We start from the raw sequence: 137,458 nt of genomic DNA, 5'->3' as shown, positions 1-137,458 counted from the left end.
CCTGCCACTTGTCTGTCTCTGCTCAAATAAATCATCTCGCAGGAGCCAGCGCTTGTAATGGAAAGTCGATTGATTACAGTTTCCAGCCCTGAATTGCACGGTATAAGGCGGTGGTTACCACAGAGCTGCTCGCTAGTTTTGAACTCTTAGGAGTAGTTACCTTATAAAAACCACAACGAGCCCTGCGTGAATCAAAAGGCATTCGCAGCGGTTATGACTCAGAGGTTTGCCGCTTGCTTTGGGAGAAAACAGGCAGTCCCACGAAGGGAAGTTTTAAAGGAAACGTCTGAAGATAAAAACCTGTGTCATCAGAGTGAAGTGGAGTTTCACAATTTTGACTGGTTGGAGCCCACATCACAACACTTAGAAATTAGTTTCTTCTTTGTCACTTGAGCGTAGGACTTTTTCACTTACACAAAGGAATTTGGACTACCCTACTATGATCCTCTCTGGTTCAAGATCTGAAAGATCGGATCTGAAACAAGCGGTGGTTTTAATGACAAAAGAAAACACTGAAACTGTTTTCTGTGCGAATCCCTGTTTAGCCGAGCATTCTAGACTTTGAACGGCTGATTCCCTAGAAGGAAGAGAAATAAAGAGGAAAACAAACGATGCAGCTGTTGTCCAAGGGTGAATTTGGCATCCTGTTTGAAGCTGGACTAAAGAGCTATTTCACTGCATTTGACAACTTTGCCCCCTTCTAGTTCAAAATCTAAAGTACTTAGAAGTGGTCAGGCTTGACCTGGGTTCTGTTTTTTTACTGATCATCACATATTCTGTACAAAATATTATATGTTTTGTGAAATTTTAATTCAGTTTGTGAAAACACACAAAAAAATTCTCTTTTAAACCTATTTGTGGCTAGAGAGCACCTTACATTGTGTTCAGCATGAAAGCTAGAGGATCAATGTGCCTCAAAACAGATAAGATAGAATTCAGTTTTGTGATTTTTGGAACCTTTATTCAACGAATAAACACTTTAAAAGGTCATTTTATGAGTGTTAACCAGGTAAGAGTGCATCTATATTACAAATTACACTACCTAGACATGTAAACCTGTAATGAATTATTCTACATTCATGATAGATTTTATAAAACACAGGGGGTCTGTCCCAAAAACTACAGTGATGGACAAGGTGGCAAACTCAACAACAAAAAGCCCAAAAATCGCCCTTCTTCCATTTTCACATCTTAAATAAAGGCAGCACAAATCAGAGTTTGTATATTAAACTTTCTGTAAGAATTATAAACCAATTTAAAGTATTTTAGATTTTGCTGAAGAGCTGGATAAAGGTAGTCCAGAGTCTTTAAAAGTAGTGAAATAGCCTTTTAGATAAGTGGTGAATAAGATACTCAGATCAGGGTCCTTTTAAATATTTTCTGTTTTCCATTGCATAGGCTACCATTTATTTCTGAACCTAGGGTAAAAGTTACACCTGCGTATTGGATACTGTTACATGGCGAAAGTATAAACAAAGCAGCTAATAAGGTTGGAGTGTTGATGCTCGGTGCTGCCTCCCAGAGGCCGATCTATGAAACGGTCTTAAACAATTTTGACCATAATTTCCTTGTAATTTACCGGCGGTCTAGAAGGCAGCCACATTTAAAAAAAAAAACTGCTTGCATTTGGAAGGAGTATTGCCAGGTTATCTCAGGGTCAGGTCCTGAGGCAGACAACGGATGTGGTTAAGTGTCTCTAAAGATGCTGGTTCGCTTACCTGCCAGGACTTTGGAGGGCAGCGGCTCTCTCTCGGACTGGATGGGCAGCGCAGGAGTCTTGAGGCGCGAGGCTGTCCCGGAGTGAAGCCACCACGCGCAGCTCAGCGCGCACAGCAAGGAGCGGAGCGCGCGGGGAGCCAGCATCCCAAACCTCCACAAAGCAGGCTTTTCTCCTCTCCCTCCCAAAAGAAAAAAAAAAAGGGAGGAAAAAAAACACCCAGCAACTTCTTCTTTCTGACCCTGTTAGCGCAAATTCTCACTCAGACTGGGGGAGAAAAAAAAAAGATGCAGCGCCTTCGTCGCCTCCAACTGTCCGCTTTTATTAGGTCAAAGTTTTAAGTCATCAATCTCAGCCAAACAGAGGGCTTTTCCCCCCACGGACAGGACGTAAAGTAACTGTACTACGCGTATTTCTCCCAAAAAAACGAGCAGCCTCTTCAGAGCCGCCCCTCTGTTTTATAGCCTCCTTCTGACAGCTAGCAGCCACCGGTCGGAAGGAGGAGGAGGGAGAAGGGGGGCTGAGGAGATGAAGGATGGGTTAGGGGGGTGGGTGATGGAAAGGGAAATGGACGCCTTGACAATTCACTAACGCCTAAGATATGGAAATGAGTCAGCGTCTGATTTATTGAGTCTAGGTTTTTTACAGCTGCAAAGATCAGGTAAAAAAAAAAAAAAAAAAGTTACTCTTAAATAAGGGGGCAAAAATAAATTCAAATGGATTTGTAAATGGCCCCTGAAATAATTTCGTGTTTTTATTGTGATCACGAGGAGAGAGAAAAACGCATTGATGGATGTAACTTTTGAACTAGATCCAAAAATATATATTTTTTTCTTTTCTCGGCACCATATACAAATAAATGTTGGAGGGTGTGCAATATCAGGCATTAGAATGCTTTATAGTCAATTAAGCACGCTTGTAAAATGTAATGTTCCACAACAATATTACATAAACAATGATCAAAAGGGACAGAGGAACTATTTTCTGGGCCATTAGCATCACAGTTCTAATAAAAATTGTTACATGTAGAGTGTATGTTATTTAGGTTAGAGACTAAGGTTGGAAAAGGTACGCTATGATTCATTCCATGTGAAACCTCTACTGAGCAAAGAACCGAGGAGACTGCCTGGTGGAAAAACAGCATTTGCTTAAAATAATAAAAGATTTGTTTATTTCTGGACTGCTTTACATTAGGTTTAATTAGAGCACATTAGTTATGTAAAGTTCAAAATGGTTTTATTCTAGCAACATTATAACCAATATAACCAAAACAACTTTTGACTGGAATTCAACTGAAGGTGTTGATTCAGTCAGTTTTTTATGGTTTAAGGTTTTTATGTTGGAGCAAGAATTAAAGTTGGCATCCAGCTCTCACTAGTTTAGTCAGAGTGCTGCTGCAAAACTCAAACTGGCAAGCTGAGCTCCTTCATGGTGAGGGAAGGACAAATTTCATTTTATGCCACCTCGTATCTAAATTTGAGTTTATTTTACCTGTTAAACTTAAATATTTTTTACCCTGACATGATTAAAATCCACTCAAATAGAACATAGTTGCGCCAGTTCTATTGGCTGAAAATCTAACATTTTGTTTTTATCAGTGCAGACTGGGATTTTCCAAATATAAAAATTATTCCAAACAAATTTAACATTTTTTTAATTTATTTTTGATGACTTAGGATCTCTGAAAGTTCACTTCTGTAATGATTATTAAAAATAAACACTTTACACTCGCTCTGATCATGATAATGTTAAAAGGACACGTTTTTCCCTCCAAAGTGCTTAATGTGAAGAAGAATGTAATCCCCTCACATTCTGATTAAAATCCAGCCAAATAAACCCTATGCACATTTCTGCAGCAGCTTGCTTTATCGGTGTTTGGTTTGGATGGGTCGACTTTCTGCGCTCAGCTCGTTTGTGTTGTTTTCATTTAGTGGGGACAGGACCAAATGCTCCATTATTTGGGTTGAGTGCTTGTCATTTGCTCATAGATTTACGACTATCCTGTGCCCATTTTCACGCTCTGCAGCAATAAAGTCTCCTCGGTATGATGAGAAGCACACCGAGGTCATCTGACGCCCACACAAAGCGCAGCTACAGGAGCGCTCCGGCGGAGTCAATCTCCAGATCATGTACAGTAAGGAATGTGTGAGTGGTCTCCTTTTACTTTTCCAAATGTGCTTGGAGCTACAGGGACCTATACGTGACCTGACTGAATGACATGAAAATAGCTGGGATGCCTCATGCCAGTTTGGGCCCGGTTCTCTGCTCCTGCTGGGTCGTCTAAAAGATGGAGCAAAAAAAAATAAAAAAAAAAAAAAAAAAAAATTTATTTGGTCATTTAGCAGCCTTGCCTGGACGCAGGTGCCCGCAGGCTGTTTAACCCCGACCATTTTACAGTTCACTGAGCTCAATATGGGGTTCCACAATGGCGGAAATTTATTGGGACCTATTTATGTCCCCATCCATAACAAAGGCTGCATGTGAGGTAACGGACCAGTTCCTCCCAGTGGTCCCTTTTGGGAGAGGAGGAGCCGAACAAGCGAGTCGGGTTTACACCACTATAGCTGGCCACGGGTGATTTATGGTGGAGGGTTCAGGAATTGTCGGGCCAGCTGTATCCCGGAGCTGTTTGGGATGAATAATTAATCAAGGAACGCTAGAGAAGGATATTGACTATGGGGTTGTGTTTGTCCTGTCGCAATTTCTGCAAACAGGCCACACTGGTCGCTCCGTTTGTAGGGTCGCCTAGAAAGGTGCCAAATCGAATTGGCGCTGCGCACGTTAAAGTGCGAACGCGAGGTATTATTTTTATTCATGTTTCACATTATGGGGAGGGAGGGGGGGGGGGGGGCTCCACTTCCACCCGGGTGTGAGGATTCCCGCAGACTTTGCAACCCCCCCCCAATTGGAATCGATGATGGGCTGTTTGCTGTTCATCATCGGGTGATAAGTGACGGCTTTTGTTGAGCGCTGCGCGGTGATTCATTAAGCAGACTGGATGCCCCAACTGTCCATTAGAGCCGAGAAAACCCAGTACACAACGGGAGCGTTTGGTGTGTATTCAAGGTGGCCAGCGCCATTTCAGAAAGCCTGTTTATCAAAAATGACAAATGTGATGAAAGAAAGGTTCTGATTCCAAATGCGTCAGAGGCCCGCTTCCTGCCTGCAGTAACCCCGCGCAGAGCTCCGCCGGTGTTTAATATTAATCAGCATTATATTGTCTGCGTTTTAATCAAGTTGTGTGGTTGTCCCACTTTGTACAATTATTTGTAACAAACGGAGCAAACCCAAAACTTAGATGTTTACTGTACTATATGTTGTCATTGGCATTTTCATGGAAAATGCAGTTTTGAAAAAGAAAACTGTAAAAAGTTTCTCAATGAAGTTGTCAATAAGGTTAGACATGGGTATTAGGGACCACCAAATCCAGAGTGTAGGCCCCAAGGTGTTCTCCTGAATTTGTGCTCAAAATAACATATTTAAATCTAATTGCGTTTTCCCCCTCCAGCATTTAGCTACAAACGCCATTAGTATTTGAGTGGAATCCACAGAAATGTCACAATTGTTTGAAAAACATAATTATTATCGTAATGATTATTTAAATAAAGTTTTTAATTGCTGAAACACCCCTCTGAAAAGTAATGTGAGCATATCTGTGTTTGAGTGGTAAAGTTAAGACATTTACATTGCTTTGATAAAATAGCCTTTATTAGGGCAACAAACATGAGAATATGTTCCATGTTCTCTGAATGCATTTTGAACTCATGCATGTGCACAGGAAACAACCAAGCCCAATTAAACACCTGACAGACATTTTTAAGCCAGCACGGCTTAAACCTGCTAAAGAAAAGAGAGAGAAAATGGTTAAATCTAAAGCCATTACCTCCAGTTCGGTAATGTTCTTCTTTTTTAAAAATCTTTTCAGCTTCCTGTGGCAGTAAGCAGTGGTGAGATTTTTTGGTCTTCCCTAATTTGTCTAATGTGTAGTTGTTGTTCACATTGTGTCCACATTAGCTACTTTACTTTATGCTCACACATTTTGACTAGAATTTAACTGAAGATGTTCCGCCATTATTTCAATTTGTTGTGACCAGAACAGTAAAGCTAATATGTTTATCTGGGCTCCAACATGGAGGAATAGCTACGTTAAATTAGTGAAAGTTAAAAACTGTCATAAATGTTGTGGTTGAGAAACTTTCTGTGTCCGAGCAAGAATTTAAGTTTGTATCCAGCTGTGGCTAGTTGAGCTACATGCTTTGAAATTAAAGCAAACATTTTTTTTTATTCTTTAATGGTAAAATTATGACATCAGCTACGTTATTTTGGCAACAGCATAAATAAAATGCACAGCAGAGAACAGCAAAGCTGACATATCTATGTTGGTTGTATAGTGAATTAATTTATCAACATAAAAGTTATGAACTGTTTGTGTTGGAGCAAAAATGTAAGTTTGTATCCGGCTTTCCCTAGTTTAGCCACAGCACTAATGCTAATGTCACACTTGCTACCCAGCTGAGGGTCTTGACCCTGTGGCAGCCAAAGACAGTAAGGGGGTCCACATTAGCTGTGGTTGTCAGAGAAAAGTTTATACCTTGTTAGAATAGATCCGAAAAAGTAGTGATGCAACGATGAGGCCAATCCTGGCTCTCTTTAACGTACGACCCTATAACCATCCGAACCTTAAACATATAAACATTTCTGATTTAGATTTTTTTTTTCTTGTCTGCCTCTAAGGACTGAACATAAAAGGGAAAGAAAATTGCTGCACATTTCGGGGCAGAGGTTGTAGTTTCGTATTCCAACAGAAAATGAAGGAACTGCAAGCTATTCCACATTTAGGCATCAAAGCGTGTCAAGTATCGGTGGTGGTCTTGTTTTGTGTTTACAGCCTAAAAGCTTTGATGCGATTAATGATCTGGAGCCGTGGAGGGGATTTTGGGTTTTTCAGTACCTGATTTGCCAATCACTGAGCAGAGCAGATTAAAGGAAAATTGTCTGATTCCAATCTCTGGCACCTGGATTGGTGCATCTCTATTAAAGGCTATTCTGGCATTTCACTAAGGTACTGAGCCCTATAGTCACACACCAGTACTTATTTGTGTTTCTTTGACATTATGAACAAACAAGGAAAGCAAAAATAATCATAATAATTGCTTATCTAGTTAGTTACCTTTTAACTATTTGATTAATTGTCTTTTAGCCGTTACAGTTACATAATGTCTGCCCAGAAACACTGTTTAACATCAACCCACATCAAAGATAATAAAACACACAAACCCCCAAAAATAATAATTAGTTACACCTCTAACAGTTTGTTTTATCAGTGTAGATAATGCTGTTCCAAACATAAAGTGACTACAGATCTGAGAACATTTTTCATTTTTTTATTTTTTTTGGGGGGGGCCTTACAATTCCTGGAAACTCAGTGTTTGTGCACATTCTGCTATGATTATAAAAAATAAACTCTTTATTAGCACTTTGGGCATGTTTATACTGAAAGGGCTTATTTTTGCAAGGCACTTGTGAAGAGGGATAAAATCGTCCTCTAATTTATGAGTGTGTGTTGGCCTCAGAACCCTGGCCCTCGCTCAACTGCCGAATTTCTATTTATTGGGTGATTACATGGTCATTTAGTTTCAATTAGAAAATAATCACCTTGGACCTTCAGAATCAGCTGGGAAAGGGCCAGAAGTCACCTCTGATAGACCAAACATTCAAGCCCAGAGAAATGGATTCAAAATGATCTGCGTGCCTGCAGCTTTATGAGCCTTTTAGCATTCCGATCAGGATTTAATCAGAAACAGGATATTTTTTTTTTACAGCTATTCCCGCTGCGCTCTCCGGGGAGATCTCCTTGGAGAGCAGGGCAACCTGATATGAATCCCCGGCTGAAGTGGAGGAAACAATGCACGGAGCGGATTTTTGCAGATGTGACACCATTAAAATGATATTAGCCGCGCCGTGTGCGTGGGAGGCTGTAAATCACGCGCAAAGCTGCTGGGTGGATGCCTGCATGATCGTAGATGCTTTATTCTCCCCTCGGCGCGCTGAGCTCTTTTGTGTGTGTGTTTGCAGCAGACAGTTCACAGGTGATAAATGCCTCTCCCTGCTGCAGGGCGCAGAGAAGCGGGGGACCGCATCCTGTTTGCCGGTTGGGCTGAGAGCTGTGAGTCGTGGATGGCCTGGCAGATGTGCCACACACACGCACAGGCGCCCACACACGCACACACACACACACACACACACACACACCACCTTTTCCTCATCACATGTGGACCTGCAGCTCTGTTGTGCACGCTTTTACTCATTTGTCTTCCTTCTGGGAACAAAATAAGCATGTGATCAGTTGGGCTCGTCCCTCCAACACTTCTTAGGCACCATGTACCCAAGCGGTGCCATTCCGTACCCATACTTAAACCACATATGGTTGTCTTATATGTCAGAATTTTCTAATTTGTAAAAAAGTTGTTTCACCAATACTCAAATCTTATGCGAATTTAAATAGATTTCTGAAGCCATTATATTACTCAAAAGTTCAACGGACGCCTTGGATTTCCCTCGTTTGCCAGCTCGTACATCCTAAATTGTAGACTGGGTGGGGAGGGAGGTGGGCGCCACGTATTTCCTAATATGCATCGGTTCATACCACCAAGGGGTCGTTTCCTACCCGATTAGACTGTTGTATTGTTGCTTTCTATGTCTAGTCTACAGTGAGGAAATATTATATGGCTCTAAAAATTGGTTATAATTATCCATCAGCTGGAATGCACTTGTTTGGTTCGTATTTATAAACGGCAGCTGGTTTAACAGGGATCTGGGTCAATATAGATCAACCTAGTGCATTCGTTTCAGAGAATTGAATTAAATTATGCAAGACACTAAGGCATTTGCATGAAAATGCATAAATGCATCTCCATTACTCAACAAATACTTATACATGGATAGATGGGTTTGTTGAAGTAGAAAGAGGGAAATGGCAAAGCTATAGCTCAGAATGGGAGTAACGATATGATCCACGACTCTACTAAATGTCTCATGAAAGAACTCTTTTCCGTACCGCAAAAAAAAAAAAAAAAAAAAAAAAAAAAAAAAAAAAAAAAAAACTAAGGCAAGAATTTGTAGGATTTTATATGATGACATTTTCTACAGGAGGCAAAGAGCTCCAGCCTCACTTATATTGCGGCAGAATAGATTTTTATTTTTGTATTTTAATTTTATTTTTCATGACACGTCTTGGCGTTTTGAATTTTCGACTTTGGTGCGCATTACTCTGCATTCAAGCTTATCGTAAAGGCGGAGACGTAGAAGATAGATTTCTTGTTATTCCACCTGAGCTGCAAGCCCTCTCATTGGATGGACCAGGATGTAACTCAGGCTGCAGAGTAAAGAAAGAGAGCTAAAAGGAAATGGGTCTATGGCGAACCGACGCAGCGACGGAGCGCACTGCGCTGTTTCCACCCACTGTCATGCTGATGCGCATCAGGACGGTGGCAAGAGGCAAGCCGTCCAGTTGTTAGGCTAATGTACTGCTGCCCGCCTGGCAGCTGGGGGAGAAGGGCGGGCTGCAGTTGACTGATGACCCCCTCTGTCCTCACACAATATCCAAACGGGGGAAGTCTTGCGGTGCTGATGTTTATTCAAACAAATGGAATCAATTGGCAGACATGGTCGAAAGTCTGAAAAGAAAAGCGCACCTCCCTTTTTCACACCGTCTCTAATTTCCGAAGTCAGAGAGGCGATGGGGCGGTGTTACAATAATTACTGGGAGCAATTAGCGGCTGAGGGCCACAACCAGACATGCCAAGAGCTGGGAGTGGAGGAGCTTAGTTTATTTTGACCCCTCTGAGAGAAGAGCTGTGCGGGGAAACTGTTCCCAACGTTCCCAGCATCGGACTTCACACAGAAAGACGATTTGTTTATTCTGTTACATTATTACAACTACACACTTCACTATATTCGGAAGGATTTTATGTGACGCACCGACACAAAGCGGTGTACAACTGTCAAACGAAAGTCAAAACATTTAATTTTCGTTTCCTTTAAAGTAAAAGGGGTTTCCAGACATCTGTCTCCCGCTTATTAAATACCCGTCTTATGTAGTTAAAGTTAAAAGTCTTTTCAGTCATGTCCTTGTGATCGTTGCATATAGAGATTGAATATTTAACCATTATTATTATTATATATATATATATATTTGAAAAATAGGATTAACTCAATATTATTGAATATTATCTGTGAACAACAATAATAGCAAAGATTCTGAATTGGATTTAGGTCTGGATTGTGACTACAGCAGGTCATTTGAAGATATGAATCACCTTTGATCTAAACCATTTTACTGTAGCTTTGGATAGATGAGTCCATGTCCTGCTGGAAGGGGGACGTGGTCTTAAGCCTTTCACATTCATATTGTCCTGTATTTAGCACAATCATCTTCCTATCCACTTTTCAGCATCCTTTTCCTCGTTGAAGAAAATCATAGATGAATCATGCTGTTGCCCCACAAATCAGCACTTTTTACAGCTTTGTATATCTCTCCTGTTGCAACCTTTAATTAAAGCAGCACTGTGTAACTATTAGCCACTATAGGAGTGCTAGACCTGTAACTGCCAGGTTTATTGCACCTGAAGGCCACTGGCAACGCTGCACTGTCTCCCTATGCATTTTGGAATCTGATAGCAGACCACTTTGGACCAGCAGACTGAGAACTCATGGGGGTGCATGTAAAGACAAGGCAACATTCACTCTCTAGATTAAATCCTACACTGGAGAACCAAAAATAGTCTTATCATGTAAGTGTCATATCTGTTTTGTTTTGTGACGGCAGTAAGAGCTCATTCTGTTTTAACAAATCCGGCCCTCTGAAGTTACATAGTTACGTTTTTGAGAAGGGCAGCCCACACAGAGCATCGATAAGCGTAGAGTGCTGTATCCATCCATCCATTTTCTAACACGTCTATCCCTTGTGGGGTCGCCAGGGATGCTGGTGCCTATCGTCAGCTGTATCCACAGGGCAACACAGAGACAAACAGGACAAACAACCATTCTTACACACTCACACCTACATGGAATTTAGAGAGACCAATAATCCTAAGAGTCGTGTTTTTGGACTGTGGGAGGAAGCCGGAGTACCCAGAAAGAACCCACGCATGCACAGGGAGAACATGCAAACTCCATGCAGCAACACCCAGGGCAAGGGTAGGACTTCAACTCAGGACCTTCTTGCTGCATGGTAACAGTGCTACCCACTGTGACACTGTGCAGCCCGTTAAGTGCAGTATATTGACCTGAAAAATAATTTAATATATCTCAAATTAAGCTAATATTTGGGTCAAAACTCACATAGTGCTGCTTTAAAAGGCCAGATTTGTGGAGAGCATCATAACTACAATGTCATTCTTTCAACAAATTATCAAACTAGATACTAGATACCAGATTTATGTAGCTCTTCCTCTGGAATCTGCTTCTCAGATTAATAGGTTTATGTAGGTTTAAGAAGTTTATGCTATATTCTTTCCACTTTCAGATGATGAATTGATGGAAAATTGCTTTATGACGTAACACTGCCTCAAACATTTTCACAACTTTCTCCCTGACCTGTCTGCTGTTTCTTGGTTCTCGAAAGTTCTTTAACAAACCTTTGAGGCCTTCACAGAGCAGATGCTTTTATACTGAGATTAAATTACACACAGGTGGACTGAATATTTTTGTATATTAGAATACAAATGCACTTTTTAAAATTTTATTTGCAAACATTTTGAATGCCATGTGCTACACCGTGTTTGCAAAACCCAATTATCTCCCTTTACACACTTTAAATTATGTTGCTTTGATATGACAGTACGCAAGCAATTGCAGGCATTTCTGTAAAAATACACAGAATACAGTGCTTGTCTTTGACATACATCATACCTTATACTTTTAGATCAGTGGATGAGGTAAGCTGTAATTGGTTTTACTGTGAGGGAGTCAAATGGATTGCACTTAAAACGCCCCAAACTGAAACAAGACAGTAGAGCCATTATTTTGGTATTATTTTGGTCTATTTTTTAACAAGGATTTGAAGCAGATTGCATCAAGTCCTTGACTAGCCGTATTCACTGCTCCTGAAAGAGTGTGCAGCGAAAGTTGCCTGTATTCTGTTGTTGACTTTGCAGCAATCCCCCCTAACAAGCATGCACGTAGCTACAGTAGAGAGGACAACTTTAACAGGAAGAACAAATCAGTTTCACTAAAAAATGTGTAATAGACACGTTGGTCCACAGGGGGAAACACCCTGTGGTAATCCACAAGTAACCCTGGAGTTTGAAGAAGATGTATTATTTACACAAACAAACTGTAATCTGCAGGACAAATAATATTTAAACCAGCCTAATGGTTTTCCCTTAATCCCTACACTATGTTCAAATCTTTCAATGAGAATATTGTGATCAACTGTATCAAATGCAGCACTGAGATCTAACAGGACAAATACTGACACAAGTCCATAATCTGAGAAAATTGGAATATGATTAGTGACTTATCAGAGTTGTTTCAGCATCATGATGAGCTCTGAAGCCTGACTGAAACTCTTCAAACAGGTCATTACTGTGCAGATGCTCAGATACTTGATTAGCAACTATATTCTCATGAATTATAAACAAGAAAGTAAGAATTTATAAAGGTTAGAAATTCATGAAGCCATCTTGGTCAAGTCAAGGTTTCTTAAGTAAATGTGTAGTTAACACTAAAACTACATGGTACTTATCTCTTTATTAAGGATTATTCATATATAAAATGTGGGCAGTAGTCAAAGGGAACACTTCCTTAAATATTTTCACAAGTCACATACTATGACTATAAACACACAGAAAAAGCATATATTCATCTTAAAATAAAACAATATACACCAAGCGTTCGTCTTGATTGTGTTCACTTAGTCCTTTTTGAGCCTTAAAAGAATTTACACACCAGGCGCGATCAGCAGACATAAACATTGTTGCACCATCTGCCAGCAGTACAGCAGAACTATCAGAAAGCAAGATGGCGAGAATTGATGCAGCTACTGTAAGAGCCAGTAGACCGTCCTGCAATATCTCACAGTAAAGTGACTGCTCGGCATGGTTGAAAACCAACCCAATCTACAAGGTCAGGGTTACTTTTGCACCTCCACTGGGGGTTGCTGATTACTTGGCTCCATTGCTTCTCCTTGTTTATGCATTGCATGCAGTATCGCAATATATAAAGAATTTCATAAAGTCATTACGGCTGAGAGCTGAGAGAACAAGAAACAAAGGTTTGGACGTCATCACAAAGAAAAGAGATTTCATTTAGCTTCAGCTGGTTCAGTTCCTGGGTGTGGGATTACTGATACTTCATTTCTGGCAACCACCCTGCCAAAGGTAAGAACAGGTCAATTATTTAACCTTACCTATTGGCCAGCTGTGTTTTCGTGCATTGTGATAGAAATGGAAACTCTTTAACACAACTCTTCTTGCAAAACAAATATGGCAGCACAATTTAGGTTTGTCACATTTGCATCCAAATGAACCATAAGAAAATGTGTCCCTTATACAGAGGAGACCAAAGTAGAGATGGTCGGCAATAGTGCCTAGCGCTGTGTTTCTCAGAACCAAACAGAAACACAGCACAAACAACTCACTTGTAAAAAGATTCAGACCTCTGTGAGAGCTGCAGGCCTGTAAAAACTCTGTAAAAGCTCAATGTAAGACAATGTATGGCATGAATTGGTCAGAGTTTTGGTCCTGCCCCACCGCCCTCTGTCCCTCGAGTTCTAGGGGGCGTTACCTTATCTGTTGGTTGTCCCATATGCCAGTCAGTGCAACGCCAGAGTGCATGCGTCGTCCTTGCTAAATTCCACAGGCTGGCTGCACATGCATAACCTGACTTCCACCAGCTGTATGTCGCTCCGCCTAGCTTCACTCACATACATCTGGGACCCCTCCCATAGAAAGTGATTTCTCCAACCAATTTTATGGTCTGGCCAATCAGGACGCAGGGCTGGAATTTCATAGATGTGACGTAGTGGAGATGCGACCATGACGTGAGACTGTTTTGATAGCAATGGCGGCTCGTCGAGGAAGCAAGCGTTAACATTGATGCTGCTATTTCTTCCGTGTTGTCCAATCTACCTAATATTGTTTCATTAAAAGAACATCAGAGAACGCCTCTGAAGGCTTTTGTTGGTGGAAACCATGTTTTCGCCCTTCTCCCGACCGGATTTGGCAAGTTTTGTTTTCTGGGGCACGCCCGCAGCGGATGCGGACGCGCCCCTTAGCGGTTAGCGCAAACCATGTTAGGAGGCCTTTAGTCCTCAACGTGCTTCGGTGTGAATGGTTGAAATAGCACGTCGATAAAGATGACAGACAAGTGGCTTATCCAATCATATGCAAGGATTTTTGATAAGGCCCAGCCTTCAATAAAGGCAATTCCTATGGAGAGGTCCCAGATGTATGTGAGTGAAGCTAGGCGGAGCGACATACAGCTGGCGGAAGTCAGGTTAGCACATGCACACTTCTAGTGGTTATGTATCCAGTTAGCTTTGGTGTTAGCCGTTCATTGTTGTGCAGCTTCTCTCACTGTATACCTTGAAAATGGCTCCGAGTCACAAGAAGCAAACTGTCTTGCACGTTTATGAGAAGAAGAGAAAGGCCTCAGAAGAAATAAATAAGACCAGAGTGCATTTGTTCATGTGAAACCGCTCAGGTGCGGAGGAGCAGGTAAGATGGTCTTGTGCATGCGCAGTTATTAAAAAGGGACTTTGGAGTTTCTTACTTACATTTCTCTGAAAATCACCTTTAAGTTTCACAATCATATTTTAATCCAGTCTAATCGGTTAACTTCTCTCCTTTCATTACTAGAAAAACATTTTTGTCCTTGTACTAGCAACCTTTCACAGCTATTAAAAGACAGCGTCACACATTTACGGGGTTAACCAAACCTCCTCATACAGATACAACTTTTTGTCATCTTCTTACTCTTAGCGGCTCTCAGCAACTATCTGAATCTCCCTTAAACTAAAACTTCTAGATAGGATTTTTTTTTTGGCCTAGATATGAGCTCTCTGAGAGGACTCTGAGAATCTTTATGAATATGGGCAGAGATCATCTTTAATATGTCCTAATCACTGTAGATCCAGTTCTCAAGCCCAATGTAGATTCTCTTATGGCTCACATTCAGAAAGCCCCAATCTACTGAAGCAGAAGCAGCCAAATTCAGGCACACACGCTACAATGCTTCACCCATCCTTCCTGGCAGACAACCCCCCTCCAACCCCCCAGATCAGCTCTTTGAAATCTGCATCACTCTGGTCTCGTTTCTGTTTACAAGACTCTAATTGCTTCCACACACTTTATTTGTAAAAGCTGATAAATCTGCAGAGAGAGAGAGAGAGATGCGGGAAATACCTCAACCGTTAAACATCAACATACAGTCATCGTCGGTGAGTGGCCTGAGAGGCGACAGGCTAACAAGCTTCTCTTTGACTCAACCCTTATGTACACACTCTGACCCTCTACCTCACCGACTTCCTGCAGCCACAAAATGACTGTCGCTCAGCAGAAAGTTAGCCCAAATGCCACGGATATTAGCAATCAAACATTGCCCCGAAGAACTCCCTCTGAGAATGTTGACTTTACATGTCAGAGCTTGCTGTGGCAGTTATCATATTTCCTTTTTTTAACATTTAAACACATTTTTGATGTTATGGCTAAACACGTCGGAGTTCCAAAAAAGGTAAAAACAGGCACAGAAAAACAGGAAGCAACAGTATTAGCCTTGAGAGAATTGTTCACTTGGCTTGACCCGATCAGAGGTCAAGCAGTCACAGACAGAATGAGTGAGAACATCAGCCATGTTACGTGTAAATAGTTGTTGGCACCAGATTGGGCTTTGAGCCCTGAAGATGGAGGAGGAAACAAGGAAAGTATTTTAGATGGTGACTTCACATGTCAAAGAATCAGCTACCAATACCAGATGAACATGGAGAAAAACCAATGAGAAAAGGACACAAGGCAATATCAGTGATTTCCTTCATTTAGTAAATTACATGATTTTTCCATAGAAATATGTAATTTCACAATATTTTACAAAAGCTTAGAAACCAAACAAGTGGATCTCAGGGTGGCAGCCTTTTTTTATTTAGTTTAACATTTATTTAACCAGAAAGACTATGAGAGTCTGTCAGAAGAGAAAACCATTACAGTTCAAAGGTACGAAGTAGATATCAACATCAAAATACATATAACAAAAATAATGAAATACAAATACAAAAAGTTGTTTTCAGGGGATGATTTAATCCATTAAGGTAAAAACGCAATCCAAACCAAGCCTTACAGTGAAAACAAAAACTAGTAGCATCTGAAGAAAAAAATACACATCACAGGAGGGTCAATTCCTGAGTTATTTTTATTAGCTTATGGGCAATAGCTACAAGTTTAACTACTCCCAGCCAGTAGTGGGTGGCACTCAGCGGCTCTCATTCCAACCTTCAGTTTTACTGTTTGTCAGCTGGTTGCCAGGTCCTTTTGTTAGCATTAGCAAACATTTAACTTCTAGCTTCTAAGCACCTTTGCTTGGTCAAGTTGGCACCAATGATTAAAAGCTTGACCCTTGTTTTGTGGTTTTTTTTTTTGGTCTGCTTGGATCTGAGAGATGTAACGTTGAGACGAAGCCATTTCTCAGTGCTATCACAGAGCTACTACCATCTGGCAGAGCCTGAGCTCTGTCTCAGGTGACTTCTACTATTCCAGCTGGTGCAGAATCCTTTCATGTTGACGTTGGCATGGTAACCGGGAGTAAACATCCATATATTTTGGACCCTTCTAAATGTATAAAACAATTATTTATATTAGATTTAAAATTTTCCAGTAAAATTAATATTTTTATTCTGCACCACTCCAAATATTCTGTGGATATATTAATTTTGAAAAATTAATTGTTTTGATGAAAAGCTATGACCTTTAACATCTATAGGAAATGCTCTCTTTGGCTTCAGTTGCGAATCCTCACAATATTGACAACAAAACGTTTCAAATTTCTGTACCGCAGTCCACTGTTCCCCCGAAGCAGTGCGCATGTGCAATCATGCACTGCCTCTGGATTCACTGCGCATAGCAAATCTATGCACCGCAAAAAAAAAAGATCCAAGCTGAACTGTAATAAATAAATAAATAAATAAACCAGGTTATTTTGTACTATTTTTCAATTCTGGTGAGATGGTGTTCCACGGTCCCACTCCGTGTGAAGCAGGTGCTGATGGAAGCACTGATTGAAGGGTTGGGACGCCTTTATAGTTGTGAAGGTTGTTTATCTTTGTTTAAGGTATGTAGCCACGTAATATGCTTAAAAAAAGACCCAGAAAACATTTGATCATGATGAAATAAGGTTATATACACCAAGCCTCCATCCTGATAATGTTTTGATGGTCCTTTTTGTGGATAAATATAGCCCCAGCAGTGGGCATGATTAGCAGATATAAACAGACGTGGCAACATTTAGTGACTGCATTGCAGAACTATCTTAATGTCGGTTTGCTTAATTTATAAATCAAAATTAAATAATGACCAAGCCTGACCCTCTGCAATGCCTTGCAGTATAGTGGCAGCTCAGCGTGATCGAAGACCAACCGTTTACAGCAACTTTAAGAGCCTTACATCAGAACATCAGTCAACTCTGTGGTCACATCTGAGCAATCAGCAGCTTCAGCATCCGCTTCAGTGAACACCAACGTTCATACTGTATTCCCAGCGACATTCTTGGAATCATATGTGGGTTTTTTTCACTGGATCATGGACTTTTCTTCACTGATTCGCCTGGAGATGCTAATAGCCGTTAGCCTCTTCCTTGTTTCAACCCCTGCTGTGATGGCGCAGTGCTTACATCTGTTAAAATCGTAAATAAACACAAATGGCATTATTTACTAACAAACTGAGCAAAAACAAAGCATAAAACACCAACATATCAACTGATACGTCAGCAGGATGTGATAATATTTGATAAAAACCATGTATGCAACCTGAGTGGGCTACTGACATATACATTTTTTAAAAAGTCAAATAACATGGCGCACCTTTTATCCCGCAGCATGTCAGCTGTTGTGTGGCTGTCATGTACCGGATTCGGACCCAAGATTCAACCACGACAGGTCAGTGACGTTTTCAATGTTTATTAAAAGCAGGGTTGATCAGCGCTGGCTCTAGCGCGTGCCGCTCTCGCTAGCGGGTTGGAGCTTCCTGATAACGAGAGGAGCCTGGGCGCAGAGAATCAGCCAGAGACAGGGGGGAGAGTTCGGGGACAGGAGCCGTAGAGCGACCCTCCGGCAGTAAGGGACTTTTCAGAGGCGTTGTCCAGGGGCAGTCCGGGTCCGGTAACGGGGAGTCCAATAATCCAGCAGAGGTACAGAGGGGAAATCCGAAGAGCAGGTCCAGGTCCGGTCCAGGTCCAAAAACAGGCAAGCTCAGAATAATCGCAGGGGCAAGGCAGAAATCCGGTAATCTCAGGCAGGGGTCAGAACAGGGAACAGGCAGGCTCGGAAACGGAGGGCAGAATCGGGTCAGACACAGACAGGCAGAATAAGGAACGCTGGAATGCTCTTACGGGTGGCTTGAGACAATCTGGCACTGGAGGCTAACTTGGACGGAGCTTATATGCAGGTGAAGACAGGTGAAGCCAGTAGAAGTTGATTGCAGAGGGGTGGAGAGTGGACAGGGGTGTGAATTGTGAGCAGAATCAGCTCCAGTGCCAGAATCATTACAGAGCCCCCCCTTCAAGGGCGGATTCCAGACGCCCTAGGCTGGTCCGGATGGGCTCTGTGAAAATCCCTAATGAGGGACTTATCCAGAATGTGACGAGAGGGAACCCACTGGCGTTCCTCTGGGCCATAACCCTCCCAGTCGATGAGATATTGGGTGCCCCTGCCCCACTTCCGGGACCTCAGTATTCTTTTAACCGTGTAGGCAGGGGAGCCATCAACAAGCCGGGTGGGTGGTGGGGATGCGGAGGCGGGAGCAAGAGCCGAGGTCTTGACAGGCTTGACTCGGGAAACATGGAAAGTGGGATGGACCTTCATCGCTGGGGGCAGGCGGAGACGGACCGCCACCGGGTTCACCACTTTGGAGATGGAGAACGGCCCAATAAACCGAGGTGCCAGCTTTTTGTTCTCAACCTTCAGGGGAAGGTCCCTTGTGGAGAGCCAAACTCTATCTCCCACCTGGTAATGCGGGGCTGGGACCCGCCGGCGATTAGCAGCCCGGGCCTGGATCTGGGAGGAGGCGAGAATGGCTCTCCTTGCCCTTCTCCAGGCACGCTGGCACCTCAGGGCAGATAGGCGGGCGGACGGAACCCTTGACTCCACCTCCTCAGTGGAGAACACCGGTGGCTGGAAACCATACACCACATAAAACGGGGACAGACCAGTGGAGCTGGAGGGTGTGGCGTTGATGGCGTGCTCCACCCAAGGCAGGTTCTGGGCCCATTTAGTCGGGTCAGAACGGCAAAAGAGGCGGAGCTTGGTCTCGACCTCCTGATTAATCCTCTCCGTTTGGCCATCTGTTTGGGGATGGAAACCGGAGGACAGGCTAACAGAAATGCCCAACATGGCACAAAACTCCCGCCAGTAACGGGCCACGAACTGGGGGCCCCTGTCTGACACTATGTCGGACGGCAGGCCATGTAGCCTGAAGACCTCTCGTGCCAGGATTAACCCCATCTCCTTGGCAGAGGGAAGCTTGGGCAACGGGACCAGGTGGACCATTTTCGAGAAACGGTCTACAATTGTGAGGATTACAGTGTTGCCCTCAGAGGATGGGAGACCAGTGACAAAGTCCATCGAGAGGCAGGACCAGGGCCGGGAAGGAACGGGCAGTGGGCGAAGCAAACCAGATGGAGGTCGACGGGAGACCTTGGCCTGGGTGCAGAGAGGACAGGCAGACACAAAGTCTTTGACGTCTCTGACCAAGGTGGACCACCAAAACTGGGAACGGACCAAACGGAGGGTTTTAGTGATGCCAGGGTGGCCATACAGGCGAGAGCTATGGCAGAAGTCCAGAACCCTCTGTCTGAGGGAGTTTGGGACGAAAAGCCTGTTCCTAGGGCAGGCGTCGGGGATGTGTACATTCCCCAGGGAGTCCCTGACCTCCCTCTCCAGATCGAGTCTGGTGACTGCACATCTGACAGAGTCAGGGAGGATGAACTCCGAGGCTTGGTCGTTACTTTCCTCGGACTCGAACATTCTGGAGAGGGCATCAGGCTTAACGTTCTTTGATCCAGGCCTGTAGGAGAGGGAGAAATTAAAACGATCAAAGAACAGAGCCCACCTGGCCTGCCTGGGGTTGAGCCTCTTGGCGGTCTTTAGGTATTCCAGGTTTTTATGGTCCGTCCACACCAAGAAGGGGAGTTTGGCGCCCTCCAGCATGTGTCTCCACTCCTCTAACGCCAATTTCACCGCTAGAAGCTCCCGGTTGCCCACATCATAGTTCTGCTCTGCTGAGGACAACTTTCTGGAGAAGAAGGCACATGGGTGAATGCGGCCATCTATGGCTTTTTGACTGAGAATAGCCCCAACCCCAGAACTAGAAGCATCCACCTCCACGATAAACTGCCTTTCTGGGTCGGGAGAAACAAGGACCGGAGCAGACGTGAAAAGGTCCTTCAGACGCTTAAAAGCCTTGTCTGCCTGTTCGTTCCATGCAAACTTAACTTTGCTAGAAGTGAGGGCATGGAGCAGGGCAGCTACCTGGCTGTAACTACGGATAAACCGCCTATAGAAGTTGGCAAACCCCAAGAACCTCTGGAGCTGCTTCCTGTCGCTTGGAGCCGGCCACTCAGTGACCGCACGGACCTTGGCCGGGTCCATGGAGATCTGACCGGGGGATAAAACAAAACCGAGGAAAGAGGTGGAGGTAGTGTGAAACTCGCACTTTTCAGCCTTGACATAGAGTTGGTTCTGTAGCAGGCGGAGCAGGACGGAACGGACATGTTGTTTATGGAGTGTGAGGTTCTCAGAGTAGATGAGGATGTCATCCAGATAGACGAAAACGAAACGTCCAATCATGTCTCTGAGGACCTCGTTGACCAAGTTTTGGAAGACGGCTGGAGCGTTGGTGAGACCAAAAGGCATGACCAGGTATTCGTAGTGACCGGTCGGGGTGTTAAAGGCGGTCTTCCACTCATCGCCCTCCCTTATGCGGACCAGATGGTAGGCATTTCTTAAGTCCAGTTTGGTGAAAACCTTTGCCCGCTGGACCTGATCGAAAGCCGAGTTCATGAGAGGGATTGGGTAACGGTTCTTGACGGAAATGTTGTTGAGACCCCTATAATCTATGCAAGGACGAAGAGAACCATCTTTCTTCCCCACAAAGAAAAAACCAGCACCTGCGGGAGAGGACGAGGGGCGAATTATGCCTGCCCTTAGGGCGTCATTAATGTACTCCTGCATGGCTTGGGACTCAGGAGCAGATAAGGAGTAGAGACGACCTCTGGGTGGAGTGGTTCCGGATAACAGGTCGATAGCACAGTCATATGGACGGTGAGGAGGGAGGCTCGTAGCCTTGGCCTTATTAAACACCTCCCTTAAATCATGGTATTCGGGCGGAACTTTGGATAGGTGTGGGTAGACCTCCTCCACCTTACCTTCAGAGGAGTGGGGTGACTGGGCAGATAAAAGGCAGGATTCTGAGCAAGATGAGGCCCAGCCCGTAACTTCCCCTCTTCGCCAGTCAATTTGGGGGTTGTGCTTTCTAAGCCATGTAGCCCCCAGGATGATAGGAACCTGCGGCGAGTTAATGACCATAAAAGTCAGCTTCTCAACATGGTTACCTCCCATCTGGAGTTCCAATGGCTCGGTGACGAGGCAGGAGTGATGAAGCTTGTGACCGTCCAAAGCGAGGACACTGCGTGGAGATGGACCGGGACACAATTTAATGTTCAGACTCTGGGCAAAAGTCTGGTCCATGAACTCCGTATCCGCACCTGAATCCACAAAAACAGAGACTTTGTGGGGTTTGGAAGAGGCGGCCAAAATGGCGGGCAGTAACAGATTCGGGGTGACGGAGAGTCTTGTACGACTCAGCAGGAATCTCCCCTCCCCTACTGAGCCTGAGCCCTTAACTGGACAGGTTTGGACGACATGACCCTCTCCACCGCAGTAGAGGCAGAGTCCTTGTTGCCGTCTGCGTTGTCGCTCCTCCTTCGTCAGGGCTGACCTCCCCAATTGCATGGGCTCGGGGTCAGTTAAAACCCTAGGGGGTGAGAGCGCGGCTGGGACGGCCTCAGAAAGATGGGGAGGAGCGGGCCGTGCTGCACGGCGGTCCCTTCGCCGCTCCATGAGGCGGAGGTCAATTCGAGAGGCTAAATTCTCTAATTGCTTAAGAGAAACGGGAAAATCTCGAGTGGCGAGTTCATCTTTAATCCGGTCGTTTAACCCCGTTAAAAACACATCCATAAGAGCGTGTTCGTTCCAAAGACTTTCTGCAGCCAACAAATGAAAGTCTATGATGTACTCGGAGACTGTTCTATCCCCCTGCCTAAGGGATAAGAGCCCCCTGGTGGACTCACGACAGGGTAAAATGGGGCTAAACACTCTTATAAGCTCTCGGGAGAATCCATGATAGGAGTGGCAGATGTGGGAGCCGCTCTGCCACTCGGAAGTGCCCCAGAGCTTGGCTTTACCGGCCAGTAAGGAGATAACATAGGCTATTCTGGCTCTGTCAGTAGGGAATGAGGACGGTTGTAATTCAAAATGTATCTCACATTGAGTGAGAAAAGCCCTACATTGGTCTGGATCTCCTCGAAAGGGCTCGGGTGGAGCGAGACGCGGCTCAGGGATTGTCTGCGTCCCCGGGCGTGACGTGGCAGCCGGCGATGACGTTTGCGGAAGTGCGGAAGCAGCCTGGCCGCGGAGATGATTTAAACTCTCGGCGACTCCGGCTTCTAACAAAGTAATGGATTTATCAACCCCTGCTCGCCACTGACCATCAGGTGAAGGATCCATTTATTGGCCAGATTGTACTGTCATGTACCGGATTCGGACCCAAGATTCAACCACGACAGGTCAGTGACGTTTTCAATGTTTATTAAAAGCAGGGTTGATCAGCGCTGGCTCTAGCGCGTGCCGCTCTCGCTAGCGGGTTGGAGCTTCCTGATAACGAGAGGAGCCTGGGCGCAGAGAATCAGCCAGAGACAGGGGGGAGAGTTCGGGGACAGGAGCCGTAGAGCGACCCTCCGGCAGTAAGGGACTTTTCAGAGGCGTTGTCCAGGGGCAGTCCGGGTCCGGATACGGGGAGTCCAATAATCCAGCAGAGGTACAGAGGGGAAATCCGAAGAGCAGGTCCAGGTCCGGTCCAGGTCCAAAAACAGGCAAGCTCAGAATAATCGCAGGGGCAAGGCAGAAATCCGGTAATCTCAGGCAGGGGTCAGAACAGGGAACAGGCAGGCTCGGAAACGGAGGGCAGAATCGGGTCAGACACAGACAGGCAGAATAAGGAACGCTGGAATGCTCTTACGGGTGGCTTGAGACAATCTGGCACTGGAGGCTAACTTGGACGGAGCTTATATGCAGGTGAAGACAGGTGAAGCCAGTAGAAGTTGATTGCAGAGGGGTGGAGAGTGGACAGGGGTGTGAATTGTGAGCAGAATCAGCTCCAGTGCCAGAATCATTACAGTGGCTGTATTTTTGGGATCTGGTTATCTGAGATTGTAAGTGCCATTTTTAAACCAATTAGGAGCGCTACAACTGCTGTTTGTTCCTGGAGGGCTGTTGCTCCGCTGGCGTTGTCAGCTTCAGTTGGAGTCCTTTGCAGTGCACGACTTCTGCTGGTTTTTGACCAACCTTCACGTTCTACCTCCATTTTTGATTGTTTTTTTGCTCTGTTTATACTTTTCTTTCTTTTATGAGCACATGTCTGGGGACTATAACAATATATATAAATGGTTTGTTCTTGCATAGCGCTTTATCAAATTCGACAGCCCCAAAGCGCTTTGCACTATAATCAGCCAATCACCCATTTACACACACATTCACACCCTGACGGTGGTGAGCTACATAGTAGCCACAGGTGCCCTGGAGTAGACTGACAGAAGCGAGGCTGCACAGTACCACATACTTGTGCTAAACCCCATTGCACTAAATTTAAATAATTGAATTGAAATAAAATGTGAACTCTGAAAGATGGACATGTTTCTCCGTTCTTCCTTAGCAGGACCCCTACTCTGACATAAAACATACTATACAGCTCATAAAAAAATCCACGATTTTTGTCCTTTTCATGTAATCGGGCTAAATCAGTTGTATCCAAAATAAGTAATCCAAAAGACATTATTTCTGTAATTTGATTCTTTTAGTAAGCCATGCAACTTGCTATTGCTCACAGAGGTCCAATGAATGCAGACACATGAAAATTTAGGGGGAACATTGCCACAGTTGCAGATGACACACACACACACACACACACACACACACACACACACTAACACACACAATCACACATACACATGAACAATTCTCGAACCAGAATCCTTTACCACAAAGTGCAAACGAAAAAAACTCAAACAGAAAAGATCAATAATCAATTCCCACTAATCTTTTACATAAGCTGAAGACAATAAGAATTTGGATCATGGTTACACATCTTTTCCATTGTGACCTTTTGTGTTGCTTATGTTTAATTACGAAATGAGCAGACATTAGCATTCAGAGGAAATGAAAAATGTAAACACGGAACAATTGTCTTTGCTATGCCTTCGAAGATGCTACATCGAAGTAAGTTTCTGCTGCCATAGCTTCAGAGAGGAGTACATCTTTTCTACCTATTTGGCACAAAGTTAGTTTGGAATGCCCCTCTTAGCTCATTCCTTCATTTCAATTCATCACCCACTGACATGCATGCTGTTACTTTTTCTCTCTCTCTATTCACTGGCTTTCCCTTTGCTCTTTTGAAGTCGTTGGGTGTCCTGCGGTTTTCAAAAGGGTCAGAAAGGGCAGCTCTACTGTTCTCTCAAAGACAGGCGGAGGGATAAATGTATGTTACCACCTGTTATTGCTGCTCCGTGTCAACACCGCCGGTGTCACTGTACTCACGCCTCATCACCTCACCCCCTGCTGCTCGTACATTGTTTCCTCCTGCTCAAACACACACACACACCGAAATATACGAGTGACCGAGCAAACCTTTAAAGCGGCGCTATACAGAACGTGTGTTTCCATAGTGTGGGACACCTACTGTCCAACAGCCGGCACACAGAGACAAATCAAGGAGTCCTGCTGGTAAAACCCCACCTCTTTCCTTTCACTTCATGCATCCCAGGACTCTTGCTGGCCCAAGCCCAAACCAGTGGGGGTTGTTCAGCTGAGAGAAGGAGCTGCATCCTGGGGAGAGAGTCAATTGCAGGTCCGGGTTCAAGGAGAGAATGAAAAAGGGCAGCCATAGTCAGCCAAAATGGAAAATTAGCCTTTCAATTGGCAGTTAAACATAAAACCGGTCAGGGGAGCTGTGGGTGTTCCCACTGAACAGAAGGTTTTAGAAGCTCTTCTTATTCTGCATGCATTTCCCTCTGCTTGCCCAAACCACAGGATCCACAGAGTCCCGAGTAAAGGTAGAACAGAATGATCCAAGACTGGGGTTTCAAACTGATAATGCCAGTTTCTCAAACTTCTGGATCACTCTTCTCACCGGTTGGAATGGAACCTCTCTGTGCCGCCAAACGCCATTCGGACGAGAAGGGCCCCTGTAAGTGGAGTCCTTACCCAGAAACACATACGAGGGTACTGGGAGGCCACAGCGTAGGCTCAGCCTGCCCTGCCTCAGGCCCAGAGCCGGGAGCACTCCAGAAGGGTTGAAGCGGGTCGGAAGTGTCACCAGGTGCTCCTGGGTCAGGGGGTTGTGGAAGCTAAGGATCCCTCCTTCAAAACTGAGGAATATGCCCAGGGTTTTGATCCCTGGTGGGACAGCGCCAATAGGCTCGCAGCTCCCGTCATACACTGCACGAAAAGCCGAGGCATTTCTCTCCAGCCACCAGCTGCTGCAGCCGTCCGATGAGATCACACCTAGAAAGACGGACACACAATGATCCTGCTGAATGTAACTTGCTCTGTAGCACTGCAGATAAACCTATGGCTGCCCTTACCACTGAAGTCTTGGGATTTTGAAAGGCGATTTGTCACTAAAGCAGCTAACAAAGGGTGACATATTTTGTAAGTTAGGATGAATAAGACATTCAAATAAAATATATTTTGCTAAAATGATCTTGATACTACAATAAGAAAATGTGCCCACACAGTGATTTTGTGAGTCATAAAAGCAGCCAACTACTTTATCCAGGTGTTTTGTTCTGAGCTATTTAAAAAGAAACAGAAATTAGATGTGCAACAGGTCTGTTTGTCAGACAATATTTGACTCAAGAGGTTATGGTTGACCTAATGGCTGTAAAGGGCCCACGTTCTGTCTAAGTCCAAATCATATTCCCTCCTCCACCCTGCTTAACACTTAGTTTGAGGTGTTTGTGCTGACATGCTGTGTTTTTTTGTTTTTTTTGCCAAACAAGAGACTGCAGATTCTGGTCAAACATGGGTTTCTTTGTTCACCTCTGTCCAAAAGTCTTGGGGTTTATTTAACAGCAGCTTTGCAAACACAAACCATGGCTCCATATCCTTGTGCCGTAGTTTTCTTCTGTTAATATTTCGTAACAAGCCATTCTTCATCAGTCTTTTTCTAGACACTGCCTCATTACAAGTTACCAATAAACAGGCATGTCGAGAATGAGTTGGAACGCTTGGATTTTTTTTTTTACAGTTTTCTTTGGACTTGTACCAACCATTTAGCTAGATAATGCACTCCTGGGAAAATGAGTAACTGTTTTAAAATCGTTCATTTATTAAGAAGTGCTTGCCCTGTAGGGTGACAGACTCCAAACAGTTTGGAAATACCCTTGGCAAAGTATGTTTCTTGGCTCCTGCTCTTGAAGAGGCGAACGCACTTGCTGATGATCAGTAATAAGGTTCATTTGCTTGGAAAAACCTGGCTGCTACTTTCCACTAATAAAAGCGAAGGAAGCAGCAAGGATTTAGTTTATTTCCACGCGCAGACACACACACACACACACACACACACAGACACACACACACACACACACACGCGCGCGTTCTTATTCAAAATACAAGGAGAGGACCGTGCCTTGACTTCCATTCATTCAGAATTAAGCCTTCTTAGGTTATCAACATTCTTGTCCGCACGTCGTGTTTAGATTCGTGTTTATTACGTAATACTAACAGAGAGGCATCTGATTCGTCCAAAATTCCCTCTGTTGCATGACAGTAAACCCAAACATGCAAGCAAGTAGAACAACAAAAGGTTGAGCAACAGATGGTACGGAGCCCTGATGTCAACATCCTGGAGTCAGTCTGGGTTTAAATGATGAGCCTGAAGATGCTGAGAGAGCATCTTTAGTCTTCTTGCTTTCCTGGATTACTGTTACAATACCCTGCACAAAAAAAAGGTTCACTTGAAATCGATGCTTAAATAAGGATCAGTAACTGATAGGTAAACGAGTGTCGGTAGGGGCACCGTATAGTGGGGAACAATTCCAAGGGTCCCTGACTGACAGGGCTCCCAAAAAGAAAAGTTTATACATATATTTGATTTGGCATGATTTTGATTTCTTTTGTCGTGGGGCCCAAAATTTGTGACGGCACCCCTATATGTTGGGATTGGGGAAATATGCTTCGGGATAGGTAAATGTGTGTTGGAATAGGTAAATGTGTGTGTCTTCAATGTCTGTGCTCACATTAGAGTGGGTGTGGGTAAAAAACAAGCACAGTCTTGCTGACTAACGGTGAGGGTTGCTGGAAGGAATGAATCCTTTGGCATCAACCCAGTACAACCACATCCAAAAGAGTTCTTACCAACCCTGCAGACGGAGCTGTTGCAGACATCCACCTCCCAGTAGTACTGTCCTCGAGCAATAATGACATCAGCGCATACATGAGGCAAGAGCGCCATGGAGTCAGGGGTCACCGCAGGCTTTCTGACTTTAATCGGAGGATGTGGGCGTGAAGGAGTACTGTCACTGTAAGTCACCGTGAGGCAGGAGTTGGATAGACGGAGGGACGGCGGAACAGCTGAAGGGTCCAGAGCAAAACACAGCCCTAAAACACATAAGATCAAGAACAGACATAATGGAAACAGATATTATTGGTATTTTCTGGAGGAGAATCCAGGAGGATTTCTGACCATAGACACTCTGCTCCAGTTCCTCCTCTCGCAGGTCTACAGCTCCATCCACTGGCAATACAAGGGAACTATCAGCGTTGGAGCCTGAGTCAGACAGGAAAGTCATGTGAGGTCACTCAGTCACATAAAGCTCAATAATACATGTTTAGGTTCTCTGCTCAACACTTCTGTCACATAAAAAATATTTGGTGGGCAGATGATACGATCCCCAAAGGACAATCGGTCAACAGAAAGCTGGAATCAGCTTTTTTCTTAAAACAACTTGTGCACGTAGCACTTGGACGCTCAAATCAAAAACTTTTCCGCTGTGGGAACTTGAAGACAGGTCAGACCATGATGGCCGAGCTCAGCTGCGCAGCTGCGTCGGAAAATCTAACCACCATGGCCGCAGTGGCCGTCAGTTTATCTTAGAGCCTCTCAGCTTCAGCAATGTAAAAACGTTGTCTAAAAACTTTAAAAGAGCGTTGCGTGCCAGAGAGCACAGTCATATCACAGATCAAAAATCCCCGACCAACAACCGTGTGTTAGCTTGCTTTGAAAAAAAGTGTTTACAGGCCATGAGACATTTTCTCTTTGTTCTCCTTTCTTTGTTAAAGCTAAATGGGTGGGCCTTACGTTATCTTTTAAAGCAGAATCTCACAACGGCATTACTTCTTCACAAAACCATAAATTATTCCTTTAAAAGAAGCATTCATACTTACACTTCCTACTACTTTGTGTTGATTCCCCATCGATGTCCTATAGAGGGAATAAATGAAAATGCTTTTTTAAAGTGATGCCAATGAGCGTGAAAAGAAATGAATCGTTGGCAAAAGGCCGAATAAGGTGAATAATTTGCATCGGCAGGATCAAATAACTCTGTATGCAAATGTAAGGTTTTTGATTTTGCCCCCAGATGTCATGATGATAAATTCCTGAGAGAATTAAAGACACACAAGGAAAGAAAACAAAGACAAAAACAAAACAATAAACCAAACATAGTTACCTAAATATGCTCTGCAAGGACATATACAGTAGTTGTTCTTTTCTGAAGATACTATGTGTCACATAATATATAGTTTGAAAAGAGTTACTGTGCCTTTAAGAGATTTGGTTCACATTACTACTGTGTACACTTTACAGTAGACTGTCGTGAGGATATGCGCAGCGTGCTCTCAACCACTGGCTGGTCTGTAAAACTTGTTCAAATGATAATAACACATTTGTGAATTCTAATCCTGTGTGGATTACAGTAAGAACAAGAATAACGTTCTCCTTGCTTAGGACATTTCTTACTTCAAAAGAACTCAAGTGCAAATCTCCTCCTAGTGAGTTAATTGAATCTGTCTCAATGCCAGTAAACATATACCTCATAGTAACACAACATGGAGGTGGGTTGGGTACTCGAAGATTCTCCTATTTTATATGTCCTTCTTCATCCAATCAGATTAATTCCTCATAGTCACACACCCCTGGTAGCTACACTATTCCTTGGAATTCCTTCATCTGTGCCAGAATGAATAATCCTGTCATGGTTTAGGTTTCTGTTGGTTTTTGTCTGTGGACTCTTCAGGAATCTGGCCTACTCCCCTCTGCCACCAGCCTCCACTCATCCTCCAATCAGCTCTGCCACCTACCAGTCACCACTGTACCTGATCTGCTCCAGTTGTTGCCATCAATTAGTGGAAACTCTGACCGCCTGTTCCCCTGCCTACTTCCTACTACCTGCCTCAGTCATGCACTTACGGCCCGGACGTCTCGTCTTGCTTCATGCGTACTGCCACCGCGCCCCTGCCAGTTTCTGTGTGCTCAGCCAGCCGGATTCTTCTGCCCTGTTGTGTTCAGCCCACACTGCTGTATGCTGCCTGGGTCTGCCTAATTTTTCCCGTGAGTTCCAGTTGCCTGGTCTGCCTGTTTCCGGTGGTTCCTCGGTCTGCATCTCCTGTTCTGGTTAGCCCGCCACTGCCTGCCACTCCTGGCCTCTCTGGTTCTGCCCTCATCTGATCAAGTCCGGTTCTGTTCACCTGCCTCATCTCCCACTATTCATTTCTACAATAAACTTTTTAAGAACTAAACTCTGTTTAAGGCTGATTATTGGGTTCACCACTATTGTTAACAAATCCAGAGGTAGAAAACAGGCTCCAGCTGCTTCCACGCAATGATCAGTCCCGACATTCAACTGATACGATGTGCCGCCTCGTTATTACTACAAGAAATCCCAAAGGAATCACTTGACTACTCTTTAAGATAGCAATCTAAACGTGAGACCGTTTAATTCACGGCGGGCTGATACAAGGAGAGAGCTGTCGGATTTACTGACGCAGATGAAGGAGTCACAAGGAAAATCCTGTATGATCTATCCCTGCATACACTGTAACAAGATGCAGTAAAATACAGTGAAAATGGAAATTTATTCTATTGTTTGTTTGTTTGTTTTTATTTTTACCAGAACAGTATAATACAATTCATTCTGCAAATATTTACTTCTGAAATACTGTTATATACTGTAAATAGTATTGCATTCTGGGGTTGATCTCCGATTCAGCAGCTGGAAGGCTGTAATAAAATGTTACCTTATTTTTCAGCCAGACGTTGTGGCATGTGGAGGTAAATGTTTTACTTTTCAGAGGATATCCAACTTAATCTGCCCTTTCTGAACAAGTCCCCAGGTAAGGTAAAATCCATTTAATCCATCTTGCAATAACTATTATCATTTCTGAGCTGATTTTAAACTTGACATTCTTAGGATTTAAAATGATTAGCTCGCCAACTACATGGTAATAGGACGCCCTTACCATGTAGTTAGAGAGCTAATATAATAAAATAGATTCCAAAGTTAAAATGACTAGGATAGTTTGAGCTAAAATAAATTCAAGGAACAGTTTAATGCTATTTATTATTTTAAAGTCACTTTTATATCTGAATGGGAAAAACAGTTCTCCAGAAACAGCTTGATAACGTTGTTGCTATTCAGATAGGTTTTCACAAAAGTGACTCAACCTCCCTGAGCGATGTATATTACTTCCATGTCTGTCATATAATTGACGTGGCTCTGTCATCCCAGGGCCACGTAGAGACAAACAAGACCAGAGAACATGCAAACTCCCCACAGAGAGGTTTCAGCCAGTATTTGATGGTAACCCTCTTCCTGTGAAGCGATGGTGCCAACAACCAGACAACTGTACATCCCCTTAGAGTTTTTATTGTTATAAAATCAAAATCATTCCTAGTTTTAAATTACAGATGGGAAAGAGTGTTTAATTGCTGGATCCTGGATGATCGGCGTCAACATTCATGTCATAGTTGAGGGAATTCAGGCAGCCTTTGTTGGAGAGCCTGTCACACTGGTTTCAGCATACTACATACTTCAACCTACAGCATCAAGAAGAGGCTGACTGTACGCCTGAATTCATTCAGAGGTAAGACCTGTGATGTCCATTCGGGCTCGGATTTTTTCAGAAAATTCATTTGAATGCTGAATTAATTCCATTTTGTTCAAATACCAATCTTTTATTTCTATCCAGATGCTAATCTCACCATTTTTATAGACAATGTTGCTGCATGGAATTATAGCTCATATCTAAATGGTAATGTTGATGTGAATAACACTTTATACTAACTATATGGGGATAAACACAAAGGGAGTGTAGCATATGTATGTTTAGTATACTGCCTTGCAACATTAAAAGCCTGTAAATACAGCTTAGTAAGGATGTTGTTGATAAATGGAAGATTACTTGCAGCCCAGGTGCCAGGAACCCACTGTAACTGCAAAATAAACCTAATATACTGTAATCACTAACGTCCTTTTAAACCGTAGTGTGCTGTGAAACTGATAACAGTAGGAGAACAGGAAAAGAACAGGAAATTACTGGCAACCCTGCTGTTTTTTTTTTCTGTAAATATGTAAGACAACCTGTTACAGGGTAGGAAATTGTTTTAATGACGTAATTCCGATGTCGGGAAACATTCAGGCATGCATGAACTGAAACAACCATTCCCATGTGCCGTTTATTGTAACAGCAACCGGCTCTGGTGCCTTCGCCTTGTCTTGCAGGATGCATTGTGGATGTATTATTACAACCGTGAAGGTAGGCCTACATTTTTTCATTTAGCTGTAGTTTATTTGTTGGACATTTTGTACTACCAGGTTATGGGAGCGTTGGTGGTGATATGCTGGTTTTGGAACCCAGCTGAAAAGCAATTTCTGGCCAGAAACAACTCAAAATATGAGAAGATTAGATTCAGTGTTGCAACAGATTATTGCAAGTGGGGTAACTGCTGAATTTATGTAATGCTCCATAAAATATAGCAATTTAGTAGGAGTGTAACTGTCAGGATAACATTTCTTGTTTTTATGTTAATGTGAGAGGCCTTGTCAATTAGCTTCAAATGTTATCAAATGAAATTCATGTTAGTGTTACACTGCCAGACAGGACACATTAAAAAAGAAAGACAATATTCTAAGTTCTGATGTATCACACCCCTGTGATTGGCTAAATTTACAGCCGTGGCATTCTGGGTAGGATTTAGAGAAATATGGACATTAGGCGTGTTGGCTCTACAGGTGGTCATACGCTTTTGCCACTAGAAAGGACATGATTCAGTGCATTAAGTGCACACTGAAGTGAAACCCTGTTTCTTTGTTTCAGTTGTCTAAGGTGTATCGTGTTAAACACACAAGAGATGTAAAAGACATCTGGACGAAGCAGGGCCATTATTTCTTTAGACCTATGGAACTACAGCTGGTGTAAAAAAAAAAAAAATAGAAATTATAAAAACTCCCAATGTTACCCTTCGGTGTTTCAGTTAGCACCAGTACTGTGCCAGTATTTGTGTTTTGTAACTTTCTAACATTAGTGTGATGGCAAGCAGGCCGTCTAACCTCAAATACTAAATCATTTACGTATACATATATCTGTAAATCCATGCAAAAAGCTAGTCAGCAACCATATGAAGGCTCTGGATACCTTAATGCCTTAAAGGATTAATCCACTGATTATTGAGAAGGGTATAAACTGTTCTTTGTGTCATTTTTAAAATGCATTTTGTACCAGAAACAAACACATTTAGTTGACAGTTCACAGTGCCTTACCTGCACATGGTGAGTCTCTCCTGATCCGTCTTTGAAGCTTGTATCCCTGCTGGGATATTCCGACCTCAGAGTGGGATGCTGAGGGAGACATGAGAGGACTGACGACCAGGTCCAGCACGGCAGCTCTACGGCTTGTCTGCAGCGGGGGCACGGCACCGCGCAGACCGGCAGCCGGGGGTCATGACGGCCTAACGGATGTGACCCGGTTTGCTCTCCAGCTTTCACACAGCGACCACAGATTGTATGAGAACAGGGCAAGATCAAGGCAATGTCATATTCTTTGTTACAGGCTGGACACTGGGAGAGACCCTCCAAGCAATCCATGGTTGGTTTTCCTGTCTCTGAGCCTCTCTGTATGTATCCTTTAAGTTCTTTACTTTCCTTTCATATCGTTTAGCCTTCTTCTTAAATGTCCAATGAAGCTTAAAAAAATCTAAATGCAAATTTTGCTTTGTTTATGCAACGGAAGGGAAACCTGATGAATCCATGACTCCAGCTACATCTTAGAGCGACGGCTCTCAGTCTTTGCAAGTAGCATCAAAAATCCTCCTACGTATTAACGAGATGGCATCTTTCTTTGATGATTTCCTCCTCCTGGAAAACCACAAAGAACAAAAAGATACGTTCTACTGTGGCACGAAGAAGAGAAAACCCTCCTGCAAAGCAGAAGTGAAGCAGGCTGTCACGCTGGAGCACCTGAAGGACAGAGCCGAACTGATATCGCCTGCAACAAAAGTCCACCTGTTTTGCTTTGCTGTCAGCCTCCCAGCTGACTGTTGGGGGGTGAAAAAAAAGAAGGATGTGGCTGAGAGATAAAAGAGAGAGAAAGAGAAGCCAGGCTTTTGAAAAGGTACTCATTTCATGGTGTTGCCATGGTCACAGCTCATTGTGAAGACGCACATCTATGAGACCAAGAACCGCTGTGCACACAAGTGCATGTGCTGGGCCTTGAGGAAGTATTCCAATCCCCAGAATTGAAAGCCACAGTTTATTCAATGGGATTTTATACATTAATGTTAAAGCCAATTTGACCTCAGTCCAAATATTTCAAAACAAATATTGGTTCTTAAACATACATGATAATGACACTCATATGCCACAGCATCACTTTGTTGGTTTCACTGTTCCTCCGCCATCCACCCCATAGTTTTAGTTTAGCCTCTTTTTCATTTTTACCCAGTAGTTTAGTTGAATACGTCAAGCTTCCTTATAGATATTGTTGACTAAGATTAAACTGAAAGCTGAAGTATTTTCTTGTATATGCATGCATTACTTGCAGTTTTGGAACCAGGTCACAAATTCACTCCTTCGTCCAATTCTTCCATAAAACCACACCTCACCAGGCAGGTATTCATAAAGCAATAATTGAAAGACACTGAAAATATTTCAGCTATTCTTGCCTGATAATCAGGTGATGTAATGAACCCACAGAATCTGGTGACCCGACATTCAGCCGACACAGAAAAAAAACATTTTAAAAGGTTTATTGAATGAACTGGTGTTGCTGGAGAACACATTGGAACCACTGTGGGAAAGAGAGTGGCCGAGAACAACTAAATGAGAATGTTTGAACACTGAATGAAAGCCACCAACCTTCTCAGATGCAGGGAGGTTGCACTGGCTCTGATGATCGGATCCGACGGCTCCGTCTGGATGAGCTGAATCACTGATTGGCTGATCCACTTCACGTTGTTTGTTTGCAGGGGTATCCATAGTCATGGCTTGGGTCATGCACAGTAAGGCAGTCAACAGGCAGGGCTTTCCAATATATAGGACTTAAGCAAGAGACAAATCCGGGATCCAGGCTTGAGTTGTTCATGAGAGGCACACTCCAGGCAGCGTTATCCAGGCTGGGTCAGAGGCAGGCACGTTAGGTCAAGAGGTGGTTCAGGAAGTCGAGGTTGAGAAACAGAGGCCAACAGGAGAATCTGACAGGGGCAAGACAAGCAGGGGAAATCACAGGAACGAGACAGGTTGATGACAGGCAGGCAACCAAGGAGCTCTGGATGGTTTACTCACACGGTGGCTTTCAAGAATCTGGCAGTTACACCCTGGGAGAGCCTGAACTATATAGTGGTCATCCCAAGTGCAGCGACTTTACTTAATAGCGCTCCGCGAGCGATCTATTTTTAGAACCATATAAGTGTGACGTCATATCACGTGGTATGAGGTAGTACAAACTTGCGTTGTCCTCCACTATTTCACTGTACATCACACTGGATTTTACTCGGTAAAACGACTGCTTTTTCCAAGTTTAAAACATCTAATGACTATGTTATTTAAACATTGTTGCTATGGAACGTGCAACAGTGACTCGAGGTACGCTGATAGACCGCATATGAAGGATGTTTTCTTCATTAATTTACCGAAACTCAAGACTGCCAAAGAGAAATGTATGCGATGGGTACACTTGTGCGGTCGGCCTTCACAACAGTTCAACCCGAAAAAACATCCTGACTCTATTCCAGCGATATCATGTAGTAAACAGGTAAGATTTATTTTGGTGTTTTATTGAAGCTTAAATCTGATCACACGTCGAACAGCTCACGACGAAACGAGCTATCCCCTGTCACACTTCTTTCACGTCTGCATGTCTATCTACTCAAATAAATTTCAAATAACACAAACATTAAACAAACAATTCACCATGAATTTATTTTTGAATTGAAAATTACTTCGAGACTGATTTCAAAAACGGTCCAGGCCACTAAACTTGCTGACCAAAATAAACCTCAACCATTAAGGGAAATGTTCTGAGATGTAACAGTTATTTTGTAGCTACCGATTGGAAAAATATACCGATTCCTGGACGGTTAGACAGACAAAACGACCGATGACGCCATGACAGCCGAGCAGGAGAAAAACATCGACTTACCGTTCTATCAACTCGGACCGTTTTCCAGTCTTTCTAAGCCCTCGACACTCAAGCCATCGTTTGAGCTGAACGTTGGAACGTTGTTCAACAGTTCTACCAGTAAACTGGGCGCCTGGGACATCTTCTTGTGATAGTTTCACAGCTGAAAAGTCGGTCATATCCTTGTACGCGTTGCGCGTGTAATGGCTGGTTGCTACGTGCGCTCTGACACTGTTTGTCCTACTTTAGGGACAAGCAGCGCTGCACGTGAATATTAATGAGGTGGTTCCGTCACGCATTAGCGCTCCACGAGCGTGACGGAGCCACCGCGGGTAAAACGCTCAGACCTTGATTACCTGTGCAGAGCAGGAGCAGGTAGCAGGGAGCAGGGAATGACATTATGACACTGCAGACAGAGGCTTCACAGGCAGGAACAGACAGAATCATTACAAGTGATGCTCTGATTTGGTTATTTTGATTAAAATTGCTAACTTTGTTAACAATTGGCACTTATAAATTGTTCATAGCCAAACCAAACCTATTGTTGCACAACCCTACCTCCAGGATGTCACAGATTTTTTTTTTTTTTTTTAAGTGGTGGAAAGAAATTTGTTTCATGTGCAGGTGACATACCATGCTGTAACAGACAGATCCACTGAAAAGATATGGACATAACATTGTCAAAAACATGACATGGTTGAGCAGCAGCATCCTAACATCAGTACGCTGCGGGATTTTATTTGTTCTGGGGGCCCAGAGTCAAACATTAACTTAGGGCTAAATCAAACAGACAGCCTACACTCTCTGAGAGCTGGCCACACGTCCCTACCGACACAGCAGTTTATCAAAGAGTCGTAGATGTGAACACTGTCCAACATGGTCTCCCCCTGGCCTCCTAGCAGTCGATGAGGACCCTGAATGGAAGAAAAATAAAGCTTCCCGACCCACGTAGAATGACCTTCGCCTCACTGGATCTGAGGTGATTCTTCTGGAAGATAATAGAAGCGAGATGGAGGCTGAAAGACCCCAGCTGAGAGACACCATGCTTCCAAGGAAGGGTTATGGCTTATAGCAGTAAGTTTTCTACCTTCATTCTTGGAGATACATGGTATCAAATCATAATTTTCATCTAGGGGATGATTTAACAGACTGCCACTTATTATGATTATTGCTGTTGGTTCATAAAGACTAAAGCTTTTTAAAGGTCCCTGTTAAAGAGGGGATACCGTTCCCCCTTCATTACTAGTATGGAAACCCTCGAGGAAAGAGCTGCTAATCTGTTTTCAAAACGTAATGAATCTTAAATGCATTCCTGTCATCCTAACGGCCACATTTAGCGGGAAAGACACGTGGTCGCAGACACCTCTGAAAGTGAGTTTACCGAGAGCAACTTGTTGAGGCAAGACCTGTGGGTGGAATTTTGGCAGGATGCGATAACGACATCAACACAAGTGATTCGGTTCCTGTTATTCACTTCAAGGCACTCCATTGACAATAGAACGCGGAGGCAGGTCTATATAATACAATAACAGGCAGGCAGGCAGGCAGGTTATAGTCTGGTGCAACGTAAATGAGCCTGAATGGCAGCTCCTCACTCACATCCACCATGTGATCCTGCAGGATTGCTGCTGCTGCTGCTGCTGCTGATAGGAGCGACCATCACCCACCTGCCTCAAGCCCACGCGCACCCTGATGAATTTTGGTGCAATGCCGAAGATAGGAAGAACCTGATGGAGGATTTTGACGATAAGGTGAGAAAATTTTTTTATAGTGTATATATAGGATTTTGGACCACTCACCTGTAGACAACAGGAGGCAATTCCTGTCATCATGTTGACATGTCTTGTTTTTTTAAGTGTTTGGGATTGAATCTTTGCGCTTGTGCATTTAAAAAATGATCGGCTTCACTGTTTCTGACAAAACTTCAATGTTGGTTTACTCAGGATAACTGCTCAGAAATCTCTCCTGTTCCTCCTGTGCCATATATCGGGGTTAACCCGGAAGAATGGGAAAAGAAATCTGTAAGTACTGCATATCTGTGTTAATCAGAGATCGTCCAATCAATCACAAACATTAAAAGAATGGAAAATGTGTTTCTTTTTTCCCTTATCTCGGTCTGCTTAGTAATGACATGAGAATCATGCAGAAATAGTTTCTGCTTCCTGAAATTCGCCCGCACATTTAACATGGCAAACATATACCAGCGAGATCCAGACTTTAAATACCTATTTGAAAAAAATGAGTCATCAGCACCTTTACGGCGGTGGCTGTTCAGGTTTCCTTCAGAGGAACAAGTAACAATCCGTCAAAGGCATGCCACAAACATCAACATGACAAACTAGGTTGCATCACCAGTTGAAGTCAAATGTGGGAAAGTTGTTCTTTTAGCAAAAAGCATGTTGTGTTATGGTGGAATTTAAAAGAAAAACACAAACTCTTCTAGAGAGTTGGTATTAAGTTGCCTTTTTCTGTTGCTAAAAGTCACCGCTCTTCCAGTTTGGCAGGAACTGTGATTACACTGATGACTTACTGGGGAAGAATGTCATGTTAACTATTGTAGAAAACAAGGATCAAACGTGCAGCACGTAGCTGCTGCACGTTTGCTATTAGTTGACCCCGGAAACAGACTTCATAAAGATAGGAAATGTGGGGAAAGTAATTAATCTAAATGCATCTAACCTATAGATTTTGTGTGATTCTGCTGTTTTATTTTACACCTAAATTGTGTAGAATATAAAGAGGAATTATTTTTATAAAAGAGAGACCTGGGGAATTAGAAAACTCTGTTTTCAAGTCGTGTTTTTATTTATTGGATGGGGGAGGGGGGATAAAACAACCTGGGCCCTGTTGGTCAATCATAAATTCACTGTAACTTGTTCAGTCTCATTAGCAACACTCAGGTTTGATCATTGTCAGACCTTTAGAACCGAAAAAAACAACAAAGACATCGCTCTGGCTTTTAGGCAGCAACAACACAATAAGAACCTTTCTGCAAGGAAAAGTGAACCAAAGTCCTCCCCTGTGATGCAAAAGACCCATTGCCATTTATCAGATTAGGGGAACAGAGTATTTTCTTCACATATAGCGAGGTTACTTTATTTGAAAACTGCATTTTGTATTTCTTTAGACTATCGTTGTCTTATACTAACGTTTGTTTAATGATCAGAAAAATTAAGGTGTGAGACAAAGTCAAGAGGTGTAAACTGGCAAATAATTTTCTCTACAAGTTAAACGCTTAGGGAAAATTGTTTTGCATAGACAGGTTCTTTGTTCTTTGTAGCTTTCATCAATCCTTATGTAGTAATGAAAATTGACTCTATTTACTCATTTGAGTTGTCTGTTTAAATCAGAGGGACACAATGAGCTAGCTCATCTGCACATTTTGTTTCTAAAGATAAAGGTCCTCTACAAATAGCTGTTGAATCAAGATAACTTTTCTTATCAGCAAGCACAGTAGTGGTCATTGCATCACATTTTTCATCTCTTCTTATAATATTTGCATATCTTTGATTGTTGTCAGAATGCAAAGAGGGTACAACAAAGCTGTTTGTGTTTTTTTCTGCTATTGTTGTTTGAAATCAAAGGAATTGGTGATTTTGACCAGAACAAAGCCAAATATGACAACATTCTTAATTAAAATTACCTTTAAGGTGTTATAAGCTTGATTTTATTGAAGCCTAATGTTAGATGTAAACACCTCTGCCTAGGTTATTGAAAAACTAAATCTGTGCTCGGTTATTTGACTAAACGTACAGAAGTTAAGAAGGAGCAGTATGAAGATAAATATGCAACAATATTAGAGTAACAGCAGACAGGTAGATGTCATCAAGTAAAAATGTCAGCATTAAGTTGTAAAACTTCTAAAAATAAGTCCTACAACGTTTTTTTTTCTTCCTTTACAGCAGACAGTTCAGATGAGATCATTGTTAAATTACATATAAATTACCAGAACTGAGTCCAAAATGCAATGCAAATTATTTTGGGTTAGTTATGGCTTAAGCAACACTAATTATACTAATTCCGTTCCTCTATAATGCAATCACAAAGCATGACATCATGAGCCCTGATAAGTGAGCAACCCTAGTAATCTCTTCAACATAACTCTTGGTAATTGATTGGGATATATTAGGCAACAAGCTGATGTGACGTTAGTAGAGAAATGGACAAACATAAGGGTTGGAGTGAGACTGACAGAGTGCATACTCTCATTGGTAAAAGATTGGGTCAGAGGATCCCTAAAACCGCCGCCTGTGTGGGGTGTCCCCTCTCTGCAGGGGTCAGCTTCAATCCAGAGAAGCTACGACAGGTTCAGGGCAGACTGAGGGCTCACAGCAGCGTAGGCTGGCGTGTGTTATCAGGTCTGAGAAGGAGCTACTGCAGCTCAGACTGCTGAAGAAATGAATCCTGGTTCCGACAGAATGCTGTCAGAATGGACAGCACAGGGTACAGGTTGCTGAGGCTGCAGAGTAATGTCTGGGTAGACATGCTGACACCTGCACACATCTAAAATGACTAACACTGAGCATATAAGGATCTGAACTGGACCACAGAGCGGAGGAAGCTATCTTTCTCATCGCGTGGACATGGATGATTGGATGTGTGTGTGTCACTTCCCTGGTTGAAGTATCAGAAGAAGGCCAGCCAGTGGAGGTGATGCAATGCTTTGCACAACATTCTGCTCAGATAACTTGGGTCATGCTCTCTGTGTGGATGTTACATTGTGACAAACCACCCACCTAAGCATTGCTGCAGGCCATGTACACTCTTTCCGCCTCGGAGCAAAAGCAACTCTTTAATGGATTGAGGAGCCCAGCAATAAGTTTGAGATGTTCACCTGATCTACTGAATCCCTTGCTTTCTATCAAATGTATCGTATTTGATATGCGCTAAACAAACAGATGCCGGATGTCTTGTTGACAGTTACCGTTTCAGTTTTTCAGACGTCTAGTTGCCTAGAACGCACTTATCAGGCGGGCGGTCATAATGTTGTGCCTCCTCTGTCTATTCCCTCTATACTTCTACCTCTGACATGCATCTTATAACTACGCAATTATGCAAACACAACTTCATGAAAAAACATTTCATTCATTCATGACAAATTGTCACTAACAGGTGAATTAAGTTCAAAAGAAACAAACCAAGCATGGCTTACACAAGTGACGCGCAACATAAACTGGCTGACAAACGCGTAACAGGAGGGCTGCCAAGAGAAGTTCTAAATGAGTCATAGTCAGTTCACACACTGGCAGTTGGTGAGATATCGAACTGAATGATGGAGGACACAGACTCTAGAACGCAGACAGACAGCACATGATGCTTTCATTTCTGAACACGTTTTAAAATTGTGCATGTATGTGCACATGCTGCGAAACGCCCAGGGGTGTGTCACCGTGCAGAGAAAATAAGATTGATGCTTTGCACGTTTGTTTGCTGCTTTTCACTTTGTAGTTTCAGGCTAAAGGTCATTTGTTTTCTTCAGATTCCTGGTGGGTTGATCAGTTGAATTTGTCCATCATTTGTTGGAAACACGGATTCTTTTTATGCTAATCGTCATATCTATGCTAACCAGCGGTGGACTGGGACAAAAAATGGGCCCTGGCATTTTGGATTAGACTGGCCCACCACATTTTTTTTTTTTTTTTTGTGTGTACTGAATGTGTATACCAACTGGCCAGGCCTCACTTGTCATCATGGAAAGAAATACAATATATAATAACTTAATATAAATTTTGATTCACTCAGTCATTTGTAATAAGCATTTTATTTATCTAATCTCCTCATTTTTGATCATATTTTCTTTAAAATCGCAGACTTTTCGCAATTTTTCATGTAAATCCTTGGTGGTGCTTGATAGTGAAGCCGGTGAGGCCGCAGCTAGCTTGGCCTCCCCTGGGATTGCGCAATCCCATGTTAACTGCGCTGACTTCCATTCTGTGAATGCATCTTCCTGTATGTCTCTAGATCATAAATGCAATTGTTCAAACAGTTATGAACTGATTTTTCACAATTTAATATATGTGGATTACAAATTGTGTTTTGGTCATTAAACTGTGTGCAGGTAACATGTTTGTGTGCTGCTGCGCGCGATCATAAAAGGCAAAGAGCTTTTTGTAGGCGAGGCCAGCAGTTCCTTGGCCTCTAGGCAGGGGGCGCTCAAGGGGCACCGCTCCTGATCCTAAAACTATAGAGTGACAGCAAGTTATGAATGTATTATTAGCGAGTTATGCTGAACAAGTAAAGCACTAAAAAGACTCTAAAGATACAGCCGGAACAGGACTGATCAAGGAAGACTTTCCTCCCTGGCAGTCAGCTCCATTGAGACTGAGAGAGTTTTAAAACTGAAGAAGATAAAAATAACTTTTACCGGAAAATGAAGATATTTTGGTTCAGAAAGAGCGCCGCAGGGACTTAATTTATAAGCAGAGGTAAGACAGCGATAATTATTCATGTTTTGTTTTTGTGATAAAATGTGTGTAATGTGGGTTATAGTTTTAGAATGTGTTACAAATGCAGAAATCCATCATAACTCATAAACTGTTACCAATCAAATGACAAATAATTTATTTTTAGTTTTTCATAAAATAATCAATATTTTTCCATGTCTCTTGGTGAATTGATTTGGCTCAATCAGTCTCTTTCAGCACTTTGCAATGAGTCTACTCTGTAGAGTGTATATATTTGTAAATCTGACTCTGATGACGTCAGTGCCTCACCAGCTATGAACCCTACCGTATGTCACTGACTACAGCCACCACCACCACCACCACCACCATATTTTACATCAGACACCGGAGCAGATGAAGGGCCTGCTGTTGGGAACATGTCAGTCAGTTTGACCCATTTCGCAGCGTCCGTTTGAAGAACTCGTTTCTTTTTTTTGTGCAGTTTCTCTGCGCCTCCCTTGCGTTTCTTATTAATTACTACTGTGAACACCGCTGCACAAAGTTCCACATGGAGCGTGAAGGTGTTTTTCTACTTTATGATTGGCCTAGCCCTTTAGACTGTCAGGGATGATAACCAATGGGCTGCAGTAGCCTGTGGTAAGGGCCGGATGATCGGATAAGACTCTTGCGCTGCTGATTTTATTTTTCTTCATGCGTTATGCAAATATAACGAGGCCGATATATAAAATAATAATAATAATAATAATAATAATAATAATAATAATAATAATAACAATAATAATAATAATACATATTATTACTATACATGTCGGGTCTGCCGGCCCAAACAGCACGTCGGCCCACCGGGAAAATGCCCGGTACGCCCGATTACCAGTCCATGCCTGATGCTAACCTGTTATTCTCTACAGTACACGACATTGGTTATGTACTGTAACCCCAGAGTCTTTGAGTAAAGGCACAGCCTTTTAAGCTTTATGCTGGTGGGCCTAATCTGCTTATCTAGCACAGCAGACAAACTGCATTTTATACTATTTTCAGATAAAGTAGCATTCCGAAACACGCTGCTAAAGCACAACCTCTCAAAAACAGCTGGACTGCCTTAATACTAAAGGAATAAGAACCCGGGAAGCAAAATAAATCACGTATAAATGATTGATTTTGTTGCAACACTGTAACGGTTTTGTGTGCATGTGTGTTTGTCAAGCTTCAGGAGAAACAGGCAGAGGTGCTGAAGAACTTCCAGGGGCTTCATGACAGCGTCCAGCAGCTAATGAATCAAACCAGAGGGCATTGTTTGGGTTGGCTGAATGCTTTTGAGAAAAGCATTTCGCAGTATATGATCATTGTCGGCGATGTTCTCAAACAGGTACGGCTCGAAACATATGAACACACAACACTTTCTAAATGGTTTCAGCACACAAACACATCAGGGCATCAGTATGTGCTGTCTTGCCAAGGCGTTAACATCCCATGTATTCTTACACATTTTGTCATGTCACAACCCCCCAACGTCTCACTAGAAAGTGTAGCTTCTGCATTCTTTGTTGAAGAGAAGCTAAACATGCTTTGTTTCTGGGGGGGGGGAGAAAAATAAATATAGGATTAATTAACTAAAAGAATAAAAACATAAATTTTGTCATATTAATCATTTTAATCATTTCAGCATAAACCCATAAACTGTTCAAATTGTTACTATAAAGTAATTTTATATCTTTGCCTTCTTACAGAATGATAGCTCTACGCCTACTCAAGCTCCAAAGTATGAGGAAACGACCAAACTCAAGGACGTTTGGAACATTTACGAACGTCTAATTGTTGGGAAGCTTGAATTGCTTGCCTACGAAATGTCAGAAGATCGCTGCAAGCATAAAAGGAAAAGAAGTTTAAGGCAGTTGTGGACACAGCTAACCAGAAAGTTAGCTTTGCAAACATTAAACCGAAGATAACTAAGGATATTTGAAATCGCCTGCGTGTGAACAGTATGGTACTGGAACCAAGCTGCCAGTCTTACATGGGAGCCAAGAATGAAGAACCATGGACCAAAGTAGCAGAACTGGATGACAGGCTACATATTGAGGGCATACTTATTTATTGGGACAGCTGGTCCTCTGCTGTGGAACGCCGTGTGAAACATTGTCCTCGACATTTGGCTGTGAGAATATTGGGTTTGGAGAGCAAGCAGTGACTTGCAAAGGATGGATGTCACTAAGCTGTGATGACTGAGGATGCAGTGAACCCTAGGTATTCTGACAGAAATAATCTTGGAAATACCAGTACGGACTTTGCTATGCTTAATAGCGTGCTCACATTTACTAATAATCAAAGTGGGGACACAAAATAATATATATTTTTTGCATTTCTTTTCATTTGGGTGGCTCCATTTTGAATGAGCCTATTGCATTTCACGTCTAAGGAAGTGAGTTTTCCTACTGACCAGGCTAGCTTTAGTGAACATACACAATAGATTACAGCACAGCGTGTTGTATTTTCTTCGGTACTCAAACACTGTTCTAATATGTTTACCGGAAAAGTTTTAAACTCCAATATGTGAATAATTGAGAACTGAATGACATTATGTTGTAGGAAGTGGTGAATTATTACACTAGATATCACCATATTAAATGTTGAGTTAGAACTAGTGAGGTTCCACCAACCATTCTAAATTAAATCCCAGTTGGATATATACCACAACTGGGAACAGAAAAACTCTGACTTACTCTGATGGAGTTCTGATTGAAATGCACAGTGTAAGTATAACTGCAGAAAAAGTCAATATTCCCAGAATGTCTGATGTATTGGCAGCTTTTATATGGCTACTATGGCTCCCAAACAAGGGCGGCATACTACTGATGGCGTCACAAGAACTTGGGGAAAAAATAATAATAGACAAGCCAACAGACTACCCAGTAGTTTATGCCTCTAAGGCTTAAGCCCTGATTTGACCACAATGTTTTAGTCATTTGAACGTTTGCCATCAGTGCTAAACTCTAGGAATATTTCTTAGATTTGAAGTATCGTCGAATGGAATTGATCATTTTAGTTCAAATTCTGGTCATACCTAAACTGTATTGTTCTACATTGAAAAGAGGTCTATGAAAATACTATTTAAGAGTTATAAAACCTTTATGACATTTGTGAAAGGACAAACACAAAAGCACGTTTAAGTGTTAGTTTGTTTTTTTGGCACTATGAGCACCATGGTTTGAGAAATGTGTGAAAGGTGAAAGCTTACACACTGACAGCAGTTTCTATATGGTGGGAAAGACAAAAAGACACTACCCCTTATTTCAGAATGTAAGATAGGAAGTTGGACTGACACACTGCCCTGGAGCTACAGCAGTCCAACTGATCATTAAACCTGTTCCAAAGGCCCATGATTTGCTTTTACAAAAATGTATTGCACAATCAGCTCATAGTCCAAACAAGGTTTCTCTTTCATGTTGTTAGAGCTGTCTCTGCCTCAGAGAGTGATCAAGCGAATCTCTCTCTTTGTCAATGATATGACACATCCTCAAACTGTAAATGCTTTAGATAAATGGCCTTGTGTTTTAACGTTCTCCACTATACAAATGAAACTGGCTCTATATCGCCCTCTATGGGTGCTGTATGAGATGTAAAGGGTCAGATAAGGTCACGGGACTGCAACCTTTACAGTTCAAAAAGCCATTTTTTGCCCTCAGTTCAACAAAACAACCCTTCTTTAGACCCTCTAATGTTACATGTCCTTTATTTTCCCCCAAAAAGACATGTAACATTAGAGAAAAACATAAAACGTTTGCAATAAGAGGGTGGATACATTGTCTTCTATGGGATGTCGATATTTGTGAGGACAAAATTTCCAACCTAACAACAAGAAACATATATATATAAAAAAATACAATTATTCCAAGAGAATGTTGATAAACTGTAAAACCTAGATTTGTTATTGGGTATATGTTTAACACTGTTATTATTTAACACATAGAACTTTATTAGGGTATTTTTCAGTTTTGTCCAAGGTTAATAAGAGCCAATATGGGAGGTCCGAAGTACCCGGGTGGCTGACCTCTGAGTTAGGCTGTCAAAATGCATTGTCATCTTTAATTGCAGATGGGTAGCCACTTTAATGACATTTATACCAGACATTTATACCTACACCTGTAATGGCGAGTTTACAGCGGATCTCTCTTAAAACAAAGTAGAAAAAAGCAACACTTTAAACTGCAATAAAAGAATGAGGTGAACGTCAAATAGGAAGTATGTATAGCAGCACAACTGAAAAAAAGGCATATATATTCTGTCATTGTAGAATTAACATATATATATATATATAAATATATATATATATATATATATATATATATATATATATATATATATATATATATATATATATATATATATATATATATATATATATATATATATATATATTGATTTGGATTATGGGAGACAGCTAAGAACCTGTATGTATGTGAAAGTAATTTATATATAGACTTTGAAACGAATCATAAAAGGACTTGTGTATGATGTATATAATGTACATATATGTAAAATACTGCAGAGTGTGCACTGTACAGGTTGTAACCTTTAAAAGGCTGTGTTTTACACACACTTGCAGACTGATATGTGTTATTTATTCACTGAATAGGACTTTGAACTATTTGAACCGGAGATTGACCATCATCCTATTATGTGCTGTTCTGTATCACTTGGATCATCACTTTTAATCCAGCCAGTGAGAACGGGCGGTTTTTCCCCCCTTCAAAATAAAAGTCTTAAAAACGAAACAGAGAAGCGTATGACAACTTTTATTTGGACGTGTACAAAAAAAAACATCATGTCAGCAGGTACGAGGAGCAGTGCAGCCCTCCTATTGGACCAGCTGAGTGCATCACGTGACCGAAAGCAACAGGCCGAAAATGTGGAGGCAGGAAATTTCAGGAAAACCCGAGTGACAAGAATGAAAGTAAAGTTGGAAGTTGGACACATCAGATAGAGAAAAACCGGAAGTGGGTTTCATGAAAATAAAATATAACCATGGCTAGCTCATATTCTAGATATTTAATTGGTCCTTTTGCAAAGTTTTATGAAATCATTGCTTACCGTATGAACGTATTATAAATAAATAAAGCCAGATGCACCGATCAGGCATAAGATTGTGACTACCGGGTGGGTTTCCTTTTCCTGAACCTGCCGAAGCGCGTGGCCCCTGGAGCTGTGCTTTTGTATGTTGGCAGCTGATCATTCAGGTCCGGGAAGGTTGGGCCTCTGTGATTTTAGGAATCTGGAGGCCAGGTCAACAGCTCACAGTAGTTGTTGTGCTTCACAAACCATTGTTGAAGCGTTGTTGCTTGTTGACAGGGCTCACTGTGAAAGAGGCCACAGTCATTAGGAGATATTGTTAAAGGTGAACGTCAGCAACATTAGCAACAATGCTCAGGTAACATCTACACTGACATGAAGCTAAACTGGGGGACATCCTAATTTAATCTAATCATAACTTTGCCTAAAATTCCAATTTATTGATCTTTCAAATACAAACATTGGTTTGATTTCATTCTGAATTTATGGTCTAAATCACAGGCTTCAAGGGATCCTATAAAAGGATCCTTTTGCAGAACCATAACACAAATGAGAGTTTAAATTGACATGTCGGGGAAATGTATGGCTTTAAGTTTGAATATGTGTAACATTTCCTAAATGTTGGGAACTTTTACACAACACTTTTATTTATTTATTTTTTTACATTGCTTCCTTTTCGTTCTCAGCAGCCAGACATTTTTGGAATATTTTAATGGGTCTGTATATACTCTGCAAGAACTGAGAATTACTATTTTTTTCTCAAGGTTGCAAGAGTAACAGCCATATTTTTTCTGTCCAGGACTTTTGATATTCCACGGCCAATTCAAGTGCGGAATTCCTGGGATGTCTGCGCCTGTGGAAAAGAGGAAATTAAATTTTTGGCAATGATATCAACAACACATTAACTGTCGGACACTGCGCAAGAAATAGTCCTGCATAAATCATACTAAGCTGTAAGAGCTCCCTAACCAGGACCGAAAGAGCATAATGACATTGTTTTCTAGCAACCCTTGGATAGACAGGAAATTACTTTGTTCATTAGAGGATATGCACAGGCCTTGAGCACTTTGTAGTTTAGTGGTTGCAACTGTGCGTTGGAATTTGGTGAGGAATCCATCTGGGGGACAGAAGATGTATCACACATTCCCTCTACCAGTCTACCTTCGTCTCACAATGAATCTCATTGACATGTTTTCCCAGGGTAAGGGATGCACATATACTCAGGCACTCGTGCAACGTAAAAATAAAAATAAAAAGGGCAAAAACAAATTTGCCCTTTCAAGACAAAATTGTTTGGGGCAAGAAATCTTTATTCTTGCCCATGTTTCCTGCTCCCAACAGATCAACTCTAAGGACCGGATGTTCACTTGGCGCTTAATGTATCTAACTCTATCCGATGCCAGGTTAAAGAAAGGATCCGTGTTACAGGCTTCCCTTCCCCTTGGCGGAAATAACGTTATGCCTGATAGCTGTATGACTAAAGCAATCTTTTGTTTTTCTTTTGCTTTATTTTCATTGATACATTGATACGTCTCAGAAAAGGTTCACTAAAGCGCAGATGCTTTTATCGTGAAAGAGCACACCGGATGCTCTCTCGACAGAGGCACGCGCCCGACGTCGCTGCGTCACATGATCTTCTATTCCGCATAATCAGAGAAATAACACCGAACCACAATGGCCACATGCATCTAGCCTGCCGGGGATTTTATTTAACGCATTATTGAGAAGCGATGGCAGCGCGTTCATCAGTGTGTAGGGTAGACACGTAGTTTTTTTTTTGTTTTTTTTTTTACTTGTTTATGACCGGTGCATTTGTCTGGTTTGCTATGTAGTTACACAAGTTACGTCTGAAGTGGCTGACAAATCAAGGCGCGTCACTTCTACATCACCCCAAGCATTTATTTGCAAACTCTGAGGTGTCCTGACAAAAATACACCGACTTTTCTTTAGACTCAGTTTTTTTTAAAGCTTTGGTTTTTTGTTCACCATGACGGAGCGGACTCCTCTCCTGAACTACCGCCTCCTCTCCAGCGTCAATGAGTCCGAGCCGCGGGGTGCTGCGGCCAGCCAGGCCCCGGAGCAGCTGCCGGACAGCCCGCGGCGCAGGTCGTCCCCGCAGCAGCAGCCCAAGAAGCTGTCGGTGTTCTTCGGGGTGGTCGTCCCCACCCTGCTGTCCATGTTCAGCGTGGTGCTCTTCCTCAGGATAGGTGAGCGGCGGCAGAAATCTCTGCACCTCGCTGTACAACTACAACGCACCAAATTCACAATGTAGACATGTCACTGCTTCTGAGGTTGTTAGTAGTTGGAAGTCAAGAATGGGTTGCGCTTTTATGAAGTCCGCTTAACAAAACCAGTGTCTGTGTGCGAGTTCTTTCAGCTGCTCCCTTATTCACAGCTTGTCGCTAAAACTTGCACACAGACTTGGCAGAGTTTTTTTTTTTTGTGCCGGTTGCTCTTCTTGACGCGACCGGGATTCGAACCCGGGTCCCCCTTGTCAAAGACGCGGATTTACACAAAGTATTTGTCAACATTTAAAACCGCTGAACAGATTTCTCTGTTTAAATAGACGGAGCTGGTGAGCAAATGTCCCAACAAAAGTTATTTTTTTCCAGCTTTAACATGAAACTAAATATTTCTCTAATTATTGTGCACTTATATCTTGTCTATTAGGGATATGTGTCGTCTCACTCAAAATTTGACTTATACAATTATATTCTATCCATTCCGATGACGTCAATAGTGAAAATTGCGTTTAAAAAATGATCACATTCCTACAAGAACGAATCCTCATGGTGTACTTAGTCTAAAACAACTCCATTCGTTTTTGCTGCTGTGCTCCAAATTGGTGCATAATCATTTGATTCAATCATATTTTGAAAAGTAAACTCAACATTTATTGCTGATCTCACGAAATCCAGCAGTGGGAAAAAAGTTAAAAAGCAAAACTAACAAGACAGACCGTAATACCAGATGTTAAGGCTTTGCACACGTCATCAATTTAAGTTAACAGAATTCTCACCACTAAATATTTTTTCTTCCCCAATAATGATAAATGACACAACAGTCTCTTATTCCTAGTGTCTGAGCCGTCCCTTTAAATTACAGCTTTTATTAAGGCTTGCTGAGGATTCAGCAGCGAACCCATACTGTCTTGGCATTCTGCTTAGACTATGAGCTGCTACTCTTCTTAATAACCTCCTTATGACTGGTTGTTACCATCAGGTTTAAAAAAAAAACAAAACAGGGTTGTTACCATCCCTGTACTAGGATCTAGTACAGGGATGAAGCATTCACGGATCTGATTGTAATCAGTGGGGTAAAGGTTCTCTTTTCTCAGTAACACAACTAAAGTAAGAATGATCGAAGTTCATGAAAAACATGCTGCCACAGAGACCACAGCTGAATGTGCAGAACTTCGTCTTCCCTACTCACTCTGCGGTTCCGCTTTTCTTTCTGTTTTTTTCTTTTTCTATGTCCTGCCAAAAAATTTTTTTCTAACTCTCTTTCACTATCCTCACCTCCGTCCCCAGTCCCCAGTCTCCCTCCCAGTCGCCCTCCCAGGAGTCTCGTGAGCTGTCAGCTGCTGAGCCGTGGACACTCGCCACACACACAAATGCACAGACTCACATGAGCTCACCAAGCTGAGGGCTCGAGACTTTAGACATCGTCCTCTCTGCTCAACGTGTAAGAATGCACAGGAACTGAGAGTGGTTTCAGTGCGGATGTGAAACTACTGTAAATTTAACAGTTTGACTCTTCTTGTCCTGACCAGAATATACTACCACTGCATGCGGGTGCTTTGATCCCTGGCTTTTCTCAACTGAGCTTAAAATGACAGCTCCTAAAAGAGGTCAGGGGAACCGTTACCGATGACAACTTCACAGAACCCCTACAGAAACATCTGAACTAACCCTCTAACTTGTACAAACTCTGTTTGAACCAATCCTGCTTCAGATTGAGATTTTGAAGACTGCGTAGGAAACAATTGAGCATGACTAAATGTGCTGATTTGCTTTGAATTTAACTGCCACGCTTTGATCCGCCCTATCCATACTGTGATCATCCATCTATATTTTGTTTTTTGACTCACCGACTGAACCTCGGCATTTCAAATGCCTAAAAAAAGGACTGTTTCACTACTCTATGGACTTTGGGAATCCTCAAAATGAGGTTGAACAAGGTAGATGCCCAGCAAAGCACTGAAACTGATATTTGTTCACATTCTTAAAGAAACATCGTAAAACTACATCAGCTGATGATATTTGCATGTTTTTGCTGGGATACTGAAATAAATAAATTGGGTTGAAATGAATAAAACAGACGAGTAAGCCGTTTATAAAGGCCTGAAGCCTTTGCACCAGACTGACTGTAAATGTGTAAACCTTCGGTCTAATGGAAAGTTCCGACTGATCATCTGTGGACAGGATAACAAGGATGTCTGTTTTTTTTGACTGAACTACACTCCAAATCAATCGGAACAGAGATAAGCTAAAACACTTGAGTGATCAGAGGATGCTAATCACCGTAAGTCAACCTGGCCCGTCTTGTACTTTTCCGTGTCGGAAAATTTGTCCATAGTAGAGCAGCGCTGTGAATCTTATCAGGCTTTGTGTCATATCAGTCGCTTCAAACTGCGTGCAAACACAAATTAGCCTTTTTTTTTCCTTTACTCCTGCCGCGTTTCAGTGACTCCTTCTCACTCCAGAGTTTTTCCTATTTTTACATTCATTTTTAGACGTGTCATCATGTCGTTGCTTCCATCTTGCTTTCACACAGTGCAGCTGATGTTTTTGTGGACCACACCTGGGTGGTGGAACACCTGAATCTCCCCACTGAAGGACAATTAAGGAGGTTTCTATTCTATTATGGCCCCCGTATTTCACTGAGGCTCTGAACCATACGCATTTATCTTTGATCGGCAACTAGCAGCTTGTTTTGACCATGCGTCTGTCTGGTCAGCTGTGGTATGAACCCATATCTCACAAGGACACAACGTTCACTTTCCTGCGGTAATGTCCTATAACCAGGGCTTTCCGGAGAAAAAACAAAGAAGTATATCCAAAATAGCTGAAGTCAGCTGAAACAGAAGCTGTACGTGTGACCGTTGGTCAGCTTCCACCTCTCCGAGAATTGTTTTCATTTCCAAATAGCTCCCATTGATGACGTGTTTGTACTACGGTTTAATCCAGTTTCACTTTACCAGAAACTGCCATATTGTGGCGAGTCAGTGGTCCACAGTGCAACTTTGTGTATTTCCACAATGTGTGTTTCCTCTTTTTTTTTTATTCTTCAAGGATCGTTAGAAACGTCAGCTAGAGACAAAAAAAAAAAAAGCCCTGTCCTAACATTTGTTAAACAAAGAGATTTCATGGGATCCCAGTGATTCTATTGGCTAATCGTAGTTTCATGACGCCTCAAAGAACCCAGGTCTTCCCGCATGCTGGCTCTTACCAGGAACGCTTTTACTGAGTCTGTTTCCGCTCCGCTGCAGTTTCCCCGCTTAGGGTTCTGCTTCCACCCGAGCACCAAGCTCTCCCTCTAATGTGCTTGTCCTTGTTCTTGTTTTTCTCCAGGGTTTGTGGTGGGACACGCTGGATTGTACCAAAGCATCGTCATGTTTCTGGTGGCCTACTTCATTATCTCCATGACCGTGCTGTCGGTGTGCGCCATCTCCACCAATGGAGCGCTGGATGCCGGGGGAGCCTATTGTATCCTGTTCACACAAACAGACACAATCATATGACCGTCTGCATGTGACAGTCAGTGTAAGGCCATTATCGCTGTCTATAGACATGGTACAGAGAAAATCGGCCTTCGTTTCAATCCAGTGCTGTCTGTCACACCCAGTCAAGGTTAAGTTAATCATTATCTACATTTCCAACCACAAGAAAAGGATAAATGATATTTATGTCGGGTTTGCTTTAAGTTTCTTTGCACAAACAGCATGACGCCTTCAGCTGAGGGTGATTTACTGAGCTGGCAAAAACAAAAACAGGAAGGATGCGTTTGTTTTGATTGATTGATTGCTTTTCAGTCACAGAGTATTTTCAGCGGCTGCTGCAGAAGTCAGGCATAAATCATTTCTGATGTTATTCAGAAACACCACAAATTTGAACAAGTACACCTTCCGGGTCCCTCCCCCTGGTTCTCTGCTGCGCTGCAGCCCGTCCTCCACAGCTCCTCCCCCACAGTGGAGCCCGCCGTGCTGCTCCGATAGCCCCATTTCCATCGACTACTCAAATACATTAATAAAGCAAAAGATTTTCAACCAAAGTGAAGTTACTTTTCTAGGTTGGGTTTTGCTTACTTATACTGAGGGATCTTTGGTCAAAGGAGCAGGGACTCCGTGACTGACAGCTGCTCTCAGCCGGTGGATGGATGGACAGCTTCAGAGGCAAAATGTTTCAGCTTTCAATGTGTGTAAAATGAGTGTAAGCCTCGGTAAATCCACAGATCGGATACTGCGCTTCTGCGTATAGAAAGCTGAAGTGTCTTTTTTTTTTTTCCATTCAGGGGTGGTTCACTATTGTATATACAATTATATTTTGGTTTGACCCACTGTGTTCATGGTGGTCCCTAATATTAATGTCGCTCTTCTGTTTTTCTGAACTTTTGGAGAAAAACCTTCTTGGCCAATCAGTGAGAAGCTGTGTTTTCACATCAACACACCGCTTGAGTTAACTCAGTTTGACCCTGCTCCTGAGCAGGGCTGGAGAAACCCGGGCTGGCCTTGAAACAAACTGTTGCCGAATTGCTCGCAATGAGCCGCAGGGTGCTACGGCCCAGCAAAACCGCGGCGGTGCACTGCAAAAGGGGAACTAAAAATAAGTAAAATTTTCTTGAAACTTTACTTATTTTATTCCCCTTGATTTGAGCTAGTAAATGAGATCATCTGCCAATGGAATAAGATTTTTGCACTTAAAATAGGAACAGCTCATCCCCATAATCTTATTTCAGTATTATTTTGGGGGTAAAAACACTCATTCTATTGACGGATCATCTTATTTATCTGCTTGAATCAACGACAAAATACACTCATTTCAAGAAAATTGTACTTACTTTTAGTTCCCTTTTTTGCAGTGTGGAAAAGAGGCTAATGTTTACACGTCTCTGTTTTCTAAACAGGTGCCACTCCAGAAATTCAGTTTTCTTATAAAGCAGGTTGTTTTTCCTCTATTTCTCCACAGCTGCAGCCCACCCGAAATCTTGAGCTTTAATTATGGTAGTACTGTGTGGGAGAGGGTGCGTGAGTAGGGTGTACACAAGAGTGATTGACAAGCTAACAACCAATCAGAGCCAGGCATTCCTCCCGGCTCTGATTGGTTGTTTCTGACCGGAAGCGGTGAATTTTTGCAAATGGCAGTAGGACCACTGGGAGGAGCCAGAGGAGCTTGATTTACCTGTTATTTGTTGTTTGTTGTTTACCTGTCTCATATTTTAGGACATGGTGACAGTTTTAACAAATATGTAAAAAATACATTTCTCTAAAGGTTACATTCCCGCAGCTTTAAACTTGGGTCATTTGCAGCATTTATGAATTCTTTATAGAATTTAATTTACACATTCTGTTTGAGTAACAGTTTTATCTGCAGCTGCTTTATGGTTGGGTGGAAATAATCTGTTGCCTTCTTTCCTTTCTGTGGGAAACTGAAAGTCAACATTAGACTTTTAACTTGCATCCGAATAAAATCAAGGGCAGGAAGGACATAGCCTCGTGAGACCATCCTGATCTCGCGAGCTTTCAAGGTTTCACTCGCAGATCAGTCTGGATACTCTCCGTTGAAGAAAATTTGGAGCCGTTCACCAAACGAACGTCCAATCAGCGTTGGCTTTGAGGCGGGTTGAGGTGTGAGGCAACGGGAAGCGCGTCAGTTCAGTCTTAACAGCATGGCGGCTTCAGCCGATGAAACTAGCGTTAGCGTGGCTATCGAGCAAGTTTTATCGGAATTACAGAGTATTTCTTTGCTGAGCTAACGAGCCTTTACCTGCAGCAGCAAGAGTAGCTTGGCTTGTGGTTGTGTTTTCGTCGTCGCTCTGTTACGAACGACGACGAATCTGATTGGTTCATTTGGCCCGTCTATCACCAACATAGGCCAATCAGCTAACCAGTATTTTCGCCCCTTCCCAAAATTACTTCAACGGAAGGTTTCCAGATGGATATGCGGAGCAAATCTATCTGGCGGAGTCAGGTAAGGAAGGACATGGCTTGATATAAAAGTCGTGGATTATTTGGGGTTTGTTTACATCAGAAATTTAGGCTTTGCAAAATATCAAAATACAAGAACTAACTTTACATTTCAGTTCAGAAGTAACCAAAGTGGTCTGTTTGGATCCGGTTAAGGCTTCAAAAGTTGACCAATAGCTTTCCTGCTTTAAGTCATATGGGAGCCAAGCTTTCCCCTTCAGACTAAGCAAGGCACATATCTCATTTCAGTCCATGCATTTATCAGTAGGCCACAAATGAAAAGCTGTGGAAAATGCAAACTCCTCCATCACAATGTATAAGGAGTGTATGAATGTGCTTTTGCCCTAACTTGATGCACAGACATGATCAGCCGAGCACTGGGTCCGGAGTTCGGTGGCAGCATCGGCCTCATGTTCTTCCTGGCTAACGTGTGTGGCAGCGCCCTCTATGTGCTGGGTCTGGTTGAAGCCATTGTGAGCACTTTTGGAATACCAGAAGGTAAACAGGATTTCTTAATGAATGAACTCGGTGGTTGTTTTTATGTGTTTGGCAATCCAACGTCCTAAAGAAATTTTTCCATATTTAGTGAGGTCACAAGCACAAATGTCAAGTGGAAGGTTTACATGGATTTTATAGTTTTATTTATTTTTTTACAAATATAAATCTGAAAGGTGTGGCTTGGTCACGTTTTATGCCCACTTTACTTTGATAACCATAAGAACAATTGAGGGCAAACTGTTGCCTTACAAAATAACCAAATTAGCAAATAGTAGTATGGCACAAATGCATGTTTGTACAAATACTCTCAAAGCAGCTGTTCTATGAAGGCCTCACAAGTTTTTCATAGAACATTAGTAAACAAACTGCATCATGGAGACTACAGAAAACCACAGACAGGTCAGGGAGAAGGTTTTGGACCAAAATGGAGCTTTTCTCAATATGGTAGTGCTCGTTAATCAGTGTGTGCAACATCCCAATCTCAAAGGACATATTTGATGCTGTATTTGTAGAATATGAACGTACATGTGCCAGCTTACCCCATGTATCACTAATATACATGAACGGTATGTACTCTTAACTACCATTGATGCCCAAACATGATGTAACTCTTTGGTGGCTGAGATGTTACGCCCAATATCATGTAGAAAGAAAAGCGTGGAGGGAAATTATAGTTTTATTATTGCAATTGGCTCCATATTGTCCTGATATGGTTGTCAATGTCGATAGGAAGATGAATGAAGCTAAACACAGAAGAATCCTGAAGGACGGCCTGCAAGAGGCTAAGACTGGCGCGGAACTTAACTTTTTAGCTTCGCAACTACCCTAAACAGGCCCAGTCAAAAGTCCAGACCTAAATCCAGTGTAGAATATCTTGCAAAACTTTAGAAATTGACAAAAAAAGGGGGAGGGAAAAAAAGGAAAAAAAGGAGGGGGAAAAAAGAAAAAAAACATTCACAGAGACTCTCCATCCAACTTGACTGAGCCAAGTGTGCGAGGCTGATAGAAACATACCTCAAAAGACCACGGGGCAGCAAAGGTTGGTTCTACAAAGAAAAAACAGGTTCTGGTTCGATAGGAAGGTTGTAGGAAGCATCAGGCTGAACCCATCTCAGTCACTTCCTGTTATACCATTGTCTTTCTAAGGTTGTTATGGAAATATAATGGATTCTTTGTAATACAGTTTCCTCTTACAATTTATTTTAGATCCAAACGTGGTTCCCAGTGCACACCAGGTTCTACCGTCAGGTTACTGGTGGTCCCTGCTGTACGCCACCGGGGTCGCCTTGGTGTGCCTCCTGGTGTGCCTGGTGGGGGCCCACATCTACGCCAAGGCTACTTTCATCATCTTCCTGGTGGTCATCTTCGTCCTGATCATGATCTTCATAAGCTTCTTTGTTGTGGGGCCTAAACCGATCACGTTGCCGAGCCCCAGTTCCTCCAACCCGCCCAACGGAACGGGCCCTGTGCTTCCCACCACAGCCAATTTTACCGGATTTAAGCTGGAAACGCTGCTGGGAAATCTGTATGGTAAGATGGAGGAATGGTTGGTATAGAAAGCCTTGTGTAGAATGCTCACACCAAGTCTTTGCTAAGGAAGCTGACACCTGAAGAGACTCAAGAATCTTTATTGTCGTTACGTAACCATAATGGCATTTTTGTTGAGATACCGGCTCAGAGTTCACATATAACACACAGACACAAATCAAAGACATCCGAAGGAAGAACGAAGAATGAGCTGAATGAAACCCTCAGAAATGAAAAAAAAAAACACAATATGGGGAAGAAAAGAGCTAAATTTAAAGTTATGCTGTACAGCAGAAGAGAGACTCATTTGAAGAGAACAAATACTGTGAAGTTGTTAATAGACAACGCATGTTCAGATAAAAATAAAGGTTGAATACAACGACAACACTTCCTAAAAACCTACCAGCGTTCGAACAGTCCTTATCTGACAAAAAATAAACGCAGTTTACGCAGTTTATGGAACAATGTAAACTAAAGTGCAACTGCATGAATGTGCCAGATGCTCTCTGAGAGCTAAAAAGTGTGCAAGTAGTCATTAGTGACAAGTGAAAAGTTAAAAAACTGCACTTTGCATGGATGTCCAAACAAACTGAAAGAGTGCAGATAGACATTAGCGTATGAGAGACAGTGTCAATACATCTCAGGCCAATCAAGAACCTGCTGAACCAGTTTGTAACATTTAAACAGACTGAACATTTCCAAGCGTAAGCCAGAGGTTTTTATCGGCTATGTTATCGCTAGAGACTCACCTGTCAGAGAATTTTATAAAGCTTGACTTGCTGATAGGGATTTTTGCCGATATGGAGTATTTTACAAATTATTTTTGGTTCACTGTGCAGATTAACCTAGAATTAAACTTTCCTTATGATAAATTGTTTATAGTAAAATGCTAAATATATATTTTAAATTAACCCGGCGCGCATGTATGTGACACAGCTCTGTAATTAGACAAGATTTCCCTACAATTTAAAAAAAAAAAAAGACAAAATGACATTTTTTAGTACTATTGATTAGCATGGTTAGCATTACTAGCTGTTAATAGGAGTCTCTTATGCCTTCTCTGATAATGTTAACGGCTGAGTCGTCTTCCTGCAGTGACAGCTTTTACACCAAAGTGTTCGGCTGTCACTGCGATGTGTCATTCTTGGTGCGTCTCAAAGTAGTAATTCATTTTCATGATCTCATGGATTATATCTGTATTTGTTCAAAGTCTGCCATAATGGCATGTTTTGGCAGAAGTTATTGTGAAAGGGGAAAAAAGGAAGTGAGAGCGCTCACACAGTAACTCCCTGACGTCTCAGACTGTCGGCTCAGCTGTGGGTTTACAGATGCCAAGTAGGAGTTTTCCTAATACTGACACCTGATCGGTGGCGGCACATATGACCATGAGACGCACCGATTAGTGATTCTGGTTCTCCTCAGACATCCTCCAAAGGCGTTTCCTGCGGTTTTCATCTTAATGAGGTCTACCTGCACCATTCAATCTGGTGTCATTTTCAAGTCATTAAAAGATTTTTGGGGATGTGTATTGTATATTTATTTTGAGGAGAGCAGGAACAAGGAGCAACGAAAATTCTGGGTTGCATAGGCGGTTAACTGACTTTGTGCAGACGTGGTCCCTCGCCTGGTTTACCACCCGCTGACCAGGGAAAGAGGAGCGCATGCTGCTTCTCCTACACTAGCTGGAGGAGAATAACATTTCTGACTCCCGTGCATGTTCCTTGAATTCGCACAAAATAAACAGTCTCAGCATGCAGGGATTTATTTTCAAGCACATGATTACTGAGCTAATTGCTTGTAACTCAGGCCTGCACTCGTGAAAACTATTTACACACACACTCAGAATAATCCTGATTTATTTGACTAGGTGCTTACACAGGCGATGTATGGCCATGAACGTTTTATGTCATGGTTTGAGTGAGCATTGGAAGATTTACCTGCCGTTCAGCTGAACCCGTGAGTTCAGTGAAAAACCAGTTTTAGCTAAATACCAAGCTAAAGATCTCAATAATGATTAAAAACAAATCTAAAATGCACACAAAGGGCTGTGTGAGCTAATATCTTAGTCGTTATGCACGTTATAAACCTTATCAGGGTGACCAAAAGTATCAAAACATTTGTTCACACATTAAAGGAAGAGAACAGACTGGCGTTCTCTTTTAGCCTACGGGCGTGAAATCTAATTTTTTACCATTAAAAGCTTGGTTGCCGATCCTGTACTCTACAGCAAAGAATGAAGAGGGTTATTTGTTCAGAGGCTTTTAGAGATAAGGATTGATTTGTAGAGCAGTTTCTGCCACCAGACTAAATGAAACTGCCTGATGATGGCGGTGATCAACGTAGAACCGCCGTGACTCACTGTTCTTGGTTCTTGTAGCTGGCTACACCTCAGACTACACCACGGGGAAGATGATGTCCTTCGCCACTGTGTTCGCTGTGATGTTCAACGGCTGCACCGGCATCATGGCGGGCTCCAATATGTCAGGTAGGTGTGGGCCTGATTATCTGTGAGGGAATCCAGTGCAACACAATCAGCTCTTCATTTCTAATAAAATGAAACTTGTCAACGTGTCTTAAAACAAAGATGAATACAATCCCAGATGGACAACAACACTTGATATGTTGTCGTCTCCCCGAACTGCAGAAGCAGATTGAGTAAACGTGTAGAATCTCTGGTTTAAAAGCTTGTAGCTACATGAAGTACAGTACCTGTGATCCTTATCAACACATCACTCTCATCATTGAATGACTGCTGATGAGAAGGGTCCTGCAAATGTTTTCAAATCCCTTTAATTTTCCACAATGCATTATTTCCTTTTTTTTTTATGTATTATTGTTCAAATATTAATTTAAACTTCCATGGTAAACAATGTACACTCATGCTCCACTTGATTAACTCATTACTGCTGTTCATGAATCTCCTTTTTTTTTCTACTAATATTTTGTCCTCAGAGTTTCTGCATGAGAACTTTGTGCCGTTAGGCTCCAACATCACTTCTCCAATATGCCCTCAGCTGTATCATTTCTATATTAGCATTTCTTTCTAAAAGACTTCCTGGCTCAGCAGAGAAAGTTTTAATAAAATGTTTTGATTTCTGATCTTCTGATCTCTGCAGTGAGGCAGTGATCTGATGGGTTGAGAATTTAGCTCGTAACTTGCTGCTACCTGATAATCTAACAGTTCTTCAGCAGCTTCATAAACTGACCTATTACTAATAACCCGTGTTATAGCAGATTGCAAGGCTCAGGTCTCTCGCATATGGCTGCTGGTTCAATGCCAAGTGTATCACTATAGACTGCAGAGTCGTCCGGTAGGGTTTAACTTTTATGGTGAACGTCAGTGTAAAGGGTGTAATCACTTGAATTGTTTGGGCAAACCCAGGGTTGTTTGACTTGAATCACAAATTGTGCAATGTTCCGCATTATACACTGGATTCCCTTTTAATGGTTGGATTCTGAGCACATTTTCCGCATCAGGGAAATCACAGGCCTCCCTTATGTCCAAACATGTTGCAGTTCCCCATGACCAAACGTTTCCACCAAAGGACATTGTTCAGGAAGTCTTGTGGCCTGCGTGGCCTGACCTCAGGGGGGAGTTCCTGGGATGTCCACAGCTGTCCCCAAACTCCTTGTTCTCTTCATAAAATTATGGACTCCAAATAATTGTCAAATGACCTTAAAGCCATTTCCTGATTGAAGGGCACCACCAGTGGTTTTCTGGCATTATGTCGAAACACTCTTGAATGTTTCAGCTGCTGAGCTCTTAATTGGTACGTTTCTGTAGCCTGGCTGCTGACTAACCTCCCGGTCGGAGTGGAAACAGTCAGAATGGGCTCAGTTTGTCAGGTATTTCTGTGCCGTGTCGTGTGCTGCTGTTCATCTGAGTTTGTATTCACCAGATTGTAGCGGCTGATCAGAACCAGATACGTAGACATTTAGAAACAGGATGTACTTATTGTTCGTCATGACTAAACAGGTCAAGCGTGTGTTTTCCACCAGGTGACCTGAAGAACCCCAGCTACTCCATCCCCCGTGGCACCGTCACCGCTGTCATCTTCACCTTCATCATCTACAATCTGCTGAGCCTTCTGGTGGCCTGCTCCTGCGACCGGTTTGTCTATGTTTTCTGATGTGCTTTACTTTTTGTGCTTTCGGGGTGGTGCAGACCTTATATCCCCAGCAAAGCATAAGTAGCGCGTGTGCCCAGAAATAAACATAAATCTACGCTTAGTCAAGACAGGTAATTAAAGCTGTGAATATGAATGCACAGTTGGAGTAATGGATGTTAGCACGTTGTGTTTTCAGTAGAAGAAATCCAATGCTTGGAGACTGTCAGATAATGCAGACAAAGCTAATTTTCTGCTTCATCAAACAGGGCTGAAGCCTCTAAAACAGGAACCCATTTTAAATGGATCTACGCCATCTGAAACTTATTGAATGCTACGTGAGCACAAGACGATAATCTATGTGGGTCTGTTTGCTTTTGCTCATTCACATGGTGGACAACGATCGGAAACATTCGGATCTTTTAATTACTATCTTTTTTTTTCAATGCTACAAACGGCTCCTTTGGGGCATTTTAGTAACAAAAGCTTTGGACCCGGTTGGCCATGGTGGCCAGTCTGTGCCGGTAGCCAGTGTCAGGGTATAACAAGGTTTTAAAAGGTTGGGTTGGGAAATTCGCTCGCAGTTATCCTGGAGTAGAGATACAACAAGGTGACCAGTGTTTTCTCCAGCTGTACAGCATAAGGTTAACAGCCACTGCCGGTCAGCTGGCTGAAAGAAAGCTACCACAGTCTTTAACTTGCTTTGAAAAAAGACAAACTGTCTTGGAAAATGTCTGGTTGAAAAAAAAAAACATCACAAACAGTCCTGGTGAGGAAAGTAAAGTAGGCCATCCATCTCTCTAATCGGGAACTCTGCTTTAGCTCTGTGGTTGGCATGTCTGTTACCAGAAGAGGAAGGACAGCCTGAATAATTTACCTGCTAATATCAGCGTGTTGTACTTGCGTCACTCTAAAATACTGAATGGCCAAACATCATAATTTGCTCCCTCAGCACTTGGAAACTCCTAATAAAATCAAGATGGCAATAAAATAAATGTCATGGATAATATTATATTGACTGTAATAATAAACATTCATTATTTCAGCTGCGGTGTTATGAATTGTTACTTTTCAATTATACATCAAAATAATTTTAGATTTTTAATTTTGAATTTGTTAATAATACTGTGAAACCATAGTAGATTATTGTTGGTTATTATAACATACCATGTGAACCCCATAGTATTCCATGCATAGTTATTATGTGGGTTTTGACTGGGGCTATAATATTGTACCTGTTGGTATTTAAAATGAACAGAGGTAGCATGTGAGAGGTGTTAAGACTCTCCTAGCTAACCTGATTAGTTTATTGTCACCTGAAAATAAGTTAGCCTGTGTGAAACTCAGAGATAGCTAAATTAAATATACACATACAAAACAAACTTGATCAGTGTCACAGTGGAAAAGCTTAGACACACGAAGAGAAACACAAGCAGGAGCAGAGCAGTGTCATTGGCCCAGAGCTTTTGGTGCATGCAGGAGAGTCAAAATGAGGGCTAAGAGCCCGGAAGAGGACGACCAGTTTGCAATAAAAGCCGCCAGAGCGTTGGGTCTCCAGGACCGTTCGCAGTCAGCGTCCCCTGCTAGGAACTACTAGAGCAGATGGTCCGGGCAGATCTTCTTCTCCCATAAAGTAAGGTTTGCAAGGAGGAGGAGCATATCTGTGAATTAAACAACTAGTGCAAAAACAAACTTGCTGGTCAACAATTTATAAAAACAAACAATTCACCAATCATTTTGCAGAAAAGACCACAATGACTGAAGGATTCAGTATATCCAAGCCAATAATGCTTTTTTGGTCAAATGACATTTTCCAAAGCCGCATGTGTACAGATTATCAGAACTGAAATCGATGTGTGGATGAGTAAAATAAAAATCTATATAATTAAATCACGGTCAGCAACCCAGTTGAAATTGAGGATTAATTTGTAATGCCCGTAAAGTGGTCAGGTAACTACTGTATTTTTCAGCTATAAGTCACATTGTTTTTCAAAGTTTGGCCGATCCTGCGACTTATAGTCAGGTACGACGTGTATATCAAGTTTAAACGGTAAATCATCCTGAACAACATGAACGCATCACACTTTGGGAATCCCTGTTTTAAAGTATCTGTCTTTAAGAACTGTAGAAGCAGCAGTCACCTGCTAAGGTGCAAATTCCTTTAAAAGCATCTTTGTGATGATTTGATCAGTCTGTAGATGGCTGTTTATGAAGCAGCCACCTGTTATTTGAGGTTTCAACTTGTAAAGATTTAGCCTCCACCGGTCAGTCACTCGGCTTACTTTCCTCCTGGCTGCAGGGCTGTTAGGTCTTTGAGTCCTTGAAGAAGCAGTTGGTATTTATACTTCTTTTTCTCTCCGTTTCTAACCGTCTCTCTCTGGCTGTCAGCTGCTGAGTGCCGGAGTTCGCTATTGATGTAGCCCTAAAAGCGAGTGTTTCCAAGGTGCTAAAGTGACAAGGCAGGGCAGAAAAAGAGCATTGGAGATCAATACGGCCATCATTTATCCTGCAGCACCCTCCTCCCCGCATCTGCCTGCCACGCTCCTTCTGGGACGAGAGCATTCACTAAGCGCCATCTCTCCCTCTGCGAGATTATATGGCTTACATACTTTTTGAACCTTTTCACAATTATTTACATCACAAGCATGGATTTTGTTATATTTGTTATTTTGGGGGATTTTATCTCATAGACCAATGCCAAGCAGCACAGAACTGGAAAGTGGAGTGAAAAAGATCCATGGTTTTCAAGATTTATTTATTTATTATTGCTATGGGATTGTTAGTATAAATATATGCTGCTCTGCAAAGACCTCTCAAAGCACATCATTGAACAAACGGCATCATCAAGACCGAGGAAAACAGGATCAAGCTCTGGAGAAGCTTAAAACACGGTTAGGTTATAAAACAAAATCTCACGAAGCGCTGTTAAATCCTACGTCCCATAATGTGCCATGGCACAACTGCAAACCTACCACAACACATGCTATCCCACCTGAACTACCAATCCACTCATTGAGAGCATTGATCATAGAGGCAGCCAAAACACCCACGTTTACTCTGGAGGAGCTGCAGAGAGCCACAGCTCTGAATCTGTCAATAGTATAGCTGGTAGTCCACTGTGATGAACCTTATGAAAGAATTACATAAAGAAAGCTGTTGTCAAAATGAAGTCATGAGAAGGCCCATTTAAAGTTGGCATAAGTCGTGTAGGAGGATACAGCAACTGTGGATAAAGTTGCTCCGGTCAGAGGAAACCAGATATAAACCTTTTTGCCTACATGCAAAATGATCTGTGTTGTGGAAAACAAATACTGCACATCTCCCTGAACACACTATACCCATGATGGAACGTAACAGCGCCATCATGCGCAAGGACATGGAAGCTGTTCACAATTAATGGGACGCCGAATGGGGCTGAGTACAGGGCAGAAGAAAACCTTCCAGAGTCTCTGAAACACCAGGGACTGGAGCAGAGGTCCACCTTCCAGCAGGACAGTGTCTCTAAACGTAGAGCCAAGGCTGCTGCTTAGGAGGAGTCTCAGTAGTTCAGTTAAACAGCAAGGTCTTTCCCCGGTTAGGACCATGTGGACCGACTTCATAGATGGAGCAGATGATCATGCTGACTCATGGGACTCTCTGTGTTCTTCAAACAAATAAAAGCTGGTAAATACTGCCCAACTGTATGCAGTGTTATGTAACTACAAATAAACCAACGTAACACTGAGCAGGTTTAAGTTAGTCCACCGATGTGGTCACTCACTACGATCTGGATATCCGACTGCATTTATGTTTTTTGTAGAATTTATATGATTTGGCTGAATTAGGGAGTGCAGGGCTACTTTTTGCTGTATCGCTTCATTCACTGGCCCCTTGTCTGGTTTTGCTCCGGTATATTTGGACTAAATCTGACTGTAGATGAACTCGGTGTGATCTAGCAGAAACGGTTGTTAAAAAAAACCGTACGGAAACAATCTCTGACCGTCTGTGTCTCATTGAGCGTTTGGCGGTGTTCACCCGCACGTAGGCCAGACGTCCGAGTTGATGTCAGAAACGGGAAATGTTGTATATTTAACCTTAAACTGGTCAAGTGTAATTGACAGGTTTGCATTTCTTATCTTGTTTTCTGGATTTTTTGTTTACATCCGTGACTCACTGGAGGGTTTGTTGGGCCTCATTGAACAGCTGTTTGCTGCTCTCCTGATTTGCTTCGTAACGGAATTGTGCAATGCAATCCCCCCCTGACCCCCCCAGAAGCTACAACCGCAGTGGCTGCTTCCTCTGCTCCGCAGGCTACAGGTGCCTGTCATCCGTTAGAATCTGGTTGAAATGTGAATTACTTTCATTAATTCAGCTTAACAGTGAAAGTCATGTTCCATGTGTGCACACAGAAAGCTATTTTCTGTTCATTTAAAATCTAAATTAATTAACCTTAAGCCTTTATCATCTAAATACTAGATGATAAAGGCTTAAGGTTAATGGAAATCCAACATTCAGGTTCTCAGTGAATTAGAATAATGCAGAAACCTCATTTATAAAAAAATATATTTTGTTACATATATGTCAGGCCACTGAAAGGTGTGTCCATTTTCTATGAACCTACTTCACCCAGTAAGATCATCCGTTCCAAATCCTTAGAGCAACTCTAAGCAATGCCTAAAGCGTATTGTGGAACGATAATGGATTTGTTCAAAAATTACCAGGAAAAAAGAAAACATTTTGTGGAATAAAAATTTGTTTCCATTACGGTAACGGAATCATTTTAGAAAGCATTTTCTAGAGAAAGAAATATTCTGTTCTTTCTCTAGAGGTTTTTCACCTAAAATCAAATCAAAGAGCAGGCCCACAGGACTTTTAGAGAGTTGAGATAAAAAATAAAACAAACTGCAGACATAAATGAAACTGCAATGCAACAACCCAGTACAGTTTATCTGGTATGAGTAATGATGTATGGTTAAACAAATGTATCATTTCTAACAAATATATAAACTTCTACTCTTAAGCACGGCAAACTAAGAGTCTAAATTATGCACGGTAGACATAATTAGATAGAAGAAAACACTTTTTCATATTCATAAGTGCTAAATAATTCTCGAGGCAATTACACAGCAGTTATGGCAAATAAAGAGCTCTCCAGCAGCTTCATAAGAAGAGTTGCAGTTGGTAATTATAGGAAACAAAGCCCTGCTGACAGACAGATTCATAAAACCCCAGAAACCTCCGTGGCACAAGAATACCAGCTCAGTTTTCAGCTTTTTTAAGAAATGACTCAAATAGTTAGTTTTTTCGATGAAAATAAAAAAGCATCAAAATCAGGAGAATGTATGTGTTGCATATGGATTACTTTAGGCAGGTTTTTATGAGGAAACTCTACACATTTAGACCAGAAATGTGTCAGGCGTTGCTTTTATCAAGAGGGAAGTAAAAACTAAACATGTCGTTACGCCTGCTGTCCAACGGGTGGCAGTCATGCCCTTCCTCTATAAAATCACACAGTCCTCAGTTGGTCAAACGAAAAACGACGGCAAACTTTCAATTAACTTTTAATTAGACTTTCTGTTTAGATTTGTGCCTCATTTAATCGTAGCCTTTAGTGGGTAGAGCAGTGTATATGTTCCAAACATTTAGGGGTGGATGGATCCATGGGTACCTGAGCCGAGGCAGCCGGCGGTCTCACAGCCTCTCCCTTCACCCAGGTGTGAGCAGCTGACAGCGGGCGCTCATTATAACAGGGAATGAGGCCCGGAGACTCCAAGTTTACACCTTCTGAAACTGATTAGCCTATGACATGCCTCAACAGTCAGGATTTTTTTTATCTTTAAAATGTGCAGATGCCTGATTAGTGGATTTTTTAGAACGTCGTGGTGGATTTCAGACAGACCAGTCATTGTTGCAGTAATGGATTACCACACAGGAACATGAAGGAGTCTGGATAAAAACATATTTTTCTACAAAGTCTTTATGTTCTGGATTCAACCACTTCAATCAATCATTTTAAATAAATGAAATGCTTTCTAAGCTTATTGTGACCTGGGAACCACACAGCTGAGAGATTCCCCTCTGTTATTTTCTTTTCTATTCATTGCCATCAGCTTTTTCAGCTCTGTGACGATTAACACAGCTAAGAAAAGGAAGCTTTAGGTATCTGCACATCTTCTTTATAGGTTAATGTTTATCAAGTGGACACAAATGTGGTCTGCCAGAGTAGTAAAAGGGCCGGGGATGAAAGTAGGAGAGGCCGGGGAGGGAGGTAAGGGGGAATCTATTAACCTCCAGTGACCGGCCAACCAGCCATGACTGATTGCTCTGTTGCTACTTTATCAGCCTCTTTGGATAGTGTGTATAGGTGATGTTTGTGTGTGTGTGGATATCTACAATCTAATTTAGTTTAACTGTAATGTAGGTTAGGCATAGGCAGGTGTAAGATCCTCATGGTTTTATAACTTTGGCTGATTATATAGTTTCACATTTTTATATATATATATATATATATATATATATATATATATATGTATATATATATATATATATATATATATGTATATATAATACTGAACCCGGGTCAGCCGTGTCAAGGGCTAAGGCTTCTATATATGGTCGTGCTCACTACTACTGCATTCTCAGAACACGCCCATTATTCTTATTATGTTAGTTGTTTTTATTCATTAATAGCAGGACAGGAACCAGAGTCGAGACAGAAGGGGAGGACTAGTCGTAAATGGCCTGTAGGTAGGAATCGAACCCAGGACGGCTGCATCGAGGACTTTGGCCTCAGCAGACGCCTGCTCTACCACTGAGCCGCATGAAGCCCCGCAACTTATTATCTGCTCTTAAGATAAAGCCCCGCTTAATTAGTTTCCACACTGTCACTGTCAAGCTAGAGTTATAAAACAGAGTTGACCATCAGAGCACAGCAACAAATGAGGGAAGGGCAACGCTGTGGTAATCTGTGCTTTACTGAGCAGTTTGAAAATCCCAGCTGCTCCAATGCTATCTCTGACATTTCTTTAAAACTGTATGAAGAGAATGACGGGAAATGGTAGAAGTTTTTAAACTAGAAATCGTTTCAGCTGTTGCACACTTTGATACAGTAACCAATTCTTCATTGATCTTACAAAGAATTATTCCAAAGAGAAAGCAGATTTGTGTTTATTTGTAACGCTGCTTCGCTAATTCCTAGCTACTGTTGAATAGATGATTTATTTCTCTTTAACTGAAGCTACACATGTCAGAAAAAATACATTTGTGGACTGAGCAGCTGAGGAAGTTAACAGGTTTCCCAACAGCAAACAATGTTCTATTATTAGTTGTTGCAACTAAGAATTTATCAACCAAAACAAATGTCTTCATTTTTTCAGTGCAGTATGTAGGTCTTGAGGTTGAGAACTACCTTCCTGGCTAAAAATGTTCACCGCCTCATTGAATCCTCTTCCTTTTGGCTTTACTGAATCTGTGTGTGTGTGTGGATGGGGGGGGGCATGTATAGCTATCGTTGTGAGGTCCAACTTCACAGTAGACCGACATTGTGTGGACAATTTGCATTGTGAAGCCATTTTGCAAGGTTCTCACAATGTACATTGGGCTAATGCTTAAGTTTAGGGCTAAGGTGTGTGTGTGTGTGTCCGTGACCTGTGGGTTTATCCCATCTCGCGCTATAGACGCCTTTGTATTAATAACCTGACTTGATAATTATATTAATTTGTATCTGCCGGGCCTTCTTCTGTGCTGTTATCTCTGACATGCAGCTTTGTGAATCTGGGTGCAATCTGCCCCCCCTCCCTGAAGTGCTACTGTCTGTTATTTCTCCTCTGTATTCACCCACACCCCCACCGCACTGCAGACAGTCTGAATCCTCTGTTTTCAAGAAGCTCTGTTTGCTTTAAAGCCTTTTCTTCTTACATTCTCTAGACATTTCTCTTGTGTTTTCATGGTAACTTTGTTATTTCAATTTCTGTCTTTCTCTCAATTTTGTTCCTTTTTTCCCTAAAACTTTTGGTATTACGCAGTTCCATACTTTTACATTCCTTCCTTATTTTACACTATGCACTTACACTTCAGCTCCTTCCTCTTCACCGTTCGCTTTTCTACAGTTTAGAAAGTTTTCCGGACTTTTCAGAAAGTCTTATTTACTTTCTTCTGGCCCTTTTCTGATTGTGGTCTGATTAACCTAAAGATGTAACACATTTCTGGTGCTTATATTTCTCAGGCCCCGTCCATCCTAACACAAATATTCAGCATAACAGAGATATTCTGCTACATTTGGAACTCCCATCAACAAGCAATCCCATTTTTAAGCAAGAGGAGCAACAGCTGTTTTGAATCTTGTAAATCTTAAAGGAACAATAAGTAAGTAATAATGACACCTAGTGGTTAAAATCAGAACAACACATAAGGCTTTCCCGGCGACCCCCCCCCAAAAAAAAAAAACAAACAAACCCAGTTTCTCATTTCCCTTCTCACGTGTCACCTTCTATGTGCATATTTATAAAGAATTAAAAGACAGCAAAACAGCATCACCTTTCGGAAGAACATTTTAAGTGAATAAATAAGTAATTCATAAGTTGATAATGCTGTTCGCAAGAGAACTTTTTGATCTGCTGGGGTGCTCTCCATCATGTTGATCAGATGCTGCGCTGCTCTGACGGGGGTATTTTAGGGCAGGGAGGGGCTGAGCCCTCAGTGGCAGCTGTTCACATGCACGTGCGCACTTGTACACTTATGGTCTGGCCCTCCATGTAAAAAAGAGACTGGAGAACAACGCAGAGAGCTGCGGTGTGACGTCATGCCATAGTCCATTTGAAACATTACCTGCAGTTCTTCACATCACTATTTTTTAGTTCTTTCTATTGAAAATATTGAAATTTTCAATACTGGAGGCGCTGCAACCATAGCTGCAACATATTCAATATGAGCCCGGTGCTACGTTGATTTTTACAGTAAATATCTTAACTTATTGCTCCTTTGGATCAGTGAGTTCCTTACCAACAGGCCCCAATTCCTGGGCATCCACATCTCTGACCTCTCCTGGTCCGTAAACACCTCCCACCTGGTGAAGAGGGCCCAACAACTGCTCTTCTTCCTCCGGAAACAGAAACAGTCTAGACATTCCACTAAGCTGCTAAAAAAACTTCTACATTGCCACAATAGAAATGGTCTTATGTCTTAGCATAACTGTGTGATATGTGAGCTGTGAGGAGAAGAAGGACTTAGCACAGGTAGTGAGGACAGCACAGGGAATTGTGGGATGCCGTCTGCAAGAACTGGACGCGGTTTATGCAGCACGAGTCCAGAGAAGTGCCAGACGCATGGAGAAGACTGAGTCAGTTACACGTCCCAATAACTCTACTGTGAACGCATATTTTTTTCACAGTCTTAACTTATAATGAATGTTTCATTCCACAAACCTGTATATGAAGGTTGAAGACTATTGCACAGAATTTACTGCTGGCATGAATGCATCATCAAAGAAGCTTTTAGTGATTAATTTATTCAACACAGTGAGTCATATTTAAATAAACGACTGACTTTTGGAACTCGGTACGAGTCCTAGCAGACCCTAAAGACTGTTTTGCACGCTTGGGCTTCGTAGTAAATGTGGATGACCAGTCGAGCCAACTGGCTGATTTTCGGTAATATAGAAAAAACAACGTCTGTGTTTTGTCCACCTGTACATATTGTTTATGTGAATACTAAACCAGTGTCTGTCTAAAAAAAAAAAAAAATCCACCACGGTAACACGTGGCGACGATAAAAGATTCTTGATTCTTTAAGCCCATCACTGCATGCTTCAGCTCTTCTTTTAAATTTTGATGCTACTGCCACCTACTGATCTAAAATAGTTATTGAACTTTTATTGAAATCTGGGAGATTGTGTGGTGTGGAGTTTTTTTCCTTTTTAAAAACAGGAGAAAAGAAATGTACAGGAAAAAAGCAAACAAACAGAAACAACAAACATTCAGATTAATCAGACCAGGGCCTATTCTGGCTCCACTCCATCCCCCCCTCATTCCTAGGGCTGTCTTTCTCCTTGTCAGACTGGAGTTCCTGGAAGGTAACAAGTCCAGCATCCTGGCTCTGCTTTTCTCCGCCCCCTCTGTCAGATTCTCAGGCGCTATCAACCCACAGCAATGTTTTTGGCTTCCACTGCTCCTACCTCCGTCCTCTCCTTGTCCATCATCCATCATCCATCCATCCACCAATCACACTCCCTCCTTTGGTTATCTCTTCACTGCAGTGATTATGTTCACTTTTGAAGAAGGGGGTTCAACAATGGCAGCATCTCAGGCCAGGTCTTCCACAGCTGTGTTCTTTCTGAATAAAAAGCTGGAGCTGTCAGAAAAGGACTTTACAATGGTACGGGACTTGGAAAGAAATAAGGGTTGGACTGAATCTTGGTGCAGGGGGGAAAATAGGCTGGTCTTCTTTGTCTAACCCCAACAATCATTGCTTTGGTGGGAAATATTGATATTTTAGCCAAGAAAATTATTTTAAACAATCCCTGCTTCTAATGCTCTTCTAAATCTACTTTGTGGCTTCTTGCAGCAATAGTGAACATAATTATGATGAAAAAAATTACTGGATTGTTGTGGAACAAAATAAATCAGAAAGCGGCGTTATGGTAAGAAATCAATCAGGGAGTTTAATACTTCATCTACACGATAGAACAAAGCTTCCCAGAGTATTGTAATGTTTTGCTCCTTCAAAGAATTTGCTCTGGCTTCAGCAGTCAGTAAAAATCTTTTATACCAGGGAAGGGAGAAAACCACAATATTCACAAAACCCTCTGAGAACTAGCTACTGGGAAAGTTATTATGATAGCTGACTCTTTGATGAGCTGTTCTGTTACGGGGGCAGTCAGGAAAATAACCTTCACAGTGGGAGTAAAGTTCTATTCTACTCGTAGTTGATATGCATAATAAAGACATAACATAACCCATGACTTCAAGACAGTCATACGACTTGGCAAGAAACACGTCTTTCCATCACAAGACACTGACCATGTAGAGAAGAGATGTGGCCTGTAACAGTTAGTCCTGGTAGAAAGAAACTGCTCTTTTTCAAATCCAAGGTTTTATGTATCAGAACATCTAAAAGGGTTCTATCTGGATTAGGTATTTGCTGATCCAGTCTCTATTGGCTCAAAGACCCGATCCAGCCCTTTTTCTAACGATTGATAGCTGGCTGGCCTTAACTTCAGATTTCTGTTGTCACGTTTCTGCACGTTGTTTTATCTCCAATGCGCCACATAACGCTGCTGTAAGACAGAACGAGCTTGACCAATGCTGCTAAGCGTGTCTGCAATTCAAAGTCATCTTAAAATAAAAAAAAAATCCAACCGATCACAAAAAATCACAACTTGAAAACTTCGTAGCTTGTTTCTGGTGGTGGTAGAGAAAGAGCTACGAGTTCATCAAGCTAACTCTGAAAACCATTAGGCATTAGGAAGCATCTCACTTTAGAACTAAATGCAGGAGATATGTTTGCTAGGGACATCAATGAGGCCAAAAATCTATAGAAAGAGTGAAAGACTTTGCTGCTGTGGATGACCCATTCCTGTGGAGGATGATGGAGGGTTTGATCACTTGTTGGAGCTTCTGGTGCCATAGTACATCTTCCCTCACCAGAGCTACTCAAGCTGGATACAGTTCATCATCAACCATGGAGGATGTTAGCTGACATGAATGCTATTTGCTTTACTAAACACATTGCCAGTTTGGAGGTTTGCCCAATGTCACTCTGCTTAACCTCACGTCACATTGGCCAGAGTTGTCATTGATCAAAAACGGGCTGCGCAGCATGACCAGCACCTTCTTTGATCTCTTACTACAGAGCAAACTATTGTAGTGATGCTGAGCAAATTGAAAACCGACAAAGCGCTTCACCATCATTTTATGCGACAATGCATGAATAACAAAAAAGGATGCTTCACACACCTGCTTCAGTTTGTTATGCACGATGGACACAGAAACAGTAGTGATTGAGAGGAAGGTAGTCGGTCATTTTAAGCACTTCAGTCTTCTATTGAGGTCCTGGGTATCAGTCATCTGATTTAAAGAAATATATATTTATTGCGCAAGTTTGCGCTGGTAAGAAATGTAGGGGTCAGATTGAAAAGAGAAAATTTTATCTAAAATGACTCTGACTGGTATCGGACATACCTTATTTGTTGAAATCATCCTTAGCTGAGATTAGGGTTAAGATGGTTGATATTTTTATATAATTGATGCTAAAATATTATTATTAAAAAAAACCCTGTCAAAGTCAATACAAACATGCTCATGTACCTTTGCCCAAATTGTGGCTTTTCTTCTGCATGTGACCCTCATTAGGCAGCAAGGCAAACACTAAAATGTACACAAGGAACGACAAAGGGCTCACTTCTTATTCTTTTTTTCTAAACTGATCACTTCAAGGTTAAGGAATGAAAACGGCAAACCCGACTCAGTGCTAGCGTGATGGGGGAAAGAACCAATATATGCATTTAGCATGTCTTGCCAACAAGTTGTACAAGGAGCTTCAATAAAGGCTCTGGTTGAAGATCCTTGCATTGCCCGCTGGTGGTGGTTGTAAGACTTACGACAAAAAGAACCCCACAAAAAAGCCACAACTATAAAACAAAGCATATCTGATGTTGAATTTACTAAGCAACATTTTATTGTTAATCCAACATAACTTTAGCATGCATAATATTAATATTTTCATAAAGTACAAAACATACTCGCCGTACTTGGTCTTGTAGAAACATCCGCTAAATTTAGGGTCACCTAACCATTTTGGGTTAAGTCCGGTAGTTCGATGTTTACCATCGCTGCTTGCAGGAAGCTGGCTGCTAAGATCCATGCTAGTTGCCACTGGCTCTGTCTCATGTAGCTAGCTGCGGCTCGGCTAAGGCTAACAAAGGTGGCTCGGTGGTGGTGAGTCCTTTTCCCCTTGGTTGGCCGGTAAACGAGCACACTCGGCTCAAACCTTTTAAATCTTTATCCAGGTCGGATTTGTCGCCCTCTATCACCGATAATCCATAAAATGTGTTTTTTTTTATATTTTGAGTTCATTTTTTTCTTTACCAAGTTTTTGTTACTGATGGGTTTTATTGTCAAGGTATACAGAGTCAGGAACTAAAATGCAGTCATTTCCCCCCATTGAATGCCCTTGTCTTGCCTTATTTTCAAAGTTTCGATTAATACCAACATCACTTCAAAATGTGTGTCCAGAAATGATGAAAACGAGAGGCGGAAATGTGAAAAAGGCCAAATCGAAAGTCGTCATATAATGAGTTTAGTGTTGAACATTAAGGAAAGATGTTCTAAACATGTTTTAGGATAAAGAAGAAAGAGAAAGCAATAAAAATCTTAGACATACATCTGCAGTTTTATGAGGGAAGAGAAGGGTAGGGACTGAGGATATAATGTAGAGAAACAGAGGGGGAGCTTGTGTGTGTGTTTGTGCGCGCAGAGGCCTTGTTAGTTATTGATCCCATTTAATAATCCTTAACCACATTCTACTCTCCTGAGAGCACTTAACTCTGCCCGTCCTCTCCTGCCTCCCTCTCTGTCCCTTCCATCCCATCCCTCACTCTGTGTTTTTGCTTTCTGTTTTGCTCCTTTCCCTACTTGTTCTCTCTCTGTGCAATATCCTTGTCCCCAGCAAGCTGGGGCCAAATTCTGACGATACCTGCAAGGTCAAGGAGAATTTGGTCTAAAGACCAATGGTAAATCCCAGCAGTGAAGGGTCCTGTAATCTGCCGGTGCATTTGTTGCTATGGAGTCGATTCAGGTGTCTCTGAGAAGCTCATTCCAAGAAGATGGGTCCAACTGCAGGCGCTGTAAAGTAACATTGGCCTTCTGTGAATAAAGATCCGCTTGTTGAGGCCGTTTCTGCAGTTTTTTTATTTTCCAAGTGTGCTGGAAGGGATTTCATTCTGCCTTTGCTTGCAAAACGGGTTCCTTATTGTTCTACGCCACTGGCATAGTGTAAAATAGTCCCCTTTTCATGTCTTTCAGCCGAGGTGGAATGCTTTTATATCACACACTTGACATTCAACAATGGTTATGATTATGCTGCACTTGCACATGCCTGGTACTTTCATTCAGTCTGTTCTTTGTGGAAAAATTGGATTTAACATATTCACCCTGAAAAATTAACGGAGGTTATTTCACGCTGGTCTTTAGCCTTAAAGTTTGTAAAAGAGAACTTGAATTAGAAGGACGAGGACTGGGCTTTTTACGAGTGGGCTTTTAGGGAAAAGGAAGCATTAAATAAAATATGCAACATTTCATGCTTGTGGAGCTTGACCCACGCTAGAAACCAAAAAATCAACTTACCTTCATCCCCGCTAATAGTCTGTTGTTTGTTCCCTATTTTTGTGGAGTGCAGTAATTACTCTCACCCCTTCAGCTAGGATCAACATTTACTTTTTAATTGCTTCACAAAATAAATGCAGTGGTTGCTCTATATAATTTTCTTACTCTGTACAGGATCTATTGTGAAGGTTGTTGCGCAATAAAACATTTTACACCAAAGGACAAGCTGAGATATGGCCAAGATTGAACTTTTCTTTTTCCGTGTGGTGCTTTGCTTACTAGAGGAACAGAATAAGCTCTTAACAATTCTTCATAACCTAATGTAATGAAGCAATCCATTGAAATGAACGAACTTTTTAATTACACTAAGTTATTAGCAAAGTTATCTTGCAGTGGAAATAATAAAGAAAACCTGGAGTGGAAATTAGACTTCTTACGTTGCTCTACTTCTTATTTGTAAAGGACTGTAGATTAAGTTGCAAAGCGCTTCATAGTCACTTACTTTTTTTTTTTAAACAGATTACCTTGGCCTGTTAATTTTTTTTCCTTGGGTCCACCTTTGCACCAATTCTTCTGCAACGTATGCACCTAGCATCATTTTAATTTCATGTCACTTATATTAGTGCCTATATTAGTTATTAGTATAAGTAAGTAAACCTTCATTTCCACCTTTACTCCTGGCAGAGTCTAATGGACCGATCATCATTAACCTGATCATCAGGCAGTGTGAAAACAGACATTGTGGTGTGTTTACACGATGCCTAGGATGAAAGTCATCAGCAGGGACATAAGAGAAGCAGCTATGACGGGTGGTATGCACTTTTTAAACTGTTAAGCTTTCCTAAAAGTGCTCTGAGGTAAATTATATTAAAATCTAATTCCGTTGTTTAATTATTGCAAAATGCACGTGTTTCAGGTAGAGATTCTCCCCTTTCTACTCAACAGCAAAATGTTCTAGCTTACCCCACTGAAGTTAGCGCCCTGTTTGAAGTTCCTCCTGTGCAGGTAGGGAATCCTGAACCAAGAGTTTAAAGACTGATTAGACTGATTCCACAGGCCCTGAAGTTTGGCCTGTGATTCAGCCTAAAGGCCTGCTGAACTGTTTTTTTGTTTATTTTTCTTACGGAGTAAGGACTGCATTTATTTGAAAAGCCACTGAGGTCAGGATATTTTCCATTATCTTATTTTAAACTGAGGGATAATGTATTTCCTCTAAAAAGCTCACTATACATCCTAATATGAGGAGCTCCTGCCATAACCAAGAAGGAAATGAAAGAAACCTCCAGTGAAATGGCTATTGTAATGGATATTGACTTTGTGGCGTATTGTTCATGTATTCCTCGGACACAAATGAGAACTTGATGGTGCAGTGAGTACGACTGCGATGTTAGCTATCAGCCAAGCCCGTCTCTGTAATTAGCTCTGATCACATTTGGCTCTTTATTGGACATTCTGTAGGGTTGTTAGGCTGGATGGTCTTGAATTGTTCTTCCTCCAAGAGCTGCACAAGAAGTTTTTGGGTCTTCAACTTGTTTTATGTAATTTGTTTACACCTAAACACTTATGTATGCAGCCCGCCCTTGGTGTCAGTGCTTAATTTTTCCTCCCATTTGAGAAATCACGCATAATTAATCCATAATGTTCGACAAAAGCGCAGGTGAATTATCAGACGCACAAGCACACAGGATGATGGATTAAAATCTGAATACGCATGAATACACAATTGATGGCATGAATAAAAATGGTAAACAAATGAGCTGAAGGATGGAGCTGGATGGGAGGAGAGAGAACAATCGACCAAACAATCTCTGTGGGCTCCTTTTAGTCACTGAGCTGTGTTTCCTTCTCTTTTCTAAACAAGCTCCTTTAATCTGTCACTTGCTCGCTCTCTCTTTTGTTCTGCTCTTTATTTCCACAGCCGAGCTCATTTGAGCTGGATGATCTGATCAATAATTACGATCTCTAGCACAACTTCACAGCCACCCACACACACACACACACTATATATATATATATATATATATATATATATATATATAAAATATGTACAATACTCCCTTGGTGATGTATGCACAGCTTGTAAAGGGAAGAACCTCCTCATAAAAACATGGAATTCTGCTTTAACCCAATGTCTTGACATCCCTCTACCTCCTCTCTCATACAAACTCGTGCCATTTGTCATCACTGTCACTCAGTTTGTTATGGTGAGCCATTTTGGAAATGTCAAGCTTTCTAGATTAATTTAGCTGTGGTTTCACATCAAAGAAATGAATATTCAACCTATAAGGTTTTTACCCTTTTCTCCGTTAAACACACACGCCCTGTTAAAAATAATGCTGAGTTTTACAAACACACTGAGGGACTAACAGGCACTTGTTGGGTGAACGTCACATTAATGTCTAGGTCGGTTCCCTTACTTTGAACTGATGTCGTCGATGTATGATGTTTAGTTGGTTCAGGCTCCATTCACCTGGAAGTCCAAATGGTTCTAAACCGGTACGTCTTTTCAGTATTTCAAATAAAAATGCAGTTTGTTCCTTACCAACCTAGTAGAGATGCCAGTCATGTCAACGATGCAGTGCGAGCAGCTGTCCACCGCGGCTCCATGAGGAGTGAATGCTGCAAGGCAATGACTCAATACGATCTGCTGGGTTTCCTTAGATAGAAAACTTATCTGGATGATTAGATTAAATTGACTTTTTAATGTGCCTTGAGAAATGACATGAATTGGTGCTTTATAAATAAACCGAACTGAACTGCGTTCATGTTATCATAACATGAGATTTTCATACCGGACCATGCATGGCGGGTTAACATCAGTTCTCCACGCCACCGCCGTGCTCCAAAGTGGAAAGAAAGCATCTAAGGCCTGACTCCAAAGCATGAAAATGACCAAGATGACCAAAAATGTGTTGCTTCAAGAGAATAAAATCCATTCATTCATTTGCTATAGGCCCTTATTCTTGTAGGGTCATCCATTTGAATGGATATGCAGCAGCCTATAAAAACCCATCCTTCTATGCTGCATTTTTAGGCAAAGCTGTAGACTCACCCTACTGCAAAAAGCTTGGATGTTCCCGTTTCACTTCCAATTCCCAAATTCTAATAACTGGTTAAAGTTGATCTTGAGATCTGAAATCCTGTGTGTTTGTATCCGCGCGTGCGTGCGTGCGTGTGAGTGCGTGCACCTACTGCCTTTTGGACTCCATATGAAATAATAATGTTCTCAAACGCGTGGATGGAGTGAACAATACCTAATAGGGCCATAATAATAAGTATTAAAATCAGTGGACCTGAAAGAAAACGTGACGAGGGTATTAATTCGGAGGGGAAGGGGAGGAGGGTCAAAGAGAAAGAGAAAATGAGAGCGGCCACGGGTCCCAGTTGAAATAAAATGAGGAGGACTGAGACAGAAAAGCTAGAAAGACCTCTCGAACATCAGAATCAGGGAGACGGAGGTGATGCACGGGGGGAATAGATGGATTGGATTTGTGTGTGTGTGTGTATCTGTGTGTGTGTGTGTGTGACAGAATTGAGCCAGAAAGAAAGATTGAGATAGATCAGGGGAGGGAGAAAGACTTTGAGCTTTAATTCTCATCTCCCTAGCTGTGTTGTATTGAAGGAAGGTGGGAGGCAGACCATAATCACACACCCTGCTGTGTTTTTTGTACTCTCTGATCTCTCTTTCTCCATCTATAGAGCCCAATCTTCTGCACACGCACATATTCACTGTGGTGCTCCCTGTATTTCTGGACCTCCTCATTAGAGTAATCATCGCCTCAATCTTGTCCCTTTTCAGTGGACACGAGCGCATTTTTGCCCCCTTGAACAAAGTAAATTAATTGTATGTAGAGCAGCAAAACCTACATGACCCCTGGGAAAAAAATCGCTTTTCAAGTTTTATGAACAGCCATTGTTAAAAAGTTTGTTTGTTTAGTGGTAAAATCTAAGAGCAATGATTTTCTTTTATTGTGGGGGTCTTAAAACAGAAAAAAACATCAATTGTTTCCCATAAATATGAAAGGTTGTGGAATATTTCACTGAAGCCTTTCTTTTTTTTTTATCAGACATTTTGATTATTTATACAGAACAAAAATGAAACTGAACCAATACAGCACAACTACAGATAATAATAACAAATCAGTAGGCAGGTACGTGCTTTACAGCAAATATTTTTTGATGTAAACGTTGACCCTTTAATTTTAAGATGGTCTAAAACTTTCCCATTTTTCAAAAGCGTGTGATTTTTCATTAAGGCGATGTCTTAATCTTTCTAGAAATATGACCCAAGAAATTACATTTTCCCATAGCTGAACAGAAGGGCCGTTCCAACCAACCCACTTAAGCATTATGGACTTTCTAGCCAGCATTAATGGAGATTGTGTTATTTCTTTGTGAATATCAGAAGACACTGAAGCCTTTCTTAATCTGGTTATACATTTGTGTTTATTGAGGTCTAATTAGCCTAAATTATTCTCTGTAATGTTTAGAAATAAACACGCTTTTACAGTTCAGAGGGTTCAGAAAACAGCAACAGTTTTTTTGGCTGGTAAAACATGATTCCTTGCTGCCTAATGAAGGTTCTGCTCACTGTGCCTGAAAGCATGTCCCCTCTGCTGTGTCATATAGGAACATTGATTACTCAGTGATGACCTGGCCACGTGGGATTAAGCTCTTCAATCTATTCTGTATACCTTTGCAGTGTTCTTCTTCAGAGGGATTACAGTTTCCTGAGGGCCATCAACATCTGGGATCCCTTCGTCATCATCGGGGTTTATTCCTCTACGCTCTCTGCCGCAATGAGCAATCTCATCGGGGCCTCTCGCATCCTGTACGCCCTGGCGAGGGATGACTTATTCGGTGGGTATAACGCCGTCGCTCTGCAGCGGAGCAGCTGCTTCGGAAAGCGCGGTTTTCATTTTGATGCATCAGACATGTGAAAGTGCAAATGGGGGAGCTGCTTAAAGCGACAGCTCCAGTCCACAGAGTGATTCGGGTGTCTCAGGGCAGCGAGGAGAACTGGGTGGTATTTCTGATGGAAGTGTAATTTACCGCTATTTAAAAGTTTAAGCACAAGCTCTGTCTGAGTGAAAGTCGTCGGCATATCAAGCTAATGCGGCACTTGTGTGATTTCCATTACTTCTCTGTGTGAGTCCATCCTGCCTGCTGTTTTGTCATTATTAATGACTGTGAGCACCGTGCTCCTCCGGTCTTTTCTCCTTTTTTAAGTATATTTGATTAGTCCCGTTTCCGTCCGCATGTAGTCAAGCTCGCGCGTGTGTGTGTGTGTGTTTTAGGGGCGATAAACGAGTGTATAAGGAGAAGCTTGTCTGCAGAGCGATCAGAAGGAGCAGCGGCAGATGACTGGGGCCAGTCTATGCCCCAACAGCCAAGGGTTCGGCATAAATCAGATTAATTAGTTTAATTAGAAGTTGGTGGCTGTGGAACCATAAAAGCGGAGGAGGAGCGGCGGATATTTGTGAAGTGCTTACTGTGACCACACGGGTTGTGCGTTCGTGTGCGTCCCTGTTGTCATTCATACATGCAGCTCAGCGCTTAACCTTGCCGCTGTCCTACACGGACTGACTGATGGATGTGTCCGTCACACACTCTGGAGTTTTATTCCCACACATCTCCACCTCTTTCTTCTCCGTAACTACTTGCTAATCTCCAACTCCTTCAGCCACCGACCCCCCCCCCCCACCCCACCCAGCTGAATTGATTTGACTTAAAAGTCTGACTGATTGAATTCAGCTTCTTTACCAAGTGTGTAATTCACTCTGAAACACAGATTTCTCTCCATCTCTTGCCTCTTCACTCTCCCTGCCTTTTTTTTTTTTTTTTTACCTCAATATAGGGTTGTGTATCTCATTCCATCAGTCAGGTGTTCCCAGTCAGGTCTGCCACCCTTTAGGTCAAAAATGTGACGGCCATAAGAAAAAGTTGTCTGAGTTATGAGAAGTATGTGGGAGCACTGTCTTCCAGCAAACCAAGTGGCTCGGTGAGTTATTAAATAAAGTGACTCATCCGCTCAGTTTATCTCCCTCACCGTCTCCGCCGCCTACCCCAGCTCTCTGGTTTTAGACCAGACGTGGAGTTAATTACAGGAATCTGTTTAAATGCCACGGTTGTAAAAGCTTGACATTCCTAATCTAAATATGAAACGGTATATAGCTGTGTGTGTATATATATTTATCTATATATAGATATGCACGCAATCGTGAGCCGCTTTATTAGGTACCTTGCTTAGTACAGGGGTACAACATTGTTTTGCCTTCAGGACTACCTTGATGCTTTTGGTTATCGATTCAATGAGGTGATCCAGAGATCTTGGTCCATACGGACACTATAACACCACCCAGTTGCTGGGCGTTTGTTGGCTGCAACCATCCTGTTTGTCCACATCCCAGGGGTGTTCTGTCGGGTTGGGATGCGGTCAAGATTCCAATACAACAAACACGTTGTCACGTTCAACAAGAACCAGTGGGAGATGGTTTGACCTTCCCGCACCATTACGCCATCATCAGCGGACCAGTGTGGGCGGCTGATTCAAGCCGCGGGTTCTGTGATACACGCTGTTTACGATGAACTGTCCGAATGTCGAATGACCAGGCGGTGTTTTTCTGATCTGTTGTTCAACTTTAGTGAGACGGTGTAAACTGCAGCAGCTGCTTCCTGTTTTTAGCTGACAGGTAAATGTCACGCGCTACTTTTGTGCGACAGGACTTCGTTTCTTCATGTGTGGACCTGGATGGAAAAAGGCTAGATCATGGATGTTTCCTGGACCTTTAGGAATAACCTGACTCCCGTTTGGGTACAACTAACTTTAGATAGATACATTTGGAAATTATGAGTTGATTTTTTCTGGCGTTAGATGTTTGATCTTTTGCCTTCCTTAACTATTTAAATTAAAATAACCCCCCCTTCAAATTCTAGGGAATTTTTAAGTTTTAAAAACATATACAGTTGTTGGGGTGAGTTTATACCTATTTGGCTTCATCTTTGTTGAATAAATAAATAATGACATGGGAAAACGTTCCTCTCTATCAAAGTTAATATATTTAAAATGCTTCTTGCAACTTTTTGTCATTATCTTACAACCGTGACAGCAGGTTTACCAATATTTCATTAATGTGGCTTCTTATGACCAATTAATCTGTCTATGAATGTTTTTCCCCTGAGAACTTTCTTCTAACCTAAATCTGTCATTTATCCCTGCAGGTAAGGTGCTGTCTCTAGCTAAGAGGACTTCCCGCAGCGGCAACCCCTGGGTCTCTGTGCTCATGTCCTGGTTCTTGGTGCAGGTTAGTAGAGATAGACTAGTGCAGATTGCAACATTTAAGACATTTAAATCCAAATAAACTTTCCCTCATGAGGATGTTGCAGGGATGCGGTATGTAGTATGTAGTAGGGTATGTTGCGCAAAGGAGATTATTTAAGACTTCTCCATTAAACAATTTCCAATCTACGTCTCTGTAATACTTAAATTGTTAGTGCTTTTCTTCTTATTTAAGATTTAAGAGTTTTGTGCTTTTACTGTCTGATCTGTAAAATTCTTAAGAGAAGCTTAAAATTCAGAATATTACAGCGGTATAAGAACTCACTATATGAAAAAAACCCTGAATATGTGCATGCAGGGCCGGATTAACACTTTCTGAGGCCCGGGGCTAATTACCTGGATGAGGCCCCTCATATCATGTTCTGACGCATGATGTCACCCTAACCCACAGACACATCAGCGTACACAGTAGGCCTACCAATCTATGACACACTACCGTTAACTGGTGATATTATTTCAATTCAATTAAATTCATTTCAATTCAATGGTAGCTTTATTATAATTGCAGTGTTGACAAAGCTGACAAAATGAGGATGGGAAAACAAAATGTATCTGAATTGACCTATTTGAAAATCTTGGAAAAAAGAAAGTATGAAATTGGTGATTTGGTGACTTTGGCAAATCATTACAGAAAATGTAATACACTGCATTTGCTATCAAGTACAGAAAGTTAGGCCCAAACAACATTAAATGAACTGTTTTTTTGAAAGTTACTTGATTTATAGAAATGCATCCTGTTTTGTGAACTCATCAAAAACTATAAAACAAAGTAGGGCTCACTCAAAGCTTAGTGAAGGCCCCGGTTTGGGCATTGCATGGTTAATTTACTCAAGGAGTAAGGCCCTGGTACATCTCTGGTTACGCACAACAAACCCCAAGCAAGAAGACAGGCAGGAATGTAAATGCAACATATGTGGGGTGAACTGTTTAAAATGTGCACACAAACACAAACACAGCAGCGGCCTGTCAGAGAAAAAACTGAACTCACCACGTGACTTCAAAAGGCCCGTCTTCTGCTCTTCTTCCGTGCGAAATCATTAATGAGCTCCTCAAAGTCCATTTGGGCCAGCATGTCGTGCTCAATTGACATTAAAGTCAGACTGTTAAGTCTCTCCTCCAGCATTGTCGTTCTCAGCTTGTGTTTGATAATTCCAAGTTTGGAAAATGACCTCTCCCCGCTGGCATTGCTGACTGGCAATGTAAGGTAAATCCGCAGTGCTACGTCCACATTTGGAAAAACATGTTGTAGATTCCTTTCTCGAATGAATGCCAGTAAGTTAATCGGCTGCCTGTTAACAGTGGAAACTCTTGCAAAATGCACAAACTGCCCTAGTTCATCAGGGAAATCATCAGCTAGGTCTTCGTGGTACTTTGCCTGGAGGAGGATGCTTTTCTCGCGTATTTCACTGAGAGACAAATTGTCCAGTTGCGTTAGAAATCCGAAGTATGTGGACGTTTCTTTGTACACTGCGTGTCTCTGCTGTAATGCACTGATCAGTTTGTCTATTATGACGAAGAAAGTCTCACGAAAGCGATCTTCTCCAGCATTGGACACAAGGGTGGGTTCGTCGGTGTCATCTGCCGGGGACGGGGTGGTGCGCTTCACCTGTCGAGTCACAGTGTACTGCTGTGTCAGTGATAGCGATTTGGCCTGAGATTCCAAATGTTTAAACTGGGAGCGTAAATGGGACACAAAGTCTATGAGGGACTGGAGCGATTCCACAGCAGAAACTAGGTCCAATTCCACCGTCTGCAGGGCCCTGCTTGTGATTTCACATCTTTGCAGCACGGTATCCCATATGATGGCGAGGAATGCTGTCTCGAATCTATTAATTTTTTTTGCCAGAGACTTCGCCTCATCTCGTGCGGCTGATTTCTGATTCTCGTCTTCTGCTATTTTATTTAAAGTGTCGTGGATATTTTTGAAATTTAAACGGAGAGCTTTTGTAGCCCGTGCGTGTGCCGCCCATCGTGTCGATGAAAGTCCCTTCACCACCTCCATGCGCTTGTTCTCGTTAGACTCCAGTCCATCCATTAATATTTTCCAGCGGCTAGGCGAAGCTGAGAAAAAAGTGAAGATGGATTGCACTAGCCTAAAAAAAGAGCTGGCGTCACGGCAGCAATCCACACTACAGACCCCAACAAGATTCAGGGAGTGGGCCGCGCATGGAATCCATTCAGCAAGGGGGTTTATTTCCTGAATTCGGGCACGCAATCCCTTGTACGAACCTGCCATGTTAGACGCATTGTCAAAGCACTGTCCCCTGCAATTTTTAATGTCTATGTGCATGTCCTGCAGCACACCTCGGACTGAGTCAAAAAGTGACTCGCCTGTGTGGCTAAAAATGGGCAGAAATTTCAAAAATCTCTCAAAGATCTTGCCCTCCTGAGACACGTAACGCACCACAAATGTAAGTTGGTCAGTGTGACTCAAATCCGGTGTAGAATCAACAATAAGTGAAAAATACTTTGCGTGTTGGAGCTGCATTATTATCTCTGATTGTACTCGCTGGCCCATGAGTGCAATAAACTCCTCGCAAATATTCAATGACAAATAGGAGGGTGTCCCCCGCCCCTTGTTTCCAAAACGTTTTAAGTGTTCGTCCAAAAAAGGGTCAAACGTGGCCAGCAACTCCAAGATGCCCAGATAATTCCCGTTGTGCACTGAGCCCAGGGTTTCATTTTCTCCCCTGAATGCGAGCCCACGTTCTGACAGAAATTTTATTACAGCCACAATTCTCCTCAATACTTCTTTCCAGTAATTCGCCTCATCTTTAAGTTGATCCTGCAGCCCTGCGTCGATCCCACGAACCTGGGTGCGTGCGAGCCAAGTAAGCACAGCCTGTCTGTGGGGCTGGCCCGCTTCGTGCATCTCCACTCGGTCAACTGAATGTTTCCAATCAGAAAATCCGTGCGTGAAAGCGGACGAATCATTACTGAATAGTTTGAAAAAAAAAAAAAACATTTCCAGTAGATGGGGAGTAAGACAGCCATTCTCTTGCCACCTTCTCTCCATTTCTGAGCGAGCGACGGAACAATGTTTTGCTCAGACATTGCTTTTGATTTTTATAGCTCCTTTCAGAAGCCGAAAAATCGGCATCTTTATGTTGACATTGTGTGGGGGCTTCAATTCCCCTTCCGACCCAATAGCTTCGCATCTCCTCATTAACTTCTCCCCAGCATGCAATATCTGTTGATATATCTATTTTCTCCACTGCCTCAGAATCAACAGGCTCATCTGCTACGTTACCCACTGGTTCTTCTCCATCCCTTGTTGTTTCCTCAGAGGTTGTAGCAGTAGCACTATTGCTAGCAGGGCTAGTTGGGCTGGTTAGTTGGCTAGAACTAGCGGTGGCTGGCTGCTGTCCATCAGTTGCATCTTGGCTGGAGGTAGCCGCTACAGCAGGCTGACTACTCCACAGGTTGGTTAATTTGGGTGTTTTCTGTAATAATTCTTTGGCTCTTTCCTTTTTTATTTCTACTAATTTTCGTTTTTTTGCTCCGCTGTCCTGTTTTCTATGGCTCGACATTTTCGCTCGTTTTCGTTTTCTTTTCTTATATTAATTTTTGTCATTTGACATTCCGCGACCGGAGGCCCCCCCTAGCGGCGATGCCCGGGGCTGCAGCCCGTTCAGCTCATTCTGTAGAGACGGCCCAGTGTGCATGTAGTCTACCCACTGGTCATTGATGTTAAATACTAGCTAACCATAAATACTGCACACTACTAAGGTTGCAGCATCCAACCCGTCATCAATCAAAAGTCATCTTTATACTATGGTAGTATAAATAAATAAAGCGGTACAATAACCTTGCTCCACAAATAGGCAATGTGTCTATCAGTTTGTCACATCTTAACTATTTTTATTTCAGCCCACTTTACCTTGGGAAAGTTCTCTAAATCTGTCAGATTATGAGGACATCTTTGACCAAAATGATTTTCAGCAGACTTTTCTTCAAGTTATTCCTGTGTTAATTTACATTTAGGCTTTAACTAACCACAATACTAAAAAAAAAAAAAAAATCTCATCTCACTTCAGCTTCCATTCGAATGCTTTAAGGTTTTGGGTCAAAATGTACCAGAATTTGTATCCTCCTTAACATAAACCTAGTTGTATGTAAAGAAAATCCCCAGATCACCACCATCATATTTCACTGGGGGTTATCATTCGGGGATGCACTGGGTAGTTTTAGTACCAAACAAGTATTTTGGTCAGCTAATACTGGGAGACGGTTCGTAGACGCTGCCGTCACCAATTATTGCCACAAAACAAACTAAGAGAGCGTAATCCAAACTCTGATCACAGTCGGCTAAAACTGGGAGACAGGCGGTAAAATGCTGCTGCCACCAATTGTAGCAAAAATAACAACAGCTAAGCTTCAATATTAATTGTAGTTTGCAGCACAAACACTGTAACCATAAGTCTTGAGTTGGGAGAGGAGGTGCAAATGCATCCAATAAACAGCAAATATACCTGCAAAAGTAGAGTCGCCCAATGAAGATCAACCCATCGCGATAGAGCGTCCAGAAACGGTCAAAGTGATCGAAGCTATAAAGGTCAATGCCATGCAAAACCAACCGCACGTGATAAGAAATTAGGAATATCCACTGATGATGTGAGGATATATAGGTTTTGAGTGGACATCCGATGAATCACAGCTGTGACCCAGGTATTATTACTCGAACGGTGCACAGTCGAAGGGAACTTTCAGTACTTTCTGCACCGTCCTCTGGCAGTCTGTAGGGATGAAATAGACCTGCTTGTGTTTTACTGCAAATACGCTGTATATATATATATATATATATATATATATATATATATATATATATATATATAAATAAAAAAATTATATATATATATATATATATATATATATATATATATATATATATATTTTATTTTTTTTTATTTATTTAGTTATTTTTTGCAATGCACTCACACTTTTTGCCAAAGGTCCTTCTTTGTCTTTTAAAAATGAAGCACATTGCACATAATTAAGTTCAAACATGTTGAACAACTCCAATAAGTTTCCCTTTAAAAACACATTCTCAACTTGGACAGATCCAAAGTGTGTAACTTATATATTGTATCAAATCAAAGAGTTTGCATCAAAGAACCTCTTTGGGATTAAATTGCTGGAATTAGTTGCCAGTTTTAAACAACTAAACTGCTCCTTTATAGACGGTGCTTAAAGTAATCAGCAAAATGAGCAGCAGAGAGACAAGGAAATCTCTATCGCAGATTTCAAAGCGTTTTTTTTTATTAACAAAGACTACATGTTACTTTTAAAAGTTTCAATTGCAATTCTTTATTGTGTGCAAGCAGAGTGTCTGTAAGAAAACCAAAGAAAATAAAAAAGAAGCAATTGCAGTCCTAGACTTTGTTTAAAATTGTTTGCTGAAGTCATTTAAACAAAGATAATTCCTGCTGAGCTCTGAAAGCAGCAGAGTTCAGAGAAAAATGAAGCTTCAAATAAGCGTCTATTATTTCTGGCTAATAAATGAAAGGTAGCCAAGATAGTGTGTGAAAATCAGTCCAATTTCCTGTTGTTTGTGGCGTGAAGTCTTGTTAAAAAGGTTTTCAGCGGAGGGATCAGAGGGACCCGCTCTTCTTTTACACCAAGCTTTTACTTTCAGATTAAGCACCAGTTCAACAATAGCAGTCAGATTTCTTTATTCACTCTTGTCATGTAGTCCCAGACATTTTGTAGCAAGGGCGAACCTCAGGCCTGTTCCACGACGTCCGTCATTTGGCTTTAATACCCACCAGAGAAGCATATTTAGCTGTAGATGGGTTGTTTCTTTGGACTCTTTAGCTTGGTTTAAAGTTTTGTTTAAATGTTTGCTAAAACTCAGAATGTGGACAAGTAATTTAGTTTATAATGAGTACAATGTTATTTTCAGAGATGGACAGGTTGCAAATAGTCAAACCTTATGAGAGAGTTAGCAGAGACGACGGCCCCAGTTTGAGATTACCACTCAAATCGCAAAAATAAAAGGATTCAGGCTCGACTTTGACTTGTGCCCTCAAAGACTGGACTTGGAAAAAATTACCTGTGAGCATCTCTGCCCCTATCACACATGGCCTTTGTGATCAGTAATTGTTGTTTTAGGCTGGGTGCATTGTTTTTAATGAGCCCATTGCATATTCTTTGCTGTCTACCATCTTATAAAAGTTCCCCGGCAGAAAAAAACAAAGTTGACAACCTAAACGTTGTTTTAGGAAATTCCTTTTCGTACGTTTTGCATAACTCAGAGTTACTCTGATGGAGAAATACCTCCCTACCGCTACTGTTTTCATTACAGTATTTGAAGACGAAGTCTGTGGTTTAAGCTTTGCTTTCTGCTCCTCTACAACGGTCCAAGGGAAAAGCTCAAAGTGAAAAAAATGTCTACCTTAACCTTTACTGCAGTGCCAACAGAACCTGGCATGCAGACACAACGATGCTTTATCTATACATGTTGATGATCAGGACCCTAGCATTCACTTTATGTAGTTCAGTTTAACTCCAAGAGGGAGGTATTATTATAATTACTAATGCAGAACAGTCTACAGCAGTGTTTCCCAACCCTGGTTCAAGTACCTCTGTCCTGCATGTTTTAGGTGTCTCCTCGGTACCAGACACCTGACTTAAATGAATGGATGAATAAGAGGCTACTGCAACACTTGATGGCATGCAGAGGAGGTCATGCAATCATTTGGATCAGGTGAAGTGCAACAGAGACAATCTAAAACATGCAGGATAGGGTTGGGATCAGCTGGTCTACAGCATGCTGACCCACAGCTGCCGCCATTGGCTAGAAATATTGGGGCCACTTTCATGCAGGAAGCAGCTCCAGGTTCTCCTGCACCTGTCTCAGTTTGCATCTGCCTTTCACCGCTGAATTGGACGGTGTCTAGCGCCGCCGTGATAAGTTGCACCCGGTTCAGGTCGGTGACATTTAAGACCACCTCAGTGAATTCAAGGCTCTCTGGAAACCTCCCACACCCATGAGGGCGCCCATTCCAATGCTTCATACACACAAGCGCTCACCAGGATACTACTAAGTGGAAGTGTATGGTAGGTGGAGATATAGTGTTTCTAGTCTGCAAAGCAGTTGATCATGTGGCCACACGTATCTATGACAACACAGAAGGCTTTCTAGGAAAATAGGTAAGCTTTTCAAGTACAAACGGCATCACAGAACTATATTTTTGTAAATTGTTTTTTGCTATTAAAAGAGGTGTAGACAGAAAACAGGGGATTATAAAAGCTGTCTAACCTGTTATGGAGCTTACCATAGGCTGTCAGAAAGATGCTGTAGTCAGTTAGCCTAGGAGTGAATAACCTCAAGGTAATTGGCCAGAGCTTTAGAAAACCTTACTGAAGTTGTTAAACGTTATATTTGACCCGCTTATGCTATAGATGTTATTTTCTTATTTATTGGGCAGGTCTTAAATTTTAATTAAAATGGCCTTAAAAGCCTCTAAGACGTCTTGCCTTACATCATGAAAGCTGCGGTAACCCTGCTTATAGGACAACACAATAAAACAATATCAAACGCTGAGCCTGACATGCTGTTCTATTGGTGACAAACTGTATCCAAAGTGAGTTGGATTGATTTTACGGAACAATCTGGCCAGGAGCTAGAAGCTCATAATGTTTGGGGAGAAATCATACACATAATATGACTAGACAAAATGAAACCTTGAAGGGGATATTGTGTTTCATGCACAGAAATCCAACTAATTGTAACTGGAGGGAAAGTTTCCAAGTGATCCTAACGTTAAAAAAAAGCCCAGGTATATTAAAGGAAGCATAGCTGAATGGAGCAGACCTTTTCTTTTCTCCTCTTTACAAAGAAAGCAGAAAATCGGGTGATGGTGTTGTTCTCTTATATTACTTGTTAATAGTTTGGGGGGGGGGGTGTCAATTCAAACTGAGGAGAAAAATATTGGCAGAGGATAGGAGGGTGAGGATAGAGAGCCGAAGAGGAGGCGAAGGATCATACGGGCAAATAGCCCTGACTAAACCATCATTATCAGAGGTGAGTGTTAGAGGCTGAATGGCCTGTCATTATTGGCACCCTCTCTTTTTCTCACCGCCTGTCGCCCTCTTATCCCCTTCCCTCGCCACTCTCTAGAAACCGAGGAGGAGCAATTAGATGGAAATCGTTAGCTCCGCCGTTGCCGCCATCAGAGATCATTTGCTCTTATCCTCTTTCTCGCAGCGTCTTCCTCCTCCATAAGGATGATTAACTGATGACAAAAGTCTGATTGTAATCTGGCATTGAACGCTCGGACAATGCAGAATTGAAAAAGAAGGAGGGCGGTCGCTTTCTGTTATTGAGTTCCCAGGAAAGAAAAATGGTGAAACAAAAGTGGGACAAAAGAAAAATGAGGCATACGAGAGGAGATTAAAGAGGATTAGGTTGTTTTTGTTTGGACCCTTCTTGGCTTCCCAATATTGGATTTGCAGTAGTTGCATTTAAAGAACTCTGTGCTTTTTTTTGTCATACCCCCAAAACAAACGGATACAGTGTCACAACAGAAAGCGCTCTGATAAATGATCCATCCAACAAAGCATGAGCTTTAGGGAAATGTGCCCCTCTTTATTTGCAGCTGGATGTAAATGACTTCCCTCCTCTAACTTCATGTAAATTTTAGTTGCCTTCACGGATCCGCTTCCTCCCCGCAGCTCATCGTGGGTCAGGGATGCAATAACGAGGAGCTAAGAAAAGCACTCCTTCTCGCTAACCTCGTCTCCACCTCAGCGTCGAGGACCCAGAATCGCACTCAGACTGTGTTTAAGTGTATTTAGAGTGTGATCTCCTCCCAGTTGGACATGTTGTTAACCGTCTCCCAGGGAGGAGTTCAGTAAGTGTCCTTATTACACGTCTGAAACATGTCGCCAGTGGCCGTGACTCACTCTCACCCTGACTCCATCCTTCCACCGTTGAGTTTTCAGATCAACGCAGACTGTAGTGTGGGGCTTTAACTCATGTCCCTACTTTATTTTTTATATATATATATTCCAACTATACGTGTTCCTAAGATACCGATGAAAGGTACAAAAGCATAGTGATGCCTCCCTGCCAAAATAAAAATGGAGCCGTAACACCTTATAATGTGAAAGCGTATTTTTACCATGATAGCTTTTTCACAACACAATTCTGATCAAAATCTGAAAAACCGGGTAAAAAAAATTTAGATACTTGAATTGTGTGAAGCTGGATTGTGAAGAAACTGGAAGCAACAGAAAGTAGAGCAGAGAAATTATCAGAAATGCCATTACAACTCCGGCTGTTTCTCATCTAAACAAGTTTAAACCATAACCCAACAAATCGGGACTGAGTAGCCCCAGTAGGTTGCATCCTTTAAAAATGAATCTGGACGTGAAAGATGCAAGTGTTTACAGCAGGCTGCTCAGAAGGTTCGCTCCATATGGCCCCACACCTTCTGAATCTGACGTATGTTTTTCTGCAGACGTTCCTTGCCATCTGTCACCCAAATGTTCAGTGGGATTTAGATCAGAAGAACAAGCAGGGTGGTAGAAAAGTAGGACGCTCTTTCTCCTGCAGGAAATCAGTTGTCAGGCAGACGTTGTCCTGTTGACGGACTCAATACAGTTGAGGACTCTGTCAAACCCGATGCCCGCTGTGTCGTCGCTACAAAGTCAGTTTAAGGATCCAACTCGAAGCTTTATTGTTCCATTAAACAATAAAAAGCTCCCTGATCATGAAAGCCACTCCAGTGATGGCTCCTTGTCATGCCGGTAACATTGGAAGCCATCAGGACCGCCCAGGTTCTTTTTTTTTTTTTTTTTTTTTCTGATTAGAGACTAAAACTTTCTTCCACCTCTCAAAGTCTCTGTTTGGTGTTCCTTCACAGTCCAAACCGCTACGTTTGTGGCATGAGGAGAGACATGGTCTTTGAAGACCTTTTTCTGCTCCTCTCGCAGGTGTTGTCCTATCGTTGGCTCGGCAGTCACCATTGGCAGGATTCAGCCTGTCTCTTTGGATCATCCGCCTCAGCACACATAAAATAGTTTTGTGTCTACCACTTGACTCTTTGTCCCGTAACACATTTTTCAATGACTTCCTTGCGAATGTTTTTGAAACAACAAGCCACAGAGACTGTGATTAGTTCCTGTTTGCAATGCTGCTTTTATTATTAGTACTGATAGCTATTACTGGAAGAGCTATCAGTACTACTGCTTAAAACAGCATGTGTACATCAAGCTGTGCATATTTAAGCAACTGTTTGCAGGAGCTGTGACACAAATTGTGGCGTTTGTGTCGTTAAACTGTCTCAGTCCACTTTGATCCTCTGCCGTAATTCAGAATGGAGCCGAATGTGGAGCAAATGTTTAACGGAGGACATGTTTTTAGTGATCTAGAGACGCCACGCTGGTGTCTAAAACACAGCAATACCAAACCTGTTCTTTACTTTACTTTTTTATAGAGCTCACACAAACACCAGCCCAATTTAGCACTTGAAGCTCTTTGATGCAGAAATTGTATTTGTTTCTTTGATTTAATCGCTGCTCAGTATCCACTTGGCACCGGCAGCCTCTCACTTATCAGCGCATGTTAAATTAGTCAGATTACAAGCAGTAAGCTGCAACAGGAATGTCAGTAAATACAACCTCATAAAGCTTCAATAAATCTACTTGCTTGAGTCCCACTGCTAATTTAAGGTCATCTTTGTAGAATGCATTTCCTCAGTAAAAGTGAGTTGGATTTTTCTGCGTAGCTAAATGTGCACATTGCTCTTTCGCTTATTAAAGTAAACACTTGGTTGCCATATTTGCTGATTTCAGATTATATTTTGCTTACATAAATCCTCTCTTTAGTTGTGAATTACTTCTTATGGGTGATGTCATATCATTATATTAAGGGAAACAAATATAAAGTAAGACAAATTTTCAATTTTCTACCAAGCTAACAAGTGATTAGCCAAGCGTTGATGCTAAGCAGTCCCCCTGTGTCCCTCGGGTCCTATAGGTAGCCCACCTATAGCCTGGGTGAAAAGCTGGGTGCTAGTCTTGTCATATCTATTTGGGGAACCTGGACATGATTCCAGCTAACACAAATAAACCGATAAACAAAAAATGTAGGATCATGAGTTGTTGAAATATGCATAATGAGTGCCTAAACTTTTTCAAAGGAATGCTGTGCAGGGTTATTCAGCAGTCCCCTGTAACCCTGAGACATTTCTGGGAGAGCTGATGCCTCAGATGTTGTGGTCTGAGGCTTGTCTGAGCTCTTTCTTCTCCCTTTGTTTCATTTAATAAAAATGCACGAGCACACACATGCTTTAGTGAAATGTATGTCTATTTATGCATGCTGCCTTCCAGTGAAACACCCCTCAGATCCCCCAAGCTAAAGTAACCCTCACTGGTTGGTGTGCAGTCACAGCAGTCGCCTCTGCTTGCCTGCGTTTAAGTTAATGGCTAATTAATGTTCTGGTGGAGCAGGCTCCCAGGGGATTGCTGAAGAAACACGTACTAACTTTGACTGCAAGAGGTCAGGAAGTTCTCTTGCCCACTTTCACATTTTCATTTGTCTTTTCCTTCGCCCTCTTTTACAGCTCATTTTAACCTTTTCTCTCCTAGCTCCTCCTGCTGCTCATCCCAAGACAGTTCCTCCTTTTTCTGTAACCACCTGTCAACCTGAAATCATTAATCTCCATTCCCGGTCACTGACAATTCTCCTTTTTCTGCTACTTCGGCCTCATAAGTGCAAAGTTAGTCGTCAGCACGCTGCTGCATCCCCCCCCCCCCACACACACACTCTGTAAACACCAACAACATGCCCTTGAGCTCAAGAAAATATGCTCCCACTCAAGTGGAGCTTCTTAACAGCCAGTCATAAAACACATGATAATTGGAGAGAAAGCTTCTGCTCTGTGTGCGCACAGTGGAGCCGTTATCTTTCTGTTCTGTGGAGTCGGCCTCTGCAGCTCGTATGCACATAAAGAAAGCACGCTTTATTATGAAAAACCCACAGACCTCAGTACAGACGCCCCCCCCCCCCCAACTGGGATTGACACACACCATCAGGTTGGATTGTTATGATGGAAAATGTCCAGTTTGTTCAATTTGAGCGAGTTTAACGCCACTTCAGAAATAAATCTCATTGTTTGTAATGAGTTTTAATCACACACTGAACACTAAGCTAAATTACTGTGATGGGTCTACCTGATTTTATGCTAATGAAAACATTCGGTATGTATGAGTACGGCATTAAACCTGGAGTGCCTGTGAATAATTGACTCCGGCTGACGTTCGGTTTTGTTTACTCTTTAGGTTCTGTTTATAATTTAGCTTCAGTCGTTCAGTCAAACCTAATTTATGCAGCACTTTTAAAACAAAAAAACGTGCAATTACCAACACAGGGAAAATGGGAAGTTCATCTAGAGACCAATCAGCAGCAATGAAATGTTTATAAAGTCTGATAAAGTAGCTTTAAATGTTGTTGAATAAAAATGCAATCTCACCACCAACAAAAAAAAAAAACATAGTACAAGAGCTTAAACTAAAGACAGTTCAGGATTATTGTAAATTTAAATGTTCTATACTGTATCATCGTTACTTTTACTATTACACAAACAAAACTAAAACGGTCTTAAAGTGGCTCGGAGAATGGGTGTTTTTAACGTGATGCTGCGAACATCTTTGGCCCCTAAAACCTAGTGCAGGCTTACCCTTCTTTTTAAACTTTTCCTGATGTTAACTCAGGTAACATGTAACAAAATAAAACTAGCTTTTGTCTTGACCAAGTCCAGTTGACGATGCTCGGTTAGCGACACATCAGACACATTTATTGCCTTTGGGGAGCTAGCTAATTTAGGCTAATTTAAGTGAATAAAAAATATATAATTTGGCATGTTTGTGCTTTATTCATGCAATACTACCGAAATGGCTTGGAAAATAAAATGAATGGCTCAAAATTTTCCTGGGATCTTTTACTGGTTGAACTGTCAATTTTCCTACTTCCTGTCAAAGTTAGCTGTGCTGCAGTGCAGCACTAGCTGGTACATAAACAGGAACAAGAATTTGGGATTCTTAGGTTTAAGCTTTTTTGTTAGTTTTTGTATTTGCTTAGTCTCTACAGTAGTGTTACACATGGTATTGTGTAAGCTTCTCTGCTAATCAAAAATAAAGCGTTACTGCTGCAGATTTTGATAAACGAATAATAATTGGTGTTTAGGCTCTGCCTACCCTTATGGTGGCCTGCTGCAAGCTTGGCAAACCCCTTTTTTCTTTGCCTACTCTGAATATATATCTTTTTATTATTTGATGATAAAACTCAGTTGTTTTGGAGTCAAATTTACAAGACAGCTGTCCTTGACACAAAGATTTCTTAACTCTATCTGCTGTGGTATTACATTGGGAAACTGAAATCTCTTTAAATTAACTTGAATCCTTTTTGATTGCAGTTTAAGCTAAGACGATGTGAGAATCTAAGTTGATTAAACCTGCACAGCGTGTTTCTGCCTAGTTTTTCCATTTCCTAGGTTCATCTATTCCTCACATCCCTTGTAGGTTTAGGGAAACACTCCCACCCTTTGTGGATTCTAATCTTTATACATCTTCTCTAACGTTATACATTTTGTCAAAGTGATTTATAGACATTATAACCAGTGTAAAATCAGTGAGAATAAAACAGAAATTAAATTTAAAATCAAATTGAAGTTTTTGAATGTTTTGATTGTATACATTAGCTGTCCTTAGTATTTCCCAGTGTTTCTGATGTACAATATCCAGGATGGATTTCCTTTTCTTAATGATATATTTTGAAGTTTTATTTTGAATGGTATCAAAATATATTACTGCCTAAGTTGATTGTGCTTTTTATTTGTAAATTTGATCGGAGGTGTCATGAAAGTGTTATCAAAAAAACCCCAAGGTATCTTAACTACAGTTTTACACGGCTTCTTTGTGGTTTGTAGTCTTTTAACTCTCTTTTTTATTTAATGCTTTCACATGAGCATCCAAATATTTCTGAAAGCTAAGTGTGTTTTGGATTTGCGTTTGATTGGTTTCCATAAACACTTTCCTAATGTTGCACACATTCATTTTGCAACTTTTTGAACTGGTTTTCATAACTTGCCGTGGGAAATATAAGAGCCAACGATACTTTCCAAAAATGTCTTGGATGCCATGTCTTGCTTTAACTTTATTCAAGTTTAATACATTTGAATTACCAACTTCTTACAAAAGTTTGATTTAATCCTAAGCTTTAGTCTTTTCCTTTTTCTTTTGGCGTAACTAGAAGTAAATTATTCTTAGCCATGTTCACACATTTTGATATCAGTGGACATGGCAGGGAGCAGCAGGCTACTCATATCACGGTCATCTTCAGAACAAAGCTCCTGCACCTCTTGTCTTATGCGGCAAGTCCCATTAGATGTACAACTCTCCCTCCAAATGAGCTGCTTCGAATTTAAATAACAAGAGACCAAAGTTGGCTGTGCTGTCACGCAGCTGCCACAGCTAACATAGCTGGGTTCATGTAGCCCAGCAGCAGCTTAGATAGCATCTTAATTAAAAGTGAACCTTTGCCTCAATCAGTGGGTCTCTCAGTGGAGCCACTGCACCCTGTGGTCCATACAAGACCCCCCTCCCCCACCCCCATCCCCCATGGTAAATGTAATAATGTGCAGTTTTAGGATTGTGTTACGCATGAGATGTTGAAATGTAGTCCTGATATCATGACCATATTTAACCAAAGTGTGACCAGATGTACGCATCCCTAACTCTATTAACTAAACAGATAAATCTCATATGTTTGGGTCTACTACTAGGGTAGAAAAACCTGGCTAATCTTTTGAATGCTGCACAGTCACATGACACTACAGTGTTTTGTGAGTTGTCTTTTTTTAGCCTTCCTGCTGTAAGCTATCATTGATAATTTAGTAGGTACAGAGGCCAACTCCCATTGTGAGAGAAGAGTCTCTGTAAAACAGTGTTTTTTTTCTTTTAAATAAGGGTAGATGATTTATGTTGACATCCCAAATTGTCTTTAGCATCTAATATTAGTGATTAGCTCAGCTAGCATCACTAAAAATAAAAAACAGGTTTATACCCTTGAGCAGAGGGGAGCTACCATCCTGTAACTTTTAGATGCACACCTGAATCAAATTCAGGTGTGTAAATTCCCTCATTCAGCTCTGTGGCAGCCTGGCAAAGATAGTGACTCTTGAGGACTGGACTTGGGCACCCCTGCCCTGGGGAACGTAGACCCTTACCTCAACTCTGAACTCCGAACCTCCAATGTTTCAAACAGAGCAGGTTGGCTGTACTCCATATAGCTTTTTGTGTTGTATTAAAAGTCTTGCTCTCTCTCACTCCCTCACAGCCTGAATCCGTTGCAGACAGGTTTCACCATTTAGTAGACCCTTGCTTGTATTTGCTTCCACTGACTACATTACAACATCACTGATGCTGAAAATGTCTAATATCATGCACATTTGGTGTGTTCGCTCATTTAAAAAAAAAGATTGTTTTTTGAAGTTTGTGACCTGCAGCTGATCGATCGGGGTATTCAAGTTAAAAATCAACTAATTCCAATCACAAGCCCTGTTTTCAGCGCCTCTCCGCAGCTTTTTTTTTTTTTTTGCACATGGGTTCGACTGACACAGACACGTAACTCAGATGTACATGATTATCAAAGTCCTGCTGAAAAGGAATCATGATCCAACCCTGCAAGCTCCCCTTTAGAGGAGCATTAGGGGTGGATGTAGCTCCAGCTCGGAGTATCCTGTTAGTCACGGAGAACTGAAAGCAAAAGATTTAATTGGCCTGTTTTTGTGAGGGCACCAATGTTTGTAAAACTGCTCAAACTTGAATCTCTCTCGTTATATCATTTGGTCAAAGTCAAACAAGAGCACTTTAATAAATATTCAGAGGCACGTTTTAGCAGTTTAAACATGCATTAAAACGCCCTTCAAAAGGTTTAGCATAATGACTTTTTCACTCCAATCTCACGTAAAATGTAACATTAAACATTCGTATTATATTTTGACTTGGAAATGATGTTTCTGTTTGTGAAAGGTAATCCTCCCCCCTGTTTCCCCCTCTCCCTCTGTTTTGTTCTGTCTCTGTAGCTGGTGCTGTTTTCAGGAAAGCTCAACACCATCGCCAGCATTGTGACCATTTTCTTCCTGCTGGTTTATGCCGCGGTGGACTTGGCTTGCCTCGCCCTGGAATGGGCCTCTGCACCTAATTTCAGGTACACCTACAGAACAGACACACGCACACACACAGACACACCATTTGTTTTTTTTGTTGTTGTTTTTTTTTATACCTTGACATTTTATATCTGTTTGTGGGGGAGGCTGTTGCCCGGTTGTTGCTGCTACAGTGATGGTATACTAATTAAAAAGCATAAAACTGGCCAGTGGCTTACAGCCTCACGGAGGACGGGGACTAACAATAAACTCTGACTGTGGGGGTGAGGCCTAGCTGGATGTTGGAGTAACGATGCGTGGCGATGCTTAGAGATTAATATTTGCAGTGTTTGTGTGTGCAGGCGAGTGTATTGGTATTCCTCGGTCACTCGCAGGGATCCTGATTTATAAGAGCTCCCTGATGCTATTCTCATGCATCGCTCGGATTACCTGTGGACAGGGCGGATGTTTATGTGACTGGATGATATTATGACAGAGTTTTGAATTTGATTCACTACGCACCTTTTTATGAGTCATCCCACATTTCCCTGTCAGCCGCTGATGTTGTCGCACAGAAAATATCCCCCAGAATTCAATAAGCTTACTGTTTTAACAGAGGCAGCTTCTTCCCGCAGCAAACATTTAAACGGCTTCGGTTTTATCTGTTATGAAGGAACGAAACTGTGCTTATATCACATGCGGCTTTTTATTGTTGTGATAGATTACATCCAGCGCTGCTTTAAGGGTCGCATATTCTTCTGCAGCAATACTCAGAAATGAGTTCAAATGCATGTTAAGGACACTTTGGCTTTGGGTATCAAACACGCATTCCGCAGACTGGAGCTCAGATGCTGATGACCATTTTGAAACTGGGAGCTGCCTACAGGATGCTTAGCAATATGAAGAACTTCTGGTTAAATACAAACATCTTTGATAACAATAATAAATATGAAAGATTTTCAGATTATATTGAAAATTAATTGTCAATAATCTATCCAGATAGTAAACAAGTTTGCATCAGATGTTCAATGTTTCCATTCATGGATAACAACAAGTGAGGGTTATTACCAGGTATTTTCAACCAATGTTCATCTTAGCATTTGAAAATGAAAGCAGTCACCATGTGAGTGACAGTCTGCCTTCAGCCCGGCAGCTGAGGGTCCAGATGGCTCAGTTTCCAGGTGATGACTATTAAAGATGTGAGGTTGAGTATCAAGTGCGATTGCATGAGCTGTTAGTGGAAGTGGAAGAATATGGTGCAGTAACCTGTTTGCTGCTGACCTGGATTGATTCAGTGTGTCGTTTATGATCTTCACAACCAGCCTTATCACATAAACACAGGTTGCAGGTGGTGGATAATTTGGAGATTTAGGGAAGTCTGGCTCAGCTTCCCGTTATTCATGTCGGCCGTGATGGCTGCTGCTCCATCTGTAGTGAGTCACTGCCCTGAGTTTTTCCATTGGCACTTTTTCCTCTATCAGGTACTCCTTTACAGTTTTGTAGATGTCTGTTCCTCTTGCTATTGTCTTTAGTTGCAGCTTGTCAGGAGTCCTTTGTTTGTGGAGAAACCATCCAACTCCATTGACTTTCTCACCATCAGCTGTGGTGTGCAGCTGATGTCTACAAGCTCATCAGACTGGGTAGTAAACCACCTGCCTTTAACCAGAACCTGGTGAAGCTGTTCTCTTAGCTTCCAACACATTCCCAACACTCCTACCATCCTATTGCCTCCCAGGTCTGCTTCTTTGACCTTTTGCTTCTTGGATATTTGATCACAAAAGGAAGCTAGCAGTGAGTAAGGTTCATCTTGATCATGAACGTTGCATTTTGAAATATTTACCTGTAGCTGAAGTTCAAGGGAGTAGAGAAGGTCCAAGTAGAGAAGGTCAGGCTTTTAATAACTCACCTGTCAGTATTTACTGGGGCAGAGACTCACCTGTAAGATGAGGGATTTTCAACATCGCCTCTTTGCTTAAATTGAACCTCCATGGAAAAAAGTCAAAAGAGCCTTAAACAAGACCCATGAATTACTTTGCTGGATGTCCTCCATTTTTCGTAAAGTAAACATCACCACTTGGCCAAAACAAAAAACTTGTCACTTATGATTAGTAATTTCAATATTCCTATAAGAACTTTAGTTCTTATAAGGATAAATATTGTACAATTCCTTGTAGAATATCTATTTGAAGCAGTTTGTTTTTTTCTTTCAGCCTTTTAAACAAATGCTAAATAAAAAAAAAAAAAACTTCTGAAGCTCAAAGCAAAGTTATTATTTTACACCACGTTGAACATGAAAAATGAACAGATTTGTTTTTTGACTCTGTCTTTCACTGTGGTTTATCACTTATGTCCCTATCTGGGTCTGTGTGCCTGCAGACTAAAGATTGTCCTATTTACGTCACACAAAAGTAGGAGCATCCAGTGGTTTAACGCGGCCGAACCAATTTTGTCTGGCTCCTTTGAATTATTTAATAATGAAATGGCAGTTGAGGTGGATTGTCAAATTTTTTATTGGATTAGTGAAAGTACAGCCATGCTGGTTCTGCATGAATGATCTAGGCTGACAGTTCAGTAAATGCCTTATTCTGATGCATACCTGAAGCAGTGAAGCAGGGTTGCAGCACTGAATACGCGTGGATGCCTTAATGACAATGGTTTCAGTTCTCGCACCAGCAAAATAACATGCCAGAGTGACTGTCATTGAGCAAAGAAATGACCTATAAATCTGGTCATATGCAATGGATGGTTCATGAGCCTTATTATTCTCATTGTCAATTCTCCACGTCTGTTAATATTAGCACAGGAGTCACTGGTCTGTCTTTTGCAGCTCATTATTCATGTTTTTCTGCACTCCATTGTCTAGAATTCAATCAGTTTCCTGCTTTCTCTGCTCAAATAAAACCCTCTTTATCCTGTTATACTTTAATTCCTGTGTTAGAATTATAAACTTTTTAAACATCGTGGCCTATTTTCTTATGAGCCGGTTGTAAAACCGTAAAGCAGACTTATTTTATTGCTCTAATAGTTTTGGTTTTCGTGACAATCTACATGTTTTTCCACTCTTAATACCATTACACCTGAAAGAGAGACTGTACTGGCTGCTGCAGCCTCCTGTGTCACGTAACATGTTCTGAGCGCTGTACTTAGAAATCCAAAGAAGTTGTGAAGGACGCCTGTAAGCAGGCATCCATGATTTCAAATCTATTACAGTTAATGTTCACAAAAATTATGAGCTGTAGACAAATTTGAACTGAAATGACTGACTTCCCATGTTGAAAAAAAAAATCGACCAAATCAATAACCCAGACGTTGTTCCTGGGTAGATTTCTACCCTTGTTATCTGTTTTCACCCGTGCTGCGTGAGGCGGAAGCACAAAGGGCTGATAATGGCACCAGAAAACTGCCCTGGTTCCCTTACAGAATTAATTACTAGTCATATGAAAACGGGATTGATGCTGTTTGTCTAGCACTTTAGCAAGCTGCTTGGCAAAAAGAGGCATCTGCAACAGTATGCTTGTTAGCCTTTACTGGAGCAGCAGATTTGACTGAAATGTTATTTTGCCAAGCTTTCACCCTACCCAGAGTTTGAGGACAAAAATGTCATTTATTTGAACAACTTTAATTTAGTACTGGATTGGGGCTTTGTTTTAGCAGATCGCCATTCCTAGGGTTATTACTAGGATAATGATACTTTTGTTGACCTGAAACGAGGACTTTAGTTCTGTTGGACAAAGTGTCTACTGTCAAGCACAATATTTGTCTGGAATGCATTTACTTTAACGAACTACACGCACGTGCCATTTCTGATTCTCTAACATGTGCTTAGATACCTCAGATTGTGATTGCGGCCTAAAATTACTAAATTTGTGGAAGGTTTTGTCAAAAACGTTTTATTCAAAGTGGCAATTTTTTTCTGAGCATTATTTTTCACCATAATGCAGTTGTAGCAAAAGAAGTTAAAAGGGCTCCACGTAACTTTCCCAAAAAAGACAGGATTTCAACATAGCTAATATTTAATGTGCAGATAACATTTTCAAGTACTTTCATAAATTTTGACCCTTAATACAAATTAAAAAAAAGAATAAAGTCCTGAGGAACTGTCAAAATTCAAAAGAATTTCTTACTGTTCATTCAGCTGAACACACAGCGTCGGCAGACCCTATTGAACGTCACATAACTGCTTTGGCAACTAATTATTTAAAGTGCTGAAACGGTTGCACCCCTAGGAAGTCTGTGTCTGCGAGGGAGACCAGCTTTCCATCTGTGAAATAAGTATATTTAGTCTACCTCTGAGGTCTCATCAAGTATAACGGCAACAGGCTTCTCTGCAAGATGTGTTTTTAGAGCTTCCTTTTCTTTCTGGTAAACTGCCCAAGTGTTTGTCTCGAAGCTGATGAAATCCTAGGGTAGCTCCTGCATGGATAATGTTTTCAATGAGGTTACTTCACGTGGGACGGGAGTCACTTTGAGACAGAGAGATGTTGACTGGAGCGCAGGAAGAAACTCAGTCTTCACACATTTGAAAAAAAGGACTTATAAATGCAGAAAACCTGTTTGGGTCGTCCCTGCGTGATCTTATCATAGTAGGATTTTTATTTTGTAGTTTTTTAAACCCACTTTTATTTTGATTTAAGTTTCCCTAACACATAACAACAAAACCGCTGGCACAGCACACATCTTAAGACTTTTCAAATATACATGTATGGGCATCAAACTCACCGTGGTGTTTTTCGGCGCTGGCCGCCGCCTCCGTCACGGTAACTCGCCGTCTCTGTGGTCTTCCCCTTTCAGCCCTTGTCCTCGCATGTTTTGCGGCTGAGCAGTGCTCTTGGCATGGCTGTGCTATCGACTTATGCCTCATTGTCAGTATGTGACCGCTGGAAAAGCCTGAACCAAAGTTAGCTCTTAAACTTTTCCCGCTGTCCTCTCCCTGTTGGCCAGGGGCCCCGAGGCTCCTGGAGCCGATAAGACGACTTGTTGTCTGGCCGCCTGCCTGTTTTGGGCCTTCTCCCCTGAGTTGTTCATTCAGTTAGTTCACTGTAGCGTTGCCACTAGACACGTTTTAATGCCAGTTGTTTATGTGTTTATTGGTGCAGTTTTCCCTTTTTTTTTCTCCTCAGATTTTTTGGTGTATGCGCCTTTCTCTCTGTTCTCTGGCGCTTTCCCACATCTCTTTCCAGGCGAAAAGAATTAAAAGCCATTTAGCGCTTTCTCTCCCCCCGAGAGCTGCTCTGTAATTAGCATAACTAATTTAGCAGAAATATTTCCCTTTCCCTTGAATTTGCTGCTGCGTAGGGGAGGGAAGGGGCTGAAATTATGATGTAGCGGAAAAGATGCCTGCTTGTTAAGTGTGCCCGTGTGTGTATGTGTGTCTGCAACAAGAGAGCAGTAACTTTGGGGAGTGTTTTGTCTGTCATCGTAGTCAAATTTCCTTTTTTTTTTTTCTGAGGAGTGAGTGCGCGTCTGAACGTTCTTATCTTCGTATTTTGTTTTCATTTTTATATTTTGTGAGTGTTTTGTGTACAGTGACTTGTGTTGGCTGCATCTTTATCGCTGGTGCTTCCAGCTACAGGGAGTGTTCCTCAGAGGGTGCTTTATGTCCTGCTTCTGTGGCCACTTGGACTACTGACTCAAACAAACTTGAATATCCACTATTAAAAACACAAACGCACACACAATGTCACACAGTCACAGGCCAAGATTTAATACACAACTGTGTGTTCCACATGGATGAGAGAGAGAGAGAGAGAGAGAGAGAGAGAGAGAGAGAGAGAGAGAGAGAAACTTCCCCATGTTGTGACCTTGAGACAAACTTAAACGAGCCACTCAATATAAAAATGTTTGTTTTGTTTTTCTTCTTTTTTCGAGAGTATGCGTTTTTGTAGTATGGTCTGCGAAATGATTATCATTGATTGTGGTTCAAAATAATAAAAGAGTGCTCTTTTTGATTTGTGGTCCACGTAAATAAAATCATTTTTTTCCCCCCCGTCTGGAACATAGTTGGGTTGAAATTCTAAACAGTCTATACCCCTATTTCCCTATTTGTGACTAACTTTTTAACGTAGTTTTTGCCAAAACGTCTCTTGGCAAAGACATTTGACAATGTCAAGAATTAAAGTGCTATTGTCATTACCTCTATATATTAAAACCAGACATTATACAACCTCCATTTCTAAACCTCCTAGTGTTTTTTTTTTTTTTTTTGCTATTACTAGTTGTAGTTATGATTTGACTGCCTTTTGGTTTTTTATTACTAATGCAGTTTATGCAGTGTTCTATAAAATATTATTAAATGATAATTGATGTACAAGGAAAGTCATAGTCCCTTTTGGAAAATAAGAGATAAAGAAAATTTTAAATAGGAATGCATAAAAAAATAACATTAAAATGTAACCATCACATAAAATAATTTTGCAATAATAATTGTAAACAAATTAAAAGGGCATTTACAGGCAAACTGATAAAATGTTATTTGCATTTTTACGGGAAAACCTTAGTAACTGTAATGTTTTCAGTCCTGATTTAAAGGGACCAACCGTTTCTGCACATTTCAGGAATTTGGTTCCAGGGCGGAGGAGCATAGAGGATGAGAATATTGATATGTATTGACACATAAGCCTTTTTTTCTTACTTTGTAAGATACCCTATCAGAGAGCTACACTGAACTTAAATAGCTAAATTTACCTGTTAAATAATATAAAGCTGATGCAGTGTAATACCACTGAATGCAATAATTGCAATTTGTTTTTGTTTTTTTTAACTGGGATGCTATCAAGGCTTTATAAGCAGTTAATATCTGACTGCGACTAGATATGTCTTATGCTATATTTGATTTGCCTCAGAACTTTAATCTGGAAATTGTGTAACAGCGTGACAACAATAAATTCAAATTAGTAGTGTCTGAAAATCCCTAAAACTGCCAGTATTGTCAAGATTGCTACTTTTGTGATTTTCTCCACTGCTGGTTACTTGAGAGCATCAATAAATGTCAATAAAAGTGAAAAGTATAATTAAATACAATTACTGTCTGTAGTTTAGTGAGAAAATCACACTTCTTTATGTAACTACTTTCCTGATGAAACATATTTCAAATTTTGTTTTAATATGTTGTATGTTTTTTGTTGTTTTTTATGGACAGTATTTGTGTTCATTGGGCTATAATTGACATGCAGTCACAGCCACACAGTTACCTAAAGAAGACACCAAAAGGTTGTTAATAGTCTTTTATCATCACTTTTATTGTTATCACAATAGTAGTACGACATATTATGATCATATTAATGTCCATATCACCATATCACCATCGTGAACTAGCAGAGGGTTAAAATGCTACCTACAAAAATATGGGTCAATGATGGTTTAGTTCTCTCCATTTAAAGGGAGAGGGAAGACACAGCCATACAAGACGCCGACTGACTGAGGAGGCTTAAGTTGTGTGAGTCTTCACCATGCATTGCGCACACAGAATAGACTAACAGCAAGGGACACGCAGTGAGGGAGGTGAGCCTTGCTAAATCACAGACTGCATTCAGAAGCTGAAAGTTCAGGCACTATTTTATATTCCCTTGAGTAAAAGAAAAAAATTTGCATGTGAAGGAGAGATAGATAAATAAGTGAACGGAGAGTCAGTAGTTAGTACGGCATGTGGTGTTTTAAAGTACCAGCAAGCAATAATTTATTATTTTAGATAGAACTAAAACATTGTCTTGTGAATAACTAAAGGTATCCTTTTAGATGGACTACGGTAGCACATGACACACCATCTTTCTCTGTGTTGTTCTCCAGTCTCTTGTTCACAAAGCCGGATCAGCTGCGCGTGTCATGTACGTCCACGTGAACAGCTGCTGCTCCGGGCTTAGACGCGCCCAGCTCATAGAATGCCACTGTCAGAGCAGCGTAATGTAGCGCCTGAATGGCAGAGAGCACATCAAGTGGATCAAAAGGTTCTCTTTACAGCATTATGAAGTTATAAGTTACTAACTTTTTCTCTAGACATGTTCCTCCAAAATGTGACGCTATTTTGCTGTTTTTATCATTTGCAAATATACGCATACGAGGCGACAGGTGAGAAGGGGAGGGGAGGGGGAGGGGAGGGGAGGGGGAGGGGAGGGGGAGGGGGGCACGTTGCAGCTGGAGTGGCGGTAGAGAGGCGTGACTTGTCATACATCTTGCTTTGGTCTGCAGACATTGCCCAGCAGCCCACCTACTGTAAATTTGTGATCAGAAGTAGGCCAAAGTTTTTACTTTTATGTTATTGTTTGTTTTAAAATTATTTTTATTTTGGGGACCTTTATTTTTGCGCTTTACTTCTTCAGTGCTATGCTGCTATTTTTTTACTGTCATGATCATAAAAATACTTATGATCAAAAGTATCTGGAAGGGTGTGACCCCTATTTATTTTACAACAAAGTGAATTTTATTTTGTCATATTGCTTGAAAAGCATTCATTTTATTGCTATACATATTTTATTATAAACATTGCACGTATTAATGATAATCATATCTACATAACTATATTGTTGTGTACCATGTTTTCAGATATTTAGTCCATTTATTATGGGTTCTATGTTTGATAATTGAACTCAGTAGTATTTAAAGTTTTAATAACAGGAAAGTCAATCATATTATTGGCATTTTATATTGTAATAGGAACTGCAAATACTTTGTCTAGTAACTAGTTGCTTTGATAGTACAGTAACTGAGTGACTACCTCAGTTACTGTTTGGGAGAAGTAACTGTAACTAGTAGCTTTTTGTTCAACACTGCTTTTAAGGTATGGCATTGCATGCTGGTTTGTTTATTTTACTGTGAAATCAGAACCTCAGATTTTAACTTTGATAAAAACCACAGGAAAGACTATGGGTAGGTTGGACAGTTCCTCCAACTCCCCAACAACTGTTTGAACAGAGCATCCTCAGGCAGGCAGACTGTATTTCAGCAGATCCCTCTCACGTTCTGGACTCTGAGCAGGTCTTACTAAACTCAGGGCAAAGGTACAGTTCTTCTCTGTAAGCATAACAGGTACAAGCTTTCCTTCCTTCTGTCATCACTTAAAGCTATTAATGAACACAGAGCAAATGACAAACATGTCTGGAAGAAAGCAAAGCTGCCTAGATAACTTAGTCCTCATTGACTGGTTTAGTCATTTAGTCATATATTTAGAGGTGGGAGGAGCATGTATGGCTGCATGGTTGAGAATAGGACATTGTTCTAATTAACAAAACTTTTTATTGTGTTTTTTTTACCTTACAATCTTTTTTTCAGTGAAACCTTGTTTGTGATGTGATTTTTAATGAATTTGTGTTTTTTTATTATTATTTCATTAAATAATTTATGTATTTATTATCTTTGTAATCTTATGGAATAGTGGCAAGTGGCTGTGCAGTGTAACCTCTCTGTCCAAAGCACATTTCTCCTAAAGAACACTAATAAAAGGACTTTGACTTTAACATGGAGGCTAATAGAAGTTGTGCAACAACTACTTAATCTGTGAGGCCCAAACTGCCGGAGGTACAAATCAGCAATTTCTTCCCAACAACATTCTCCGTTTTCTATGTTCAGCAGCCATATTGGATGTTAAACTTGGGGTTGCTCAGTGACCTCTGACTTAAACAAGCCTTTCTTTTGTTTCACACTGGAAAGTGAAAATCCAACATCTAGGTTCGAACTGAGTACAATGTTTGACTGTTTATTTTGATGAAAGTGAGACTAGTTTTATAGCTAATCCCTTGCCAAGGCAAAATTGGCTTCAATCAACTTTAAAATACTTTTAACCTAGCAACAAAAGCACAGTTTGGTAAATCTGAAATATCCCTTTAAAGTCACCACAAAGTCATCACGTTTTTCTCTGTCAAATATCATTGGTTACTTTTGTGTTCACCTTTGATCGTCGTTCTGTCTCAAATAAACACACTTTTCTCAAGTGATGTTTCTAAGTATAATTTTTCACATTTATGTCAAAATAGTCTCCTTAGGCTTCCAAGAAACCACACATAAATCCATACTTTCAGAATGGCCATCACACTGCTTCCTTTAATCATACATTTCAGGTTTGGGTTCTTGATGGTTCATCAACCTTGAGGCTATATTTTAAAAACTTCTACTGCGAAATGCCCCCTGAAATTTAGTTGTTAATAGGTTCACAACATGAACACCTAGCTGAACTTCCCCAGGCACTTTAAATGCAACACTTGAGAGAAACACTTTTGCCTCGTTCAAACTTAGAAGTAAACTTCAACCTTAAATTAACAGTCAGTCTCCTACTTGAAGCCCCACTGAGGAGAAATGGTTGTCATTTACCAGCTTGATCCAATATCAATTAAGTTCAGGTTTCTTAAGGTCAAATCGGTCTCCGCCGGTGCCTCCTTGATGTTAGAAGCAACCTGACGTAATGTCTCACACACTCAGACCTCTCACTTATAGAATTTGGCATCTCCTAGCCTCTCTTCCTCTGGATATGTGCGTCCGTCCCCGCTTCCCCTCAGATATGACGTGTTTCTTTGGCATCAAGCTGGCTTTCGGCTCTCTGCCTCAGCTGCCCCGCCTCTTTATGTTTCCAGGGACTCGATGTGTGGCAAGTTTTTAGTCCAGGGTGATTTTGCTGTGTCAGCTAAGTGACATCAGTCTCTGGAGAACAAGGGAGATGGGGAGGTGGCTACGTGTGGCCCCTCTGATCAGCAGCAACGGTCCCTGCAGAGACTAAAAGGATGAGTGGGGGAGGGTGGACCAGGTGGGGAGGCTTTTACTGTAATTAATTCCACTCTTAGTTGGGATGGATAGGGGGAGATTGGAGAATTGTGGCCAACGCTTGTGCTAAGTGTTCAAGTCAAGGGGAAATAAAAGTTATGTTTCAAGACTGTTGTTAAACAGCAAGAACAAACAAGGATGTGCTAAAATCTCTACCAAGATGGAGGCCCAGCTTGTTGTATGTAGTTTTTACTCTACAGTCACAGTTGTAGTGCAGAGAAAACAACGTTGGAGAACCTTGCCTTAAAGTGTTCATTCGAGGGCTGCAGCTTCAGAAAGCACTAAATTCCAGAATCTGAGTGAATATTGAGATGACAACAGGGATTGCAATAAACCAGCATTTTCCTCCGGACGCTTTACCATAAATGCACCCTCTTTAAACCGTATCATCATGGTCATTCAGATCTAAATCCGTTGTGGGCCTAAATGGAGATGAAAGTTACTCTGACGGGGGCCACCTCTTATATTTGCAAGCTGTGTGAAAGCACGTACCCTGAAACGTTATAGCCTGCTATAAATTCATCCAAGCAGTCCCTTGAAATTGTGATATTGCCCACAATTATATTGTGATGATGATTGAGATCTGATATATTGTCCACCTCAAGCCCATACTCATCTGTTTTATTTTATTAGCCCAGTGAAGAGTTGTAGCTGTGCGTGTGATCCCTGTGATGTCTTCTAAGGCTGCAGACATACTATGTTCCTTTTGCATATTGCCAGCTTGGAAGCCAAAGGAAAAAGAGGAAAAGCCCATCACAATAAGTCTGTTTTGTATATTGAAGACAGAAATTCAATTCCGCACAGACCTAAAGTAACTCTGACCAGCTTATCTGCTCCGCCTGCATGGGTGCTTTTAATAATCCATCCACTTGTTCAAGACTGGATCACGGTGCCGCTAGTATAAGCAGAGATCCCCAGACTTACTGCTTCCAACCTACATCCACCAGCTCAGCCATGCGGACTGTAAGGCAGTCCAATGCCAGCCACGAGATATAAACACGATTGCATTGACATGTTATTTAGGTAGCGAGAATAATGTTTTGTTTACTGTAATCTGTATGTGTTTACTCCATTTCTGATGCTGGCATTGTTCTTTGCTGTCACCCTATAAAGCTTGATGGACAGGTAACGTCCCAATGAGTTCTCGTTGACAAGTCTAGCCACAAACTACAGGTCTGGCTATCCAGTTCTCTTCCTTGTGGATTTTTACCCACTGGGTTTGTTTCATTGTTCAAGACAATAGTTTCTCTAGTAAGTTCTGGGTCTGCCCAGGCCTCCTTCCAGTGGGACAGGGTCAGATCATATCAACAGGAAGGTGCTCACAGGGCATCCTTACCAGATGCCCAAACCACACCAGCTGGCTTCTTTCTTCCTCTAATGCCCACCTTATCATATTAAAGGAGTTTGAGTGTCTCAGAAGGCCCAGAGGCAATTGTTCTCCCCCTGGTAGGGTCTCTCATGGCATATTGGTTCTGAGGTAGATTCCAGGCTAAATTAATTTCAGTAGCCATCAAGTTACCTCGCCCTGGAACACCAGGTTCTCATCCTCTGGAGAAATGGCTCATCAGTAAGTGATTTGTGGCTGCACCTTTACTCTTGGAGGTCCACCCTGCCACTGCTTAAATGAGCTACATGTGACCACTGTGGACGCATCACCTGTAGGGGGTGCTGTTGTGAACCAATGCAGCATGAATTTTGTGAGATTCAGAGCCTAAAATATGTTCCATGTATTTAGTCTCTCTTTTTAGAGGCTATGAGCTTAACAATAGCCCCTGCTTGCTAAAAGCCCATATTGTTTCCAATGGTCAACATCTTGATTGACCGTTTGTGGAGTCTTTAATTAGCGTTAAACATAAAATACCGCTCGGCATTAAGGAAATGTCAGTTTTGTGCTATTTGAGCATAAATCAGACTATTGTACAAAAATGATGGGCTTTGACCTCATAAGGAGGGATGTGCATGATTGATCAAGTAAGCAAATTAAATTCTGGTCCTATTTGTCACCAACAGAATCCATCAGTAAATGTAATTATTCATCTTTGACTAATGGACAGTTGTCTACAAGATGTTAGAAAATAACCCAACGCCGCAGCCTCTGCTGTTTAGAACAGAGAGGCTGTTTTTAAATGATTCACATCCTTGAATACTGTTAAAGCTTCTATGATCAATAAACTTAATGCATCTATTGAACTGTGAGTTGAAGGAAAAGTTGATTCCCCTAAGTTTATTTTATCACTAGGGATGAACGTCCTTCCTCATTAATCTTATAAGTTTTATAGGCCAATAACTTATAACTCAATTAGTGTGCTAGGAAGATTTCTGCGTCCGATGGTGGATTTTCTGGATGCAATACCTTTTCAGTCTGGATTTGACTGGCATATAATGATGCTGGGGTAGAATTACTGTCTCTGTTTTACAGAGTGTTACAGAGACTGTTTACAAGCCCATTACAATAAATTACTTTTCGCCATCTGTGAGCTTTCAAAATATCAATTTTCAGTTTTGTAAATTTAGATCCACTCAGTTTTTCAGTAGCCGCGTCTGTCGATCCTGTCACGCTCCAGCTATTTTAAGCTCTTTCTGTTCTCACTCCTCTCTTCTCTACTGAAAGCTACACATTACTGCAGTTTGATGTTTACTGATTGTTAATTTTGCCTCTTAGTCAAAATCTGTGAATTGATCTATGGAGGAAGCCGTCACCGTGTTTGAGTTGAGGTGTGTAATTAGCGCTCCGTCCATTTGTACGGTTGTTCATCTACGCGCGTTCAGGTGCAGCAGGGAAATTGGGGTCAATTGCTTGATCGAGGAAAAAGGTTTAGTTCTTCCAGCCGATGTGTAGCCTCACACCTCCAGCTCCTTCCTGGAATGTAAGCTCCAAGTGTGGCCAACGCAGCTAATGCGCCTGTTTCCATATTCATTAGGCCTCTGCACACAAACGCCAAGAGGTCTGCAACAGCAAGCAGTGGCTAATTATCTGTGTAGCTTTTAGTTTAATTGATCTTTTCTCCACATAAATGCCACATTTGTTTTGATGCTCCTCTGAAGTCAATAACAGTAAGGAATCTAAGCTCTTAGTGGCCAGGATCCTAACGCTCCGGGACAGTGTAGGGAATATGGTGATCATGGAGAAGTGCAGTGAAGAAGACGTGGTTCTTTTGCAATCCATATTGCCATTAAAAAAATTGCAATCACATGTTTTCCTAATATCATGCATTCCCATGATGTTTTTTATTCCAGGAATCAAGAAAACCAAATCCATTAATGGTGCATCTCATTTAATATAAAAAAAAACACTATGTGCCATCTCTGTAGGCTAAACTATGAAGTTTAGTATACCTTTTTTGTTGCAATTCTTTTCCTCGTTGATTTTTATATATATATATATATATATATATATATATATATATATATTAGGGCTGGGCAACGATTAAAATTTTTAAACGCGATTAATTGCATAATTTGCCCGATTAATCATGATTAATCGCATTGTATGCGCAAACTCCAAGAATGAATTCAAAAGTAGTGTAAAGAGCACTTTTATTTTAATGTTCTGCTGCCATATGAACAAAAGTGTTGTAACATTTGTAGCACTTATTTTATACTGGATATTTTCAACCCATCTATTGAATTTAGTGCACTAGTTGATCTTTTCTTCATAAGAGAACAGCAGCAGTGCAGCCAAAATATGGCCTTTTTTGACCTGCTGTATATTAGCCAGTCCCTAAGCTTGATGTATCATGAAACTGTTGACCTTTTGGGTTTTGTGGTTTTTATTTTATTATTACAATTAAATAATAATAATAATAATAATAATAACAATAATGTTAGGTTCAGTGTTTTTTCGCTAATCCACCTCTTATATTTTTCAATCCTTATCTAATTTTGTCTGTGTTGTGTGCACCTGCCTGTTGCTTTAATCCTATAAATTTCCCCGTTGTGGGATAAAAAAAGGATTAGCTAATGTTATCTTATCTTAAATAACACTTTTTAATATATGTACTGGGTTCTTTCAAGGTCTTAATTACATGTTATGTGTGGGCTCCAGTAACATATGATAGATAATATCTACTTTGAAAGTTAACATGAACTGCTGCTGAAGATGAACACTGATCTACCTGGATGTTCCATGGAGGACTGAAACGCCTCAGTCAGAGACGTCTGTGGGTCTGTCTGGGCAATGACAGAAGTTTCGTCTCCTCTCTCCGTTTCTGTGGCTCGACGTTTTCATGTTTTTTCACGTGCTTAGATAAATTTGTTGTGTTTCCACTGAAATGAACCGGCTTTTTACAAAACATACAGCTTGATTTCATTTACGGTATTAAAAGAAAGCCAAACGGTGCTACTTCCTCTGTTCATGTTTTTTCGCTGCTGCAGTCTCTCTCAGCTGTTTGTGTGTTAAGTTTGTGTGAGAGCTGAGTGGGCGGGCCAGGCTGAGCCTGCGTGCTGATTGGCTGGCGCCACTGAGCCATGTACGAGAGGGGAGGGGGAGCGGGAGAGTGCTGCCGTGACAGTGCTGACTGACACTGACTGAAAGCATGTGAGCAACATGCGTTAATGCGCGATAAAATAAATATCGCCGTTAATAGTCTAATGAATTAACGCGAAATTAACGCGTTAACTTGCCCAGCCCTAATACATATATGTATATATACCAACTTTGACACATAACCTAGACACAGCAACACTGTGCAGCTTAACCTGTGTCTCTAAAAGGTTTTCTGGAATTGAGCAACTGCATTCCAACAGATACTGCGTTGCAGAACTGCGATTTGTCAGTTCTGCAACGGGCCTTTCAACCAGCAGGATAAAATTGTCTCATTCTGGTCACCAGATGATTTTTGTTGGCACATTAGGATGTCCCAGTAAATGTCAACTTTGTTTAATTGCAATATGTTGGTTGAGAAATCTACTCCTAACCACAGGGACAGATTTCGTTCTTGTTATTCTACCTCATTTACCAAGAGGAGTACACTGAAGTGGTGGCAAGTGATGTGGCCAACATGTTCATCAGGTTTACTACTCCTGCTTTTTCCTGGAAACAAAAAAGAGAGAGATGATGTGCTGACATTTCACCTAAATGTTACTTATCAAATAATACATTTTAAAATGATTATTGTGCAAAGTAAATTGGGAGACAAGACATAAATATCCTCTGGTATTATTGAAAAGTCTCTGAAGAAGGGTTTATTTCTATTCATTTTCTTTTTCTTCTGACCTCTTCATGCAGATATTCTCAAATACCACAGGCTGGCCTTTCTGTCTCCCTGTTTCTTTGCTGTTTCCTGCAACTTGTGCCGTGAGATTTACCTCCACCCCTCTCTTGTTTTCCTCTCAGGCCCACGTTCCGTTACTTCACCTGGCATACATGCGTGCTGGGCATCATCGGTTGTGCCATCATGATGTTTCTCATCAACGCCATCTACGCCTCAGCTAGCATTGCCTTCATGCTGCTCCTCCTCCTGCTGATTCACTACCTCAGCCCCACGTCCAGCTGGGGATACATCAGCCAGGCTCTCATTTTCCACCAGGTCTGTCAAACACACACACACACACACACACACACACACACACACACACACACACACACACACACACAGTACTGCTTGTCATTTCTATAGCAACTAAAATCTCATCCCCTACGCTTTACACGATACTGTACCTCTGCCAAGCAATCGTTCTATCAGGTTTATAGATGCCTGTACACACACACACACACACACACACACCTCTACACTGCCTCACCCAATCGTTTTACATTTAGCTGAAGTACACGCACGTTCTCCTTCTGCTTTTTTTCCCCTCTACCTTACACATTAAAGCTTGTCATTCCTGCAGCCGACATCTATCAAGTTTATATCAGGCTTACCAGACGTAAAAACACACAAACACACACACACACACACACACACACACATCTGCATCTATTCCCCCAGTAAAGCTCTCTACATTTATGGCACAAACACACGCTCTCCATCATTCAGCTCGCCCTGTCCTCTGTTGGCTGTTTTCAAGAAGAGGGGCCAATGTTGTCAGAAGGGCCTGCAGCCGAAGGGAGCTGTTGCCAATGCTGCAGGCGGGGGTTATGGGCAGGGAGGGGGACGTCGGCTGGGTCTGCCAGCAGCTTGTCAAGAGACAGAACATTATTACAGCTACTTAACTTATTGTGCTTCTCCAAACACAATTTTCTTATTCTTTCCTTCTCACAAACCGCCCTCCCACAGATTGTCTTCATCCTGACACCGTCGCCAAAACAGTAAAAAGTTTGTTCGGCTACACAAATCGGATAGAATATTTCTACAATCCAAACCCAACATTATCAGGTAGTGATGGAGAGAAATGGGTTAAACTCATTAAACTGCATTTAATATTAGAGGATTTTTTTTCTTTAAGTTTCTAAATCACAATGAAAGTCATCATAAGCTGCATTACAAGGTATACAAGTCCCCTTCACATCCAGCTCTACACAATCCAGTTCACTTCAAATCATTAAAGGCTAACGCAGCCCCAAATCAACTTTTTTTTTTTTGCCAATAAACTGTTAACATGGTTATCTTATAGAGCTGTCTACATATCCTGTCATTATTTTTTTTTTTAAAAATTGGTGCACATTTGTTGAAATTCTGCTTTTATGTCTAAAAGTCCACATTACAAATGAATCATGATGCACAAAGCTGCCGTTGATCCCGTCCGGATAACAAAGCGGGAAAAAAACATGATAATATTTAACTAGATCAATCCTGTCCTCCATTGCCTCTGCAGCATCAGGTTCTGGCGCCACTGACTCAGCACCTTGAGCCAGCAGCTAAAACTGATCAGGCTCTGGCCATCTGGGCTCCACAAGCCTCCCTCAAACCCCGGTGACAAGGGAGATGAAAAATTCTCCATCTCAAAAGACCAAACCGTGGCATAACTACCAGCATAACTCTGCTCACTCTCCATGATTCTATATGAAAAATCAAGCTTTCGGCTGCTTCCCCCCATGCTGAACACAGACCACAGAACACAGAGTTACACTTTAAACACTGATACAGTGTGTTGAGATGCAATGGCTCGTAAAAAAGCAACGAGTTAAAAGTTTTTTAGGGACACCATCAGATTGTTTAGAATCTTTCTTCACTGCACGCTCATTCTGAGTGAACACTGGGTCAGAGTGGAAAGGATCAACTCCCTTTAAACAGGAAGACCCCGTTAAGAGGGCCAGGATTAGTCTAGCAGCCATCTACCTCAGCTGGGCGCTGAGGGGATACCAATGGACTCGGGAGTATTTTCTATAATAGGGGACATTTGGAAAATAATTTCAAAAACAGAAATAGAAAATGAAGAGAGTAACGACAGCAGTTTGACCTACAGAGATAGCTCAAGATGACCAAAGCCCATCTAACTGTAAACTTTGTCAAAAGGAACATTTTGTGGCCTGGTTTGAAAATGTGTCGACTTCACTGGTAAAAGCTCAGAGTTGGTTCTAAAGAAGAGGGGCTTTATGGTTTAAGGTCCATCTCCCTTTTATTTTAGAACCTCTGGGAACTAAAAAGTAAATTCTTTTTTTTCTGATGTTAAACAAGCTTTATTTAGTGTTCAAATGTACTTTGAAGTAATAATGTAGAGGACCAGCACCCATTCATATGTCGCAGCATCACTAAAGGAAAAAACGGATTTTCTCCTGAACTGATTGGTGTGTGACGGTGTGTAGACGTTAACACTGGGCTCTGATTGGGCTCTCTGCATTTGATTGTGGCTCTGGTTGTAAACAAGGAATGTGTCCACAAGAAATCAATTCAATCAAAACATGACAACTTTGGTTGTGTACAAAGTTGTTGATGACATGCCTTTTGTTTTTTAAGTTCTATAAAATTCCACAATCATCTATCAAACAGGACTGTTTGACCGCCATTATGGTCTCAGACGTGAAGACTGGACTAAGTCCAAGGTGTTTCTGTCGCCATGACAACGGTCCTAAACACACTGCCGTAGCAACGGCTGTGTAGTTTAAGGGGTCTTATTGAATGCATTGGAACAATGTAGTAAAAAATGAAAGACTTCTGTCAGACTGTGAAGCTGTATATGAGCAGGACATGTCCACGTCCATGTGTACATGTTCTGAATGAGGTGAAGCAGGTTTGTCTCATAACGAGACCCGAGTCAGAGATGCCGATGTTATTTTAAGCTTGAGCGGAAGTATCACTTAGTTTGCTTTGTAATGTTAACTTGAAAACCTCCCAGGCTGGTGTTTGAGTAGTTATTATCTGTAAGTGCCATTGTAGGAAGCCCTCAGTGGGATGTTTATTTCAGTAATCAACATATTCCCTCTTGCAAAAATTGGAAGAAAAGATGATGCTTAAAAAGGTGACTCTTGTTCCTTTACTTCCTTTGCTCCAAAGAAAATTACTGTACCAACTTCCCAGTGAGTGCCCGCTGTCTTATTAATCATTTTATTTAGTTCTTAAATTAATTATTAAGTTGTGTTTATTATTTTTTGACATTGTGGCTTTTTTTTTCATTTATGGCTTATGTAAAACTTGGACTTGCAGATGCCAGTTTTAGCTCATTCTGACTTATTTTTAAAGCACTTTATGACAGGAAGAACAGCATTCAAAATTTTCTTTCTGCTGTGAGACGTCATCAACTATTAATATCGAATAGAGGTAACATCGCCCAGCCGTGCGACAGAGCCGTCACTGTAAAGCTTGTACTATTATTTTAAAGTCAGCACAGATGATTACTCTCCCTCATAGTGAATGAGGCTCAAATATGTCTCAGAAAATAGTTTCACTTTGAAGGACTTCAGCTTTAGACACCCACGTGAAGCTTAAAATGGCTAACTTTGAATCTTCTTCCCTCGGGAATGCATGAAGTCTGTTTTCACTGTGACGTTTATTTTGTGTTTTCACTGATTGGAAAAATTCAAAATTCTCGCTACCAAAATTCTCGCTACCTGCCAAATTTCCAGTGCATCCCTGGTAAAAATCTCAAAGAAACCCTCAGTTTGAATCAAATCTTTACCACATTGCTACTCCCATCGTGACAACGCCTGTCAGAGAACAGGAACGACTACCTTTATTAGGAAGATATCTCCAACAGGATGGGCAGCCATTCGCAACGACACGGAATAAATTATTGCTCATAAACAGAAACAATAAAGTACTTCAGGAAGTGTAGACCACTGTATGGTCGGACACATCCCCGTACCACTGGACCGAAACCTCAGTATCAAAACACACCACAGTTTTGTGGTCTGAGTTGGTCTCAAGCTTTAGACAGTAACAAATAGCAGTTATTAACTGATTTAAGGCCACAGATAAACTACATGACGCGGCGTTCATTTAGCACACCGAGAACACAACGTAAATATTGCTCCTGTTTTGAGTGTAATGTTCTTATTGGCTAATTAATCATTTCTATGAACTTTAAATGTGCGTCCCAACATCTTATACTCATTTTACAAATGGGCCTCCTGATTTCACCGCCCCCACCTCTCATCTCATAAGTTGGTCGTCAACCCGCCTCTAGCAAGAAGCCCGCTTTGAGAAAAAGTAATAGAAACGACGGGCTGAGCTAAAGAGAAGCCATCTGTGCGTGTGTAGAGTGCCACATGCATACGGCTGCGCCCTCCAGCAGTAGCCAGTGTGTCTGAGTGCCAGCTGTGTGACATTGAGGCAGGGATGAAAAGCACATTAGTACAGAACAACAAAGAGACCCAGCTAGATAGTAGGCGGTCGACAAGTGTTTTTAGGAGGGGAGAAAAAGACAAAACGGTGGCAAGTAGTGCTGATTATATCACGGGGAGAGAAGGTGGGAGCGGAACAGAAGCAGGGGATGAATGATTGAAAAACTAAGTGATGGATGAGATGGAAGCAGCAGTGAAATGATGATAGTCTGATGGATGAGAAGACAGGGAAACAGAGAGATAAAGGGAGACAGATGATTTGCTGAGTGGAGGCAGTCAGACTCTGCTTCTGGGACCTTGTCTTTCTGTCTTTTACAGCTGCGGAGATTATGACGGTAATAATGTTGTTTGTATCTTTGTTTATGATTGATAGTCACGCGGACACACATTAACTCGCAGTTTCGGGGAGATTGAGCCGGACTTATCGTTGAGACATTATCAGAATGATTTCTTGGCTGTTTTCAGGCCTAAAGGGAAGCTCCAAGACAAAAAACCAGCACTCTGCTCTCTTTAACAATGTTGCTCCATCGCCACAGGCCAATAAAACACACCCTGAAAGTGTTTTCATATTAACATCCTTTCCAAGTGTTTTTACCCTTTCTCACACGCTTCTCCTCCTGTGTGGAGGTTTCTTCCAGCCAAAAACAGTGCTAGCTCTTTAATTGACTAGAAGCACTTGAGGCTGTTTCCTCATCCCACTCATCTAAATGGGAGATAACTGGGTGACTCATCCAGTTTACTTTCTTCACATCAACTCTGCTGGCTTCCCTGAGACGAAATGCTCCTCAACTTTTCGGTTATCCCAATAACTTCATGTTTTATTTGCAACCCCTTAAAAAGAGCAGAAGTTCCCAGTAAGATAGATTTCTCTCTCAGCTGGCCTTCTCTGCCAGAGTGGAGTTTTTATCCTGTAGACTGGTATAAAATTAGCATTTATTCATTCTTTTCAGATATTCACTTAAATACTTCAATGGTTCTCCCTTGACAGTACATTCAATTTTGACTTGTATTTAGCTTTTTGTATAGAAAGACGAAAAAAAAAGTCTGGAAAAATGTTTGATTATCCAGATATTTAAAGCCAATATATATATATATATATATATATATATATATATATATATATATATATATATATATATATATATATATATATATATATATATATATATATATATATATATATATTGCATTATTTGTCTTAGATTTGGCCCATTATTTGTCTTAGATTTGGCCCATCACGCCTTTCTTTTAATATTTTAACCGTTAACATTTAGGTTTTCGACTTGATGACTGAATACACACTCGTTAATCAAATCCGAAAAGGCACATTTAGCTTTTTTTTTCTTACTTTATTTGCACTTAAAACAACTTCAAATTTCTGTTTAACTGGACTTGTGTTTTTTATAAACTCAGTTTGGATAAACGGCCATGGTGCTCTTATGCCTTATCTGGGCTTTGACTCACATGTAAAATCTCAGTCTCATTCCTGCTTCTTTCAGTTAAGGAAGATTTAAAAAAAAAAAAAAAAAACTGCCAAACATGGTCTCTTCAGCTGAACTTAAAAAAAAAAAAACTACTCATACGTTTGTGTCATCGGGTTCAGATTATTGCAGTGACCTGTTCACCAGTTTGGATAAATCATCCCTTTCACGCCTTCAAGCCATACAAAATGCTGAGACTACTGACTCGTTCCAGCAAGCAAACTTGTATGACCCCCATTTTATATTCTTTACACTGGCTACCATTAGATTTTAGGATATGTTTTAAAATTCCTACATGAACATACAGAGCACTAAACAACCAAATGCAGATTATTCACAGGAAATGTTAGAAGAATTTGTCCCATTTAGCTGCTCTACAACAGCATCTTCATGCATATAAATCAGAGATTCATACAAAAGGTTTTTGACATAAGTAAAATATGGTATTAGTATAGAAAGTGTACTAATTGTTTTGCTCATGCAGTAGATGTTTGCTTTGTTCCTCCAGATAAGAGAGGCCAGTTTAGGATATTTGATTCATTCAGATAAAACTCAGTTAAGGTGAATGTTTTGCCTCAAGACTCAGGCCCTACAAACCATGACTACAACACAGTTAACAAAGTCACTGTGGATAGAGAGAAGCCTGAATACTTGTTCTAAACAATGACTCTCCCATATAAAAACACTCAATGTTCAGAAGTTTCTGGATTTGGGAGGCGTCAATTCATGATGGATTAAAAAAAAAATACATAAACCCATCTCCGTTTCATTGCACACCAAACCAAAACATGTGACTACTAAATATCTGGCTGAATAAAAAGTGTGGTTCCACTAAATGCAAAACCGAACAGACACAAACAATAGTAGAAAAAGCTTGTAATGGAAATAAAATGATGCCATGTATATGACTGACAGTAGCGCCTCTACAAAAGTCTGTAGAAAAGTCAAAAGCAATATAGCATTCCGGTGACAAACTGTTGTGTATCCAGCTTGGCTCTTGTGAAGTACCACCCTGCTAAGTTTAGTTATAAATGGACTGCTTTTCTTTTCTGCTGTAAAATGGTTCCAAACTGCAGACTTTTTAGTAGCACTAGCTGGCGCATTCCATTACCACATTCTTTGGTAATATTATTTTTTTTATTTTTTTGGTGCAGCTGATATAAAACCATTGACAACACAGCCATACAGACCAGAAGTTGAGTGCAGTCATGCGGTGTACACTCATATTCATAATTCGATAATGACTTCTTCAGGGGCTCCAGTTAGTACCTGTAGTTTTGGATGATGGTAACAAGAGGTTCATCAGTGGGACAATAGTGTGCTGTGCCATTAAAGGTGAAGCATCAGTCCACTGTAGCTTTGTAAGAAATAGATTATCGGACTCTTTGGTGCTAAGTTTAAGTTCCTCTGCATAGAATCTAAAGAGCTTTGAGGAGAAAAAAAAAGGCTAAAATTGTCAGGGTGCAGTTTTTTGCCTACTGCACCCTAAACATTTTCCAGCACCTTCCTCCTCCCATACGGCCCCATCTACGCTCTCCAGTAGTCACCTACACCTGTCATGCCCAATCAAGCCCGGACTCATTCCACCTGCCTACCTCTCTATAAAAGCTCACCTCAATCTGCTCTTCCCCGCCGAATCATCTTCATTCAAACCTCGCCCTGCCTATGATTCCCATGTCTGCCTGCCAGTGCTACCTACGTCTGCCTGCCAGTGCTTCCCACACCTACTTGCCTGAGAACCCTATCTCTGTCTGCCCGTGTTCAGCCAACTGCCAGCTCCAGCTCCGCCGCGTCTCCAGCCTCAGCCCATCTTCACCATCACTCGTCTGCTCCAGTCCGGTACAGCCTCTGGTCACCTCCTCCACAACTCATAGTCCTCAATAAAACTCTTTAAATGTAGCTCTGTGTGTGTGGTTGTGTTCGGGTTCATCAGAACAAATTGTGACAAAAATGAAGTGGAGTGTATGCTGGAAGCCTAAAAACGGTTGAACAGAAATGTCAAACAGTAACAGCCAACCTGGTTTCAAGTAAAATGAAAATAATGTAATGTGTAGGAAAACCATCTTAGGATTTCTAACGTGTCTTTGGTAGGTTTGGTGTTACTCTTGCAGCACCACGTATTTCTAATCGTAGCTTTCAGAAACTTAATGTGTGGAGTTAATTTTGATAAATGACTTGATTTTGTATTAATAAAATCTGTTTCTAAAGTGGATTAAGTTGGAAATCATTCAGTTTTTTTTCAGGATTGCTTACCTGTGCTTCACAAAGTTGAAGCTAATCAACCTTTCAGATGTTTCACATATGAAAACACAAACATGGCGAGCAAGTTTAATTCTTGCCACATACGACTATTGCATATTATATAAGTATCCCAGGAGATGGATTGCGCTGGTTATGCACTGGTGTAGGTCTTCAGTCATTCAGGACATGACAGTCCTAAGGGCGTAAAGAGAAGGTGGCTGTATGTTTGGATGAGATGTAGAACTGCTTCGAGAAACTGTTTGACCTACTAAAGCATTTAGAATTACGCCGGTTGGGATGAAATCATCATCTTCTTCTCACACATATTTATTCCTGCCTTCAGGTGCGTAAATATCTTCTGATGCTGGACGTCAGGAAGGACCACATTAAGTTCTGGAGACCTCAGATCCTACTGATGGTTTCCAACCCTCGCAGCAGTGTGGGCCTCATTACCTTCATCAATGACATCAAGAAGAGCGGCCTCTACGTGCTGGGACATGTCCAGCTGGGAGACCTCAGTAAGAACACCTCCGCTGCTACTACCTTCTCCTTCTCCAGGAAATCAGTTTTTACCTCCACCGACCTTTACCTACATAAAGCAGCACATTCTGAGTGGGAGAATAACCGTTTTGAACAAAGTGTGGTACGTGTGAATGAAAAGATTGCAGGGTTTCACACCTATCAGGGCTCTGTTGAATAGCCTGTTAGAATACTAGCTGTTTCTTTATGACATTGACTGATCCTCTACTGTCTCACTGTGGGAGCTTTACATACGGGGGAATCTCCTTTCTTTCATGTGAAGGCAGTGTTCTGAATAATTTGAAGTAGCAGGGTCATTGTTGGACTATTTCTTTGTCTTTGGAGAACATTGTAAGGGGTTTGTGGGTAGAGCAAAGGGGGAAAGGGAAGCAGCTCTGAATGAAATCTTCCCAATCTGAATTCTCTTGAGTGTTGGACAGTGAAAAAATATGTTCATTAGCCACTGAAGAGCCCTTCTCCGGTTCTGAGGAACCACTTGGTCACTATACAAAGAATCCATTCATTTAGACACTAACAGGAAAGAGGAATTTCTTGTACCTGCTTTCTCATTACACTGCAGGAGAATTTTATGCTGTTTATTCTCAGTTTTGACTAGCAGCTATTTGCTGTAAACCCGAGAAGAGTACTTACCTGTAATTTGGAACAATCACATTAATAGCCCCGCAGACACAGGCTCTGAATTTCCCTATAACATCTACGGCTGTTTTTGGGGAGTGATGGATTACCCACCTCCCTGTTGTGTCTCCCTGCATCTTTGCTCTGTCCAACATTCTGTCTATGCTGTCATCCGGAGTTTGATCTTTGTCTCTCGTTCTTCCCTCTCTCCCACCTTTCAACATCTCGTCTCACATCTTTGTCTCCCTCTGCCTCATATTTCTTGTCAGCCATGGAGTTTTTCACCTCCTATCCTGGTACCTTCTGGTTTATTTGCTGATACATGCTAGAAATCTCGAAAAAAAAATGTCTTCTCCTGGTTTAAACTCCACCACAATAATAAATAAATTTGCTATGTATATAAATTAAAAAAGCCTCCCCTCTGTAAAAAATAATTAAATAAATAAATAATATACATACAGCAGCACAGGAAGCCTTCATTTGAATAGAATAGCATAAATTGTTTAATTAAAATTAACATTATTTTGCACAAAGCACTGTGCAAATAGACTTTTCTGTTTAAAAAAATATATAACTCCAAATTGGAAAAAATACTTGTAAAGTATGGAACATTAGCAAATGTCCATATTTATCTATCGTCATGTTCTGTGAAAATATCTGGAAATTACAATGTTGGCAGCATCTTAATGCATAGTGCTTCCTAAAGTATTAATACACCTTTTAATGTTTTTTTTTTTGTCGTGATTTTACTAGGGTTTTCAAAATATCTTAATGAAGTAGATACTAAAAAACAAGTTTTTCAAAGATCCTCATTTGCATCAAACTGTGTACAAATTGACACATTCACGTTTGCCCAAATTGTTGCACTTCCGAATGTAGAGCTGCAATAACAGATAGCCTCTCTGTGGCCGGTCATCGCAGCAGTCATCTACTGTGGGAAGTTTAAACTCTGCTAGCATGTTCATATTCATAGTTCAGAATAACATTCCGTATAAAGGCAGGCGGACAAGAAAAAAAACAAATGGCAAACAATGCCACATGCTAGCTGCAATATCGCTACATGCTAACGCTACAAGCTAACACTACCACACATGTTTGAGAGCAACTTAAACAGCTTAAAAAAAGTTTAAAGCTCCTGTATTAAACCTGCCAGATGACATAATCTAACGCTGGTTTACATTTTAACTTCATGAACATAGACCGTGTCCGTGACCGACAGTTCACAATGGCTGTGAACTGTCGGTTTGAGCTCCCCATTGAGATGAGCTTCTGCTCTGTTCTGCTGCGGTGTGAATTACTGCTGGAAATTGTTAATCAACTGATGGCTGGTTAATGGTGGTTAATGTGGCTGATCACACAAGTGATGGTGGCGTCAGCTGGTAATTAAAAGAGAAAAAAGTAGCAACCTACCCTGCTGCTATAGGGTAGACAGAAGTTGCTAGGACCAGATCATTGTTTACGCTGTAAGAAATATGCTTTATGCACCAGATCATGGTTTGTTTTGAAACACACATCATTTTAGTATGAAATTACGCTTTATTTGTTCGTCACTGGTAACTTTTAATGGTGTCAACAGCAAATTGACAGACAAATGGAGGGCTGGCTCAATTTGCCACTGGCTCACTAAATAGTAGCAATTATAATAAAATAAAACAATTGCATGGCTGAATCAAAGGTACTTGCATCCGTGAAGAATAACACTTAGACTAAGTATTATCTTGTCAACCGTTTTGCCAAACAAGGAAGTGACACTTCGTTTATATGTAAAGGAAGGATGAATTGATCCCTACTGACTGGTTTTGCTCTAATTAAGAAAGTTAAAGTTAAGTTTGTCTTATTGTAATTAATCATATTTTTGCTCTTATCCAGAAGTAACCATATGCCTTCAAAAAATGTGTTGCTGTATAGAAATATACTGATAATCTTTCTATATTTTTTTTCTTAGTGTCAGTATCAAGTTGGAAATGACAACCACAAACCCTTGCAGCAAATAAAGCTGTCTGTCTTTTATGGGACATCTCTACCAGCTTTGCACTTCTGGAGCCTGACGGTTTTGCTCATTCTTCTTTGGGAAATAGCTTTAGCTTTGGCAGATTGTACAGAGTACAGGCACATCTATAAAAAAAAAATTGAATATTGTGAAAAAGTTCTAGATTTGTGTCACTTGTTTTAAAAAGTAAAAGTCGTATGTAGATTCATTACACTTAAAGTGAAATAATTCAAGCCTTTATTCTTTGTAATACTGAAACTCTGCTCTTTGTGCTTCTCAACATAGTAGCTGAGATTCTCACATGTCTGTTTTTTGTTTTCCTCTCGTTCAGGCACTTTACCGTCTGACCCCTTGCAGGCTCAGTATGACTCCTGGCTGTCCCTGGTGGACCATCTGAACATCAAAGCCTTTGTCAACCTGACATTGGCAGATTCCGTACGTCATGGTGTCCAGCATCTCCTCTTCATCTCAGGACTTGGTCAGTACTGCTGCCAACAACACAGTGACTGCAGCAGCACACGCCCTTTGTGTCGTGTGTAAATTTAAAGCTGCTGACTGAGATGGTTTCATATTCTGTTATGAATAATTCTGGTGCCCTTTTGCGGTCTGTTTGATGTTTTTTTTTCTTCTTTTCTCCTTCTTGCTCCGTACTTCTAGGTGGGATGCGACCCAACACCTTGGTTCTCGGTTTCTATGACGACTGCCTTCCAAAAGATAAGCTGATTGAATCTCCCCTGTTTTCCACCGAGTCCGTGGAGCCCTTCAGTCCTTCTGGGGATGTCGATCAGCCTCCCATGTATCACTTTGCCTCCCTGCGAGGGTCCAGTGACAGGCACGATTATGGTGAATTTGGGGATGGGAAGGTTTTAGGCCCCCAGGAATATGTTTCTGTTATTTCTGATGCGATGAAGATGCTCAAGAATGTGATACTCGCTCGATACTTCAATGACTTCGACAGAGCTCAGGTCCTTTCGTCACCCTCCCCCCTCGCCAAGGGAGACGTGTTCGTTGATGTCTGGCCAATAAACCTCCTGCGCCCGGACAGCTGCAGCTACGTCGACACCTGCTCCCTGTTCCTGCTGCAGCTAGCGTGCATCCTCAACATGGTGAAAGCCTGGCGCAAAGCTACGCTGCGACTCTTCCTGTGCGTGGAGGAGGGGCAAAGCGTCAGGGGCTCAGAGGCCAAGCTCGGCCAGCTCCTTAAAGATTTGAGAATTAAAGCTCAGGTGTACCCCGTACCGTGGGACCAGGTGGTGGGGTTACACTGGCAGCGGCAGGGTGGATTCAGCAAGAACCAGAAGTCCCTGTCTCCAGACTCCACCACCGATGAGATGGAGGCGAGACCCATGGAGGAGGAGAGCGAAGACGATTACGTCAACAGCTTCCCAAGCAATGCCACGCGCGTCTCCGATGACTACCTGACAGCCGTCAATAAGCTGATCCTTGACCAGGCCAGCCAGCCGCCTGCCGTGCGTTTCCTGTACCTGCCCCGCCCCCCAGCCGACACCCGCCGGTACGCTACTTACCTACACCAGCTGGATCTGCTTACTCAGGATTTAGGACCCACTCTCCTCATCCACGGAGTCACGCCTGTCATCACCACTGACCTGTGAGCTCGCCTCTCCTCTTCCTCACACGTTCAGCGAAGCGTGCCTTACACTCTGACAGCGAGCGAAGTCTCCAGCGTCCCCATTAAAGGTGTGGACGGCAGCTCAGCATTGACCTCTCCATTATCACTGCTAGCTCGCTGACACCACCTTCCCTGCCTTATACAATGTTCCTAGTTTTTAACTCTTTCCTTTTTATATGTCTTCTAACTTCCAAATAACTTTGCGGACATTTACCAAACACCAGGAGGCACACCTGGGCAAAGCTCACTGTAGTTTTAAGCTCAGTGTTGAATCCGATGTGATTCTTCTTAATGACCTTTCCACATGTGCTCAAATCAAAAAGTGCCTCTAATAGTTATGGAACATAATTTAAACAACATTGATGCTTAAAGCAATCGTTTCCTTTTCCTTTTAGGAGTTCAGAACAAAGATAAATCATAGCAGAGATGCTTCTACAATGTGTTCTCTGACTCTTTTATTCCCAAATGATTTTATGTATAATCTCAGGACGACATTCCTTTTTATCCAAATGCACTTTTTGTCCTGCCACGTCTGCCGAAATGCACAACGTGCAGATAAAGAACAAAAAAGACTAACGTTTCCCTGCTCCAGTGACTGAGACTAACTTTTTCCATTTGTTTTTATTATCTCCTACAATCTCGTCACTTTTGGTTTCCTCTCAGTGGCCGTGCTGGTTGACCGGCTTTGTGCTAAATTGCCCGGATGAATTTAAATATCTGCTCATCTCTGCTGCGAAACTCATTAGCTAAAGTGCTTGTAACATTAAAACATGTTTCTGTAAATTCTGCTCAACTGTGTGGACAAAATTGGAGTTATTGGAACGTATGTAAGGGCAAAAGCGTAGAACTGTATGCAGTCTCGGCGTCGGCTTTTAACAGTGAACAACCCAGCGTACTGTGATAAATGCTTCCTTTGTTATGCACTCCGTACCCTCTGGAACAAACTCAAGGGTTTAATAAACTTTAGCCTTTAAATGTCAGAAATCAGATGAACTCCACAAAGACTTCAGATCATCTGAGGGCAGACTTTTTGCTTTAAAGGAAACCTGGTGCTCTGATTTCACTCTAAACATTGTTTGTATCTGGACTCTTTCCAAATGGATTTCCTTCTGATCTTTTTACATTGACTATTTTTTTTTTTTTACTGATACAATTTTGTTTGGACACTACACTCCTTAAACCACTCGCACTACATTTCTTCATGTGTTTGTCTGGGATTTCTGTTCTCCCCTCTACAGGAAAACAACAAATTCTGTTGGACATGGTTTACTGAAGGAATTAGTATTTGTATTACTGTTGAATTATGTCCAAACTTTTCAAGACGTTGACTGTAATGACACAAAAAAATAAACATCTTTATCAGTTTTCCACTTGCACAGCTGATTCTTAGCAAACACACCGACAACAACTCAGAGTATGTGGACAGCTTTAGGTTAGTTTATGACGCCCTGAACAGAGAGCTGGGAGTTTTGTCTGCCTTTGCTCACTTGTTTGTTTGAGGTAAACTTGAGAAATAAGCCCTGAGATAGCTCAGCAGCTCAGACAGAGAGATACAAAGAGGGTGCCAGCCAGCCAAAATTACCTTGTCTTACAGTCTGTCTCTCTGCCAAGCAGACAGAAATGGGTTCCATCTCTGTTCTGAGGTGAGAAACAAGATTGGAGAAATAAACCCAAATAACTACTGATATCTATACAGGGAGGAAGGCTAGACCCTAACCAGTTGTGTAGGTTTGGGTTCAGAGAATAAAGCATAGACTTTCAGAGCTAGCTTTTTATTTAAAAAAAAAACTTTTGTGCTACACAAAGTAGGCAATGCAAATTCCTAGATAATCAGGATAAAAGGTACAACAAAACCCATCCTAACCTGAACAGTGTTTTCTCCTGAAAATGGGCATGTTAACCTTTTAATGTTATTATTGCTCATTAAAATGGGGACATTTCTCATGAACAAGAACTACTGACTTTATGGAGAATATGTCATCAGAATCATGTAAGTTTCTTCACTAAAAACTAGCCAGACTCAGGTGTTCATGGTTTCTGTCCATGTTGTGAAGGGATACCAGGAATTGCTTTGCCACAAACACCTCATCAATATCACATCCTGGACAAGTCCCTAAAAATAATCATCTCTTTTAGGATACAGCAGAGCACATCTCTTCAAGCGCTAGATATCCGATAACAAAGTGGACTCAAGTCACAAATTTAAGGTTTTTAGACCTACATCTCAGAACTCAAATCTGATTTTATCAACATTGCATCGTAGTTAAGCTGGGTTCACGAGTCCTTTGAGTTAAATGTACACGAGGCAACAAAAGTATGTTATTTAAACAGAACTGCTTATAAACATTTCTTAAACCAATATCAGGCCATTTTACACCAGGTACCCTGTACCGTCAGACCACAGCATGCATGTAGGTTAGAGTAGCAGTGCTATCATGATGGGACAGAGCAACATTCAGTGTGAAATTACGGCCCTTTCATTTGCTTACACAAATTATCTGCTGCTGAACAAATTAACTGCAGTATGCAGTTCATGGATTACAAATTTCAGTTGCAATGGCAGAAACATATTTTACATTTACAGTTAAAGACACAAAAAAACACAGAAATGTAGCATTGAAAATACATTTTAAAGCACCAGATCTTTACATTTGTGTGTCTTAAAATTAAAATGTATATTTTATGTAGTTAAATTTCCACTGTTTTTCTACAATTTAATGAAAAAGTAACCAATTAATAAAAGCTCTCATGTATTCCTGCATCTCTCCTTTAAAGTGGATGAGAAACTCAAACGAACATTAGAAAGCAACTACAGCTAATCCCAAAATGGTTTAAACTCCTGGCAGATTTAGGTAAGACTAATCTTTCATTGAAACAAACTGTTTATTACGGGAAGCAATATTAAAGTTTAAGAGCGACCCAGTCAGTGTCCCTACATGATTCTGATAGTGGATCTGGGGAGGGAGCTAAAGATTGGGGTGATGGCAAGGAGGCCGTCCAACCTCAGTGATAAGGTTTTAATGCAATGCCAATAAAGATCTTTCTGTTATTAAGAAGGGTGGGAATAATCTTGAACATGTCATAAAAATGTATTTAAAATAAATTACTCTTTTACATAATTTTATCTTTTGAGATATGTGTCTCTTTTATTATCAGAAACAAATTTTATTGGTTGAATAGAAAAATGTCAATCTGAATTTTCCATGGGTATAAATAACATGTTTTCAACATTATCTTTTTTTTTTCATTAGTGTTGACAAAATATGCAGCTACATTGCATCACTCTGAAGTAGCAAAAGTCACAGTGAAAGTGTGCTTTCTTTTCTAGGCTAATGTTTCAGATGGATATTTAATGATAAGTACAGTAAATATTATCAGAAGTATCAAATATTTATGCTGTCATTTACTGGGTTAATGTTTTACACTAAAAAGCCAGTTTAGCACACTTATTTTTTCTTTCTAGTTCAGTTAAATTTTTTTCTTTTTTTTGTAAATACAACCTAAGCCATATTAATCATGTTTGGAAACTATTATTGTAGTATAACTAGGTTACAAACTTGGTCATGTTACTTTTATGGGACTTTAAATTCAAAGATTTGTATTTGGGCCTTGACTTGGAACATGCATGAATTTGCTTAGAATTTAAGGCTTAAATTGAAAGACACGAGACTTACTTTTGACCTGCAAAGCAATGACTTGGCCCTACCTCTGATATTCCAGGTTGGCCAGAACAATCATTTTAAACTCCATTCACCATCTGGCTCAAAGATGAGGAAAGTCTAAGGTTATATTAGGACCAATGGTGGTCGCCTTATTTCATCAAATCTAAGAAGTTTTCAACCACTTTTTGACAATAAAATGGAAGGAAATGTCTTTTCCAAAGTTTTTCAAAAGAAACTGATTAGTTATAAAACAGAAGCTAAGTCCTTGTAGACAAAAGTGCAACAAGTGGGCGAATGTGCATCTGTAATGCTGCAACACCACATACTACCTAACTCAAACTAAAAAGTCTAATTCAACTAACACAAGTCAAAAGCGTTCAGATAATGGGTGTCATTTGTTTGCTGGTCTACAATTGGATTTGAGGTTTGAAAGTTATAAAAAAAATAGGTAGATTAAACAGAGGAAGAAAGGATGGTGCTTTTTTTAAATATGGATAAAGAAAACCTAATCAGGCATACCATATATCCACACCTTCACCGGGGCGGCCATGATGCCAATTATCACGACAAAGCCCGAGGACCAAACAAAGACTCTGCCGCTGCTGCCAGGCCAGCGAGGATGCAGGGAAGCATAATAAGGAGCTGTCTCGGCTTCTAAATGGCACTTTTGTGTCTTCGGTTATTTACATGACGCGCCACCTTCAGTGCTGGAAAATGTCAAAATGCTCCACGGCTCCCCACTTCACCCCAGCCAAATGAGACGAGGAAGTGCTGGAGAACAAAAGTTGACTTGGTAATAATTAGAGGAGGATGGTCTTTATTTCAAGGACCATGACAAGGTGTAAAGGAGATGGCAGGCTGGAGGATAAATGAGACCTGTGAGAAAAGAAAAGGTAAAAAAATGCATATCAGAGAGATATTACTGTAGGTCGCCAGCACATGCTCACTTGCTAGAGTTGCGTGTGAAATCTTCGAAGGCTGCAGAACCCATTAATTTCCACATTTCAGGGGCGCATGGGGCTGTCACAATGCTCCATGCAAGGTACAAGACCAGGGATAAACATACGGTACATGTTCTAACACACTCATCTGAAAGCAGCCTTGGAAGGTATTCCCTCTCCTGATTTAGATTGCTAGCAAAGCCATATAGAGACTGGTGGAAGGATAGGAAGATAATATCTCAAGAAACTATTCTCAAACAATTAAAAGCCCTTTCATGTTTTTATCGCATGTACCTATGTTTTTACTGATCCAGAAATGTCTTGAATTTTCTCTGGTTTTCTTTACATTTCTTGAAAATGATTAAAAAAAAAATCTCTGTCTGCTATTAGCAGTGGCAGTCTGTGTTAACAGTAGTAGTGTTTATTGTAAATAGTTACTGCAGCTTTAATCTTGGTTTTAGAGATATTGAAACTCAGCTGTTTGTGCCCTCGGTGATTTCAAGTAGCAGCCGATTGTAGAGGAAATAAATGCTCCTCAACAAACAGGAAACAGGCAAAGTACTACTTGAGGTAATGATGAACGAGCAGCAAAACTGTAAGACACAGTACTCGGGATCAGAAATCAGGGTTGCACAGCTGTATGCTGAATTTGGTTTTTGTCTAGTTTCTTCTGTCTAGTTTGGAAACTTAATGGCATAAACTCCCCTGCTGGCCGGGAGCCAATCAAGTGAAGCACTTCAAAAACAGAGCAATTAACTTAGTGGAGTAAAACAGGATGTAGTAACGAACCTGCTCCTGTTTTGGACAGAAGTACACGTGCTTCCTACACCGTCTGCAAAACTAGGAAAAAACTATTTGATTTACCATCACCTCATTAACCCACAGATAAATATGCATACTTTCACAAATCAACAACGGCCATTTGGCTGTTTTATTATTTTTTTAGACCGTCTCAGACGAGGGGGTTAACGCTGGACATGAGGTTCTGGTCTAAATGACAAATGCAGCCTTAATCCTCCTGGTTATTGGAACTTTTACAAAGAATAAGGGCATCACAGGTGGATAACCCAGTGCAGTTTTAACATGTATTTGCTGATTGAATGTTGTCCCCATGCCAAACATTTCTGAAAAAATCATCAGCACTTGTAAAAAGGGTTTATTACCGTCATGTTAATAAAAGCTTTCCCACAAATTATTGAAAAGGATGTAAATAATGTCCATATTTCCATACCCATATTAAATTTTGTGTGTGTGTGTGTGGGGGGGGGGGGGGGGGGGTGAGCTCTACTTCTTTATTTGCTAGACTTTGTCTAATCCAGTTCAAAGTGGCACATAGAGCTCACATCTCTAAACTGAAATGATCTTCTATGTATCATGTCCGTACCGTGAGGTGCAAATTTGCTGAGGCTTCCCTCATCCACATGTTCTGGTTCTCATGTTTGAACAAATATTGGGGAGAAATTTTTAGGATTGTCATGTGTGCTTGATGTGTGTCTGAGCCCTGCCCTATGATTGCTCTGTTGGTAGAGGGAGTGGTAGATCTAAATAAAAACCAACAGCATATTTTGTCTTTCACCTCGGTCCTGGGCAGACAGGCTGTTCTGCTCAGGTGGAGGGAGGCGTCTCCACCTACTCACGCTCAGTGACTGGCTGACATCAGGTCATGTCTAAAACTGCAGGAAATCAGATTCTCACTTCAACAGAAAGAGGGTAAATTTACTAGGATTTGTGGACCTTGGAACTATTCCAGTTTCTTTGACAGCACAATGTGCCCGAATTAACGCAGTTCTTTTTGGCTTTGTCTTATCATTGAGAATCAGTTTCTCCCGGTTTATGGCAGCGATTTAGGAGGCATTGGGTTTTCTTTAATTTATTATTTTTTTCTCATATCCACCATGGTTATTGTTTTCACTAATGTTTACATGCAAATGCTTTACTATTAGTCTTGTGGATTCTTATTTGTTTTGTGTCTTTTCTTTTTTGTCTTTTTGTTTGTTTTGCTTTTTATTGCTTTAAAATCAATTAAAATATATTTAAATGTTTGTTCAACTGTAATATAGTTGCAACATGTGCATTTTATATTCTTTTTGGGAGATGCCTTTTGTAATTTCTATTTTCAATGTTGAATGAAAATCAGTTTAGATCTTATTCTGACTGAGGTACGAAGGATTTTGAGACTTCCTCCACACTGATCAAGGTAACCATGAGGATCAATAATTCTCAATGCAAGAAGTAAGCACTCGCTTTCAACCCCCATGTGGACTCTGAGTCTTTACAAATTCATAAAAATGAATGACCAGTTTTGTTCCCAAATTCAGAACATAATATTTGAAACGTTCTATCGTCATGATATAGATTCTAGCTGAATTAGATCAGAATCGGAATCAGAATCAGAAATACTTTAATAATCCCAGAGGGAAATTGTTGTTTCAGTACAATCGCCATAACAAACAAACAAATCTGTAGTTTTGATCTACAGATAACTATTGTGACATTTTTGTCAGTCACTGGCTCAGAATGTGCATGTAATACACACACACAAATGAAAAACATTCGTCAGGGAAAAAAGGGAAAAATGAAGCAATCCTAGAGGAGACCCTCAGAAATGTAAGAACCCACTCAGAAGAAAAACAAGTATTACATGTTTAACATGATTAAAGTCTCCAGCCACGATCGCAGCTGCTTCTGGATTAGTGTTCATTTGGATGAAACAATAGCGCTCCTCCAGGGCTAACTTGGCACTAGCTCTTGGTGGAATGCAGGCTGCAATGATAATAGCAGAGCTAAATTCTCTAGCCAGTTTAAATGGTTGGTATTTTACAACCAGATATTGCAAATCGGGAGAGCAGAAGGTTCTGATTATTTTAGGAGGTGTGCACCACGAGTTATAAATACACAGTGCCAAACCTCCACCTATGCTTTTCTCGGCAGATGTAGTCCTGTCCGCTCGAAACAAAGAGTGGTCTGCTAGCTCCACTGCAGCCAGGGATGTTGTTGTCCAGCCACGTCTCTATGAAGACCGCCACGCAGCTGCCCATGTTACGTGAGATGATCCTCAGTCATCTCACCTCCTCAGACACGCTGGGCTAAAGGTTAGCCTTTAGTCCACTCCGCTTACCAACTTTTTTGTTTACAGTCCCTCCTCTGCCTCTTAGGCCTCAGAAGCAGGTTGATCACAGTCTCTGTTGTCCGCTGCGGTTTGGTTGGAATACAGTTTGGTTTTGGCCGTCCATTGGCTCTGTAAACTCTGTGGCTGCACCTGAAATTGGGTAAGGACTCTTTAGCCAATGCAGAAGCGCATCAGCTGTCGCTATGATAAGTGCTGTCCAAAAAGTTCAGTGAGTTGAGAAGGAGGTAGGAAAAAGAACCTGTATGCTCCTCTCATAGCTCCTTCAGCATAAAAACCTTGCAAGGTCCCTTTTTTTGGAAGGTTGTAGGCTCGGATTTTACTCGCATCATGCATGTGTATTTTGGTCATATAACGAAGTATCAGTTAAAGGCTGCCCGAAATCGGCACAGCGGTCTGAAGCTCCTTTCCTCTCCTCGATAGAGTTCTTATTGTTGACCTCATGAAAGGTCAAGGAACAGCAGGTAGGAGCTATTATTAGAACATCCTGATCAGAAGGTCAAACCATATCAAATGGTACATGGCTTGTACTTGTATAGAACTTTATCACATCCCGAGGACCCCAAAGTGCTTCACTCTACATTCAGTCACTCATTCACTCACGCTTTGACACACTGAGGGTGGTAAGCTACATTTGTAGCAACAGCTGCCCTGGGGCACACTGCCATACAATCAGCACCACCGGGCCCTCTGACCACCACCAGGAGGCAAAGAGGGTGAAGTGCCTTGCCCAAGGACACAACAACTGAGACAGAGCACTGGTTTGAACAGGTTACAGGACAAACCCAGCTCCTGTGCCGCTGTCGCCCCATCAACTAACTCCTTTCAATGCAGAGAAGAGAAACAGTGACTCTACTTTGAGCTTTTCCCAGATAACAGAGCTCCTCGCCCCATCTTTAAGGCACAGCCCGGCCACCTTCTGAAGGAAGCTCATTTCAGCCACTTGTATCTTGTTCTGTCCGTCATGATTGATACCTCATGACTGACGTATATATACTGTAAAAGATAGGTTTATTAATATTGCTAAAAAATAAGCAGAAAAATAATATGCATCTCACAGATGTGCAGCATCGTATATTAGTAGAGTTAGCATCGCCAGCTGTAAACAACAGTGTATTTGAATCCTTCCCCTAACTTTAAACTTCCAAAAGGAAGAAGCCAGAACAAGCTAGAAGTTCCAAGTCCAACATCTTCTATGAAAAGCATAGCTGGAAATCTTTGAAGGAAAACAGAGAAACTTTGTTTTAAACTATCTTTGCTTGTTAAAGCAGCCTGAATAAACGTCACCTTAACGACTCCCCATTAGTAAGGGGGTGGACCTTTTTCGGTTAATTGATGTTATTAAGCCATTACAAGGCCTTCGTTGGGCAGTAGTATAAA

The 137,458-nt window shown here is 41.4% G+C and overlaps 4 protein-coding genes across 9 annotated transcripts in view; 2 read left to right on the top strand and 2 right to left on the bottom strand.

Moving 5' to 3' along the window:
* The window catches only part of chrd (chordin), a 21,231-nt gene extending 19,007 nt beyond the window's left edge, over window positions 1-2,224 (bottom strand). Inside the window, exon 1 of the mRNA XM_012863237.3 lies at window positions 1,719-2,224. Coding sequence (XP_012718691.2) covers window positions 1,719-1,863 — 145 coding nt within the window. The 5' untranslated portion in view covers window positions 1,864-2,224. The remainder of the gene's footprint in view (window positions 1-1,718) is intronic.
* Window positions 2,225-24,235: 22,011 nt separating this feature from the next.
* Window positions 24,236-29,629, bottom strand: LOC110368586 (probable E3 ubiquitin-protein ligase MID2). 6 transcript variants are annotated; one of them, XM_036150202.1, is made up of 7 exons: window positions 29,571-29,612; window positions 28,641-28,677; window positions 27,940-28,023; window positions 27,612-27,854; window positions 25,458-25,757; window positions 24,990-25,079; window positions 24,236-24,833 (listed from the first exon to the last, which is right to left on the bottom strand). In XM_036150202.1, the coding sequence occupies exons 1-6, from the start codon at window positions 29,592-29,594 to the stop codon at window positions 25,000-25,002; spliced, it is 768 nt and encodes a 255-aa protein (XP_036006095.1). In that variant the 5' UTR covers window positions 29,595-29,612; the 3' UTR covers window positions 24,236-24,833; window positions 24,990-24,999. The 6 variants fall into 6 exon arrangements, 5 of the variants coding, with proteins under 5 accessions (XP_036006095.1, XP_036006094.1, XP_036006092.1 ...); XR_004933290.1 differs by having other exon boundaries at window positions 24,934-25,757; XM_036150201.1 differs by having other exon boundaries at window positions 24,236-25,079.
* Window positions 29,630-36,431: 6,802 nt separating this feature from the next.
* Window positions 36,432-46,388, top strand: thpo (thrombopoietin). Its single transcript, XM_012863221.3, has 5 exons — window positions 36,432-36,941; window positions 37,488-37,618; window positions 37,811-37,888; window positions 43,476-43,637; window positions 43,999-46,388. The coding sequence occupies exons 1-5, from the start codon at window positions 36,929-36,931 to the stop codon at window positions 44,215-44,217; spliced, it is 603 nt and encodes a 200-aa protein (XP_012718675.2). The 5' UTR covers window positions 36,432-36,928; the 3' UTR covers window positions 44,218-46,388.
* A 2,590-nt stretch (window positions 46,389-48,978) lies between these two features.
* zgc:153039 (uncharacterized protein LOC767698 homolog) lies at window positions 48,979-129,713 on the top strand. The gene is made up of 13 exons (XM_036149938.1): window positions 48,979-49,542; window positions 52,909-53,043; window positions 55,881-56,018; window positions 57,225-57,548; window positions 59,923-60,030; window positions 61,545-61,656; window positions 80,651-80,808; window positions 83,170-83,252; window positions 99,379-99,503; window positions 115,523-115,715; window positions 123,917-124,091; window positions 127,050-127,196; window positions 127,376-129,713. Exons 1-13 carry the CDS (start codon window positions 49,323-49,325, stop codon window positions 128,329-128,331), a joined length of 2,874 nt encoding a protein of 957 aa, XP_036005831.1. The 5' UTR covers window positions 48,979-49,322; the 3' UTR covers window positions 128,332-129,713.
* Window positions 129,714-137,458: the final 7,745 nt, after the last annotated feature.

The sequence above is a fragment of the Fundulus heteroclitus genome, chromosome 18, assembly GCF_011125445.2.
Source record: "Fundulus heteroclitus isolate FHET01 chromosome 18, MU-UCD_Fhet_4.1, whole genome shotgun sequence".
Lineage (NCBI taxonomy): Eukaryota > Metazoa > Chordata > Actinopteri > Cyprinodontiformes > Fundulidae > Fundulus > Fundulus heteroclitus.
This window is presented reverse-complemented; position numbering and strand designations above follow the sequence as displayed.

Coding starts and splice junctions, on each gene's coding strand:
- LOC110368586 (XM_036150198.1), bottom strand. CDS start 29,594: ATGGCAACAACTGGAGCAGATCAG. Junction 28,678..29,570: donor CAACAACTGGAGCAGATCAG/GTACAGTGGTGA, acceptor TTCCCTCTATAG/GACATCGATGGGGAATCAAC. Junction 25,758..27,611: donor CAGCTCCGTCTGCAGGGTTG/GTAAGAACTCTT, acceptor CCGTCTTTCTAG/GTGTGATCTCATCGGACGGC.
- thpo (XM_012863221.3), top strand. Junction 37,619..37,810: donor TGGAGGATTTTGACGATAAG/GTGAGAAAATTT, acceptor TGGTTTACTCAG/GATAACTGCTCAGAAATCTC. Junction 43,638..43,998: donor TCGGCGATGTTCTCAAACAG/GTACGGCTCGAA, acceptor GCCTTCTTACAG/AATGATAGCTCTACGCCTAC.
- zgc:153039 (XM_036149938.1), top strand. CDS start 49,323: ATGACGGAGCGGACTCCTCTCCTGAACTACCGCCTCCTCTCCAGCGTC. Junction 80,809..83,169: donor GGCGAGGGATGACTTATTCG/GTGGGTATAACG, acceptor TTATCCCTGCAG/GTAAGGTGCTGTCTCTAGCT. Junction 115,716..123,916: donor AGGCTCTCATTTTCCACCAG/GTCTGTCAAACA, acceptor TCCTGCCTTCAG/GTGCGTAAATATCTTCTGAT.